The 122,500-nt window shown below is 50.4% G+C and overlaps 3 protein-coding genes and 1 non-coding gene across 10 annotated transcripts in view; 3 read left to right on the top strand and 1 right to left on the bottom strand.

The window, feature by feature from the left end:
* flvcr2a (FLVCR choline and putative heme transporter 2a) overlaps positions 1-20,539 on the top strand; it is a 275,876-nt gene extending 255,337 nt beyond the window's left edge. For 2 of the 3 annotated variants that reach the window (XM_070870918.1, XM_070870917.1), the window contains 3 exons: positions 192-244; positions 6,882-6,971; positions 19,201-20,539. In XM_070870918.1, the coding sequence (XP_070727019.1) occupies positions 192-244; positions 6,882-6,971; positions 19,201-19,266 (209 nt within the window). In that variant the 3' untranslated portion in view covers positions 19,267-20,539. The remainder of the gene's footprint in view (positions 1-191; positions 245-6,881; positions 6,972-19,200) is intronic. The other variant, XM_070870919.1, reaches the window with a different exon arrangement.
* erg28 (ergosterol biosynthesis 28 homolog) overlaps positions 1-37,144 on the bottom strand; it is an 88,541-nt gene extending 51,397 nt beyond the window's left edge. For 2 of the 5 annotated variants that reach the window (XR_011589798.1, XR_011589799.1), the window contains exons 1-5: positions 32,166-34,900; positions 29,337-29,470; positions 28,133-28,223; positions 26,765-26,883; positions 26,490-26,640 (exon numbers count right to left, since the gene is read on the bottom strand). Coding sequence is in view for 3 of the 5 variants with exons in the window: in XM_070870920.1 (XP_070727021.1) it covers positions 26,555-26,640; positions 26,765-26,883; positions 28,133-28,223; positions 29,337-29,470; positions 32,166-32,389 (654 nt within the window). In the remaining 2 variants the exon portion in view is untranslated. Of the gene's footprint in view, positions 1-26,300; positions 26,641-26,764; positions 26,884-28,132; positions 28,224-29,336; positions 29,474-32,165; positions 34,901-37,061 lie in introns of those variants that run through there. The other 3 variants (XM_070870922.1, XM_070870921.1, XM_070870920.1) reach the window with 3 other exon arrangements.
* A 5,406-nt stretch (positions 37,145-42,550) lies between these two features.
* On the top strand, positions 42,551-109,848 carry LOC139243953 (DNA mismatch repair protein Mlh3-like). The gene is made up of 8 exons (XM_070870915.1): positions 42,551-42,794; positions 43,464-46,544; positions 68,736-68,843; positions 79,529-79,608; positions 90,804-90,908; positions 91,046-91,118; positions 99,517-99,588; positions 109,765-109,848. Exons 1-8 carry the CDS (start codon positions 42,551-42,553, stop codon positions 109,809-109,811), a joined length of 3,810 nt encoding a protein of 1,269 aa, XP_070727016.1. The 3' UTR covers positions 109,812-109,848.
* Positions 107,304-107,501, top strand: LOC139243959 (U2 spliceosomal RNA). The gene has a single exon (XR_011589801.1). It is a non-coding gene; the product is annotated as a U2 spliceosomal RNA (small nuclear RNA).
* Positions 109,849-122,500: the final 12,652 nt, after the last annotated feature.

Genomic DNA, 122,500 nt, shown 5'->3' with positions numbered 1-122,500 from the left:
GGATTATTCCAGGATTACCTGATGTTGGTGCCTCTGTGCTCCAGGGTCACAATGTTGGTATCAAAGTTCCTGGGATCACTCGGTGTTGGGGCTGGATTACTTCTGATTATTTTTTTAGTAAGAAGGAGGAGCGGAAAGCAGAGAAAGGGAATGGGAAATGAATTGACAATGTCTCTCTTTGTATTTAACAGCTTTAATTAAAGCGGATCTCAGGAGACAGAGGGCAAACATGCTGCACAACACTGTGAGTAAAATCCTGTTTCGAGCCTTCATATATACTTGGCATGCTTGGCTTTGCTTGGGGAAAAGCCTTTCTGTGGAATTCTCTCAAAGAAACAGTGGATAGATTTTCCGATTGGTTAGGCCCGATTAACAGGCGCAAAATGGTTGCCATAAACATTGCAAAATTGCATGGTGTTATTTAATCGTCCATGCAATTTTGCAACATTTACACCGATGTAGTGCTCAGTCATCTGCCAAATAAAATGGGGTGCTGGGTGTGCTGTTTATGAAAGTGCATTTAAATGCCCTGGAGGTAGATTTGTAGCAGAACTATTTAGATTATTCTAAACCTTCGTTCTTCCTTTTTTGTTCTTTCCAGTTTACATTGAGTTGGTCAGGAGACTGTGGGGCCGAAATTCCGGGTCTCGGTGAGACCAGTCACTGCCCGTTAGCGGCGGGCATGTGTCGGAATCCCACGGCCACCACTTTGTGGTCAACTGGCCGCCCCGACCCAAATTTAGCTGGGGGATTTTTCTCAGCTTGGACCCAATTCCGCCGCAAGTGCGTCATCAAAACGTGCACCACTGCTCTCCCTCACCTGAAAAATACACCGACACAAATTCAGGTAAAAAAAATGGATGCCCCGTCGCACGGTGCCCCCAACAGCTTTTTCTGTCGGTGCACTGTGTCTCCTGTCTCTCGGCCCTGGCAGTACAGCAGAAATTAAAGGGGAGGGCCGAATGCCACGGCCGTCATATAGCTTTTTGAGCCGGCTGACTTCCACGCCGGCCGGACTGTTGTGCCCGTGGGTTTGGTCGGGCCACCAGCGGGCAGCCTGGCATCCCCTCTTGGGTTCCAGGCTGCTGGCCCGACTGAAACCCTCCCTGGTGGCCCAGTGGGCCGAAGTTTAAAAATCCCCGATTCTCTTGCCGTTAATGGAGGGGAGGGAGCACGTGACGCACACGCGCAGTGACGCAGCGGCAGACACTCGATCCTGCCTCAACTTCCGCCCCGGAAAAAAACTTCAATCAGCTGAAAATTGATTGGACGGCCGCCTCCACACTCCCGGCGCTTAAAACAGGTCAGAAATCAGCGGTGCACCAGCTTTCTTGCTGCCTGAATTCCAGCCCCTGAGTGCCCGGAACTGCCAATGAGGTTTTGGGACAGTCGGTTACCCAGAGGCAGTCTCCCCGTACTTGTGTCTTTTTTGTGAGAAAAGAATAAGAGGTGGCAAACAAGTCCTGCTGCACTACAGAGAGACTATGCCCACCTGCCAGCCACATTCACTGCCAGAGGCAGGTCTACCTGTCCGCACCTCTCTGGAACTGACCGGGTCAGTAAACAGGTAGTTTCAGAGCTGTAAGGACACCCTGCAGCTAACTGGCAGTACCAGTAGTTGTGGTCAGCGGTATTCTCAAGTCCTCTTCCTCCTTTCAGGCATGCTTCCTATGGAGAGGGTGCCCTGCTGTGGGAGCTGGGCTACCAACCTCATTCCCACCTTATTCTCTGCACAACCTCCAATTACCAACCGTCCAACAGTTGCTTCAAGTGTAGTGCCACTCTGTCACTTTGCTACAGGTGCCACTTACTGTCTCCACACATATAACAACATCAGAAATAGGAGCAGGAGTCGGCCATTCAGCCCCTCGAGCCTGCTCCGCCATTTAATACCATCATGGCTGATCCGATCATGGACTCAACTCCACTTCCCTGCCCACTCCCCATAACCCCTTATCCCCATATCGGTGAAAGAAACTGTCTATTTCTGTCTTAAATTTATTCAATGTCCCAGCTTCCACAGCTCTCTGAGGCAGCGAATTCCACAGATTTACAACCCTCTGAGAGAAGAAATTTCTCCTCGTCTCAGTTTTAAATGGGTGGCCCCTTATTCTAAGATCATGCCCTCTAGTTCTAGTCTCCCCCATCAGTGGGAACATCCTCTCTGCATCCACCTTGTCGAGCCCCCTCATAATCTTATACGTTTCGATAAGATCACCTCTCATTCTTCTGAATTCCAATGAGTAGAGGCCCAACCTACTCAACCTTTCCTCATAAGTCAACCCCCTCATCCCCGGAATCAACCGACTGAACCTTCTCTGAACTGCCTCCAAAGCAAGTATATCTTTTTGTAAATATGGAAACCAAAACTATACGCAGTATTCCAGGTGTGGCCTCACCAATACCCTGTACCATTGGCCTTCCTGATCACTTGCTGTACCTGCATACTAACTTTTTGTGTTTCAGGTCCCCAGGTCCCGCTGTACTGCGACACTTTGCAATCTTTCTCCATTTAAATAATAACTTGCTCTTTGATTTTTTTCTGCCAAAGTGCATGACCTCACACTTTCCAACATTATACTCCATCTGCCAAATTTTTGCCCACTCACTTAGCCTGTCTATGTCCTTTTGCAGATTTTTTGTGTCCTCCTCACACATTGCTTTTCCTCCCATCTTTATATCGTCAGCAAACTTGGCTACGTTACACTCAGTCCCTTCTTCCAAGTTGTTAATATAGATTGTAAATAGTTGGGGTCCCAGCACTGATCCCTGCACCACCCCACTAGTTACTGGTTGCCAACCTGAGAATGAACCATTTATCCTGACTCTCTGTTCTCTGTTAGTTAGCCAATCCTCTATCCATGTTAATATATTACCCTCAACCCTGTGAACTTTTATCTTGTGCAGTAACCTTTTATGTGGCACCTTGTCAAATGCTTTCTGGAAGTCCAAATACACCACATCCGCTAGTTCCCCATTATCCACCCTGTTCGTTACATCCTCAAAGAATTCCAGCAAATTTGTCAAATATGACTTCCCCTTCATAAATCCATGCTGACTCTGCCTGACCAAATTTTGCTTTTCCAAATGTCCTGCTACTGCTTCTTTAATAATGGACTGCAACATTTTCCCAACCACAGATGTTAGACTAACTGGTCTATAGTTTCCTGCTTTTTGTCTGCATCCTGTTTTAAATAGGGGCGTTACATTTGCAGTTTTCCAATCTGCTGGGACCTCCCCAGAATCCAGGGAATTCTGGTAAATTACAACCAATGCAGCCACTATCCCTGCCGCTACTTCCTTAAGACCCGAGGATGCAAGCCATCAGGTCCAGGGGATTTATCTGCCTTTAGTCCCATTATCTTACTGAGTACCACCTCCTTAGTGATTGTGATTGTGTTAAGTTCCTTCCTCCCTATAGCCCCTTGACTATCCACTGCCGGAATATTGTTATTATCCTCTACCGTAAAGACTGATACAAAATATTTGTTCAGAGTTTCTGCCAACTCCATGTTCCCCATTACTAATTCCCCGGTCTCGTCCTCTAAGGAACCAACATTTACTTTATCCACTCTTTTCCTTTTTATATACCTATAGAAACTCTTAGCCAGTGGGCATTTTTGTTAACCCAAATGACTTTCTAAAGGCTAGAATATACATTTTAAAATATTAGTATCTTTTGTAAAGCCCAGCAAAACTACCTTTTGATCTCTCATCATCCTAAGCAGCCCATTAAGGACTGCTACCTAATCGGAGCCATTGTCTGGGACTTCTCGTGGGGTTTAAACCTGTGAGTGGGAATCAAACACACCAGGCAGCTCGAAGGAAGGGGACAGACACTGACACTGAATCATAGAATCACAGAAAGTTACAGCACGGAGGGAGGCCATTCGGCCCATCGTGTCTGCGCTGGCCGACAAAGAGCTACCCAGCCTAATCCCACTTTCCAGCTCTGGGTCTGTAGCCCTGTAGGTTACGGCACTTCAGGTGCACATCCAAGTACTTTTTAAATGTGGTGAGGGTTTCTGCCTCTACCACCCTTTCAGGCCGTGAGTTCCAGACCCCCACCACCCTCTGGGTGAAGAAATTTCCCCTCAAATCCCCTCTAAACCTTCTACCAATTACTTTAAATTTATGCCCCCTGGTTGTTGACCCCTCTGCTAAGGGAAATAGGCCCTTTCTATCCACTCTATCCAGGCCCCTCATAATTTTATACACCTCAAATCAGGTCTCCCCTCAGCCTCCTCTGTTCCAAGGAAAACAAACCCAGCCTATCCAATCTTTCCTCATAGCTTAGATTGTCCACTCCCAGCAACATCCTCGTAAATCTCCTCTGTACCCTCTCCAGTGCAATCACATCCTTCCTGTAATGTGGTGACCAGAACTGCACGCAGTACTCCAGCTGTGGCCTAACCAGTGTTTTATACAGTTCAAGTATAACCCCCCCTGCTCTTGTATTCTATGCCTCGGCTAATAAAGGCAAGCATTCCGTATGGCTTCTTAACCACCTTATCCACCTGGCCTGCTACTCTCAGGGATTGTAGACATGCACTCCAAGATTCCTTTGTTCCTCCACACTTCTCAGTGCCCTACCATTTAATGGGCTCAATTTTCCCAGGTTATTTGCGCCGTTTTTTTGGCATGTGCCATTTTTTCTGACGTAAGTATTTAATTCAAAGTTTCTCCCTGGAATCTCGCTGTAGCTGCTTGCGTTACGATTTTTCTCCGTTAGCTTTTTTTGATGTCATGTCTGTGCCAGTTTTCAGCATTTTTCGCAGTTTGCCCAAAAATGTTAATCCTGGGTCGGCGTATCTGGCCACTCCCGAAAAACCTTCTGGTGAGTTAACAGAAAGCAGCGCACATTGAGACATCGGCGCTGAAAGATGCCATTGTTTTTCATCAAAGTTTTTGGAGGGAGTCAAGAACACTCTAAAAAAATCAATAATAAAATTCAACTTTTTTTTAATCTTTCAACGGAGTACATGGAAGTTTCTTGGATTTCTGAAGTTTTCATGTTTTTACTCACACGCCACCACCGAACGTTTTCAAGCAAGGCTGGAGTGTCGTAGCGTCGACCATCAGAATTGCCCCGCGCCCGGACACGGGCTCAGGGCTCAGGGCTCGGCTGGAAAACAATGGCGGGCCGGCGGGGGGGCGGTAAGGGAGGTGCCGATCGGAAGGCTGCTGCACCAGGCACAAGTCTGCTATGAGTTTGGGGGGGAGGGAGGGGAGAGAAGGGGAGAAGTCACAAGACCTGGGTGTGGTCCATCCTGTAAGAAATTCTACATCCTTGCACTGCGTTGTATCGCTGCAGCTGCGATTTTTCCAATGCTCTCACACAGCACCCAACGTTGTCACACACACAACTGGCTCTTTAAAAATGGCCAATTGCCAACCTGGAGCTGTACTGCACATGCGTGTCCATTGAAATAACGTCAAAAATGTCCGGGTTTTTTTCTGTGCATGCGCAGAAGGTGCAACATTTTTTCGGTGCAGACAGCAGCTTCACCCATCCCCCGCCCCACCCCTTAGGCAACTGGACACTCTGCACGACGCCAAATTTGAATTATACATCGGGGAAACATTGGCAAAATATTTCTGGCATAGCAAAACGGCATAACTCTGGCAATACGGCAGAAAATGGGCATGGGCAAAATTGAGCCCAATGTGTATTCTATTTCCTTGTTAGCCCTCCCCAAATGCATTACCTCACACTTCTCCGGATTGATTTCCATTTGCCACTGTTCTGCCCACCTGACCGGTACATCGATATCTTCCTGCAGTCTACAGCTTTCTTCTTCATTATCAACCACACGGCCGATTTTAGTATCATCTGCGAACTTCTTAATCATACCCCCTATATTCAAGTCTAGATCATTGATATACACCACGAAAAGCAAGGACCTAGTCCTGAGCCCTGTGGAACCCCACTGGAAACATCCTTCCAGTCACAAAAACACCCATCAACCATTACTCTTTGCTTCCTGCCTCTGAACCAATTTTGGATCCAACTTGCCACTTTGCCCTGGATCCAATGGGCTTTTACTGTTGTGACCAGTCTGCCATGTGGGACCTTATCAAAAGCTTTGCTAAAATCCATATACACTACATCATACACACTGCCCTCATCGATCCTCCTCGAAAAATTCAATCAAGTTAGTCAGACACGACCTTCCCTTAACAAATCCATGCTGATTAATCCCTGCCTTTGTAAGTGAAGATTTATCCTGTCCCTCAGAATTTTTTCCAATAATTTTCCCACCACTGAGGTTAGGCTGACAGGCCTGTAATTACTCAGTCTATCCCTTTCTCTCTTCTTAAACAAGGGTACCACTGAAATAACAGCTCCATCCCTAAACCTCTTCCTGTCCTTCTCTTTCATTTCATGGGATGTAGGAATGCTCTTTGTGTTGACTTGTGGAAATGATACTAACTCTTTCAAGGAAGGTGGTTTGTTCAAGCCTGTTGGGCACTGTTTTTGTGAAGCGCTTTCAACAGAACTTTAAATGTGTTTATCATTTAAATGTTTTTTCCTTGGTCAGCAAACAAGTATCTGTACCGGGTGTTCAGCACTCGGCGGTGTAGAGTCAGGAGAATCAGACCCTTCCTGTAGTCATGGCCTGCCATGTGCACTTGTTGGGCCCTAAATAACCCCAGTTTCTGTAGTTGACATGAATCACATGGTGACAACAATAGCAATCGCTGTGAAAGGATGTTTGGTGCTGGTTGCTTCTGTAGCTAGTCTCGGATTGGGTGTTGGGTGAGGTGGTCCTAGTGCATGGCTTGTGTAGGCCTGTAGCTCCTCGCGCACAGCAGCAGCACTAACTGGCAATTGATGTTTGATCACTAATGTCTAATGACGTGTAGCGTGTGTATTGCAGAGCATAGGAGCAAATCACCTTCTCGATTACGGTTCAACAGCGGCCACGATTTCCTCATACATCTTCCCTCTTCGCTTGTTGTCGTCGGAGGTAGGAACTAGAATCACCTTTTCCTTCATGGTTGACTTTGGATTTGAGTCACCTGCTCTAACTGCCCACAGTAACCAACACTGTGAACCAATACTGAGGCAGTGTCAGGAGCACACATTTCCACTCATACATTGTTGGTGTCCCTCTGAAGAATGAATGATGCACTATAAAGTGGAATGTCCCATATTTGTATGCTAGAACATAACAACATAAGAAATAGGAGCAAGAGTCGGCCATTTGACCCCTTGAGTCTGCTCCGCCATTTAATACAATCATGGCTGATCTGATCATGGACTCAGCTCCACTTCCCCGCCCGCTCCCCATAACCCTTTACTCCCTTATCACTCAAAAATCTGTCTATCTCCACCTTAAATATATTCAATGACCCACCTCCACAGCTCTCTGGGGCAGAGAATTCCACAGATTTACAACCCTCTGAGAGAAGAAATTCCTCCTCATCTCAGTTTTAAATGGGTGGCCCCTTATTCTGAGACTATGTCCCCGAGTTTTAGTTTCCACTATGAGTGGAAATATCCTCTCTGCATCCACCTTGTCGAGCCCCCTCATTATCTTATATGTTTCGATAAGATCACCTCTCATTCTTCTGAACTCCAATGTGTATAGGCCCAACCTACTCAACCTTTCCTCATAAGTCAACCCCCTCATCTCCGGAATCAACCGAGTGAACCTTCTCTGAACAGCCTCCAATGCAAATATATCCTTCCTTAAATACAGAGACCAAAACTGTACGCAGTACTCCAGGTGTGGCCTCACCAATACCCTGTACAGTTGTAGCAGGACTTCTCTGCTTTTATACTCTATCCCCCTTGCAATAAAGGCCAACATTCCATTTGCCTTCCTGATCACTTGCTGTACCTGCATACTCACTTTTTGTGTTTCATGCACAAGGACCTCCAGGTCCCTCTGTACTGCAGCACTTTGCAATTTTTCGCCATTTAAATTATAATTTGTTTTTCTATTTTTTCTGCCCAAGTGGATAACCTTATATTTTCCCACATTATACTCCATCTGCCAAATTTTTGCCCACTCACTTAGCCTGTCTATATCCCTTTGCAGATTTTTTGTGTCCTCCTCACAATTTGCTTTCCCACCCATCTTTGTATCATCAGCAAACTTGGCTACATTACACTCGGTCCCTTCATCCAAGTCATTAATATAGATTGTAAATAGTTACGGACCCAGCACCGATCCCTGTGGCACCGTTTGCCAACCAGAAAATGATCCATTTATCCCGACTCTCTGTTTTCTGTTAGTTAGCCAATCTTCTATCCATGCTAATATATTACCCCCAACCCCTGGTGGCTTTTATCTTGTGCAGTAACCTTTTATGTGGCACCTTATCGAATGCCTTCTGGAAATCCAAGTACACCACATCCACTGGTTCCCCCTTATCCACCCTGTTCGTTACATTCTCAAAGAACTCCAGCAAATTTGTTAAACATGACTTCCCTTTCATAAAACCATGCTGACTCTGCTTGATTGAATTATGCTTTTCCAAATATCCTGCCACTGCTTCCTTAATAATGAACCCCAGCATTTTCCCAACCACAGATATTAGGCTAACTGGTCTATAGTTTCCTGCTTTCTGTCTGCCTCCTTTTTTAAATAGGGGCGTTACATTTGTGGTTTTCCAATCTGCTGGGACCTCCCCAGAATCCAGGGAATTTTGGTAAATTACAACCAATGCATCCACTATCTCTGCAGCCACTTCTCTTAAGACCCTGGGATGTAAGCCTTCAGGTCCAGGGGACTTGTCCACCTTTAGTCCCATTATTTTACTGAGTATGACTTCATTAGTGATAGTGATTGTATTAAGTTCCTCCCCACCTATAGCTGCTTGTTTATCCAATATTGGGATGTTTTTGGTGTCTTCTACTATGAAGTCCGATACAAAATATTTGTTCAAAGTCTCTGCCATTTCCCTGTTCCCCATTATTAATTCCCCAGTCTCATCCTCCAGGGGACCAACATCTACTTGAGCCACTCTTTTCCTTTTTATGTAGAAACTCTTACGATCTGTTTTTATATTTCGTGCTAGTTTACTTTCATAATCTTTCTTTTAGTTGTTCTCTGCTGGCTTTTAAAAGTTTCCCAATCCTCTGGCCTCCCACTAGTCTTGGCCACATTGTATGCCCTTGTTTTCAATTTGATACCATCCCTTATTTCCTTAGTTAGCCACGGATGGTTATCCCTTCTCTTACAGTCTTTCCTTCTCATTGGGAAAATTATTGTTGCGAGTTATGAAATATCTCCTTAAATGTCTGCCACTGCTCATCAACCATCCCATTCCATTCTTTAATCTATTTTCCCAGTTTACTTTGGCCAACTCTGCCTTCGTACCTTTGTAGTCTCCTTTATTTAAGCTAAGGACCCTGGTTTGAGAATCAACTTTCTCACCCTCCAACTGAATTTCAAATTCAACCGTGTTATGATCACTCTTTCCTAGAGGATCCTTTACTAGGAGATCATTTATTAATCCTGTCTCATTACACAGGACCAGATCTAAGATAGCCTGCTCCCTGGTTGGTTCTGCAACGTACTATTCAAAGAAACTATCCCGGATACACTCTATGAACTCTTCCTCAAGGCTACCCTGACCAATTTGCTTTGTCCAATCAATATGAAGATTAAAATCACCCATGATTATTGCCGTTCCTTTATTACAAGCCTCCATTATTTCTTGATGTATACTCTGTCCAACAGTGTAGCAACTGTTGCACCCACCAGTAACATATTCCCTTTATTATTCCTTATCTCCACCCAAACTGATTCAACATCTTGATCCTCTGAGCAAATATCGTTTCTCACTAACGCATTGATCTCATCCTTTATTAATAGTGCTGCAAGTATCTGCCGAAGGCCAAATATCATTACATGTCACAATTCACGCAGAGTATGTCCTTGAATCTGTAATGGAAAATGTGCTTGCTCACTCAATCCATCCTGCCTCAGAGACATGGCCTCTTGTACATCGCTAGCTCTTCTATCAGTGTGTATGTTCCTACGTTAATCCCCGCCCAGTACAGCAGTGAAAGGAACATCATTGCCCATCAGTTTACAGATACCAGGCACTGTTCTGTATTAAAAATGAACCTAAAGTCCAAGTACACATAATATGCGCGTGCACTTAATGTGCTCATTTGGATATTGTGATTTTTACATAAAACGTTCTTTTTCCATTATTCTTCAAAGTATATAGAGGCAGAGCAACATAGAAAACATCGAAAATAGGTGCAGGAGTAGGCCATTTGGCCCTTCGAGCCTGCAGCACCATTCAATAAGATCATGGCTGATCATTCCCTCAGTACCCCTTTCCTGCTTTCTCTCCATACCCCTTGATCCCTTTAGCCATAAGGGCCATATCTAACACCCTCTTGAATATATCCAATGAACTGGCCTCAACAACTCTCTGCGGTAGAGAATTCCACATGTTAACAACTCTCTGAGTGAAGAAGTTTCTCCTCATCTCGGTCCTAAATGGCTTACCCCTTATCCTTAGACTATATCCCCTGGTTCTGGACTTCCCCAACATCGGGAACATTCTTCCTGCATCTAACCTGTCCAGTCCCGTCAGAATTTTATATCTTTCTATGAGATCCCCTCTCATCCTTCTAAACTCCAGTGAATACAGGCCCAGTCAGTCCTGCCACCCCGGGAATCAGTCTGGTGAACCTTCGCTGTCATTATGCTAGTGTGTGCACACACCTTTCACTTGGAAACCGAGCAGACAGCATCCTGCATACATAGAAACATAGAAATTTACAGCGCAGAAGGAGGCCATTCCGATCCATCGTGTCCGCGCCGACCGACAAAGAGCCGTACGGCCCTCGGTCAGCAGCCCTGAAGGTTACAAACAAACCCATGAACAATGGCAGAAAGGCAAAAAGCACCCAGCCCAACCAGTCCGCCCCACTCAACTGCGACACCCCTTATACTGAAACATTCTACACTCCACCCCAACCGGAGACATGTGATCTCCTGGGAGAGGCAAAAACCAGATAAAAACCCAGGCCAATTTAGGGAGAAAAAATCTGGGAAAATTTCTCTCCGACCCATCCAGGCGATCGATACTAGTCCAGGAGATCACCCTGGCCGTATTCTATTCCCTGCAGTACTTACCATTATATCTGCTCTGTCCAACAAAAGGTCATCCAGTCTAATCCCAATTACCAGCTCTAGGTCCGTAACCCTGCAGGTTACTGCACTTTAAGTGCCCATCCAACCATCTCTTAAAAATGGTGAGGGTTTCTGCATCCAGATCCCCACAACCCTCTGTGTAAAGAACCCCCCCCTCAAATCCCCTCTAAATCTGCCACCAACCACCTTAAAACTATGCCGCCTCGTAATAGACCCCTCCACCAATGGAAATAGACCCTTCCTATCCACTATGTCCAGGTCCCTCAATATGTTGTACACCTCAATGAGGTCTCCTCTTGACCTCCTCTGTTCCAATGAGAACAAACCCAGCCTATCCAATCTGTCCTCATAACTAAGATTCTCCATTCCAGGCAGCATCCCAGTAAATCTCCTCTGCACCCTCTCGAGTGCAATCACGAGCTTCCTATAATACGGCGACCAGAACTGTATGCAGTACTCCGGCTGTGGCCTAACCAAAGTATTATACAGTTTAAACATAAACTCCTTGCTCTTATATTCTATGACTCGGCCAATAAAGGCAAGCATTCCGTATGCCTTCTTAACCACCTTATCCACCTGGCCTGCTACTTTCAGGGATCTGTGGACAAGCACTCCAAGGTCCCTTTGTTTTTCTACACTATTAAGTGGCCTACCGTTTAATGTGTATATCCTTTCCTTATTAGCTCTCCCAAAGTACATCACCTCACACTTCTCTGAATTAAATTCCATTTGCCACTGCTCTGCCCACCTGACCAGTAGATTGATATCCTCCTGCAGCCCATGACTTTCCTCTTCATTATCAACCACACAGCCAATTTTAGTGTCGTCTGCAAACTTCTTAATCATACTCCCTGTATTCAAATCTAAATTGTTGATATATACCACAAAAAGCAAGGGACCCAGTACTGAGCCCTGTGGAACCCCACTGGAAACATCCTTCCAGTCACAAAAACACCCATCAATTATTACCCTTTGCTTCCTACCTCCAAGCCAATTTTGGATTTAACGTGACACTTTGCCCTGGATCCCATGGGCTTTAACCTTCGTGACCAGTCTACCATGTGGGACCTTATCAAAAGCTTTGCTAAAATTCATATACACCACATCGTACACACTGCCCTCATCGACCCTCATGGTTACCTCCTCAAAAAATTCAATCAGGTTATTCAGACACGATCTTCCCTTAACAAATCCCTCCTGACTGTCCCGAATTAATCCTTGCCTTGGCACAATAGTGTACATCTAATCAAAAAACACACAGCATTGTACTCTGTGCATTTGTGCCCAGACATCTTGTGTCTCATTCTTGCAATCGTGGCCTGTTATTGTGCTAATGTATGTGAAGTATAAACAAGTGAGGAAATCACTTACCCTCATTGTCTGATTGAAGCTTATTGTCCTTTATACCATGCTGCTGTCTTGCTTTTCTCTCTCTCTTGACATTCCCCTCTCTCCCTCCCTCCCTCTCAGACCCTCCTTAAAACCCACTTCTTCCAAGCTTTCAGTTACCCCTCCTAATATCCCCTTCTTTGGCTCAGTCTCAATTTTTGTTTGATCACGCTCCGGTGTTTTACTACATTAAAGCCACTATATCTTGATAATCCTGTAGGCTGTCTCTGTCACGGGTAACTACTGGTGACTGCAGTGTAGAAATGTTGCAGGAAGGATTAGATTGTTCCTATTAGTGCAGCTTTGTAAAGCATATTAGTGTATTATTGTATTATCATTGTACAGTATTATTGTATTGACCATTTTGATGGGAGAGGGTAGAAACATAAAGGCTGCCTGACTGTAAAGATGACTAAAATAGCCTTTTTCTGAGGTAAGAGGTAGAAGGGTCATCTGTTATGATAGTGTTTGTGTTTCTAAATCATCGTACCTCGCAAGCCTCTTCATCCATCTTGGACATGACAAATTTCTAGCCCAATTATTTGAGTGCCCCGGCTTATACAAATCATTGGCCGGTCCAGCAGGCAGTGTCCCACTGCGCAAGGCATTCTTGGACTGGAAACAGCAACACAACTCGAGAGCAACAAAGCAGCTTGACAGACGGCTGAAGGCCGAGGTCCAACAAAAAACTTGTGACCTAAAGAACAGATGGTGGGTGGGGACAGCTCAGGAGATCCAGCAGCTGGCCGACAACCATGACATGCGAGGATTCTTCAGCGCGGTCAAGACCACCGACGGCCCAAGTACCCAAGGCCCCACCCCACTGCTGGCCAGGAATGGAGAGCTGCTCATCGAGGACAGAGGCAGTCAGTGCCCGCTGGAAGGAGCACTTCGAAGATCTCCTTAACTGAGACTGTTTCGACATGAGTGTCCACGACTCTATCCCATAGCATGCTACCCGTCACCATCTCGGCACAATCCCAGCCCGGCATGAGGTAGAAAAGGCCATCCGACAACTGAAGAACAACAAGGCATCAGGAGCAGATGGAATCCCCACCGAAGCAGTAAAACATGGCGGAGAAGCACTTTTAGCGCGAATACACAATCTCATTTCTCTCATCTGGAAAGAGGAGAGCATGGCAGGGGATCTCAGGGATGCGATAATCTTGACCATCTTCAAGAAAGGCAACAAGTCCGACTGAGGTAACTACAGAGGAATTTCCCTACTGTCTGCCACTGGGAAAGTCATCAAGAATCCTCCTCAATTGCCTTCTCCCTGTGGCTGAAGAGCTCCTCCAGAGTCGCAATGCGGATCCTGCCCACTAAGGGGTACAACGGACATGATCGTCACCACACGGTATATCCAAGAGAAATGCAGGGAACAGCACCAACCCTTGTACATGGCCTTCTTTGACCTCACAAAGACCTTTGACACTCAACCGTGAGGGGTTATGGAGTGTCCTCCTCAGATTCAGCTGCCCCCAAAAGTTTGTCACCATCCTCTGCCTGCTCCACAATGACATGCAGGCCGTGATCCTGACCAGCGGATCCATCACAGACCCAATTCACATTCAGACCGGGGTCCAGCAAGGCTGTGTCATCACACCAACGCTCTTCTCGATCTCCCTTGCTGCAATGCTCCATCTCACCCTCAGCAAGCTCCCCGCTGGAGTGGAGCTAAACTACAGAACAAACGGGAATCTGTTCAACCTCCGCTGCCTCCAGACCAGACCCAAGGTCGTCCCATCCTCTGTCATCGAACTACAGTACGCAGACTGCGTCTGAGCACACTCGGAGGCCGAACTCCAAGCCATCGTCAACACCTTCACCGAGGTGTACGGGAGCATGGGCCTTACACTAAACATCTGTAAGACAAAGGTTCTCTACCAGCCTGCCCCCACCACACAGCACTGCACCCCAGTTATCCAAATCCATGACGTAGCCTTGGACAACGTGGACCATTTTCCTCGGGAGCCGACTGTCAGCAAGTGCAGACATTGATGACGAGGTCCAACACCGCCTCCAGTGCGCCAGCGCAGCCTTTGGTCACCTGAGGAAGAAAGTGTTTGAAGACTAGGCCCTCAAAACCGGCACCAAGCTCATGGTCTACAGCAGTCATGATACCCGCCCTCCTGTATGGCTCAGACATGGACCATATACAGCAGGCACCTCAAAACATTGGAGAAGTACCACCAACGCTGCCTCCGCAAGATCCTGCAAATCCATTGGCAGGATAGGCGCACCAACGCCAGTGTCCTCGCTCAGGCCAACATCCCCAGCATCGAAGCACTGACCACACTCGATCAGCTCTGCTGGATGGGCCACATCGTCCGCATGCCTGACACGAGACTCCCAAAACAAGCGCTCTACTCGGAGCTTCGACAGGGCAAGCGGGCCCCAGATGGGCAGAGGAAACGCTTCAAGGACACCCTCAAAGCCTCCTTGATAAAGTGCAACATCCCCATCGACACCTGGGAGTCCCTGGCCAAAGACCGGCCTAAATGGAGGAAGTGCATCCGGGAGGGCGCTGAGCACCTCGAGTCTCGTCGCCGGGAGCAACCGGAAGCCAAGTGCAAACAGCAGAAGGAGCGCAAGGCAACCCAAACTCCCCACCCACCCGTCTCTCCAGCCACCATCTGCCCCACCTGTGGCTGAGACTGTAGATCCCACGTTGGACTCATCACTCAACTGAGAACTCATTGTTAGTGTGGGAGCAAGTCATCCTCGACTCCGAGGGACTGCCTAAGAAGAAGAACTGCTTATCAATAGCAGAGTGCACGCGCCCCATAGTGCTACAGAGTGGGACTGTCCCGGGGATCGGGGGATGTAGGGAGTATCCCGGGGATCGGGGGATGTACCGAGTGTCCCGGGGATCGGGGGGTGTACGGAGTGTCCCGGGGATCGGGGGATGTACAGAGTGTCCCGGGGATCAGGGGATGTAGGGAGTATCCCGGGGATCGGGGGATGTACCGAGTGTCCCGGGGATCGGGGGATGTAGGGAGTATCCCGGGGATCGGGGGATGTACCGAGTGTCCCGGGGATCAGGGGATGTACCGAGTGTCCCGGGGATCGGGGGATGTAGGGAGTATCCCGGGGATCGGGGGATGTACCGAGTGTCCCAGGGATCGGGGGGTGTACGGAGTGTTCCGGGGATCGGGGGATGTACGGAGTGTCCCGGGGATCGGGGGGTGTACGGAGTGTCCCAGGGATCGGGGGGTGTACGGAGTGTCCCGGGGATCGGGGGATGTACCGAGTGTCCCGGGGATCGGGGGGTGTACGGAGTGTCCCGGGGATCGGGGGATGTACGGAGTGTCCCGGGGATCAGGGGATGTAGGGAGTATCCCGGGGATCGGGGGATGTACCGAGTGTCCCGGGGATCGGGGGATGTACCGAGTGTCCCGGGGATCGGGAGATGGAGGGTGTTTTCCGGGGATCGGGTGATGAAGGGAGTGTCCCGGGGATCGGGGGATGTACGGAGTGTCCCGGGGATCGGGGGGTGTACGGAGTGTCCCGGGGATCGGGGGATGTACCGAGTGTCCCGGGGATCGGGGGATGTACCGAGTGTCCCGGGGATCGGGGGATGGAGGGAGTGTCCCGGGGATCGGGGGATGTACGGAGTGTCCCGGGGATCGGGGGATGTACCGAGTGTCCCGGGGATTGGGGGATGTACGGAGTGTCCCGGGGATCGGGGGATGTACCGAGTGTCCCGGGGATTGGGGGATGTACGGAGTGTCCCGGGGATCGGGGGATGTACCGAGTGTCCCGGGGATTGGGGCAGTGCCCTATCTCCTAATCGTTGGTAATAATAGGAAATGTGAAACCTTGAAGATCTGAGGATATAATATCAATGGTAGTTCCCTGTCCACACTGAGAATTGAAGCTGATTATTGTTTGGGAGGGAGGTGATAAAGGGCTCTTTCTCTGCCTGGCTGGGTGTAAGAAGTGGCGATCCCCAGGGATCTGTTCTCAGCTTTTCACCGTATCTATCAGTGACTTGAATGAAGGAACAGACAGTTGTATATCCAAGTTCACAGGAACGGTTGTATAGATGGAGGCAGGACATTAGAACGGGACATTGTGAGTGGGTAAAACTGTGGAGCTCAACGCAGGAAAGTGTGAGCTCATCCACTTTGGATGTAAAAAAACACAACTCGGAATATTTTCTTCATGAGCAAAGACTAGGGACTGAGCAAAGGGATTTGGGTGTCGCTGTGCACAAATCACGAAAAGCTAGTGGACAGGTACAAAAAAGTAAATTAAAAAGGCTCCAATCCCGGGGGGGGGTCCGATTTCTGACCCTGGGGGGGGGGGTCTGACCCCGGGGCTCCGATTCCTCACCCTGGGGGGGGGGGGGTCTGACCCCTGACCCCGGGGCTCCGATTCCTGACCCTGGGGGGGGGGGGTCTGACCCAGGGGCTCCGATTCCTCACCCTGGGGGGGGGGGGGTCTGACCCCTGACCCCGGAGCTCCGATTCCTGACCCCGGGGGGGGGTCCGATTCCTGACCCTGGGGGGGGGTTCTGACCCCGGGGCTCCGATTCCTGACCCTGGGGGGGGGGTCTGACCCCGGGGCTCCGATTCCTGACCCTGGGGGGGGGGGTCTGACCCAGGGGCTCCAATTCCTGACCCTGGGGGGGGGGGGGGGGGGGTCTGACCCAGGGGCTCCGATTCCTGACCCTGGGGGGGGGGGGGGGGGGGGGGGGTCTGACCTCTGACCCCGGGGCTCCGATTCCTGACCCTGGGGGGGGGGGGTCTGACCCCTGACCCCGGGGCTCCGATTCCTGACCCTGGGGGTGGGTCTGACCCCTGACCCCGGGGCTCCGATTCCTGACCCCGGGGGGGGGGGGGGGTCCGATTCACACTATTGCACAAGGATTGCTCCCCGAGGGTTCCTGCATGTGCCGGGTTTCCCAACCCTGGGAACCGCAGCTGGTCACCGTTAAACCGGCAAAGCAGCTTCAGTCAGAAGCCTCCAGCCTTATCACCCTTGTGAAAGTGCCCCAAGAATTGGGTTGGCAGCTCGCAGCCCCCCCCCCCCCACCCGTCCCGCCTCCATTAACGGACGTTGGCGGATTGGGGTCGGCATTCAGAATTTTAACACTTCAAGCTCCCACCCGACAAAATCCCACCCGCTTTTTGGTTTAAAATCCCCGCCCCCTCCTCGCCGTGCCTCGGTTTATAAATGCATGGATCCCGTTTGCCTTCTCTACTTGTCCTGCCTCCTTCAATCCATGATAAGAACGGATAATCTTACAATGAGAGCCAGGCCCTTCAGGAGTGAAATCAGGAAACACTTCACACACAGGGCAGTCTCCTAAAAGCTGTGGATGCTGGGGCTCAATTGAAATTTTCAAGACTGAGAGATATTTTTGACAGGTAAGATTACCAAGGGATATGGAGGCTGGATAAACATACGAGGGAGAGGGGAATAGAGGGTGATGCTGAGAGAGTTAGATGAGGAAAGATGGGAGGAGTCTCGAGTGGAGCATAAACGCCGGCATGGCCTGTTTCTGTGCCGTATATCCGGTGTAAAGGCGGGTAACGGGAGTTAGGGGATCCATGGCTTTATAAACATCAGCATGGGGGGAAATTTTAAACCATAAAGTGAGCGAGTTTTTGTCGGGTGTTAAAAATCTGAATCAGGCTGCTTTCATCAGATGAACAACACGAGGGGCTAAATGGCTTCCTCCTGTTTTTTTATTTTATTCATGGGATGTGGGTGTCGCTGGCAAGGCCGGCATTTATTGCCCATCCCTAATTGCCCCTTGAGAAGGTGGTGGTGAGCCGCCTTCTTGAACCGCTGCAGTCCGTGTGGTGAAGGTGCTCCCACAGTGCTGTTAGGGAGGGAGTTCCAGGATTGTGACCCAGCGATGATGAAGGAACGGCCGATATATTTCCAAGTCAGGATGGTGTGTGACTGGGAGGGGAACGTGGAGGTGGTGGTGTTCCCATGCGCCTGCTGCCCTTGTCCTTCTAGGTGGGAGAGGTCGCGGGTTTGGGAGGTGCTGTTGAAGAAGCCTTGGCGAGTTGCTGCAGTACATCTTGTAGACGGTGCACACTGCAGCCAGGGGGCGCCGGTGGTGGAGGGAGTGAGTGTTGAAGGTGGGGGATGGGGGGCCAATCAAGCGGCTGCTTTGTCCTGGATGGTGTCGAGCTTCTCGAGTGTTGTTGGAGCTGCACCATCCAGGCAAGTGGAGAGTATTCCATCACACTCCTGACTTGTGCCTTGTAGATGGTGGAAAGGCTTTGGGGAGCCAGGAGGTGAGACACTCACCACAGAATACCCAGCCTCTGACCTGCTCTTGTACCACAGTATTTATGTTCCTATGTAACAGGCACAAGGGTGAACGTGTTCTTCCTGTTCTTTTTCCTACTCACTCTCTAACTGTTCACACTATCCTGACAAAGCTCTAACTGTCAGCTTCTATTTTTTCTTCAGTTGTGTGCACGCATGTAAAAATCTTGCATCATTTGTTGTTTGGTTTCTGGCCGTGGGGTCGTGTGGCCAGCAAGTTGAGTGACGGGCGCCTCTGGACTCGGGCTGTGCCCCAGTTGGACGTGCAGACCGGGTTCTGAATCATGTGTTGGGTTTGGACCCCACCTGGCCTTTAAATAGAGGCTACTGCAGCTGCTGGCTGCAGTCAGTGTGTTCCTAATGCTTTGTTTTATCCCATATCTCACAGCGCTTAGCCAGCAAGGCAGAGGAGGGAATCTGCAGTTCCATAATCTTAAACGAGGCAGCACTGTGAAGAGACGTTGAGTGAAGCACCCGAGACTGTGGACAGAGCCAAGGGCATGCAGCCAGCACGATGGCCCCACCGACAGGGTAGCAGGGACTGCTTTATATCTGCAGAGTCTCTTTGGAACTGATTTGCCAAAGTCTAATGTTTTGAATATGTATCATGATCACTTCTCTTGCAGGAAATGTTGATGCGTTTTCTAACTGTGTTGCTTCTCCTCATAATCACTCCATCTGCGTTAACTATTGCTCCCAGAATCCCGACCCCTCTGGGAAATCGCTCCCAGAATCCCGACCCCTCTGGGAAATCGCTCCCAGAATTGGACTTATTGTGCTGCTTTTTTCTATTTCTGAGCATCAATAAAATCTCTTGTCTCCTGAGGGACATCTGTTGGCACACAGAGCAGGGTGCTGTCCCTATCCCGTGGGTGCCGTCATATCCAGCGAGCGCTTGGACCTCAGTCAGATATTTTTGGAACGCTCCCTTAGCAGGTGTAACTACACAGCTCAGCACTGAACGATTTACAGTGATAAACCACACCGGCACACACCTGGAAAGAATCCAAAATTCTGCTTAACATTTTGTTTGGATTCTGAACTCCACAGCAATAATAAAGTGGTTGGTGCTGCAGCTTGTAGCCCCTGAGTCTGACGTGCAGTAGCTGGTGCCCGGTGCCCGGGCCTGGGGGTACAGGAGCGAGACTGTAAGCCGCTTGTACTGTTGCAGTTTGGGGCAAACCCAGTGATTCAGTATTGCCTCATCATTATACTTTTAAAATAAATATAAAGCCTACTCAGTTAGGCCTCAACGCAAATGTTTTACATGAGGACAAGGAGGGCCTGATAGTCTGATGCAGCACAGGAAGCCAATCATTCTATGAAGTAAGGACAGCAAGGGCACTTGATTTCATCGCTTGCCCCCAACTCTTCACTCTTTCGTAAGGCTGCATCTGTTTTAGCCAATGAAGGAGCAACGTTTGTCAGCTGTGACTCTGAGGCTGAGGCATGATCCCCGGTGAACTGATTCCTGTTTGATTACAGGCCTGTATGTATAGATGATGTGCTCCTTCGGGCAGAGCCAGGGTCCTGGCCATCTCTCGCACCTTCTGTGCCAGTTAGGACCAAGTGTATTCTACTCCCCAGTAAGACCAACAGTGAGATTTTATTCATCTGCATTTGGAAAATAGCAACACAAATCACAGGGTCTGTTGATGGTATTTCAAATTGAAAGAATGGAGTAGAGTTCCGAATTATAAATAAAATTTCAGCACTGACTGCTAAAATGTGATTGATTTGATTCAGTCCTTTGTTACCGGGCCTGCAGCGTTTGAATGGGCGACAGAGACTGCAGCGTTTGAATGGGCGACAGAGACTGCAGCGTTTGAATGGGCGACAGACTGCAGCGTTTGAATGAGCGACAGAGACTGCAGCGTTTGAATGGGCGACAGACTGCAGCGTTTGAATGGGCGACAGAGACTGCAGCGTTTGAATGGGCGACAGAGACTGCAGCGTTTGAATGGGCGACAGACTGCAGCGTTTGAATGGGCGACAGAGACTGCAGCGTTTGAATGGGCGACAGAGACTGCAGCGTTTGAATGGGCGACAGCCTGCAGCGTTTGAATGGGCGACAGACTGCAGCGTTTGAATGGGCGACAGACTGCAGCGTTTGAATGAGCGACAGAGACTGCAGCGTTTGAATGGGTGACAGCCTGCAGCGTTTGAATGGGCGACAGAGACTGCAGCGTTTGAATGAGCGACAGAGACTGCAGCGTTTGAATGGGCGACAGAGCCTGCAGTGTTTGAATGGGCGACAGAGACTGCAGCGTTTGAATGGGCGACAGACTGCAGCGTTTGAATGGGCGACAGAGACTGCAGCGTTTGAATGAGCGACAGAGACTGCAGCGTTTGAATGAGCGACAGACTGCAGCGTTTGAATGGGCGACAGAGACTGCAGCGTTTGAATGGGCGACAGAGACTGCAGCGTTTGAATGAGCGACAGAGACTGCAGCGTTTGAATGAGCGACAGACTGCAGCGTTTGAATGGGCGACAGAGACTGCAGTGTTTGAATGGGCGACAGAGACTGCAGCGTTTGAATGGGCGACAGACTGCAGCGTTTGAATGGGCGACAGAGACTGCAGCGTTTGAATGAGCGACAGAGACTGCAGCGTTTGAATGAGCGACAGACTGCAGCGTTTGAATGGGCGACAGAGACTGCAGCGTTTGAATGGGCGACAGAGACTGCAGCGTTTGAATGAGCGACAGAGACTGCAGCGTTTGAATGGGCGACAGAGACTGCAGCGTTTGAATGGGCGACAGACTGCAGCGTTTGAATGAGCGACAGAGACTGCAGCGTTTGAATGGGCGACAGAGACTGCAGCGTTTGAATGGGCGACAGAGACTGCAGCGTTTGAATGAGCGACAGAGACTGCAGCGTTTGAATGAGCGACAGACTGCAGCGTTTGAATGAGCGACAGAGACTGCAGCGTTTGAATGAGCGACAGAGACTGCAGCGTTTGAATGAGCGACAGACTGCAGCGTTTGAATGAGCGACAGAGACTGCAGCGTTTGAATGGGCGACAGAGACTGCAGCGTTTGAATGGGCGACAGACTGCAGCGTTTGAATGGGCGACAGAGACTGCAGCGTTTGAATGAGCGACAGAGACTGCAGCGTTTGAATGGGCGACAGAGACTGCAGCGTTTGAATGAGCGACAGAGACTGCAGCGTTTGAATGAGCGACAGACTGCAGCGTTTGAATGAGCGACAGAGACTGCAGCGTTTGAATGAGCGACAGACTGCAGCGTTTGAATGAGCGACAGAGACTGCAGCGTTTGAATGGGCGACAGAGACTGCAGCGTTTGAATGGGCGACAGAGACTGCAGCGTTTGAATGAGCGACAGAGACTGCAGCGTTTGAATGGGCGACAGAGACTGCAGCGTTTGAATGAGCGACAGAGACTGCAGCGTTTGAATGGGCGACAGAGACTGCAGCGTTTGAATGGGCGACAGAGACTGCAGCGTTTGAATGGGCGACAGAGACTGCAGCGTTTGAATGAGCGACAGAGACTGCAGCGTTTGAATGGGCGACAGAGACTGCAGCGTTTGAATGGGCGACAGAGACTGCAGCGTTTGAATGGGCGACAGAGACTGCAGCGTTTGAATGGGCGACAGAGACTGCAGCGTTTGAATGGGCGACAGAGACTGCAGACAAAATTTGTACAATGTGCACATCACACAAACTGGAACCTAACTACACAACCAAAGCAGTTTACAGCATGGCAGGAGGCCAGTCAGCACACCATCAGCAATCAAAAAAACCATCTCACAACAACTCCAACATGTGCCAATTGCAACAGAAAAAGGATTTACTGAAAGAAGGATGTGGGCTTGGGGCAGTGCGTTCCTTGGGACCCTCCCTCCGTCCGCGGGACTCTTCTCCGTCCTATGAGGCCCTCTCTCCATCCCGCGGGACCCTCCATCCCGTGAGACCCTCCTTCCGTCCCGTGGGATCCTCTGCCAGAGTAGGTAATTGTACAACACAGTGTGTTACTGATCTGTCGCTTTCCCCCTCCCCCGATGTCAGATAGGTCTCATTGTCCTTGGATTAGGGGGTGGAAAATAAATTCAGCTCTGGTTCCTGCTCCGCTTATTCTCCTGGTCCTTGCTGGAATTATAGAATGATACAGTGCAAAAGGAGGTCGTTCTGCCCCTCCTGCCTGTGTCGGCTATTTGGTAGAGCTATCCTTAGTCCCACTTCCCTGCTCTTTCCCCGCAGCCCGACAAAATGTTCTTCCTCCAAATGGGATTAAAGGGACAGTGGACGCCTGGAGTATTATGCACAGTTTTGGTCCCTTTAAGGCAAGTATATCCTTCCTTTGGTCGAGGGAGTGCAAGGGAGGTTCATTAGACTGATTCCTGGGATGAGAGGGCTGTAGTGTGAGAGATACAACAACTTGCATTTATATAGCTTTAATGTAGTAAAACATCCCAAAGCACTTCACAGGAGTATTATAGACAGAATTTGACACCAAGCTACATAAGGAGATATATGGGCAGGTGACCAAACGCTTGATCAAAGAGGTAAGTTTTGAGGAGTATCTTAAAGGAGGAGAGAGGCGGAGAGGTTTAGGGAGGGAGTTCCAGAGCTTGGGGCCCAGGCAGCTGAAGGCACGGCCACCGATGGTGGAGCGATTATAATCAGGGATGGTCAGGAGGCCAGAATTGGAGGAACACAGACATCTCGGGGGGTTGTGGGGCTGGAGGAGATTACAGGGATAGGGTGGGGCGAGGGCCATGGAGGGATTTGAAAACAAGGATGAGAATTTTTAAATTGAGGCATTGCTAGACCCCAGCTCATCTGCTGCTGAAACCCTCATCCATGCCTTTGTTATCTCTGGACTTGACTATTCTAACGCACTCCTGGCTGGCCTCCCATCTTCTAATCTATGTAAACTTGACGTGATCCAAAACTCGGCTGCCCATGTCCTAACCCCCACCTAGTCCCACTCACCCATCACCCCCTGTGCTCGCTGACCTACATTGGCCTCCCCCAGCCCCAGGGCCTACTCCAGCCCCGGGCCCAGGGCTGAGGCAGGGGCAGAGACGGGTGATGTTACAGAGTTGGAAATAGGCGGTCTTATGTGATCGGGACTCATCTCTGGGTCAAATACAACACAAAGGTTGCAAACCGTCTGGTTCAGCCTCAGACAGGAGTTGGGGAGAGGGATGGAGTCTGTGGCTAGGGAACGCAGTTTGTGGCGGGGACCGAAAACAATGGTTTTGGTCTTCCCAATATTTAGTTGGAAGAAATTTCTGTTGACCTAGTGCTGTGTCCCGCGGGGGTGGGTGAGGGTTAGGATGGGACTGAGAACATGCTGCACCCACCCACGGTCCGCGTTCACCAATGATGAATACCGACACGAGTGAGACAGTGCAAGGCGACATAGCTTGCGGGATTGGACCCCATCGACAGCAGCACCTTCAGGAGAGGGAAGAGTGGGAAAAATATTCATCGTCTGACTTCCAACTGGAACCCTAAACAAAGCATCATGTCCCTTACGGATTTTATCGTAATGCTATGGACCACGGAGGATTTATCTGATACACAGATTAACTTTCAGCATAAAAATATAAAATGTGTTTCAATAACTGAAAAAAATTCAGCTTTTATACAACTCTAAGAAATGGCAACGATTCCTGTGAAAGAGAATGCCAAGGATTGTAATCGGAACTCTGATTCCCCTTGTGAAATGAAAAAAATTTAATAAATTTGAACAAGGCTGTGAAATCCTCTTTAATGTAGTTCCTGACAATCACTCACGCAAACATTTCAGAAATTGTAACTATATCAACACAAGATCACTGCTCAGACAGTTCAGTATTAGCCCGCTGAGAACAATATGCCCAACACAGAGACTGCTGACTCCAACACATCTAACTGACAAGCACTACTGGCTTCCATGTGCCTGGGACCTGCTGGGGTGGGGGGAGGGGGAGATGATTTGAGGGGGGTGGTGATGATGGGGGGGAAGGAGAGATGATGGGCGGGGTAATGTGCAACACTCACTAGATGCTAATTGTCAGAACCCAGGTCAATGTATGACCTGTTTTAGCAGCAAGGATTGAGACGGACTGGACTGACAGAGTACCATTCCCTACAACTGTTTTGCCGATGATACCATCCCTCACACACCATGACCACACCTGGCCATCTGCCCAAGGCGCGCACACTTTCATTTTGGGTTCATTTCAAAGTGAGGGGAGGGAGAGAAAGGTATGTGCATGCATCTTCACACAAGGGATTGACTCACTGGGGGGGGGGGGGGGTTCCCGCTCCTGAACCTAAGAAATAGGAGCAGGAGTCGGCCATTATGCCCTCGAGCCTGCTCCACCATTCAATAAGATCATGGCTGGTCCGATCTCGGCCTCAACTCCACTTCCCTGCCCGCTCCCCATAACCCTCGACTCCCCAGTAGTTCAAATATCTATCTGGGCCTTGAATATACTCAATGACCCAGCCTCCGTAGCTCTCTGGGGCAGAGAATTCAAAAAGTTCACGACCTTCTGAGAAGAAATTCTCAGTTTTAAATTGGCGACCCCTTATTCTGCCCCCGTGTTCCAGATTCCCCACGAGGGAAACATCCTCTGCATCTGTCAAGCCCCCTCAGAATATTATTTGTTTTGATAAGATCACCTCTCATTCTTCTGAACCCCAATGAGTAGAGGCCCAATCTGCTCAACCTTTTCCTCATAAGTCAACCCCCTCATCCCCGGAATCAACCGAGTGAACCTTCTCTGAACTGCCTCCAATGCAAGTATATCCTTTCTTAAATACTGAGGCCAAAACTGTACGCAGTACTCCAGGTGTGGCCTCACCAATACCCTGTACAGTTGTAGCAGGACTTCTCTGCTTTTATACTCTATCCCCCTTGCAATAAAGGCCAACATTCCATTTGCCTTCCTGATCACTTGCTGTACCTGCATACTAACTTTTTGTGTTTCATGTACAAGGCCCCCCAGGTCCCTCTGTACTGCAGCACTTTGTAATCTTCATTTAAATAATAATTTGCTTTTCTATTCTTCCTACCAAAGATAACCTCACATTTTCCCACATTATACTCCATCTGCCAAATGTTTGCCCACTCACTTAGCCTGTCTATATCCCTTTGCAGATTTTTTGTGTCCTCACAATTTACTTTCCCATCCATCTTTGTATCATCAGCAAACTTAGCTACATTACACTCGGTCCCTTCATCCAAGTTGCTCGCTGGGGCGGGGGTTCCCTCCTCCCAAAGGTGCTGACTTGGGTATGGTTCTAAAGGTTCAGGGCACTCTGTACCCAAGGGCCATTCTTCATGCCTGAGCTAAGAGCTGGTTATTCAGTTGTCGGAAGCATCACATTGAAGCCTAACCTTACATAATTACAACCAGAAATTCCAGCGAGCACTGCAAACCCTGACCCCAGCCAGTGGCTTCAACATTTAACAAAAGTAAATCAGTGAATTGTTACAGACTTGGAACTGTCACACACAGTGGACAAGTGATAGTAAATTACAAACCGTTACAAACAATTTATTTTCACAATCATAATTTAGCGATGGCAAGAAAGACTCTCATTTCTACAGTGCCTTTCATGACCTCTGGACTTCCTAAAGTGCTCTCCAGGCCATTGCTTACTAGTGAAGAATAGTCGCTGTTAATTGCTGCCGGTTCAGTGGGCAGAGTGCCCGGATTACCTGGGCAGGAGGATGGCCTGATCTGTACTGTATCATTCCGATCGCTCCGCCCCTCCGAACAGGTTTTACATCCTCTTCGGTCGAATGGAATTCGCCTCCTGGGACTCCTCCATATACTGAAATCCAACCATCATTCCCAGGATGGACAAACCTACAGGGCAGAAGGAGCAAAAGTCAGTGGAAGAAAGTGCAATAGATACAGGACACCAGGTCTACTCTGACATCCTGCTCGCCTCCCCGCAGAAGGAAGGGTTACCAACAGCAGCTTAACTTACTGGCCACTAACAGGGGCGCGATGACTCCGATGGTGATGGGAGCTGTGTGATAAACGAATGATTCCGACAGGAAGTGACCAAGAGCCAGAATAAAGGTCCAGAGTGTGATGTGATACAACCTATGGGAAGAGAAAGAAAGTTAGCACCCCAATGGGTCACTCTGCCCCTCCCCCGGTCAATGGGTCACTCTCCCCTCATTAATGGGTCACTGCCCTTTCCTGGTCAATGGGTCACTCTCCTCCCCCAGTCAATGGGTCACCCTCCCCCTCCCCCAGTCAATGGGTCACTGCCCTTCCTCGGTCAATGGGTCACTGCCCTTCCCCGGTCAATGGGTCACTCTCCCCCAGTTAAGGGGTCACTCTCTCCCTCCCTGCCCCGTGTCAATGGGTCACTCTCCCCTGGTTAATGGGTCACTGCCCTTTCCTGGTCAATGGGTCACTCTCCCCTCCCCCGGTCAATGGGTCACTCTCCCCTGGTCAATGGGTCACTCTCCCCCGGTCAATGGGTCACTCTCCCCTGGTCAATGGGTCACTCTCCCCTGGTTAATGGGTCACTCTCCCCCTCCCCCGGTCAATGGGTCACTCCCCTGGTCAATGGGTCACTCTCCCCCGGTCAATGGGTCACTCTCCCCCGGTCAATGGGTCACCCTCCCCTGGTCAATGGGTCACTCTGCCCCTCCCCCGGTCAATGGGTCACTCTCCCCCACTGAGCAAATCAGAAGCCAAGCACAATATATACCCTCCATACTTGACCTCGTTAAATAGCACAGAGAAACACTTTAACACTTAGATACCAAATAAAGCTCCCTCTACACAGTCCCATCAAACACTCCCAGGGCAGGTACAGCACGGGTTAGATACAGAGTAAAGCTCCCTCTACACTGTCCCATCAAACACTCCCAGGGCAGGTACAGCACGGGGTTAGATACAGAGTAAAGCTCCCTCTACACTGTCCCATCAAACACTCCCAGGGCAGGTACAGGGGGTTAGATACAGAGTAAAGCTCTCTCTACACTGTCCCATCAAACACTCCCAGGGCAGGTATAGCACAGGTTAGATACAGAGTAAAGCTCCCTCTACACTGTCCCATCAAACACTCCCAGGGCAGGTACAGCACGGGGTTAGATACAGAGTAAAGCTCCCTCTACACTGTCCCATCAAACACTCACAGGGCAGGTACAGGGGGTTAGATACAGAGTAAAGCTCCCTCTACAGTGTCCCATCAAACACTCCCAGGGCAGGTACAGGGGGTTAGATACAGAGTAAAGCTCCCTCTACACTGTCCCATCAAACACTCCCAGGGCAGGTACAGGGGGTTAGATACAGAGTAAAGCTCTCTCGAGGCTCCTCCAAAGTCGCAGATACCTACATTCTGTTGTGAATATCCATCGCACATGTGCACCGAATGATGGAGGACAGCAGAGTCCAGATTCCAAACGTCCTCGCCTGGAGACCGTTCACTGCACGGAGACAAAAGCAAAATAAAACCAACAGCATGTTGACAAAAACCAGATGGGAGAGAGATTGGGTGGTCTCTGATGGGAACCCCCAGCTCACACTCACCGACCTCCAGCTCACACTCACCGACACCCAGCTCACACTCACCGACACCCAGCTCACACTCGCCGACACCCAGCTCACACTCACCGACCCCCAGCTCATACTCGCTGACCCCCAGCTCACACTCACCGACACCCAGCTCATACTCGCTGACCCCCAGCTCACACTCACCGACACCCAGCTCATACTCGCTGACCCCCAGCTCACACTCACCGACCCCCGGCTCACACTCACCGACCCCCAGCTCACACTCACTGACCCCCAGCTCACACTCACCGACCCCCAGCTCACACTCACCGACCCCCAGCTCATACTCGCTGACCCCCAGCTCACACTCACCATGACCCCCAGCTCACGCTCATTGACCCACAGCTCACACTCACTGACCCCAGCTCACACTCACTGACCCCAGCTCACACTCACCATGACCCCCAGCTCACTCAATGACCCCCAGCTCATACTCACCGTGACCCCAGCTCACACTCACCGTGACCACTAGCTCACACTCACTGACCTCCAGCTCACACTCACCGACCCCCAGTGCACACTCACCGACCCCCAGCTCACACTCACCGTGACCCCCAGCTCACACTCACTGACCCTCAGCTCACACTCACTGACCCCTAGCTCACACACACCGTGACCCACAGCTCACACTCACCGTGACCCCCCCCAGCTCACACTCACCGTGACCCCCCCAGCCCCAGCTCACTCACTGACCCTCAGCTCACACTCACTGTGACCCCAGCTCACACTCATCGTGACCCACAGCTCATACTCACCATGACCCACAGCTCACACTCACCGACCCCAGCTCACACTCACTGACCCACAGCTCACACTCACCGTGACCCCAGCTCACACTCACCGACCCCCGGCTTACACTCACCATGGCCCCCAACTTACACTCACTGATCCCCAGCTCACACTCACCATGGCCCCCAGCTCACACTCACTGACCTTATTCTGTGTCCGCTGGCCCCCCACCTCACCCCGGGCCCCCCTTTCCTTACCGAGTGTTGGGGTCCCCGTGTACAGTTTCTCCGATAAGAAGCTGTGGTCTCGGAAGCTCTGGATCGTGTTGCCTGCGGCTATGACAGCGACCATCAGCAGCCAACTGCGGAGCACATTGAGAAACCGACTCATCCTGCTGGGGGAGGGACCAGGGGAGAGGGGAGAGAGAGAGGGAGGGGGGAGAGAGAGGGGGAGGGGGAGGGGGGGAGAGAGAGGGGGAGGGGGAGGGGGGGAGAGGGGGGGAGAGAGAGGGGGAGGGGGAGGGGGGGAGAGAGGGGGAGGAGTGGAGAGAGAGGGGGAGCAGGGGAGGGGGAGGGGGGAGGGAGAGGAGGGGGTTGGGGGGACGAGGGAGAGAGTGTGAGGGGGGCGGGGGGAGAGAAACAACAACAACTCGTGTTTATATAGCCCCGTTAATGCAGTAAAGTGTCCCAACGCGCTTCAGAGCTGGAACAAGAAAAAAATTTGGCACGAAGCCTGTAAAGTCCTTACTCTACAGCATGAAACCACACGAGGCACATTCTGGGGACAAGGTCACTCTGTGACCTTAACTCTTTATTCACAGGACTCCAAAGACGATGACCCTGTGTGGGATCTCCCTTTTTATACCTGTGTGACCAGGTAAGGAGTGTCTCCCACAAGTTCACCCCTTGTGGTCAAGATGTGCATCTAGGTTGAGTGTATACAGTAATACAGTGGTGTCACATTGTGGTTACATACATGACATCACCTCCCCCCCAAAGTCTTATTGGGATCATAGTTTTAGTCTTTCAGGTGGTCTACGCTCCCTCGTGGAGCGCCGCAGTTGGGGCTCTGGTTGTTGGACACTGACGGGAGTGTCTGTCACCTGTGGTGATTCCGGCCTGTCCGGGCTGGCCGCAGGGACTGTGCATGCTGCTGAATGTTCTTGTTGCTCATTCACTGGCGGTGGTGTGGGCAACATCTCCTGATCTTCCTCAGGTTCCTCAGTGTCTATGCTGAACCTTTTTTTTTACTTGGTCCAGATGCCTACGGCATATCTGCCCATTGTTAAGTTTAACCACTATGACCCTGTTCCCCTCTTTGTCTATTACAGTGCCCTCAAGCCATTTGGGCCCCATGGCATGATTGAGGACAAACACGGGGTCATTTATTTCTATACATCGCCCCCTTGAGTTACAGTCATGGTACTCGTTTTGGGTCTGGCGCTTGCCCTCAACTATGTCGGTCAGGACTGGGTGACTGAGGGACAACCAAGTTTTGAGTGTCCATTTCATTAGTAACTCTGCGGGCGGGACCCCCATGAGCGAGTGTGGTCGGGATCTATAGGCCAGCAGGAGACGTGACAGGCGGCATTGTAGGGAGGGTCCTTGAATCCTGAGCATGCCTTGTTTAATGATTTGGACCGCACATTCCGCCTGGCCATTGGAGGCCGGCTTGAACGGCGCAGTCCTGACATGGTTGATGCCATTGCCCGACATAAACTCTCGGAATTTGTAGCTTGTGAAACACGGGCCATTGTCACTAACCAAGATGTCCGGCAAGCCGTGGGTTGCAAAGATCGCACGTAGGCTTTCCACGGTGGTGGATGACGTGCATGAATTCAGGATGATGCACTCGATCCATTTCGAGTACGCATCTACCACGATGAGGAACATCTTACCCATGAACAGGCCCGCGTAGTCAACATGAATGCGTGACCATGGCCTGGTGGGCCAGGGCCACGGGCTGAGTGGGGCCTCCCTGGGGGCATTACCCAGCTGGGCACACGTCGTGCACCTGCGAACACAGTGTTCCAGGTCTGAGTCAATTTCAGGCCACCATACATGTGACCGGGCAATGGCCTTCATCAGCACAATGCCTGGGTGCTCGCTGTGGAGTTCCCTGATGAATGCCTCCCTGCCCCTCTGGGGCATAACTACCCGGCTGCCCCATAGTAGGCAGTCGGCTTGGATGGAGAGCTCATCCAACCATCTGTGAAACAGTCTGACCTCCTCAGGGCATGCTCCATGTGCGGGCGCCCAATCCCCAGTCAGGACACATTTCTTAATCAGAGATAGGAGGGGATCTCTGTTTGTCCAGATTTTGATCTGGCGGGCTGTGATAGGGGAGCCTGCGCTGTCAAAGGCATCGACAGCCATGACCATCTCAGCGCTTTGCTCCGCTGCCCCCTCGGTGGTGGCCAGTGGAAGCCTGCTGAGTGCGTCAGCGCAATTTTCAGTGCCGGGTGGAGCAGTCATACGCAGCCAGCGTGAGAGCCCATCGCTGTATGCGAGCTGATGCATTGGCATTGACAACAGGGATGTTAATGGCTTGTAGTCCGTCTCTAATTCAAACTTCCTACCAAAGAGGTACTGATGCATTTTTTTTTACACCATCCCATATCCCCGTTCTGCTTGAGAAAGCGACCTGGAGGCATAAGCCACAGGTTGGAGTTGGCCCTCAGCATTGCCCTGCTGCAACACGCACCCAACCCCATAGGACGATGCATCACATGTCAGAACCAATTTTTTACAGGGGTCGTACAGGGTCAACAACTTGTTTGAACAAAGTAGGTTCCGTGCCCGATCAAAAGCCCGTTCCTGACAGTCCCCCCAAAACCAATCACAACCCTTACGCAGCAGCACATGAAGCGGCTCCAACAATGTGCTCAAGTTCGGCAGAAAGTTCCCGAAATAGTTCAAGAGTCCCAGAAATGAACGCAGCTCCGATGTGTTGCCGGGCCTGGGTGCTCGTCGAATCGCCTCTGTTTTGGATTCGGTGGGCCAAATCCCATCTGCAGCAACCCTCCTCAGGAACTCAACCTCAGGAGCTAAGAACAAACATTTAGACTTCTTGAGTCGCAGACCTACCCGGTCCAGTCGGCGTAGCACCTCCTCCAGGTTGTGGAGATGTTCCTCGGTGTCTCGACCTGTGATGAGGATGTCGTCCTGGAATACAATTGTTCCCGGAATGGTTTTGAGCAGCTTTCCATGTTACGTTGAAAAATCACGACCACTGATCGAATGCCAAACAGTCCCTTGTGCGTGGTGATGGTGGTCAGTAGTTTGGATTCGTCGGCCAGTTCTTGGGTCATGTAGGCTGAAGTGAGGTCCAACTTGGTGAACAGCTTGCTGCCTGCCAGCGTGGCGAAGAGGTCCTCCGCTCCCAGGAGCGGGTATTGGTCTTGTAGGGACACCTGATTGATGTAAAGATCCTGACAGAACCATCCGCTTTTAGGACGGGAACGATGGGGCTCGCCCAGTCGCTGAATTCAACAGGCGAGATGATGCCCTCTCTCAGCAAACAGTCCAATTCATTCTCGATCTTTACCCGGATCACATACGGCACCGCTCTGGCTTTGTGGTGCACTGGCCTGGTGTCCGGGGTGATGTGTATCACTACTTTGGTGCCTTTGAAAGTCCCGACGCCTGGTTGGAATAGTGAATCGAATTGTTGTAGGACTTGTGAGCACGAACTTCGCTCCACAGATGACATTGCGTGAACGTCCTCCCATTTCCAGTTCATCTCGGCTGGCCAGTTCCTCCCCAACAGTGCGGGACCATTGCCCGGGACAATCCAGAGCGGCAGCCAATTCACTAACCCATTGTGTGTGATGGCCAACATTGCACTGCCTAGCACCGGAATGATTTCTTTAGTGTAAATCCGTAATTGTTTCTCAACACGTGCTAATTTGGGTCTACTGGCTTTAAGTGGCCATAGCTTCTCAAATTGCTGAACACCCATGAGTGACTGGCTGGCCCCAGTGTCCAGCTCCATGCGTACAGGGCTTAATAAAACCCTCATCATCATTGGTGGCGTTTTGGTGTATGAACTGTGAATATTCACCACATGGACCCGCTGAACCTCGGCGTCCATCGATTTGCCCCAAAGGTCATCCTGCCTCAAAGAACCCTCTTCTGGTCCATCCGCCTCATATATTAGTCTGGTTACAGGCTTCCTGCACATTCGAGCTAAGTGGCCACTGAGATTGCAGTTTCTGCAGACAAACTGTTAGAATATGCAAGATCTAGCTGAGTGTTTCCCCCCACACCTCCAGAATGAGTTAAAGTTTCCATTGTTGGGGACAAAGGGACTATGGCCAGGCATTCCGTGCTGACTGTCCCTTTGACTGCTCTTAAATACCCTATTCGTGGGTGTCAATGGCCCCATCCCGGGCCGCATTGTCCACTGTGATGGCGTGAATGTCCGTTCAGCCTGCCATTGTCTCTGTTGAAGTCCTACTCTGGGGTCTATTGCTGCCTGGGGAATGTCGGACTGCCCCTGCCTGCCTGCGGGGCTCTGAGTCGCAATGATGATGTTGACTCCCTGATCCATCGCCGCGTTAGAGGCAGAATTGCACGCATAAATCATTTACGTCTCTTCCTCCCCCGCCATGAAAGTTTGAGCTAACAACGCCGCCGCTTCCAAGGTCAAGTCCTTGGTCTCAATTAACTTGCGGAAAATTCCCGCATGACCGATGCCCTCGATAAAAAAGTCCCTTAACATCTCCCCCGCTGCAGGCGTCTGTGAACTTACAGAGGCTGGCCAAACGCCGGAGGTCCGCTACGAAGTCCGGTATGCTCTGCCCTTCCCGACGTCGGTGGGTGTAGATTCTGTGTCGGGCCATGTGTATGCTGCTTGCCGGTTTGAGGTGCTCCCCGATTAATTTGCTAAGTTCTTCAAAGGTTTTGTCCGCCGGCTTTTCGGGTGCCAGTAAATCCTTCATGAGTGCGTAAGTCTTTGGTCCGCAGCTGGTCAGGAGATGAGCCCGTCACTTGTCGCCCGCTGCATCCCCCAGCCAGTCTTTAGTTCCGAAGCTTTGCTGAAGCCTCTCGACAAAATCGTCCCAGTCTTCCCCAACACAGGACCGATCCTCTGTGCTACCGGTGGCCATTCTCGTGGGTCGTGAATTCCCGTTTCTCGTCGCCAATGTAAAGTCCTTACTCAACAGCATGAAACCACACGAGGCACATTCCAGGGACAAGGTCACTCTGTGACCTTAACTCTTTATTTACAGGACTCTAAAGACGATGACCCTGTGTGGGACCTCCCTTTTTATACCTGTGTGATCAGGTAAGGAGTGTCTCCCACAAGTTCACCCCTTGTGGTCAAGGTGTGCATCTAGGTTGAGTGTATATAGTAATACAGTGGTGTTACATTGTGGTTACATACATGACATCGCCACGTAAGGAAAAATGAGTGCAGGTGATCAAAGAGATAGGTTTAAGGAGCATCTTAAAAGAGGAAAAAGAGGTAGCAAGGTTTAGGGAGGGGTGAAGTCGGGAGGGATTTGAAAACTAGGATGGGAATTTTAAATCAAGATGTTAGAAACATAGAAATATAGAAAATAGGTGCAGGAGTAGGCCATTTGGCCCTTCGAGCCTGCACCACCATTCAATGAGTTCATGGCTGAACATGCAACTTCAGTACCCCATTCCTGCTTTCTCTCCATACCCCTTGTTGCTTAACTGGGAGCCAATGTAGGTCAGTGAGCACAGCGGGTGATGGGTGACCGGGACTGGGTGTGAGTTAGGACACGGGGTAGTGAGCACAGGGGGTGATGGGTGAGTGGGACTTGGTGCGAGTTAGGACACGGGGCACAGGGGGTGATGGGTGAGTGGGACTGGGTGTGAGTTAGGACACGGGGCACAGGGGGTGATGGGTGAGTGGGACTGGGTGTGAGTTAGGACACGGGGCAGTGAGCACAGGGGGTGATGGGTGAGTGGGACTGGGTGTGAGTTAGGACACGGGGCAGTGAGCACAGGGGGTGATGGGTGAGTGGGACTGGGTGTGAGTTAGGACACGGGGCAGTGAGCACAGGGGGTGATGGGTGAGTGGGACTGGGTGTGAGTTAGGACACGGGGCAGTGAGCACAGGGGGTGATGGGTGAGTGGGACTGGGTGTGAGTTAGGACACGGGTCAGCGAGCACAGAGGGTGATGGGTGAGTGGGACTGGGTGTGAGTTAGGACACGGGGTCAGTGAGCACAGGGGGTGATGGGTGAGTGGGACTGGGTGTGAGTTAGGACACGGGGCAGTGAGCACAGGGGGTGATGGGTGAGTGGGACTGGGTGTGAGTTAGGACACGGGGCAGTGAGCACAGGGGGTGATGGGTGAGTGGGACTGGGTGCGAGTTAGGACACGGGGCAGTGAGCACAGGGGGTGATGGGTGAGTGGGACTGGGTGCGAGTTAGGACACGGGGCAGTGAGCACAGGGGGTGATGGGTGAGCGGGACTGGGTGTGAGTTAGGACACGGGTCAGTGAGCACAGGGGGTGATGGGTGAGCGGGACTGGGTGTGAGTTAGGACACGGGTCAGTGAGCACAGGGGGTGATGGGTGAGTGGGACTGGGTGTGAGTTAGGACACTGGGCAGTGAGCACAGGGGGTGATGGGTGAGTGGGACTGGGTGTGAGTTAGGACACGGGGCAGTGAGCACAGGGGGTGATGGGTGAGCGGGACTGGGTGTGAGTTAGGACACGGGGTCAGTGAGCACAGGGGGTGATGGGTGAGCGGGACTGGGTGTGAGTTAGGACACGGGGTCAGTGAGCACAGGGGGTGATGAGTGAGTGGGACTCGGTGCGAGTTAGGACACGGGGCAGTGAGCACAGGGGGTGATGGGTGAGCGGGACTGGGTGTGAGTTAGGACACGGGGTCAGTGAGCACAGGGGGTGATGGGTGAGCGGGACTCGGTGCGAGTTAGGACACGGGGCAGTGAGCACAGGTGGTGATGGGTGAGTGGGACTCAGTGCGAGTTAGGACACGGGGCACAGGGGGTGATGGGTGAGTGGGACGGGTTTTGGATCACCTCAAGTTTACGTCGCGTAGAATGTGGGAGGCCGGCCAGGAGTGCGTTGGAATAGTCAAGTCTGGAGGTAACAAAGGCATGGATGAGGGTTTATGCAGCGGATGAGCTGAGGCAGGGGGTGGAGACGGACAGTGTTACGGAGGGGGAAATGGGCAGTCTTTAGTTATACTGCGGCTATATGGTCATTAAAGGGTCAAATATCACAGCAAGGTTACAAAGAGTCTGGTTCAGCCTCAGACAAAAGTTGGGGAGAGGAGAGGGGAGTGAGGGAGAGTGAGAGGGGGAGAGGGAGGGGGTGGAGGAGGGGGGGAGGGAGAGGGTGGAGGAGGGGGGGAGGGGAGTGAGGGGGAGAGGAGAGAGAGGGGGAGGAGGAGGGGAGTGAGAGGGGGGGAGGGGGAGGAGAGGAGGAGAGGGGGGGAGGAGGGGGGGAGGGGGAGGAGAGGGGGGAGGAGGGGGGGAGGGGGAGGGGGAGGGGGGGGAGGGGAGGGAGAGGGTGGAGGGGGGGGGAGGGGAGTGAGAGGGTGGAGGTGAGGGGGGAGGGGAGTGAGGGGGAGAGGAGAGAGAGGGGGGGAGGGGGAGGAGAGGGTGGAGGAGGGGGGGGAGGGGAGTGAGAGGGTGGAGGTGAGGGGGGAGGGGAGTGAGGGGGAGAGGAGAGAGAGGGGGAGGAGGAGGGGAGTGAGAGGGGGGGAGGGGGGAGGAGAGGGGGGGAGGAGGGGGGGAGGGGGAGGGGGAGGGGGGGAGGGGAGGGAGAGGGTGGAGGGGGGGGGGAGGGGAGTGAGGGGGAGAGGAGAGAGAGGGGGGGAGGGGGAGGGGGAGGGGGAGGGGTTTGGGGGCGGGGCGGGTTGTGCTGTGATGCACCTCATGACAGATTGGCCCGCAGACCCCGCGCGCCCCCGCTGACCTCCCGCGCGACCCCGCTGACCTCCCGCGCCCCCGCTGACCTCCCGCGCGCCCCCGCTGACCTCAATCGCTCCTTTCCTCCGCGCGCTCCCGCTGCCGACAGACGCCGACCCCGAAACTCCCGCCTCCGGCCCCGATTGGTGGATAGGAAACCCCGCGAACTGACTGACGGGGCTCCTGTCCAATCGGAGAAGGCTTTTCTCGGCTCAGCAGCTGCCGATGCTCTTCGCGACCTGATTGGATAAAGTGCATCTGCAGCTGCAGCCGGATTGGTGGTGCCAGCCCAGGCCACGCCCCCAGCCTGTTGTCAGGCCACCGCACCAGGTCCAGCAACCCCCTCAGGTCCTCCCTCACCCTCAAAAACACCCTCAAATCCTCCCCTCACCCTCAGATACTCCCTCACCCTCAGATACTCCCTCACCCTCAGGTCCTCCCTCACCCTCAAAAACACCCTCAAATCCTCCCCTCACCCTCAGATACTCCCTCACCCTCAGGTCCTCCCTCACCCTCAGGTCCTCCCTCACCCTCAAAAACACCCTCAGATACTCCCCTCACCCTCAGATACTCCCCTCACCCTCAGATACTCCCTCACCCTCAGGTCCTCCCCTCACCCTCAGGTACTCCCTCAGGTCCTCCCTCACCCTCAAAAACACCCTCAGATACTCCCCTCACCCTCAGATACTCCCCTCACCCTCAGATACTCCCTCACCCTCAGGTCCTCCCCTCACCCTCAGATACTCCCTCACCCTCAGGTCCTCCCCTCACCCTCAGATACTCCCCTCACCCTCATGTATTCCCCTCAGCAACACACTGCAGATGCTGCAGTCTGAAATACAAACACAAAATGCTGCAAATACTCAGTGGCTCAGGCAGTATCTGTGCAGGGAGGGAGTTAACGTTTCGGGTCAATGACCCTCCACACCCTGTTTTATCCTCGTAAATCTCCTCTGCACCCTCTCCAGTGCAATCACATCTTTCCTGTAATGTGGTGACCAGAACTGCACGCAGTACTCCAGCTGTGGCCTAACCAGTGTTTTATACAGTTCAAGCATAACCCCCCTGTTCTTGTATTCTAAGCCTCGGCTAATAAAGGCAAGTATTCCGTATGCCTTTTTAACCAACTTATCCACCTGGCCTGCTACCTTCAGGGATCTGTGGACCTGCACTCCAAGGTCCCTTTGTTCCTCTACACTTCTCAGTGTCCTACCATTTAATGTGTAGTCCCTTCCCAAATGCATGATGGTCAGAGCCTCTGCTTTCTTGTCCCTTCTCAGAATTGTAATTGTATCTTTATATAAGAACATAAGAAATAGGAACAGGAGTAGGCCATACGGCCCCTCGAGCCTGCTCCGCCATTCAATAAGATCCTGGCTGATCTGATCATGGACTCAGCTCCATTTCCCCGCCCGCTCCCCATAACCCCTAATCCCCTTATCGTTTAAGAAACTGTCTATTTCTGTCTTAAATTTATTCAATGTCCCAACCTCCACAGCTCTCTGAGGCAGTGAATTCCACAGATTTACAACCCTCTGAGAGAAGGGATTTCTCCTCATCTCAGTTTTAAATGGGCGGCCCCTTATTCTAAGATCATGCCCTCTAGTTCTAGTCTCCCCCATCAGTGGAAACATCCTCTCTGCATCCACCTTGTCAAGCCCCCTCATAATCTTATACATTTCGATAAGATCACCTCTCATTCTTCTGAATTCCAATGAGTAGAGGCCCAACCTCCTCAACCTTTCCTCATAAGTCAACCCCCTCATCCCCGGAATCAACCGAGTGAACCTTCTCTGAACTGCCTCCAAAGCAAGTATATCCTTTCGTAAATATGGAAATCAAAACTGCACGCAGTACTCCAGGTGTGGCCTCACCAATACCTTATATAGCTATAGTAAGACTTCCCTGCTTTTATACTCCATTCCCTTTGCAATAGGAAAGTGGCCCGAGAAATAGTGGATGCATTGGTGATCATTTTCCAACAGTCTATCGACTCTGGATCTGTCCCTATGGACTGGAGGGTAGCTAATGTAACACCACTTTTTAAAAAGGGAGGGAGAGAGAAAACGGGTAATTATCGACCGGTTAGTCTGACATCAGTAATGGGGAAAATGTTGGAATCAATTATTAAAGATGAAATAGCAGCGCATTTGGAAAGCAGTGACAGGATCGGTCCAAGTCAGCATGGATTTATGAAAGGGAAATCATGCTTGACAAATCTTCTGGAATTTTTTGAGGTTGTAATTAGTAGAGTGGACAAGGGAGAACCAGTGGATGTGGTGTATTTGGACTTGACAAGAGATTGGTGTGCAAAATTAAAGCCCGTGGCATTGGGGGTAATATACTGACGTGGATAGAGAACTGGTTGGCAGATAAGAAGCAGAGAATCGGGATAAATGGGTCCTTTTCAGAATGGCAGGCAGTGACTAGTGGAGTGCCGCAGGGCTCAGTGCTGGGACCCCAGCTCTTTACAATATATATTAATGATTTAGATGAAGGAATTGAGTGTAATATCTCCAAGTTTGCAGATGACACTAAACTGTGTGGCGGTGTGAGCTGTGAGGGGGATGCTAAGAGGCTGCAGGGTGACTTGAACAGGTTAGGTGAGTGGGCAAATACATGGCAGATGCAGTATAATGTGGATAAATGTGAGGTTATCCACTTTGCGGGCAAAAATGCGAAGACAGAATATTATCTGAATGGCGGCAGATTAGGAAAAGGGGAGATGCAACGAGACCTGGGTGTCATGGTTCATCAGTCATTGCAAGTTGGCATACAGGTACATCAGGCGGTGAAGAAGGCAAATGGTATGTTGGCCTTCATAGCAAGGGGATTTGAGTATAGGAGCAGGGACGTCTTACTGCAGTTGTACAGGGCCTTGGTGAGGCCTCACCTGGAATATTGTGTTCAGTTTTGGTCTCCTAATCTGAGGAAGGATGTTCTTGCTATTGAGGGAGTGCAGCGAAGGCTCACCAGACTGATTCCCGGAATGGCTGGACTGACATATGAGGACAATGTTTCTATGTTTCTATGAGGAGAAACTTCTTCACTCAGAGAGTTGTTAACCTGTGGAATTCCCTACCGCAGAGAGTTGTTGAGGCCAGTTCATTGGATATATTGAAGAGGGAGTTAGATATGGCCCTTACAGCTAAAAGGATCAAGGGGTATGGAGAGAAAGCAGGAAAGGGGTACTGAGGGAATGATCAGCCATGATCTTATTGAATGGTGGTGCAGGCTCAAAGGGCCGAATGGCCTGCTCCTGCACCTATTTTCTATGTTTCTATAAAGGCCAAGATTCAATTGGCCTTCCGGATCACTTGCTGTACCTGCATACTATCCTTTTGTGTTTCATGCACAAGTACCCCCAGGTCAAATATTGCCATTCCTTCTCCTTTGTTAACTCCCTCTCGTCTGAAAATCCTGTAACCTGGAACGTTGAGCTGCCTATCCTGCCCCTCTTTCAGCCATGTTTCAGTAATCGCTAAGATAACATACTTCCACGTGTCTATCAGTGCTATTCGGCTCATCTGCCTTATTTAGCCTTATACCATTAAGCACAGCCAAACTACTTTTTTGTCTATTTTCCAACCTTTGTTTGCTCTGCCTACCAAACTCTCTTACTATTGCAAAATGCTGCAGTACAATGGGGCTTGGGGTCCTGGTGCATGAAACACAAAAAGGGGCCATATGGCCTGCTCTTATTTCTTATGTTCTTATGTTCTACTACTCTTCGACCTTCCATCTCTAACTCTGCTTTTCTCCCTTCTGAATCTATGCTAAGCTTTCCATTCCCTTGCGAAGTTAGATTAAACGGTCCCCATCAGCCCGAGCAAACCCCCCCCCCCACCCCCGCGAGGATATTTATCCCAGCTCTGTTGAGGTATGACCTGTCCGGCTTGTACAGGTCCCACCTCCCCCAGAAACGGTCCCAATGTCCCAGGAATCTAAAGCCCCCCCCCCCCTGCATTCATCTGCTCTATCTTCCTATCTCTGTACTCACTCGCTCGAGGCACCGGGAATAATCCAGAGATTACTACCTTTGAGGTCCTGCTTTTTAATCTCTCTCCTAGCTCCTTAAACTCTGTCGGCAGGACCTCACCCCTCTTCCTACCGATGTCATTGGTCCCGATATGGACCACAACCTCTGGCTGTTCGCCCTCTCCCCCAGAATGTCCTGCAGCCGCTCAGTGACATCCTTGACCCTGGCACCAGAGAGACAACATACCATAGAAACATAGAAACATAGAAACATAGAAACATAGAAAATAGGTGCAGGAGCAGGCCATTCAGCCCTTCTAGCCTGCACCGCCATTCAATGAGTTCATGGCTGAACATTCAACTTCAGTACCCCATTCCTGCTTTCTCGCCATACCCCTTGATCCCCCGAGTAGTAAGGACTTCATCTAACTCCTTTTTGAATATATTTAGTGAATTGGCCTCAACAACTTTCTGTGGTAGAGAATTCCACAGGTTCACCACTCTCTGGGTGAAGAAGTTCCTCCGCATCTCGGTCCTAAATGGCTTACCCCTTATCCTTAGACTGTGTCCCCTGGTTCTGGACTTCCTCAACATTGGGAACATTCTTCCTGCATCTAACCTGTCCAAACCCGTCAGAATTTTAAACGTTTCTATGAGGTCCCCTCTCATTCTTCTGAACTCCAGTGAATACAAGCCCAGTTGATCCAGTCTTTCTTGATATGTCAGTCCCGCCATCCCGGGAATCAGTCTGGTGAACCTTCGCTGCACTCCCTCAATAGCAAGAATGTCCTTCCTCAGGTTAGGAGACCAAAACTGTACACAATACTCCAGGTGTGGCCTCACCAAGGCCCTGTACAACTGTAGCAACACCTCCCTGCCCCTGTACTCAAATCCCCTCGCTATGAAGGCCAACATGCCATTTGCTTTCTTAACCGCCTGCTGTACCTGCATGCCAACCTTCAATGACTGATGTACCATGACACCCAGGTCTCGTTGCACCTCCCCTTTTCCTAATCTGTCACCATTCAGATAATAGTCTGTCTCTCTGTTTTTACCACCAAAGTGGATAACCTCACATTTATCCACATTATACTTCATCTGCCATTCATTTGCCCACTCACCTAACCTATCCAAGTCACTCTGCAGCCTCATAGCATCCTCCTCGCAGCTCACACTGCCACCCAACTTAGTGTCATCCGCAAATTTGGAGATACTACATTTAATCCCCTCGTCTAAATCATTAATGTACAGTGTAAACAGCTGGGGCCCCAGCACAGAACCTTGCGGTACCCCACTAGTCACTGCCTGCCATTCTAGAGTCACGTCTGTGGCCGCAGAAACGTCTGTCTGCTCCCCTGACGATCGAATCCCCTATAACTATCGCTCTCGTCCCCCACTGTTCGGCCTTGGATCTGGCTGCATTCTCCTGGTTAGAGAGTCATTCTCTGGGGCCCCTGGACCGCGCATGCGCAGCACACCCGGAAGTTGGTGAGGCTGGAACTACATTTCCCACAATGCTGCGGGCGGGTGTTCTCCATAGTAACAGGGCCTAGCGGGCGGGCGGCGGGACTGGCGCAGCATGGGGGAGGCCGGGGCCGCCGGGCTGCGGGCCGTGCCGGGGGCGGTGCAGGCCGCGCTGCGCTCCGGGGTGGCGGTGCCGTCGCTGGCCCGCTGTCTGGAGGAGCTGCTGCTCAACAGCCTGGCGGCCGGCTGCGGCTGCGCGGCGGCTCGGGTGGACGCGCAGGCCGGGCGCGTGCAGGTGGCGGACAACGGCGCGGGGCTGGGGCGCGCGGCCCTGGAGCTGGCGGGCACGCGCTACCACAGCGGCCGCGGGGAGGGGCCTGGGCCCGGGGCTGGGGGAGGGCCCGGGGCTGGAGTAGGCCCTGGGCCCGGGGCTGGGGGAGGGCCTGGGTCTCGGCCCGGCCCTGAGGCTGGAGTAGGCCCTGAGGCTGGGGGAGGGGCCGGGGGAGGGCCCGGGGCCGGGGGAGGGGCTGGGGGTGGGCCCGGGGTTGGAGTAGGCCCTGGGCCCGGGGCTGGGGGAGGGCCTGGGTCTCGGCCCGGCCCTGAGGCTGGAGTAGGCCCTGGGGCTGGGGGAGGCCCTGGGCCCGGGGGAGGCCCTGGGTCTCGGCCCGGCCCTGAGGCTGGAGTAGGCCCTGGGGCTGGGGGAGGGCCCGGGGTTGGAGTAGGCCCTGGGCCCGGGGCTGGGGGAGGGCCCGGGGTTGGAGTAGGCCCTGGGCCCGGGGCTGGGGGAGGGCCTGGGTCTCGGCCCGGCCCTGAGGCTGGAGTAGGCCCTGGGGCTGGGGGAGGGCCTGGGTCTCGGCCCGGCCCTGAGGCTGGAGTAGGCCCTGGGGCTGGGGGAGGCCCTGGGCCCGGGGCTGGAGTAGGCCCTGGGGCTGGGGGAGGCCCTGGGTCTCGGCCCGGCCCTGCAGCTGGAGTAGGCCCTGGGCCCGGGGCTGGAGTAGGCCCTGGGCCCGGGGCTGGGACAGGGTCAGCAGAGGGCCCGAGCACCGTCGAAGGGCTGGAGGATGGGCCTGTACCTGGGCCTGGGGGTCGCGGCGAGGCGCTGGCCAGTATCGCGCACCTCTCGGGCCTGCTGGAGATAGTGAGCAGGCCGCAGCGCGGCTCCGGCCAGACCTGGGTCAAGTTGTTCCGCAATGGGCAGGCCCGGCCGGTGTACGAGGCCAGGACAGCGAGGCCCAGCCCCGGCACCACCGTCACCGTCTGCAACCTCTTCTACCGGCTGCCTGTGAGGAGGCGCCGCCTGGGCCGGCCCCTGGAGTGGGAGCAGATCCGGCACCGGGTCCAGGCCCTAAGCCTCCTGCACCCGAGCGTCTCCTTCACCGTGCGGGACGAGGCCTCCGCCACAGCTGGAGGCTCGCTGGTGGTGAGGTTGCCCAAAGCCGACGGCCTGCAGGCACGCTTCGCCCAGATCTGCGGCCCGCAGAAGGCGGCGACACTGGGCCGGGTCCAGCACTCGAGCGGCGGCTTCCAGCTGAGCGGCTTCATCAGCCGCCAGGGCCACCACAGCAAGGCCCAGCGGCTGGTGTTCGTCAGTGGGCGGCTGGTGCTGAAAACCCGCGTCCACAAACAGCTGGACTCGCTGCTCAGGCACAGCCTGATCTGTAGGCCCGGCACCGGGCCACGGGGAGGCCCTGACCTTCACCCCCTCTATATCATCAACATCGGCTGTGCCCATGACCAGTACGATGCCTGCTGGGAGACGGGCCGCACACTGCTGGAGTTCACCGCCTGGGACCAGCTGCTGAGTTGCCTGGAGGAGGGAGTCCGGGCCTTCTTGCTGCAGGAGCAGCTGCTGCTGCTGGTGGAGCCCAGAGAGGAGCAGGGACCCACCCCGCTGGCTGCTACCAGCACAGGCCTCGGTCTGTCGCACGAAAGGGCAGTGGTGCAGTCCAAGTCTGTGCACCGGCAGATTGTAGGCCCAGAGGTCTCTGGGCAGGAGGCAGACACCAAGCCCAGTGATGCTCTCTCTCGGGGGGAGGCTGCAATTGGGAAGGTCTGCGTGTCCTGTGGCGAGGATGACGATCCTGAAGAGCCGGTCTTGCGCCCTGGAGAGTGTGATCTCCTCTCCACAGAAGCCCCAAGGCACAGCCTGCGTTCTGCTGGTCAGGAGGCAGCTGCTTGTGGCGCGTCCCCGTGGGACGAGGAGGGAAGCACCTCCCTCAGGGACCCGAGTACGTCTGCCAGCCCTGAGACACAACCAGTAGAGCTGGCACAGCCCAGCACTGTCAGTGCAGGCGCGGGAGGAGACGCCATTTGCCAGCTCATAGCTGCCTATGAGAGCGAGACCATGTCAAGCACCGAGAGTTCATCACAAGAGGGGGACCAGGTGGGGGTGAGCAATGGCAATGTTCAAGGCGTGGGGGAGGGGGAGCCACAGGAGGTGGGGGTTCAGGCGGAGGAGGGGGCAGAGGAGAAGGCTGGGGAAGGGGAGTCGCAGGGGGCGGAGGAGTCGCAGAGGGAGGGGGAGTGGGCGGAGGAAAGGGAGTTGCAGGGGGCGGAGATGGGGGAGTCGCAGGGGACGTGGGCAGAGGAGCAGGCGGGTGAGGGGGTGCAGGTGATGGGGGTGGAACTGGGTATCACGGGTCTCATAACCCACGTTGTCCCCAGGAAAATGAAAGACTCAGATGTTGAAAGTGGAAACCCTTCAGACTGGGTCAACGTCTGTCATCCCGGCCCAGTGAGTGCCTGGGATATTCTTAAGAAAACAAGGGAAAGAAATGGACAGCCCGTGTCTGGTGACAGAGCGCTCTCAAGCGTAGCCAGGGAATGCCTGAGTGTTCTTCCCCGAGGGTCTGTGACTGGCTGTCAGGGAATTCAGGCTACCTGTCAGTACCGTTACTCTGGGAGCTCTGCTGAATCAGTGGCAACATCTGGCAACTTTAATTTACTAAAAGGTCTCGCTGATTCAGAGTACAGGAATCCTGCCAATTATGAACCTGTCTGTTGTCAGGCTCGATTCCACAGGAAGCTGAGCATGTCTCTAATAACTGGTTCGCTGGATGTATTTCGGAGAAACTATGGGAAAATCAGTGTTGAGCAGGACAGAGGAGGCTGCTCTCAAGGCAGTGAGACCATTCAGCACAGTACTGGTGATCCAGTCATCAGACCATCAGTAGTTAGTGTGGGAGCAGAGAGTCCGTATCCGAGCCCAGGTACAGAATACGTTGTTTCTGCAACAAGTTATCAAAGGGAGAGTTTACGACCTGACCAGTGTGATTCTGGTGGGTTTTTAAGGAGTTTGTGTTCTGATGGAACTTGCTCGGCAGATGGCTGTGTGGCCAAAGCACGTCTGACTGCATGGCCTGGTTATTCACAAGCCAAGAAAACCTTTCCATTTGCCAAGGAGCCTCCAAGAACCCTGGCTGCAAAGTTGTCCAGATTAAAGGACCTCAAAAAAGGACCGCCTACTGAAGAGAAGAGTGGGGGGTCCAAAGCGGGGAGTTCCGCAGACCCATGCCAACTTTGCCAGAGTCACGAGGGCCTCGTGCAGCCCGAAGAGGAGTCTGTACAATGTGCGTCTGCGGAGCCCGTGCGCTCGACAGCTCGCGTGATCTCTGGGCGCTGTGCCCTGGGAGAGGAATGGCAGGCAAGCAGCAGAGGTGCAGCAATAGAAGGCATCCATGGCACGGGCAACGGGGGGACTTGTTCAGGTAACTTGTGTTGTACTGCCACCGATGAAAGGACAGGAAATGAAACTATTCCTCAGTCTGAGCTCGATGTTGGGGCCCAATCCCAAAGTGACCGAGCAAGTGATGGGAACTTGAATCCATCAGTGGAAGATTCTGTGACCACGCGGAAGGAGTCCGACCTTGTTTGTGTTCACACTAAATCAATACTTGATGGACAGTTATCAGAAGGTTGTATAGAGACCTGTAAAGGTCAGAGTGATGCATCAGGCTGGCTGCAGTACTTTGATGGACGCCTGGGAAGGATGGTGTATGTAAACAGCGTGACTGGACTGAGTAGCTATGAAGTTCCACCAGAGGCCCAGGCACAGGCCGCCTGCATAAAGGACTTCACAACAATGGCAGTTAATGTCCTCACTAAGACTGGTGAGTGTTTTAAAGAAATGTAGAGACATCACTTCCCGCCCCTGGAAAAACTACGCCCCCCCCCGCCCGACTCAATTTCCCTCAAATTATAACACTTTCCTCCTCTGTCTTGCCACCCACACTGACTCTACCAATTTCTCCCATAACTGTCTTGCCTTCCCCTTCATCGTACTTGTCCTCATACCCCGAGGAACTCCCACCCACACTGCGGATACTTTTTTGCAGGCTTGTGTCTGCGGACCGTACTGTTGAAAGCTCTTGGCAGTCAACTGGCCTGGGCGTCACCAGCAGATTGTGATGTGCCACCATCCTGTCCATACAGCTGCCTATACCCCAAGGTCATCCTGGAGAGCAGAGCCAAAGGCCTGTTCACGATAAACCCACTCTTCCCTACTCCACACCTTGCACCCAACATTCCTGAGCTCATGGTCTTTTATAAATCCAGAATTGAGGCTAAGTGCATAATTTTCACTTAATTGCTCCTACCTCCACTCCCAGCTCATCCTTCTGCCTGCCGCCCAACCAGGCCCTCGCCAATGTTCTCTCTTGTTTTTTATTGGAGGCACGGCCCCTTTACAGAATCGCGACATTGAAGAAGCCGGTCGCGGGCTGCGTGGCCCTCACACATGCTGTTATCTCCTTACCCCCACTACCCATTTAGCACAAAGTCTCCCGGACCGGATGGGATGTATCCTAGGTTGCTGACGGAAGTAAGGGTGGAAATTGCGGAGTCTCCGACCACAATCTTCCAATCCTCTTCAGATATGGGGATGGTGCCAGAGGTCTGGAGGATTGCAAACGTTATACCCTGTTCAAAAAAAGGGGAGAGGGATAACCACAGACCAGTCAGCCTAGTGTCGGTGCTGGGAAAACTTTTTTGGGACAATAATCCGAGACAAAATGTATTGGCATTTGGAAAAGTATGTGTTAATAAATTAAAGCCAGCATGGAGTTGTGAAAGGCACATCATAAGAACATAAGAATGAGGAACAGGAGTAGGCCATCTAGCCCCTCGAGCCTGCTCCGCCACTCAACAAGATCATGGCTGATCTGGCCGTGGACTCAGCTCCACTTACCCGCCCGCTCCCCGTAACCCTTAATTCCCTTATTGGTTAAAAATCTATCTATCTGTGACTTGAATACATTCAATGAGCTAGCCTCAACTGCTTCCTTGGGCAGAGAATTCCACAGATTCACAACCCTCTGGGAGAAGAAATTCCTTCTCAACTCGGTTTTAAATTGGCTCCCCCGTATTTTGAGGCTGTGCCCCCGAGTTCTAGTCTCCCCGACTAGTGGAAACAACCTCTCTGCCTCTATCTTGTCTATCCCTTTCATTAGTTTAAATGTTTCTATAAGATCACCCCTCATCCTTCTGAACTCCAACGAGTAAAGACCCAGTCTACTCAATCTATCATCATAAGGTAACCCCCTCATCTCTGGAATCAGCCTCGTGAATCTTCTCTGTACCCCCTCCAAAGCTAGTATATCCTTCCTTAAGTAAGGTGACCAAAACTGCACGCAGTACTCCAGGTGCGGCCTCACCAATACCCTGTACAGTTGCAGCAGGACCTTCCTGCTTTTGTACTCCATCCCTCTCGCAATGAAGGCCAACATTGCATTTGCCTTCCTGATTACCTGCTGCACCTGCAAACTAACTTTTTGGGATTCATGCACAAGGACCCCCAGGTCCCTCTGCACCGCAGCATGTTGTAATTTCTCCCCATTCAAATAATATTCCCTTTCACTGTTTTTTTTTCCCCAAGGTGGATGACCTCACACTTTCCGACATTGTATTCCATCTGCCAAATCTTCGCCCATTCGCTTAACCTATGTAAATCTCTTTGCAGCCTCTCCGTGTCCTCTACACAACCCACTTTCCCACTAATCTTAGTGTCATCTGCAAATTTTGTTACACTACATTCTGTCCCCTCTTCCAGGTCATCTATGTATATTGTAAACAGTTGTGGTCCCAGCACCGATCCCTGTGGCACACCACTAACCACCGATTTCCAACCCGAAAAGGACCCATTTATCCCGACTCTCTGCTTTCTGTTCGCCAGCCAATTCTCTATCCATGCTAATACATTTCCTCTGACTCCGCGTACCTTTATCTTCTGCAGTAACCTTTTGTGTGGCACCTTATCGAATGCCTTTTGGAAATCTAAATACACCACATCCATCGGTACACCTCTATCCACCATGCTCATTATATCCTCAAAGAATTCCAGTAAATTAGTTGAACATGATTTCCCCTTCATGAATCCATGTTGCGTCTGCTTGATTGCACTATTCTTATCTAGATGTTCCACTATTTCTTCCTTAATGATAGCTTCAAGCATTTTCCCCACTACAGATGTTAAACTAACCGGCCTATAGTTACCTGCCTTTTGTCTGCCCCCTTTTTTAAACAGAGGCGTTACATTAGCTGCTTTCCAATCCGCTGGTATCTCCCCAGAGTCCAGAGAATTTTGGTAGATTATAACGAATGCATCTGCTATAACTTCCGCCATCTCTTTTAATAACCTGGGATGCATTTCATCAGGACCAGGGGACTTGTCTACCTTGAGTCCCATTAGCCTGTCCAGCACTACCCCCCTAGTGATAGTGATTTTCTCAAGGTCCTCCCTTCCCACATTCCCATGATTGCAATTTTTGGCATGGTTTCTGTGTCTTCCACTGTGAAGACCGAAGCAAAATAATTGTTTAAGGTCTCAGCCATTTCCACATTTCCCATTATTAAATCCCCCTTCTCATCTTCTAAGGGACCAACATTTACTTTAGTCACTCTTTTCCGTTTTATATATCTGTAAAAGCTTTTACTATCTGTTTTTATGTTTTGCGCAAGTTTACTTTTGTAATCTATCTTTCCTTTCTTTATTGCTTTCTTAGTCATTCTTTGCTGTCGTTTAAAATTTTCCCAATCTTCTATTTTCCCAGTAACCTTGGCCACCTTACACGCATTGGTTTTTAATTTGATACTCTCCTTTATTTCCTTGGTTATCCACGGCTTCCTCACCCTCAATCTGTATTACAAATTCAACCATACTGTGATCACTCATTCCGAGAGGATCTTTTACTAGTTTGACAAACTTAACAAAAAAACTCGATCAATCTCCGATTTCAAATTAATAATTGATCTTGCATCAATTGTTATTTGCGAAAGAGAGTTCCAAACTTCTACCACCCTTTGGGCTGGATTTTCAGTCTCCTGTCGCCCCTGTTAGCGCCCCAGAGGGGTGGCAATGGCGGGGGTAAGCGCTTCCGGGCAGGCGTCTAGCTTTCAGCGCCCTGCCGGGACATTCGGTGCCTGTTTCGGCGGGGCACGGAACACTACCGCCTGGAAGTGGTGAGTCGATGGGCAATGCCCCCAGTTGCGACACCGGCTCAATTTTTGGCTGCAGCCTGAACCATAGCACTCCGTATTGCGCCGTGCTGGGACCGCCCATGAAAGCTGGCGGTCCGAGTTGCAGCGGCTGCAGTGAGGGAAGTAATGTCCATCTCCAGTAAATGTGATTGGTTTTTATTTTATTTTTTTGCCATTTATGTTGTGGAGGCATGAGGATTTATTGGGGATGTTTTTGGTGGGTTTTTTCCCCAGGCCCCTCTCGCAGCGCTCCGAGGCCGGCTGTTTAGCTCGGGATTTTCAGCTGCTCAACCAGACTAGCGCCCCAAGAGAGATGTGTAACGCCTCCCTTAGTGCTCCTCCCACTTGGGGCCCAGCTGATGAATTTTGCTGACTGAGGCGCAAACTGTTCCTGGGCGCAAACTTTACCGCCATTATCGCCCCGAAATGAGCACAACCGAAAACCCAGCCCTTTGTGTCTCGAAGTGTTTCCTAATTTCACTCCTGAAAGGTCTGTCTCTAATGTTTAGACTATGCCCCCTAGTCCCACACTCCCCAACCAGCGGGAATAGTTTCTCTCTGTCTACCCTATCTCTTCCCCTTAATATCTTTCTTCAATTCCATGAGATTCCACTTTAGCTAACAGTCTCTGATGAGGAACTTGAATAAGTTCTTTGATGAAGTAACGGAGTGGGTTGATGAGGGCAGTGCGGTTGATGTTGTGTATATGAACTTTGAAAAGGTGTTTGATAAAGTACCATGTAATGGTGTATTACCAAAATTCAAGCCCCTGGGACTGAAGGGACAGTGGCTGCACAAATATGAAATTCGCTAAGGGACAGGAAACAGAGAGTAGTGGTGAACAGTTTCTCAGACTGGAGGAAGGTATACAGTGGTGTTCCCCAGGGGGTCGGTACTGGGACCACGGCTTTTCTTGATATATATTAATGGCCTGAACTTTGGTATATAGGGCATCATTTCAAAGTTTGTAGATGACACAAAATCCAGAGGAGGATAGTAAGAGACTTCAGGAGGACAGACAGACTGGTGAAATGGGCAGGCACATGGCAGATGAAATTTAACGCAGTGAAGTGTGAAGTGAGACATTTTAATAGGAAGAATGAAGAGAGGTGATATGAACTAAATGGTGCAATTTTAAAGGGGGTGCAGAACAGAGAGACCTGGGGTATGTACACAAATCTTTGAAGGTGGCAGGGCAAGTTGGGAAGGCTGTTAAAAAGGCGTACGGGATAAATAGAGGCATAGATTGCAAATGCAAGGAAGTTATGCTAAACCTTTATAAAACACTGGTGTGTCCAATTTTGGGAATTTGACCTCTGACCTGTCCATGACTAGGGATTGGCCAGTTGAGTTGCTAGGTTGGAGCCCCAGGTTCCCTGCTACTCACCTAAAGACGGGTGACATCGATGGATTCAAGGCCAAAGACACACTGGTGCCGGCAGAAGCCAAAAAGGATGGGCAGAGGAAACTTGGATTAATCTTCAGCATAAGGTACATGCACAAGTAACAACAAGTCATAAACTAGGAATACAAGACCGTCACTGATAAACCCAACGGGGAATTCAGGGGAAACTACTTTACCCAGAGAGCGGTGAGAATGTGGAACTCGCTGCCACAGGGAGGGGTTGAGGCGAATAGTATCGATGTATTTAAGGGGAAGCTGAATAAACACATGAGGAAGAAAGGAATAGAGGATATGTTAATAGGATGAGCTGAAGTAAGATGGGAGGAGGGTCGTGTGGAGCATAAATACCAGCTTGGACCTGTTGGGCTGAATGGCTTGTTTCTGTGCTGTAAATTCGATGTGAATAGTTGGAGATTAAACATGAAAGCCACCATGTATATTTCTGCTAATCTCACCGAGTGCTAGCTCTAACCTTCTGCCTCACTTCCAATCATAAAGTTAATATCTATTCTTTTAATGTGGGTGATCACTGAGTTTTGTAACGGGTGGTTTTGAGTAAGTGAGCTGAGATATACAAGTAGCCATTGGCCTTGAGTCCATCAACATCACCAGATGCACCTACTGAGTGAGGAACCTTGATAAAATGTTCAACCCAAGGTCGGATTTTCCCCAAATCCTCTGCAAGCATGCTTTACCCTCCCTGCTCCACTGCTGTCCCAACCCCAGTCCACACCCTCCTCACTGAGACTTGTTCTCTCGCACTCTCCTACCTGTCCTCCCCCACCTCAGCCCATCACAAATGCCAACTGCAGCCTGTGCCCTCACCGATGTAAAGATCCGCACACTCACTGAGCGGCACTAGCTCTCTGTGCCCCAGTGAGGTGCCTTCAGAATTCTTCGACTTGTATTCGAAGCCTTCCATGGCCTCAGCCAGCCCTCTGAGTAATCGCATGTCTTGCATTCTCTACTCTTCCGACACTCTGCTTCTGACCCCGCACACCCTCTGACCTGCATCATTCCCTCCATCGACTCATTACTCTCTCTGCTTTCAAGAACTTCCACAAACCATTTTCTTCGACTGCCTTTGGCCCTCCCCCACTCCCGCCATCTCCATTTTCCCTTTGCCTCTCTTTGTACAAGTTGTTTTGTGGATCATAGAATCCTAGACATTTACAGCACGGAAGGGGGCCATTTCGGCCCATCATGTCCGCGCCGACCGACAAAGAGCTATCCAGCCCAATCCCACTTTCCAGCTCTCGGTCCGTAGCCCTGTAGATTACGGCACTTCAGGTGCACATCCAGGTATTTTGTAAATGTGGTGAGGGTTTCTGCCTCTACCACCCTTTCAGGCAGTGAGTTCCAGACCCACACCACCCTCTGGGTGAAAAGAATTACCCCTCAAATCCCCTCTAAACCTCCTACCAATTACTTTAAATCCATGCTCTCTGGTTGTTGATCCCTCTGCTAAGGGAAATAGGTCCTTCCTATCCACTTGATCTCGGTCCCTCATAATTTTATACACCTCAATGAGGTCTGCCCTCAGCCTCCTCTGTTCCAAAGAATACAACCCCAACCTCATAGCTAAAATTCTCCAGTCCAGGCAACATTCTCATAAATGGGAAGCCACCTGTTACAGGTAGTCATGCAGTAATGGGCAAGAATATAACTGAGTAGTGATAATGGGGGACTTCAACTATCCTAATATAGACTGGAATATTGTAAAGGGCAGAGAGGAGGAGGAATTTCTGAAATGTGTTCAGGAGAACTTTCTTGATCAGTACGTTTCCGGCCCAACGAGGAAGGAGGCATTTCTGGATCTGGTCTGGGGAATGAGGTGGTTCGGGTAGAGCAAGTGACTGTAGGTGAACATTTAGGGAACAGTGATCATAGTATCATAAGGTTTCTATTAGTTATGGAAAAGGACAGGGAGCAATCTAGAGTAAAAATACTTAATTGGAGGAAGACACATTTCAGTGGGATGAGAACGGATCTGGCCCAGGTAAATTGGAATTAAAGATTGGCAGGTAAAACTGTAGTGGAACAATGGGCTGCCTTTAGAGAGGAAATAGTTTGGTTACAGTTGAGGTACATTCCCACTAGAGGGAAAGGTAGGGCAACTAAAGTCAGGGCTTCCTGGATGACGAAAGAGATAGAGAATAAGATGAAGCAGAAAAAGAGCGTGTATGACAGATGTCAGAATGAGAATACATCTGAGAATCAGGCTAACTATAGAGGAAGTGAAAAGGAAAACAAGAGGGGCAAAGAGAGGATATGAGAATAGATTGGCAGCTAACATAAAAGGGAATCCAAAAGTCTTCTGTAGGCATATAAATAGTCAGGAGTGGGTGGGGCCGATTAGAGACCAATAAGGAGACCTACACATGGAGGCAGAGGCTATGGCTGAGGTACTCAATGGGTACTTTACCTCTGTCTTCACCAAGGAAGAGGATGCTGCCATAGACAGAGTGAAGGAGGAGGTAGAGGAGATACTGGATGGGATAAGAATTGATAAAGAGGGGATACTAGAAAGGTTGGCTGTACTTAAAGTCGATAAGTCACCAGGAGCGGACGGGATGCATCCTCAGATGCTGAGGGAAGTGAAGGAAGAAATTGCGGAGGTACTGACCATAATCTTCCAATCCTCCTTAGATACGGGGGTGGTGCCAGAGGACTGGAGAGTTGTAAATGTTACACCCTTGTTCAAAAAATACACCCAGTAACTGCAGGCCGCTCAGTTTAACCTCAGTAGTGGGGAAGCTTTTAGAAACAATAATCAGGGACAACATTAACAGTCACTTGGACAAATGTGGATGAATTAAGGAAAGCCAACACGGATTTGTTAAAAGCAAATCGTGTTTAACCAATTGATGAGAGTTTTTTGATGAGGTAACAGGGAGGGTTGATGAGGGTAATGTGGTTGACGTGGTGTACATGGATTTCCAAAAGGTGTTTGATAAAGTGCCACATAATCAGCTTGCAGCAAAGTTGAAGCCCGTGGAATAAAAGGGACAGTGGCAGCATGGATACGGGATTGTCTCAGTGACAGGAAACAGAGAGTAGTGGGGAACGGTTGTTTCTGGGACTGGAGGAAGGTATACAGTGGTGTTCCCCAGGGTCGGTACTGGGACCACTGCTTTTCTTGATATATATTAATGACTTGGATGTGGGTGTACAGGGCACAATTTCAAAATTTGCAGATAACAAAACTTGGAAGTATAGTGAACAGTGAGGAGGGTAGTGATAGACTTCAGGAAGACACAGACAGGCTGGTGGGATGGGTGGGCACAGGACAGATGGAATTTTGGTAGAAAGAATGAGGAGAGGCAATATAAACTAAAGGGTGCAATCCTAAAGGGGGTGCATGATCAGAGAGACCGAGGGGTATATGTACACAAATCACTGAAGGTGGCAGGGCAGGTTGAGAAAGTGGCTAAGGCTTACGGGATCCTGGGCTTCATAAATAGAGGCATAGAGTACAAAAGCAAGGGAGTTATGATGGACCTGTATAAAACACTGGTTCGGCCTCAACTGGAGTATTGTGTCCAATTCTGGCCCCCGCACTGTAGGAAGGATGTGAAGGCCTTAGAGAGGGTGCAGAAAAGATTTACGAGAATGGTTCCAGGGATGAGGGACTTCAGTGACGGGGATAGACTGGAGAAGCTGGGGTTGTTCTCCTTGGAGCAGAGAAGGTTGAGAGGGCGATTTGATCGAGGTGTTCAAAATCATGGGGGGTCTGGACAGAGTAGATAGAGAGAGAAACTGTTCCCATTGGTGGAAGGGTCGAGAACCAGAGGACACAGAATTCAGACGATTGGCAGAAGAACCAAAGGCGACATGAGGAAAAACATTTTTACGCAGCGAGTGGTTAGGATCTGGAATGCGCTGCCTGAGAAGGTGGTGGAGGCAGACTCAATCGCGGCTCCAAAAGGGAATTGGAAAAGTTCCTGAAGGAACAAATGTTGCAGGGCTACGGGGAAAGGGTGGGGAGTGGGTCTGGCTGAAGTGCTCTTGCAGAGAGCCAGCACGGGCTCAAATAGCCTCTTGTGCTGTAACTATTCTATGATTCTAATTGTTACAGGCGGTCAATGTTGGGCAAGTATATAACTGTTACAGGTTATGGGCAATAATATAACTTTATTCCCCAGTTGAAATGTGCTGCAGTTTATGATAGCTGTCCCCACCGGGAGGTTACATCAGTTATTAGCTGCGGGTGGGGGAAAGTGGCGTAAATTGGGTCCTTCTAGGGTCCAGCCAAGCTGTCTGGGCTTGGCCTGTAGCATGCATCCCTATGGCGAGAGTGCACACTATGTTAGACAAACAGAACCTTTGAGGTGTGCGTGGACACTCTTCAACAAGTTGATGGTTTTCTATGTGTGTCAGACAGACAACCGATCCAAAAGAAAACCTTCCCATTTAAAACGGAGATGTGGAGGAATTTCTTCTCTGAGGGTCGTGAATCTTTGGAATCCTCTACCCCAGAGAGCTGTGCAGGCTGAATCAATGAATATATTTAAGGCGGAGATAGACAGATTTTTGAACTACAGGGGAGTCGAGGGTTATGGGAAGTGGAGTTGAGGCCAAGATCAGATCAGCCGTGATCTTATTGAATGGAGTCGGCTCGAGAAGCCAAATGGCTGACTCCTGCTCCTGTTTCTTCTGTTCGTGTCTCTGAGGTGGGAGTTTGGGTGTAAGAATTGCCTGGAATTTGCTCAGGAAAACTCCCGATGTAACTTTCAGACAGCTGTTTACACTCTTCCTCCGGGAGTCCCCCAAAGTTTGGGTGGGAGATCAGAAGACCCCATTGTCTCTCTCCATTGTGTGCGTGTTGTGAGTTATTCCAAACAGAACTGATACAGACAATGCTCAGCAGGTCAGGCAGCATCTGTGGAGAGAGAAACTGAGTTAACGTTTTAGGTTGATGACCCTTCGTCAGAACTGGAAAAAGTTAAAGATGTCTGGATATAGCGGATAGCAAGGGTCTATTTCCCTTGGTGGAGGGGTCAGTTACGAGGGGGCATAGTTTTAAAGTGGTTGGTGGAAGGTTCAGAGGGGATTTGAGAGGAAGCTTCTTCATGCAGAGGGTTGTGGGGTCTGGAACTCACTGCCTGGAAGGGTGGTAGAGGCAGAAACCCTCACCACATTTAAAAGGTGCTTGGATGGGCACTTGAAGTGCCGTAACCTACAGGGTTACGGACCTAGAGCTGGTAAGAGAAGGGATAACCAGCCGTGGATAACCAAGGAAATAAAGGAGAGTATCAAATTAAAAACCAATGCGTATAAGGTTGCCAAGGTTAGTGGGAAACTAGAAGATTGGGAAAATTTTAAACAACAGCAAAGAATGACTAAGAAAGCAATAAAGAAAGGAAAGATAGATTACGAAAGTAAACTTGCGCAAAACATAAAAACAGATGATAAAAGCTTTTACCGATATATAAAACGGAAAAGAGTGACTAAAGTAAATGTTGGTCCCTTAGAAGATGAGAAGGGGGATTTAATAATGGGAAATGTGGAAATGGCTGAGACCTTAAACAATTATTTTGCTTCGGTCTTCACAGTGGAAGACACAAAAACCATGCCAAAAATTGCTGGTCACGGGAATGTGGGAAGGGAGGACCTTGAGATAATCACTATCACTAGGGGTGTAGTGCTGGACAGGCTAATGGGACTCAAGGTAGACAAGTCCCCTGGTCCTGATGAAATGCATCCCAGGTTATTAAAAGAGATGGCGGAAGTTATAGCAGATGCATTCGATATAATCTACCAAAATTCTCTGGACTCTGAGGGGAGGTACCAGCGGATTGGAAAGCAGCTCATGCAACGCCTCTGTTTAAAAAAGGGGGCAGACAAAAGGCAGGTAACTATAGGCCGGTTAGTTTAACATCTGTAGTGGGGAAAATGCTTGAAGCTATCATTAAGGAAGAAATAGCGGGACATCTAGATAGGAATAGTGCAATCAAGCAGACGCAACATGGATTCATGAAGGGGAAATCATGTTCAACTAATTTACTGGAATTCTTTGAGGATATAACGAGCATGGTGGATAGAGGTGTACCGATGGATGTGGTGTATTTAGATTTCCAAAAGACATTCGATAAGGTGCCACACAAAAGGTTACTGCAGAAGATAAAGATACGCGGAGTCAGAGGAAATGTATTAGCATGGATCGAGAATTGGCTGGCGAACAGAAAGCAGAGAGTCGGGATAAATGGGTCCTTTTCGGGTTGGAAATCGGTGGTTAGTGGTGTGCCACAGGGATCGGTGCTGGGACCACAACTGTTTACAATATACAAAGATGACCTGGAAGAGGGGACAGAGTGTAGTGTAACAAAATTTGCAGATGACACAAAGATTGGTGGGAAAGCGGACTGTGTAGAGGACACAGGGAGGCTGCAAAAAGATTTACATAGGTTAAGCAAATAGGCTAAGGTTTGGCAGATGGAATACAATGTCGGAAAATGTGAGGTCATCCACCTTGGGGGGAAAAAAAACAGTAAAAGGGAATATTATTTGAATGGGGAGAAATTACAACATGCTGCGGTGCAGAGGGACCTGGGGGTCCTTGTGCATGAATCCCAAAAAGTTAGTTTGCAGGTGCAGCAGGTAATCAGGAAGGCAAATGGAATGTTGGCCTTCATTGTGAGAGGGATGGAGTACAAAAGCAGGGAGGTCCTTCTGCAACTGTATAGGGTATTGGTGAGGCCGCACCTGGAGTACTGCGTGCAGTTTTGGTCACCTTACTTAAGGAAGGATGTACTAGCTTTGGAGGGGGTACAGAGACGATTCACTAGGCTGATTCCGGAGATGAGGGGGTTACCTTATGATGATAGATTGAGTAGACTGGGTCTTTACTCGTTGGAGTTCAGAAGGATGAGGGGTGATCTTATAGAAACATTTAAAATAATGAAAGGGATAGACAAGATAGAGGCAGAGAGGTTGTTTCCACTGGTCGGGGAGACTAGAACTAGGGGGCACAGCCTCAAAATACGATGGGAGCCAATTTAAAAACGAGTTGAGAAGGAATTTCGTCTCCCAGAGGGTTGTGAATCTGTGGAATTCTCTGCCCAAGGAAGCAGTTGAGGCTAGCTCATTGAATGTATTCAAATCACAGATGGATAGATTTTTAACCAATAAGGGAATGGGTTACGGGGAGCGGGCGGGAAACTGGAGCGGAGTCCACGGCCAGATCAGCCATGATCTTGTTGAATGGCGGAGCAGGCTCGAGGGGCTAGTTGGCCTACTCCTGTTCCTAATTCTTATGTTCTAAGTGGAATTAGACTGGATGACCTCTTGTTGGCTGGCGCAGATATGATGGTAAGTACTGCAGGGAATCGAATATGGCCAGGGTGATCTCCTGGACTAGTTTTGATCGCCTGGATGGGTCGGAGAGGAATTGTTCAGGATTCTTTTTTCCCCCCAATTGGCCACCTGGGTTTTATCTGGTTTTTGCGCCTCCTGGGAGATCACATGACTCCGGTTGGGGTGGAGTGTAGAATGTTTCAGTACAAGGGGTGTCACAGTTGTGTAGGGTGGACTGGTTGGGCCGGGTGCTCTTTACCTTTCCGCCATTGTTCATTGTTCGTGGGTTTATCTATAACCTTCAGGGCTGCTGACCGAGGGCCGTGCGGCTCTTTGTCAACCGGCACGGACACGATGTGCCGAAATGATGACCACCTGCGCTGTAAATTTCTATGTTTCTATGTAACAGGGCTTTAAGCAAATGTCGGGGCAAGGAAAGGGGGAGCGGAGGAAAGAACAAAAGGGAAGGTGTATGATCTGGTGGAAGGCAGGAGAGATTAAGAGACAAAAGGGATGATGATGTGAGGTGAAAGGAGATGGTAATGGGACAAGTGAAGGAACAAAAGATGAGTCTAGATAGGGTGTGAATGGAAATGGCAGAATCCTCAACATCTGCCATGGGAATGAGAAAAAAATATTGGGACAGGGGTTATGGTCTGAAATTGTTGAACTCGATGTTGAGTCCTGAGGTGTAAAGTGACTAAACGAATGATCGGGTGCTGTTCCTTGAGCTTCATTGGAAGTGTAAGTGGCCGAGAACGGAGAGATCAGAGTGGGAGTGGAGCTGAGCATTAAAGTGACAGAATATGACAGAATTTAATGGTAGCATTGCAGCAGAGAATAAGGTCAAAGTAGGGAATAATGGTACAAAAATTAAATTGAAGGCTCTTATGTGGCCCTTATGGCTAAAGGGATCAAGGGTTATGGAGAGAAAGCAGGAAAGTAGTACTGAGGTGAATGATCAACCATGATCTTATTGAATGGTGGTGCAGGCTCGAAGGGCCGAATGGCCTATTCCTGCACCTATTTTCTATGTTTCTATGTTTATCTGAATGCACGGGGCATTCGTAACAAGATAGACAAACTAGTGGCACAAATAGAGATAATTGAGTTTGATCTAATTGCCATTACAGAGATGTGGTTGCAAGGTGCCCAAGGTTGGGAACTAAATGTTTCAGGGTACTTGACCTTTCAAAAAGACAGGCAGAATGGTAAAGGAGGGGTGGTAGCCCTGATAATAAAGGATGACATAAGGACAGAAGAGAGAAAGGAACTTGGTTTGGAAGATCAGGAAGTAGAATCCGTGTGGGTGGAGATGAGGAATAACAAGGGGCAGAAAACACTGGTGGGAGCAGTGTATAGGCCCCCTAACAGTAACTAACCGTTGGACAGAATATTAAATCAAGAAATAGTAGGAGCTTGTAACAAAGGTAATGTCTCTACCACCCTTTCAGGCAGTGAGTAAAGGTGGGGGACTTTAATCTTCATATAGACTGGACAAATCAAATTGGCAAAGGTGGTCTGGAGCATGAGTTCATTGAATGCATTCGGGACAGTATCCTAGAATAATACGTCATGGAACCAACCAGGGAACAGGCTATTTTAGATCTTGTATTGTGTAATGTGACAGGGTTAATTAGCAACCTCATAGCAAAGGATCCTCTGGGGCAGAGTGATCATAATATGATAGAATTTCACATTACGTTTGAGAATGACTTGCCTAGGTCTAAAACTAGAGTCTTAAACTTAAAGTCAATTACATTGGTATGAAGGGCAAGTTGGCTAAGGTAGATTGGAAAAATAGATTAAAAGATATGGCAGCAGATAAGCAATGGATGGCATTTAAAGAAATATTTCATAATTCTCAACAAAAACACATTCCATTGAGAGACAAACTCCACAGGAAAAGTGATCCATGCGTGGCTAACTAAAGAAGTTAAGGATAGCATTAGATTGAAAAAAGATTAAGAAAAGGGAGGTTCAACGAGACCTGGGTGTCATGGTACATCAGTCATTGAAAGTTGGCATGCAGGTACAACAGGTGGTGAAGAAGGCAAATGGTATGTTGGCCTTCATAGCGAGGGGATTTGAGTATCAGAGCAGAGAGGTCTTACTGCAGTTGTACAGGGCCTTGGTGAGGCCTCACCTGGAATATTGTGTTCAGTATTGGTCTCCTAATCTGAGGAAGGATGTTCTTGCTATTGAGGGAGTGCAGAGAAGGTTCACCAGACTGATTCCCGGGATGGCAGGACTGACATATGAGGAGAAACTGGATCGACTGAGCCTGTATTCACTGGAGTTTAGAAGGATGAGAGGGGATCTCATAGAAACATATAAAATTCTGACGGGACTGGACAGGTTAGATGCAGGAAGAATGTTCCTGATATTGGGGAAGTCCAGAACCAGGGGACACAGTCTAAGGATAAGGGGTAAGCCATTTAGGACCGAGACGAGGAGAAACTTCTTCACTCGGAGAGTTGTTAACCTGTGGAATTCTCTACTGCAGAGAGTTGTTGATGCCAGTTCATTGGATATATTCAAGATGAAGTTAGATATGGCCCTTACGGCTAAAGGGATCAAGGGGTATGGAGAGAAAGCAGGAAAGGGGTACCGAGGGAATGATCAGCCATGACCTTATTGAATGGTGGTGCAGGCTCGAAGGGCCGAATGGCCTACTCCTGCACCTATTTTCTATGTAAGAAGCTTATAATGTTGCGAAGAATATTGGTAAGCCTGAGGATTGGGAGAGTTTCAGAAACCAGCAATGGGTGACCAAAAAAATGATAAAAAGGGAAAAAATAGACTGAGAGAAAACTGGCAGGAAATATAAAAATATTATAAGAGCTTCTACAAGTATGTAAACAGGAAGAGTGGAGCAAAGTAAACATTGGTCCCTTAGAGACTGAGGCAGGAGAAATTATAACAGGGAATGAGGAAATGGCAAAAACGTTAAACAAAAATAGTGGGAAAGCAAGGGTGTAATGATGGTGAGGAACTTAATGTAATTCATATAAGTAGAGAAAAAGTACTAGAGAAACTAATGGGACTAAAAACCTGACGGTCTACATCCTAGGGTTCTAAAAGAGGTGGTTGCAGAGATAGCAGATGCATTAGTTTTGATCTTTCAACATTCCCTACATCCTAGAATGGTCCCAGCGGATTGGAAGGTAGCAAATGTAACATCGCTATTCAAGAAAGGAGGGAGAGAAAACAGGGAACTACAGGCCAGTTAGCCTGACAGTTGTAGAGAAAATGCTGGAATCCATTGTTAAGGAAATGATATCAGGGCACTTAGATAATCAGAACATGATTAGGCAGAGTCAACATGGTTTCATGAAAGGGAAATCGTGTTTGACAAATGTATTAGTTTTTTGAGATGTAAATAGCAGGGTAGATAAAGGGGAACTAATGGATGTAGTATATTTGGATTTCCAAAAGGCATTCGATAAGGTGCCACATAAAAGGTTTACACAAGATAAACAAGTCTTTGTCAGGTTGGCAGGCTGTAACTCGTGGGGTGCCGCAAGGATCAATGCTTTGGTCTCAGCTATTTGCAATCTATATTAATGACCTTGATGAAGGGACCGAGTGTAATGTATCCAAGATTGCTGACGATATAAAGCTCGGTGGGACAGTAAGCATCTGCAAAGGGATATAGATAGACTAAGTGGGCAGTGAGATGACAGACGGAGTATAATGTGGGGAAAAGTGAGGTTATTCACTGGTAGGAAGAATGGAAAAACAATATTTTTTAAATGGTGAGGAACTTTTAAATGTTGGTGTTCGGAGAGATTTCGGTGTCCCTTGTGCAAGTAACACAGAAAGTGAGCATGCAGGTACAGCAAGCAATAAGGAAGGCAAATGACATGTTGTCCTTTATTGCAAGGGGGTTGGAGTATGAATAAGGAAGTCTTGTTACAATTGTACAGGGCCTTGGTGAGACCACACCTGGAGTACTGTGCACAGTTTGGGTCTCCTTATCTCAGGAAGAATATACTTGCCTTGGAGACAGTACAACGGAGGTTCACTAGATTGATTCCTGGGATGAGAGGGCTGGCTTATGATGAAAGATTGTGTAGAATGGGCCGATACTCTCAGGAGTTTAAAAGAATGAGGTGTGATCTCATTGAAATATCCAAGATTCTGAAGGGGATTGATGGGGTAGATGCTGAGAGGTTGTTTCCCCTAGCTGGAGTGTCTCGAACTAGAGGACACAGTCTCAAGATAAGGGGTAAACTATTTAAGACAGAGATGAGGAAGAATTTCTTCACTCAGAGGGTTGTGAATCTTTGGAATTTTCTGCCCCAGAGGGTTATAGATGCTGAGTCTTTGAATATATTCAAGGCTGAGATAGATCGATTTTGGAGCAATGCTGTGGAGGAGGATTTCCTGGAGTGTATAAGGGATGGTTTTCTAGACCAATATGTCGAGGAACAACTAGAGAGCAGGCCATTCTAGACTGGGTCTTGTGTAACGAGAGAGGATTAATTAGCAATCTGGTCCCTTTGGGGAAGAGTGACCATAATATGGTAGAATTCCTCATTAAGATGGAGAGTGACACAGTTAATTCAGAGACTAGGATCCTGAACTTAAAGAAAGGAAACTTTGACGGTATGAGATGTGAATTGGCTAGGATAGACTGGAGAATGATACTTAAAGGGTTGATGGTGGATAGGCAGTGGTAGACATTTAAATATCACATGGATGAACTACAACAATTGTACATCCCTGTGGTGTAAGAATAAAAAAGGGAAGGGGGCTCAACCATGGCTAACAAGGGAAATTAGGGAAAGTGTTAAATCCAAGGAAGAGACATATAAATTGGCCAGTAAAAGTAGCAAACCTGAGGACTGGGAGAAATTTAGAATTCAGCAGAGGAGGACTATGGGTTTAATTAGGAGGGGAATAATAGAGTATGAAAGTAAACTTGCAGGGAACATAAAAACTGACTGCAAAAGCTTCTATTGATATGTGAAGAGAAAACGATTAGTGAAGACTAATATAGGTCCCTTGCAGTCAGAATCAGGTGAATTCATAATGGGGAACAAGGAAATAGCAGACCAATTGAACAAATACTTTGGTTCTGTCTTCACTAAGGAAGACACGAATAACCTCCCGAAAACCTAGGGGACCGAGGGTCTAGCGAGAAGGGGGAACTGAGCCAAATCATTATTCGTCAGGAAATGGTGTTGGGGAAATTGAAGGGACTGAAGGCTGATAAATCCCCAGAGCCTGATAGTCTGCATCCCAGAGTACCTAAGGAAATGGCCCTAGAAATAGTAGATGCATTGGTGGTCATTTTCCAACATTCCATGGACTCAGGTTCAGTTCCTATGGACTGGAGGGTAGGTAATGTAACCCCACTTTTTTTTTTAAAAAAAGGAGGGAGAGAGAAAACAAGGAATTATAGACCGGTCAGCCTGACATCGATGGTGGGGAAAATGCTGGAATCAATTATTAAGGATGTAATAGCAGCGCATTTGAAAAACAGTGACTGGATCCGTCCAAGTCAGCATGAATTTATGAAGGAGAAATCATGTTTGACAAATCTTCTGGAATTTTTTCAGGATGTAACGACTAGAGTGTACAAGGGAGAACCAGTGGATGTGGTGTATTTGGATTTTCAAAAGGCTTTTGAAAAGGTCCCACACAAGAAATTAGTGTGCAAAATTAAGGCACATGGTATTGGGGTAATGTATTGAAGTGGATAGAGAACTGGCAGACATGAAGCAAAGAGTGGGAATAAACGGATTATTTTCAGAATGGCAGGCAGTGATTAGTGGGGTGCCGCAGGGTTCATTGCTGGAACCCCAGCTATTTACAATATACATTAATGATTTAGACGAAGGAATTGAATGCAATATCGCCAAGTTTGCAGATGACACTAAGCTGGGTGGCGGTGTGAGCTGTGGGGAAGATGCTAGGAGGCTGCAGGGGAACTTGGATAGGTTAGGTGAGCAAGCAAATGCATGGCAGATGCAGTATAATATGGATAAGTGTGAGGTTTTCCACTTTGGTGGCAAAAACAGGAAGGCAGATTATTATCTGGTGACAGATTATTAAAAGGGGAGGTGCAACGAGACCTGGGTGTCATGGTACATCAGTCATTGAAGATAGGCATGCAGGTACAGCAGGCAGTAAAGAAAGCAAATAGCATGCTGGCCTTCATAGCGAGGGGATTTGAGTATAGGAGCATGGAGATCTTACTGCAGTTTTACAGGGCCTTGGTGAGACCATACTTTGAGTATTGTGTGCAGTTTTGGTCTCCTAATCTGAGGAAGGACATTCTTGCTATTGAGGGAGTGCAGCGAAGGTTCACCAGACTGATTCTCGGGATGGCAGGATTGACATATGAAGAAAGACTGGATCGACTGGGCCTGTATTCACCTGAATTTAGAAGAATGAGAGGGGATCTCATCGAAACATATAAAATTCTGCCGGGACTGGACAGGTTAGATGCTGGAAGAATGTTCCCGATGTTGGGGAAGTCCAGAACCAGGGAACACAGTCTAAGGATAAGGGGTAAGCCATTTAGGACCGAGCTGAGGAGAAACTTCTTCACTCAGAGAGTTGTTAAACTGGAATTCTCTACCACAGAAAGTTGTTGAGGCCAGTCGTTCGATATATTCAAAAGGGAGTTAGATGTGGCCCTTACGGCTAAAGGGATCAAGGGGTATGGAGAGAAAGCAGGAATGGGGTACTGAGGTGAATGATCAGCCATGATCTTATTGAATGGTGGTGCAGGCTCGAAGGGCCGAATGGCCCACTCCTGCTCCTATTTCTTATGTTCTTATGTTCTAATGGACTGAGTGGATGTGGTCTGTAAAGCAGTCACCCAATCTGCAGTTGGTCTCCCCAATGTAGAGGAGACTGCATTGTGAGCAGCGAATACAGTATACTACATTGCAAGAAGTAGAAGTAAATCGCTGTTTCACCTGGAAGGAGTGTTTGGGGCCCTGGACAGTGGGAAGGGAGGGGGTAAAAGGGCAGGTTTTGCATCTCCTGCACTTGAATGGGAAGGGGAGGGGGTGCTGGAGGTGATTGAGGAGTGGACCAGGGGGTCGCGGAGGGAGCGGTCCCTTCGGAATGCTGAGAGGGGATGGGAGGGGAAGATGGAAGCAAAGTGAATGAAATTTTCTAGTTCAGGACGAGAGCAGGAAACGGCACCAATAGTCATCCGTAGTGTTTTGTTTTTGTATTACTGATACAGACAGACTAGATTAATCCCCGAGCAGCAATCCTCAGTATCCAATGCAAAGCCAGGTATGCACTTGGCATATATATGTAAATATATCTATGATGTATTAAAAGATTTGCATGGTGTTCACTTCCTGTGTCACACTTGCTTTCTGTAACACCTCTGTTATAAAACCATGCATCTCCTGACTTACCAGGAACATTGACACTTACAATTTGCTGGCAGTTGTAACATTAAATGTCTTACTCCCTCTGTCACATTTGCTTCCTGTATCACACTTTTGCCCTAACACTGATGATTGGTTCAGGGTAAAATCAGCAAGTCGGAATGAAGAGGTAGGGAAGGTACGAACAGACAGCAAGGAAACTACTAGTGAGAAACTGTAAAGGTCTTTTGCAAACGACCAATCGTGAATGAGACAGGAGAATCTACTAATAACAAAACAAAAGTGAAGTGAACAAATTCAATCAATAAATGCTTTTTAATAAAAATTTTCATCTGCCATTTTTTTCTCAACTGAAATTTCTAATGCCCAAAATAAGGTTTCAACCAAAAATAACAAAACGTTACTTATTTTATCATAACGCTTATACTTGCCCATTGAATTGCCATTAAAGTTTTTACTCAAAGCCGGGGCTTGGACTGGACCTTTGTGCCCTGGCCTTTGGCTCTCTGAGCTGAAGATAGATCCTGCAGCCTGAGCTTGTGCACTGTGCACTGTTTCCTTTGGTGTATCAGGAGATTCAGTTTGAATTTTTGCCCTTCCAGTGCAGGCCTTGTCCTCTGGTTTCTACCTGTGGCCCTGAACCCGCCTTCACGTCTTTGTCTCTGTTGGTTAGCTGTACTCTCACCTCTGTCTTCCATAGCCTTGCTTCCATCAGGCCAATCACTATCCCCCACTTGTGTCACTCTGACACAGCCCCCAACTCCACTCCCCCCCCCCCCCCCCCCCCCCAAGACTGAAGGATGCAAATCTGAAGGTTTGTGGCACACAACTGTCCTGATTATCAGTGACCAGGTCTGGCATACACCAGACAAGCAAGGCCCTGTCTCATTCTCCTCAGCCAATACCACCTACTATTTCAGGATAATCATGGAACATAAAGAGAGTCCTGAAAGATAGGACAATCCAAGGCTCCTCTTCTCAATGACCAGTTGCTTCCTTCGTTCCCTTGTCCGTCCCTTCTGCCCACACTTCTGACAGCAAGTTCAAGGAGCTTGTGGATTTCTTCATATTGAAGATAATCACCATCTGTACAGCTGTCCCCATCACTTCCTCGTCCTCTGTCCCTGGCTCCTTCCTACTCTAATTCTGCACCTTCAGCTTTTTATACTTTATCTCCTATCTACCTGCTCCAAACTTATCCACGAGATACCATTATCGTTCCCCTCCGAATTACTCCCATTACTGTCATAGAAACATAGAAAATAGGTGCAGGAGTAGGCCATTCGGCCCTTTGAGCCTGCACCACCATTCAATGAGTTCATGGCTGAACATGCAACTTCAGTACCCCATTCCTGCTTTCTCGCCATACCCCTCAAGTTATACCCATCAGGAAAGGATGAACAGGCTGGGTCTATTTTCTCAAAAGAGACAGCTGAGGGGTGACCTAATAGAGGTCTTTAAAATTATAAAAGGGCTTGATAGAGTAGACACACACACACACAGTGTTTCCACTTGTGGGGAAGAGCATAACTAGAGGCCATCAATATAAGATAGTCACCAAGAAATCCAATGAGTAATTCAGGAGAAACATCTTTACCCAGAGAGTGGTGAGAGTGTGGAACTCACTGCCACATGGAGGGGTTGAGGCGAATAGTATCGATGCATTTAAGGGGAGGCTGGACAAGCACATGGGGGAGAAGGGAATAGAGGGTTATGGTGATAGAGTTAGATGAGGAAAGACAGAAGGCATTGGAGTGGAGCATAAACGCCGGCATGGACTGGTTAGGCCGAATGGCCTGTTTCTGTTCCGAATATCCGATGTATTCTCACTATTACCTCATTTGCAAGCTCCCTTTTCTTTCTGAGGTCCTTGATCATGTTATTGTCTCCCAATTTTTTGTTAGTCTCTCCCTAGTCAAACCAGTCCACTCTGGCTCCGCCCCTCTAACAGCATTGAAACTGCCCATGCCAAAGTCTTGAATGACAAATTCTGTAACATATAGAAACATAGAAAATAGGTGCAGGAGTAGGCCATTCGGCCCTTCTAGCCTGCACCGCCATTCAATGAGTTCATGGCTGAACATGCAACTTCAGTACCCCATTCCTGCTTTCTCACCAAACCCCTTGATTCCCCTAGTAGTAAGGACTTCATCTAACTCCTTTTTGAATATATTTAGTGAAATAGAAACAGTGGCCGTGTTTATTACCCAGCCCCCTCCCGCCCCCGAGTCTTTTGTGTCTTGTCTGCCATTTGATATGATCTGCCATCCTCTGCCAACACAGACTCTTGTCCAACACAGATCCTCCATTGTCCAGCTCTGTGGGGCAGCCTGTGCACAATTCCATTTTTACCTATCCAAACACAGCCAGTACATCATTAATAATGGCTTTCCTTCACCACTTCTCCCCCCCGCCAACACACACACACACACTGCTGCCTCTGGAATCTCCCAAGGATCCATCCTGAGGCCATTGTAGCACCACTATCCCAACTGAGATCAGTCAACTCAGCGGGCGGTAAGCTGGGTGGCTTGCTGGTCTGTGTGTCTCCGGCCCAGTGGTGCTTTAATTGGGGTAGCTCTGGTGGTTGACTTGAGTACACCCAGTCATCAGAGCTCGAGAATCAAGACAACTAACTCATTTATCATCCTGTCAATTCCCACACACAAATATGTGGTACCTCCTGTTTAAAGAACGGTTCTGCCTGATCAGTTTCTGGCTATTCACATGGAGTGTAAACTAACTCTTTGCTTTCTCTGCAGGCTTCCAGTACCGGTGCTACCCGTTCCGGAGCCATAGCCTGATTCCTTTCCTACCACGGCCACGTGAAGAGAGGCAGAAAGGCAGAGCCGGTGAGGGGGTCAGCGGTGGTGAGTGTGGTTTGGCAAGGCAACATGTGGGTCAGAGATCGATAGATTTTTGGACATTAAAGGAATCAAGGGATATGGGAATAGTGCAGGAAAGTGGAGCTGAGGTCGAAGGTCAGCCGTGATCTGATTGAATGGCGGAGCAGGCTCGAGGGGTCGTGTGGCCGACTCCTGCTCCTATTTCTTTGGTTCTCGACCCTTACATAAGATCATGAGGGCACAGATTTAAGATGATTGGCAGAAGAACCAAAGGCGACGTAAGAAAAAACTTTTTTACGCAGCGAGTGGTTGGGTTCTGGAATGCACTGCCTGAGAGGGTGGTGGAGGCAGACTCAATTTTATCTTTCAAAAGGGAGTTGGATAAGTATCTGAAGGAAAACCTTTTGCAGGGCCACAGGAAAAGTGCAGGGGAATGGGCACGGGCTGAGAGTCGCACGGGCTTGATGGGCCGAATGGACTTCCACGTTGTAACTATTGTCTGATTCTATGAAGGGCCGAATAGCCTAATCCTGCACCTATTTCTTATGTTCTCCATTCCTCCTACAAGCTCCAGGTGTTTGAAAGGGGGGAGGGATCTACAAGAAACGTAAGCAGCCTAAATATAAACAAAACAGGAAAAGAGAGCATAGGAAAGAATAAAGTAAGGGAGGACATTGACAGCAAGGGGGCAAATAGAGTTATAGAACAGGAGTTTAAAAAGATGGTTAAACATAAAGTGAGAGGAAATCCTATTCAAAATGAGTTTCACTGCCTGTACGGCAATGCACACAGTGTCCGTAATAAAACAGGGGAGCTGGAGGCAATCATGCATTGGGAGGAGCCAGGCGTAGTCGGGATTACTGAGACATGGCTACAGAAAAATCAGGACTGGGAATTAAACATTGCAGGGTATAACATATTTAGAAAAGATAGAGAGGGGAAAAGGTGAGGTGGAGTAGCTGTACTTTATTACGGATAACGTGGGACTGGATTTTCGTTACTGTCCATTTCGCGGCGTTATTCATGGCGGGGCGGTAATTATAGCACCCGAGAAAAGTCTGTGCCTCAGTCAGCAAAATTCATCAACTGGGCCCTGAGTGTGGGGCGGAGCACCATGGGCAGCGTTACATACCTCTTTTAGGGTGCAAGGCCAGCTCAGCAACTGAAAATCCATTGCGAAAGAGCTGGTCTCTGAGCGTCCTAAGAGGCTTTTGTGGCAAAGAAAAATTGCAATACCTTAAACACCACAATAAACTAAATCGCAAAAATAAAACTAAACAAAACAATCAAACTTACCTCCTCAACCAATTCTGTCACTCACCGCCGCCGGGCCAGGCAGTCTCACCATGGGGCACTATAGGGTGAGCACACAACAAATTTCAACATGCAGTCGCAACCGACAGTATTGCACGCCCGTTCGACGCTCCCGGGCGGTTCTGCTCTGGCCCCCGAAAACCAGCAACTAACTTGCTGGCGGGGCACCGGAGGCTGGGCGTCTGCCCGCCCACCCGCCCGGAAAACCTTTCCTCCGCCATTACCGCCCCTCTGGGCTGCAAACTGAGACGGCAACATAACAAAAACTCAGTCCATAATGTCTGTAGAGAAAAGGGACGCAGCTATCAGCAAGACAAAAATAAAATCCCAATGGATAATAACTTTTATTTATATAGTGCCTTTAATGTAGTAAAACATCTCGAAGGGCTTTACAGCCGTGTTACAAGGGGCTTCACAGCCGTGTTACAAGACAAAACAGATAAATTTGACACCAAGCCACAAAAGATAAAGGCAGATGATCAAAAGCTTGTTTAAAGAGCTGGGTTTTAAGGAGCGTCTTAAAGGAGGTAGAGAGGCGGAGAGATTTAGGGAGGGAGTTCCAGAGCTTAGGGCCCAAACAGCCGAAGGCACATCGATAGTTGAGTAGTTATAATGAGGGATGTTCAAGAGACCAGAATTTGAGGAGCGCAGACATCTTGTGGTGAGTGTGGTTTGGCAAGGCAACATGTGGGTCAGAGATCGATAGATTTTTGGACATTAAAGGAATCAAGGGATATGGGAATAGTGCAGGAAAGTGGAGCTGAGGTCGAAGGTCAGCCGTGATCTGATTGAATGGCGGAGCAGGCTCGAGGGGTCGTGTGGCCGACTCCTGCTCCTATTTCTTTGGTTCTCGACCCTTACATAAGATCATGAGGGCACAGATTTAAGATGATTGGCAGAAGAACCAAAGGCGACGTAAGAAAAAACTTTTTTACGCAGCGAGTGGTTGGGTTCTGGAATGCACTGCCTGAGAGGGTGGTGGAGGCAGACTCAATTTTATCTTTCAAAAGGGAGTTGGATAAGTATCTGAAGGAAAACCTTTTGCAGGGCCACAGGAAAAGTGCAGGGGAATGGGCACGGGCTGAGAGTCGCACGGGCTTGATGGGCCGAATGGACTTCCACGTTGTAACTATTGTCTGATTCTATGAAGGGCCGAATAGCCTAATCCTGCACCTATTTCTTATGTTCTCCATTCCTCCTACAAGCTCCAGGTGTTTGAAAGGGGGGAGGGATCTACAAGAAACGTAAGCAGCCTAAATATAAACAAAACAGGAAAAGAGAGCATAGGAAAGAATAAAGTAAGGGAGGACATTGACAGCAAGGGGGCAAATAGAGTTATAGAACAGGAGTTTAAAAAGATGGTTAAACATAAAGTGAGAGGAAATCCTATTCAAAATGAGTTTCACTGCCTGTACGGCAATGCACACAGTGTCCGTAATAAAACAGGGGAGCTGGAGGCAATCATGCATTGGGAGGAGCCAGGCGTAGTCGGGATTACTGAGACATGGCTACAGAAAAATCAGGACTGGGAATTAAACATTGCAGGGTATAACATATTTAGAAAAGATAGAGAGGGGAAAAGGTGAGGTGGAGTAGCTGTACTTTATTACGGATAACGTGGGACTGGATTTTCGTTACTGTCCATTTCGCGGCGTTATTCATGGCGGGGCGGTAATTATAGCACCCGAGAAAAGTCTGTGCCTCAGTCAGCAAAATTCATCAACTGGGCCCTGAGTGTGGGGCGGAGCACCATGGGCAGCGTTACATACCTCTTTTAGGGTGCAAGGCCAGCTCAGCAACTGAAAATCCATTGCGAAAGAGCTGGTCTCTGAGCGTCCTAAGAGGCTTTTGTGGCAAAGAAAAATTGCAATACCTTAAACACCACAATAAACTAAATCGCAAAAATAAAACTAAACAAAACAATCAAACTTACCTCCTCAACCAATTCTGTCACTCACCGCCGCCGGGCCAGGCAGTCTCACCATGGGGCACTATAGGGTGAGCACACAACAAATTTCAACATGCAGTCGCAACCGACAGTATTGCACGCCCGTTCGACGCTCCCGGGCGGTTCTGCTCTGGCCCCCGAAAACCAGCAACTAACTTGCTGGCGGGGCACCGGAGGCTGGGCGTCTGCCCGCCCACCCGCCCGGAAAACCTTTCCTCCGCCATTACCGCCCCTCTGGGCTGCAAACTGAGACGGCAACATAACAAAAACTCAGTCCATAATGTCTGTAGAGAAAAGGGACGCAGCTATCAGCAAGACAAAAATAAAATCCCAATGGATAATAACTTTTATTTATATAGTGCCTTTAATGTAGTAAAACATCTCGAAGGGCTTTACAGCCGTGTTACAAGGGGCTTCACAGCCGTGTTACAAGACAAAACAGATAAATTTGACACCAAGCCACAAAAGATAAAGGCAGATGATCAAAAGCTTGTTTAAAGAGCTGGGTTTTAAGGAGCGTCTTAAAGGAGGTAGAGAGGCGGAGAGATTTAGGGAGGGAGTTCCAGAGCTTAGGGCCCAAACAGCCGAAGGCACATCGATAGTTGAGTAGTTATAATGAGGGATGTTCAAGAGACCAGAATTTGAGGAGCGCAGACATCTTGTGGTGTTGTGAGGCTGAAAAAGATTACAGAGATAGGAAGGAGCAAGGCCATGGAGTGATTTGTAAACAGACAATAAAGGATCAATCACACTAATCGTGGATGGAAGGTGGGGGAAGAAATATCCAGACAAATTAGGGAAATGAATAAAAAACATGGAATAATAATCACGGGGGATTTCAACTACCGCAATATTAATTGGACAGAAGAGGTCGGTAAAGGGGATAAGTGAATGCAGTTCCTACAGTGTGTACAGGACCACTTTCTAACCCAATATGTAAAAAGCCCAACAAGGGAGGATTCGCTATTGGAGTAATGGGGAATGAACCAGAGAAGAGAAGAGAAGTACAAGCAGGGGAACATCTAGGCAATAGTGATCATAATAAAATACGCTTTAAGATGATAATAGAGAAAGACATAAGTATGATGAAAACCAGATTAATAGATTGGAGAACAGCTGATTTTGAGGGGCTGAGAATAGAACTTGGGAAAATTAAATAGGTAACAATATTGGCAAACAACGATGTAAAACAGCAATGGGAAACATTTAAAATGGTGTTTAACAGAGTGAAGGAACAATATATTCTGCTAAAAGGAAAGAACAAACTAAACACTAATGAGACTCCATGGATGAATAAAGACATATGAAACAATTGAGGGCAAGGAAAGGCATTCATTAACTACATCATCATAAGCAGTCCCTCGGAATCGAGGAAGACTTGCTTCCACTCTTAACATGAGTTCTTAGTTGGCTGTACAGTCCAATACGAGAACCAAATCTCTGTCACAGGTGGACAAATAGTTGTTGAGGGTAAGGGAGGGTGGGACTGGTTTGCCGCACGCTCCTTCCGCTGCCTGCGCTTGTTTTCTGCATGCTCTCGGCGACGAGACTCGAGGTGCTCAGCACTTCCTCCACTTAGGGCGGTCTTTGGCCAGGGACTCCCAGGTGTCAGTGGGGATGTCGCACTTTATCAGGGAGGCTTTGAGGGTGTTCTTGTAATGTTTCCTCTACCCCCTTTGGCTCGTTTGCCGTGAAGGAGTTCCAAGTAGAGCGCTTACTTTGCGAGTCTCGTGTCTGGCATGCTAACGATGTGGCCCGCCCAACGGAGCTGGTCAGTGCTTCGATGCTGGGGATGTTGGCCTGGTCGAGGACGCTAACGTTGGTACGTCTGTCCTCCCGGGATTTGTAGGATCTTGTGGAGACGACATTAACTACCTGGGCGGCAGGGAGTGCACGGTAAGAGAGAATACAAAGAGATTCGGAGAGAAGTCAAAAAAACAATTAGGAAGGCAAAGAGGAACTATGAAATTAAATAATCAAGGAACATAAAACAAAATAGTAAAATATTTTACAGGCGCATCAACAAAAAAAGGAAGGTTGGGATGGGAGTAATGTAATTAAGGGATAGACAGGATAATACGCCAGATAACGATCGGGAGATGGCAGAAATATTAAAAATGTCCGAAGTGCTTCAGTATTTACCAGGGAGAAAGAACAGGTGGACATGACCGATAAGTGCATTTAAAATAAAAAAAGGGGATATTTTAAATAAACTAATTAAACTCAAAGGGGATAAAACTCCTGGTCCGGATGGATTACATCCACGCATTTTAAAGGAATCTAGTGAAGAGGTAGCAGAGGCATTACTACACATATTTAATAATTTGTTAGAACAAGGTGCAGTGCCAGAGGACTGGTGGATAGCTAACGTAATACCTATATTTAAGAAGTGGGATAGAACATGTCCAGGGAACTATAGACCAGTCAGTTTAACATCAGCGGCAGGAAAAATAATGGAATCCCTACTAAAGGAGAAAATAGAAGAACATCTAGAAACCAAAAATATAATAACGAATAGTCAGCATGGATTTCAAAAGGGAAAGTCTGGCTTGACCAACCTCACTGAATGTTTTGAAGAGGTAACAGAGAGAATAGACAAGGGTAATGCAGTAGATGTAATTTATCTAGATTTTCGAAAGGCCTTCGATAAGGTACCCCACAATAGACTGATGGACAAGGTCAGAGAATGCAGGGTCAGGGGACAAGTAGCAGAATGGATCGCGAGCTGGCTTCAAGACAGAAAGCAGAGAGTCGGGGTAAAGGGCAGCTATTCACAGGGGCAGAAGGTGGGCAGTGGTGTTCCACAAGGATCAGTGCAGGGACCAATGCTGTTCACAATTTATATTAACCATTCAGACTGGAATCAAAAACACAATTTCTAAATTTGCGGATGACACCAAATTGGGGGATAGACAATACTGAGGGGGACTGCAACAAATTACAGGGGGACATTAATAAACTTGCAGAATGGGCATATAATGGGCAAATGTTCAGCACAGATAAATGTGAGGTATTACATTTTGGGAGGAAGAATAGGGAGGTCACTTATTACTGGGAGGGTGTGAGTCTGGGTGGGGTAGAGGAACACAGGGATCTCGGATACAAATACACAAATCACTAAACGTTGTGACACAGGTTAACAAGGCCGTAAAAAGCAAACCAAGCTCTCGGGTTTATTTCTAGAGGGATAGAATTGAAAAGTAGGGAAGTTATGCTAAACCTGTATCGAACCTTGGTTAGACCACCCTTAGAGTACTGCGTACAGTTCTGGTCGCCATATTATAAAAAGGATATAGAGGCACTGGAGAGGGTGCAGGGAAGATTTACAAGGATGATACCAGAAATGCAAGGGTATACATATCAGGAAAGGATGGACAGGCAGGTAACTATAGGCCGGTTAGTTTAACATCTGTAGTGGGGAAAATGCTTGAAACTATCATTAAGGAAGAAATAGCGGGACATCTAGATAGGAATAGTGCAATCAAGCAGACGCAGCATGGATTCATGAAGGGGAAATCATGTTTAACTAATTTACTGGAATTCTTTGAGGATATAACGAGCATGATGGATAGAGGTGTACCGATAGATGTGGTGTATTTAGATTTCCAAAAGGCATTCGATAAGGTGCCACACAAAAGGTTACTGCAGAAGATAGAGGTACGTGGGGTCAGAGGAAATGTATTAGCATGGATAGAGAATTGGCTGGCGAACAGAAAGATAAATGGGTCCTTTTTCGGGTTGGAAATCGGTGGTTAGTGGTGTGCTACAGGGATCGGTGCTGGGACCACAACTGTTTACAATATACATAGATGACCTGGAAGAGGGGACAGAGTGCAGTGTAACAAAATTTGCAGATGACACAAAGATTAGTGGGAAAGTGGGTTGTGTAGAGGACACACAGAGGCTGCAAAGAGATTTAGATAGGTTAAGTGAATGGGCAAAGGTTTGGCAGATGGAATACAATGTCGGAAAGTGTGAGGTCATCCACCTTGGGGAAAAAAAACAGTAAAAGGGAATATTATTTGAATGGGGAGAAATTACAACATGCTGAGGTGCAGAGGGACCTGGGGGTCCTTGTGCATGAATCTCAAAAAGTTAGTTTGCAGGTGCAGCAGGTAATCAGGAAGGCGAATGCAATGTTGGCCTTCATTGCGAGAGGGATGGAGTCCAAAAGCAGGGAGGTCCTGCTGCAACTGTGTTGGTAAGGCCGCACCTGAAGTACTGCGTGCAGTTTTGGTCACCTTACTTAAGGAAGGATATACTGGCTTTGGAGGGGGTACAGAGATGATTCACTCAGCTGATTCCGGAGATGAGGGGGTTACCTTATGATGATAGATTGAGTAGACTGGGTCTTTACTCGTTGGAGTTCAGAAGGATGAGGGGTGATCTTATAGAAACATTTAAAATAATGAAAGGGATAGACAAGATAGAGGCAGAGAGGTTGTTTCCACTGGTCGGGGAGACTAGAACTAGGGGGCACAGCCTCAAAATACGGGGGAGCCAATTTAAACTGAGTTGAGAAGGAATGTCTTCTCCCAGAGGGTTGTGAATCTGTGGAATTCTCTGCCCAAGGAAGCAGTTGAGGCTAGCTCATTGAATGTATTCAAATCACAGATAGATAGATTTTTAACCAATAAGGGAATTAAGGGTTACGGGGAGTGGGCGGGTAAGTGGAGCTGAGTCCACGGCCAGATCAGCCATGCTCTTATTGAATGGCGGAGCAGGCTCGAGGGGCTAGATGGCCTACTCCTGTTCCTCATTCTTATGTTCTTATGTCTCTTTTCTCTTGAAAAAAGAAGGCTATGTGGTGACCTAATAGAGGTCTTTAAAGTTATGAAATGTTTTGATAGAGTGGATACAGTGAGAGTGTTTCCATTTGTGGGGAAGAGCATAACTAGAGGCCATCAATATAAGATCGTCACCAAGAAATCCAATAGGGAATTCAGGAGAAACTTCTTTACCCAGAGAGTGGTGAGAATGTGGAACTCGCTGCCACAGGGAGGGGTTGAGGTGAATAGTATCGATGCATTTAAGGGGAGGCTGGACAAACATATGGGGGAGAAGGGAATAGAGGGTTATGGTGATAGATTTAGATGGGGAAAGACGGGAGGAGGCTCGAGTGGAGCACAAACGCTGTGTCGGATTGGTTGGGCCGAATGGCCTGTTTCCGTGCCGTATACCCTATGTAAAAACTAAGCCTAGTGTTACATAATCACTGCAGAGTGAGGTGGAGCCCTGCACTGTATGCCATGGTGTCTCAGTACACGTGTAAGTGTGCATTGCAGTGCTGTGTGTGGCAGTGCTTGAGAAGGCCAGCTGGGGTTGAAACTATACACCCAGCATCAGCCCGTCAACAGTCATGGAGAGAGTTGGAATTGGAGATGAGGGAGTGGAGCTTTGAGCACGAACTGCAAAAGGTCTATCTATTCCCCTGACTATAGAAGCTCCCGCTACTCCAACTCTATTCTTGTTTCTTATCGCTTGTCTTATCCCTCGCTCCATTATCCCACACTTCCTCTGAATCACTGTGCATCCCATACTCGTCAAACAGGAACTCGGGGCTTCCCTCCAACTTCCCCCGCACTGAGGGCGGGATATCTCCACACTGGGAGCATATAACCGCACCCCCCCCCCCGCCACACTGAGAGAATAACTCCCCCACACTGTGAGCAGATACCGCCCCCCCCCCCCCCCCCACACCACACTGGGAGCATATAACCCCCCCCACCCACACACACACAGAGAATAACCCCCACACACTGAGGGCAGATACCCCTCCCCCACACATTGCGAGCATAACCCCCCCTCCCCCCACTGAGGGCAGATACCACCCCTCCCCGCATTGAGGAAAGATAACCACACCCCCCCCCCCCAAAGTGTGAGCATATACCCCCCCCCTTGCACTCCCACATTGAGAGCATATGTGTGAGGAGGACACAAAAAATCTGCAAAGGGATATAGACAGGCTAAGTGAGTGGGCAAACATTTGGCAGATGGAGTATAATGTTGGAATGTGTGAGGTTATGCACTTTGGCAGAAAAAAAATCAAAGAGCAAGTTATTATTTAAATGGAGAAAGATTGCAAAGTGCTGCAGTACAGCGGGACCTGGGGGTACTTGTGCATGAAACACAAAGGGATAGTATGCAGGTACAGCAAGTGATCAGGAAGGCCAATGGTATCTTGGCTTTTATTGCAAAGGGGATGACTATAAAAGCAGGGAAGTCTTGCTACAGTTATACAGGGTATTGGTGAGGCCACATCTGGAATACTGCGTGCAGTTTTGGTTTCCATATTTACGAAAAGATATACTTGCTGTGGAGGCAGTTCAGAGAAGGTTCACTCGGTTGATTCCGGAGATGAGGGGGTTGACTTATGAGGAAAGGTTGAGGAGGTTGGGCCTCTACTCATTGGAATTCAGAAGAATGAGAGGTGATCTTATCGAAAGGAATAAGATTATGAGGGGGCTTGTCAAGGTGGATGCAGAGAGGATGTTTCCACTGATGGGGGAGACTAGAACTAGAGGGCATGATCTTAGAATAAGGGGCCGCCCATTTAAAACTGAGATGAGGAGGAATTTCTTCTCTCAGAGGGTTGTAAATCTGTGGAATTCGCTGCCTCAGAGAGCTGTGGAAGCTGGGACATTGAATAAATTTAAGACATTGATAGACAGTTTCTTAACCGATAAGGGGATAAGGGGTTATGGGGAGCGGGCGGGGAAGTGGAGCTGAGTTTCCCCCCCCCCCCACTGAGGGCAGATATCCCCTCACCCCCCCCCCTCTCCCCAACTGAGGGCAGATCCCCCCCACCCCCACTGAGAGAAGACCCCCCCCCCCACTGAGGGCAGATACTCCCCCTCCCCCCCCCCACACACACACCGAGGGCAGATACCCCCCCCCCCCGAGGGCAGATACACCCCCCCCGAGGGCAGATACTCCCCCATCCCCACCCCCCCGAGGGCAGATACCCACCCCTCTGAGAGCAGATACTCCCCCCCCCCCACCCCCCCCGAGGGCAGATACCCACCCCCACCCCCCCGAGGGCAGATACCCCCCCCCTCTGAGGGCAGATACTCCCCCCCCACCCCCCCCGAGGGCAGATACTCCCCCATCCCCACCCCCCCGAGGGCAGATACCCACCCCTCTGAGAGCAGATACTCCCCCCACCACCCCCCCGAGGGCAGATACTTCCCCCACCACCCCCCCGAGGGCAGATACACCCCCCACCACCCCCCCGAGGGCAGATACACCCCCCACCACCCCCCCGAGGGCAGATACACCCCCCCCCCGAGGGCAGATACTCCCCCCTCCCCACCCCCCGAGGGCAGATACCCACCCCCACCCCCCCGAGGGCAGATACTCCCCCCACCACCCCCCCGAGGGCAGATACACCCCCCCCACACTACGAATGCACTGATGATGATTGTGTGGCTTTGTTCTGTCTGGATAGGTGTCCCGTTGGGAGCAGGTGATTCGCTGGATTCTGTGTTTCTGGAGTGGGTGAACCCGGTGTTTCTCCGCCCACCAGAGGTAGGATCTGTCACCTGTCTGCTTTTTGCTGCATTATTAACCAATTGTTAGCTGCCCGTATCCTAACCTGCACCAAGTCCCGTTCACCCATCATCCTTGTTTTCGAATCCCTCCATGGCCTCGCCTCTCCCAACTCTAATCTCCTCCAGCAACCTACAACCCTCCAAGATATCTGCGCTCCTCCAATTCTGACCTCTTGTCCATCCCTGATTTTTATCACTCCACCATTGGCGGCCTTGCCAAGGCCCTAAGCTCTGGAATTCCCTTCCTAAAGCTCAATGCCTTGCTATGTCTCGTTCCTCCTTTAAGGCGCTCCTTAAAAACTACCTCTTCGACCAAGGATTCCTGTCCTTATGTGGCTTGGTGTCAAATATTGTCTGATAAAGCTCCTGTGAAGCGCCTTCATAGAATCACAGAATGGTGACAGCACGGAAGGTCATTCGGCCTGTTGAGCCTGTGCCGGCTCTCTGCAAGAGTGCTTCAGCTAGTGCCACCCACCCAGCCTTTCCTCACAACCCTCCATAGATGGGTTTACGGGGGGATCCAGGGGGAAGCACTCTACTCCTGGCCCACTGCTTGCTGATTCACCCTTCTCGCCTCCCTTCAGCTGCCTGGTTCCCTGAGGCAGTGAAAATAAAAGTTACGTTAAAATGGAGGCACGCAGCCTCCTTGAAATATTTGAAGGACTGATCCGCCTCCTGGAGTGGCTTGGTCGCCTGTTTCCTGACCGCAAGTGGGTGGATTGGGATTGGGTTGCCCATTTTTAACCATTGTTCCCCCTCTACCGGCCTGGGGGTTAAAATACCCCCATTGTGTCCAATTCTGGGCACCACGATTTAGGAAGGATGTCAAGGTCGTGGAGAGGGTGCAGAGGAGATTTATTACATTGGTACCAGGGATGAGGGACTTCAGTGACGGGGAGAGACTGGAGGAGCTGGGGTTGTTCTCCTTGGAGCAGAGAAGGTTGAGAGGAGATTTGATCGAGGTGTTCAAAATCATGAGGGGTCTGGACAGAGTAGATAGAGAGAGAAACTGTTCCCATTGGTGGAAGGGTCAGGAACCAGAGGACACAGATTTAAGGTGATTGGCAAAAAATCCAGGGTGGAAAGTCTGAGAATTTTTTTTATGCTGGGAGTTGCTATGATTTGGAATGCACTGCCTGAAAGGGTTGAAGCAGATTCTTCAGTAGTAGTAACTACCATTAGTTATCAGTAGTAACTTTCAAAAGGGAATTAGATAAATTGTTGACAAGATAAAATGTGCAGGGCTACGGGGAAAGAGCAGGGGAGTAGGACTAATCGGCTAACTCTTTCAAAGAGACGACACAGTCCCGACAGGCCAAATGAACTCCTTCTATGTATCTGCTGTGACTCAGTAGGTAGCACTCTCACCTCTGAGTCAGAAGGTTGTGGGTACAAGTTCAAGTCGAACTCTAGAGATCTGAGCATAAAATCTAGGCTGACACTCCAGTGCAGAACTGAGGGAGTGCCGCACTGTCGGAGGGGCAGTACTGAGGGAGTCCTGCACTGTCGGAGGGGCAGTACTGAGGGAGTCCTGCACTGTCGGAGGGGCAGTACTGAGGGAGTCCTGCACTGTCGGAGGGGCAGTACTGAGGGAGTCCTGCACTGTCGGAGGGGCAGTACTGAGGGAGTCCTGCACTGTCGGAGGGGCAGTACTGAGGGAGAGCTGCACTGTCAGAGGTGCCGTCTTTCAGATGAGGTGTTAAAACGAGGCCCTGTCTGCCCCCTCAGGTGGATGTAAAAGATCCCACAGTACTATTTCAAAGAAGAGCAGGAGAGCTCACCCCGGTGTCCTGGGCCAATATTTATCACTCAACCAACATCACTAAAAACAGATTATCTGGTCATTATCACATTGCTGTTTGTGAGAGCTTGCTGTGCGCACGTTTTCCACATTACAACAGTGACTACATTGAAAGTACTTCATTGGCTGTAAATGCGTTGGGACAGCCTGAGGTTGTGAAAGGCGCTACAGAAATGGAAGTGTTTTTTCTTTCTAACTGTGACATTTCCCTTCAGTGACCTATTAACCTGTCCCCGTGGACCCAATCTAATCCTTTCACCATTCTAAACCTCTCGAAGTCCACACTTGTCTGGAGTAAAAAGCTCCAGCTCGCTCGACCTACTTTAGTAAGTATCAATCTAGGGCCCTCCCTCTGAACCTTTTCCAGGGCCTCGACATGACCAGCGATGTGAGAAACACAAAACAAGCCAGTTCAGTACTAGCGGGTAAACTGTTTGTGAATGAGTGACTACCAGCTGTGAGTTCAACCATACCGTGGATCATGAGTTTACAGCACAAGGAGGCCATTCGATCAATCATGTCTGTGCTAACCCCACTGCCCCGCTCTCTCCCCATAACCCTGTATCAATCCCAAACTAACCCCACTGCCCCGCTCTCTCCCCATTGCCCTCTATCAATCCCAAACTAACCCCACTGCCCCGCTCACCCCATTGCCCTGTATCGATCCCAAACTAGCCCCGCTCACCCCATTGCCCTGTATCGATCCCAAACTAATCACACTGCCACACTCTCCCCATAGCCCTGTATCAATCCCAACCTAATCCCACTGCCCCGCGCTCTCCCCATAGCCCTGTATCAATCCCAACCTAATCCCACTGCCCCGCGCTCTCCCCATAGCCCTGTATCAATCCCAAACTAATCCCACTGCCCCGCTCTCTCCCCATAGCCCTGTATCAATCCCAAACTAATCCCACTGTCCTGCTCTCTCCCCATAGCCCTGTATCTTCCTCTGCTTCAAACATTTATCTACTTTTACCTCAAAAGATGCAATTGTCTCCCCTGAACCACTCCTTGTAGTAAAGCATTCCATTCTCCTGAAATCCTCTGTGTAAAGAAATTTCTCCAAACCTCTCTCAATAACAATTTGAAATTGGTGACCCCTCGGCACTGACTCCCCAATCAGAGAAATCAGTCTTTCTCAGTTCACACTATCAAAACCCTTCATACTTTAAAACCTTGGATTGTCTCCGCTCAGCCTTCTCTGCTGCAGTGGGAATGGTCCCAGTATCTCAAGTCTCTCCTCATAACTAGTTTCCCAACCCTTGATCCCCTGGTGAATCCACACTGTCCTCTCTCTGTGACTTTAGGGTCCTTACTATAATGGGGCACCTAAAACTAGACACAGTCTCTAACTGTGGTCTAACCAGTGTAATATACTTTATTCGTTGTTTACTTTTTGTAGTCAGTGCCCCAATTTATAAAGCCAGGATGTTGGTTGCCATCTTTCTGGGTTTACCAAATGCACTCTTTCTCTCAGGGAACTGTGTATTTGAACCCTCTGTTCATTCACACCCTTCAGTTTTTGAAGTATTTCTGAAGTGTGTTCAGGAGAACATTCTTGATCAGTATGTTTCCAGCCCCACGAGGAAGGAGGCATTGCTGGATCTGGTCTGGGGAATGAGTTGGGTCAAGTGGAGCAAGTGTCAGTCGGGGAACATTTAGGGAACAGTGATCATAGTATCATAAGGTTTAGGTTAGCTATAGAAAAGGATAAAGACCAATCTAGAGTCAAAAAAACGTAATTGGAGGAGGACCAATTTCAGTGGGTTGAGAACAGACCTGGCCCGGGTAAATTAAAATCAAAGATTGGCAGGCAAAACTGTAATGGAACAATAGGCTGCCTTTAAAGAGAAGCTGGTTCGGGTACAGCCGGGGTACATTCCCACAAGGGGGAAAGGTAGGGCAACTAAAGTCAGAGCTCCCTGGATGACAGTTATACAGGGTATTGGTGAGGCCACACCTGGAGTACTGCGTATAGTTTTGGTTTCCATATTTACGAAAGGATATTCTTGCTTTGGAGGCAGTTCAGAGAAGGTTCACTCGGTTGATTCCTGAGATGAGGGGGTTGACTTATAAGGAAAGGTTGAGTAGGTTGGGCCTCTACTCATTGGAATTCAGAAGAATGAGAGGTGATCTTATCGAAAGGTATAAGATTATGAGGGGGCTTGACAAGATGGATGCAGAGAGAGTGTTTCGACTGATGGGGGAGACGAGAACTGGGGGCATGGTCTTAGAATAAGGGGCCGCCCATTTAAAACTGAGATGAGGAGGAATTTTTTCTCTTGAGGGTTGTAAATCTGTGGAATTCTCTGCCCCAGAGAGCTGTGGAAGCTGGGACATTGAATAAATCTAAGACAGAGATAGACAGTTCCTTAACCGATAAGGGAGTAAAGGGTTATGGGGAGCGGGCGGGGAAGTGGAGCTGAGTCCATGATCAGATCAGCCATGATATTAAATGGCGGAGCAGTCTCGAGGGGCCGTATGGTCTACTCCTGCTATTTCTTATGTTCTTATGAAAGAGATAGAGAGTAAGATGAAGCAGAAAAAGGGGGCTTACGACAGATGTCAGGTTGAGAATATAAGTGAGAACCGAGTGTCCTGTTTCTGTGTTGTATATCCTATGTAATCCTATGTGTACAGTGGTGTTCCCCAGGGGTCAGTACTATGACCACTGCTTTTCTTGCTACATATTAATGATTTGGAGTTAGGTGTACAGGGCACTATTTCAAAATTTGTGGATGATACAAAACTAGGAAGTATAGTGAACAGTGAGGAGGATAGGGATATAGAGGACACAGACAGACTGGTGGAATGTGGTGGATGAAATTTAACACAGAAAAGTGAGGAGTGATACATTTATGTAGGAAGAATGAGGAGAGGTAATATAAACTAAAAGATACAACCCTAAAGGGGGCGCATGACCAGAGAGACCTGGGGCCTTTATAAATAGAGGCATAGAGTCCAAAAGCAAGGAGGTTATGATGAACCTTTATGAAACATAGAAACATAGAAAATAGGTGCAGGAGCAGGCTATTCAGCCCTTCTAGCCTGCACCGCCATTCAATGAGTTCATGGCTGAACATGCAACTTCAGTACCCCATTCCTGCTTTCTCACCATACCCCTTGATCCCCCGAGTAGTAAGGACTTCATCTAACTCCTTTTTGAATATATTTAGTGAATTGGCCTCAACTACTTTCTGTGGTAGAGAATTCCACAGGTTCACCACTCTCTGGGTGAAGAAGTTTCTCCTCATCTCGGTCCCAAATGGCTTACCCCTTATCCTTAGACTGTGACCCCTGGTTCTGGACTTCCCCAACATTGGGAACATTCTTCCTGCATCCAACCTGTCCAAACCCGTCAGAATTTTAAACGTTTCTATGAGGTCCCCTCTCATTCTTCTGAACTCCAGTGAATACAAGCCCAGTTGATCCAGTCTTTCTTGATAGGTCAGTCCCACCACCCCGGGAATCAGTCTGGTGAATCTTCGCTGCACTCCCTCAATAGCAAGAATGTCCTTCCTCAAGTTAGGAGACCAAAACGGTACACAATACTCCAGGTGTGGCCTCACCAAGGCCCTGTACAACTGTAGCAACACCTCCCTGCCCCTGTACTCAAATCCCCTCGCTATGAAGGCCAACATGCCATTTGCTTTCTTAACCGCCTGCTGTACCTGCATGCCAACCTTCAATGACTGATGCACCATGACACCCAGGTCTCGTTGCACCTTCCCTTTTCCTAATCTGTCACCATTCAGATAATAGTCTGTCTCTCTGTTTTTACCACCAAAGTGGATAACCTCACATTTATCCACATTATACTTCATCTGCCATTCATTTGCCCACTCACCTAACCTATCCAAGTCACTCTGCAGCCTCATAGCATCCTCCTCGCAGCTCACACTGCCACCCAACTTAGTGTCATCCGCAAATTTGGAGATACTACATTTAATCCCCTCGTCTAAATCATTAATGTACAATGTAAACAGCTGGGGCCCCAGCACAGAACCTTGCGGTACCCCACTAGTCACTGCCTGCCATTCTGAAAAGTACCCATTTACTCCTACTCTTTGCTTCCTGTCTGACAACCAGTTCTCAATCCACGTCAGCACACTACCCCCAATCCCATGTGCTTTAACTTTGCACATTAATCTCTTGTGTGGGACCTTGTCGAAAGCCTTCTGAAAGTCCAAATATACCACATCAACTGGTTCTCCTTTGTCCACTTTACTGGAAACATCCTCAAAAAATTCCAGAAGATTTGTCAAGCATGATTTCCCTTTCACAAATCCATGCTGACTTGGACCTATCATGTCACCATTTTCCAAATGCGCTGCTATGACATCCTTAATAATTGATTCCATCATTTTACCCACTACTGAGGTCAGGCTGACCGGTCTATAATTCCCTGTTTTCTCTCCCCCTCCTTTTTTAAAAAGTGGGGTTACATTGGCTACCCTCCACTCGATAGGAACTGATCCAGAGTCAATGGAATGTTGGAAAATGACTGTCAATGCATCCTCTATGTCCAAGGCCACCTTCTTAAGTACTCTGGGATGCAGTCCATCAGGCCCTGGGGATTTATCGGCCTTCAATCCCATCAATTTCCCCAACACAATTTCCTGACTAATAAAGATTTCCCTCAGTTCCTCCTCCTCACTAGACCCTCTGACCCCTTTTGTATCCGGAAGGTTGTTTGTGTCCTCCTCAGTGAATACCGAACCAAAGTACTTGTTCAATTGGTCTGCCATTTCTTTGTTCCCCGTTATGACTTCCCCTGATTCTGACTGCAGGGGACCTACGTTTGTCTTTACTAACCTTTTTCTCTTTACATATCTATAGAAACTTTTGCAATCCGCCTTAATGTTCCCTGCAAGCTTCTTCTCGTACTCCATTTTCCCTGCCCTAATCAAACCCTCCTCTGCTGAGTTCTAAATTTCTCCCAGTCTCCGGGTTCACTGCTATTTCTGGCCAATTTGTATGCCACTTCCTTGGCTTTAATACTATCCCTGATTTCCCTAGATAGCCACGGTTGAGCCACCTTCCCTTTTTTATTTTTACACCAGACAGGAATGTACAATTGTTGTAGTTCATCCATGCGGTCTCTAAATGTCTGCCATTGCCCATCCACAGTCAACCCCTTAAGTATCATTCGCCAATCTATCCTAGCCAATTCACGCCTCATACCTTCAAAGTTACCCTTCTTTAAGTTCTGGACCATGGTCTCTGAATTAACTGTTTCATTTTCCATCCTAATGCAGAATTCCACCATATTATGGTCACTCTTCCCCATGGGGCCTCGCTCAATGACATTGCTAATTAATCCTCTCTCATTACACAACACCCAGTCTAAGATGGCCTCCCCCCTAGTTGGTTCCTCGACATACTGGTCTAGAAAACCATCCCTTATGCACTCCAGGAGATCCTCCTCCACCGTATTGCTTCCAGTTTGGCTAGCCCAATCTAAGTGCATATCAAAGTCACCCATTATAACTGCTGCACCTTTATTGCATGCACCCCTAATTTCCTGTTTGATGCCCTCCCCAACATCACTACTACTGTTTGGAGGTCTGTACACAACTCCCACTAACGTTTTTTGCCCTTTGGTATTCTGCAGCTCTACCCTTATAGATTCCACATCATCCAAGCTAATGTCTTTCCTAACTATTGCATTAATCTCCTCTTTAATCAGCAATGCTACCCCACCTCCTTTTCCTTTTATTCTATCCTTCCTGAATGTTGAATACCCCTGGATGTTGAGTTCCCAGCCCTGATCATCCTGGAGCCACGTCTCTGTAATCCCAATCACATCATATTTGTTAACATCTATTTGCACAGTTAATTCATCCATCTTATTGCGGATACTCCTTGCATTAAGTCACAAAGCCTTCAGGCTTGTTTTTTTAACACCCTTTGTCCTTTTAGAATTTTGCTGTACAATGGCCCTTTTTGTTCTTTGCCTTGGGTTTCTCTGCCCTCCACTTTTCCTCATCTCCTTTCTGTCTTTTGCTTTTGCCTCCTTTTTGTCTCCCTCTGTCTCCCTGCATTGGTTCCCATCCCCCTGCCACATTAGTTTAACTCCTCCCCAACAGCACTAGCAAACACTCCCCCTCGGACATTGGTTCCGGTCCTGCCCAGGTGCAGACCATCCGCTTTGTAATGGTCCCACCTCCCCCAGAACCGGTTCCAATGCCCCAGGAATTTGAATCCCTCCCTGCTGCACCACTGCTCAAGCCACGTATTCATCTATGCTATCCTGCGATTCCTACTCTGACTAGCACGTGGCACTGGTAGCAATCCCGAGATTACTACTTTTGAGGTCCTACTTTTTAATTTAGCTCCTAGCTCCTTGAATTCATTTCGTAGGACCTCATCCCTTTTTTTTTACCTATGTCGCTGGTTCGGCCTCAACTGGAGTCTTTTGTCCACTTCAGGGCACTGCACTTCAGAAAAGATTTACGAGAATGGTTCCAGGGATGAGGGACTTCGGTTACGTGGATAGACTGGAGAAGCTGGGGTTGTTCTCCTTGGAGCAGAGAAGGTTGAGAGGAGATTTGATCGAGGTGTTCAAAATCATGGGGGGTGTGGACAGAGTAGATAGAGAGAGAAACTGTTCCCATTGGTGGAAGGGTCGGGAACCAGAGGACACAGATTTAAGGTGATTGGCAGAAGAACCAAATACGATGTAAGAAAAAAAGTTTTTACGCAGCGAGTGGTTAGGATCTGGAATGCATGGACTGAGAGGGTGGTGGAGGCAGACTCAATCGTGGCTTTCAAAAGGGAATTAGATAAGTACCTGAGGGGGCTCGACGGGCCGAATGCTGTAACCATTCTATGATTCTTCCCATTGAGTGTAAACTCCTATTCGAAAATGTGTTACCTCACACATACCCACATTAAATTGCATCTGCCCATTCTGGTACCTTCTGCGTGACTTCTCACTTTTCGCCATATCTCCTACTTTGTGCCATCATCAGATTTTGAGATTGTGTTCCCTAGACCCAATTCCAACTTGTTCATATGCGCCAAGTTCCCAGCCCTGACCCCTGGGGTTCGCCTCATCCAATCTCAGCCCTGACCCCTGGGGTTCATTCACCTCATCCAATCTCAGCCCTGACTGGGGTTCATTCACCTCATCCAATCCCAGCCCTGACCTCTGGGGTTTACCTCATCCAATCCCAACCCTGACCCCTGGGGTTCATTCACCTCATCCAATCTCAGCCCTGACCCCTGGGGTTCATTCACCTCATCCAATCCCAGCCCTGACCCCTGGGGTTCATTCACCTCATCCAATCTCAGCCCTGACCCCTGGGGTTCATTCACCTCATCCAATCTCAGCCCTGACCCCTGGGGTTCATTCACCTCATCCAATCCCAGCCCTGACCCCTGGGGTTTACCTCATCCAATCCCAGCCCTGACCCCTGGGGTTTACCTCATCCAATCCCAGCCCTGACCCCTGGGGTTCATTCACCTCATCCAATCTCAGCCCTGACCCCTGGGGTTCATTCACCTCATCCAATCCCAGCCCTGACCCCTGGGGTTCGCCTCATCCAATCTCAGCCCTGACCCCTGGGGTTCATTCACCTCATCCAATCTCAGCCCTGACCCCTGGGGTTCATTCACCTCATCCAATTCCAGCCCTGACCCCTGGGGTTCATTCACCTCATCCAATCTCAGCCCTGACCCCTGGGGTTCATTCACCTCATCCAATCCCAGCCCTGACCCCTGGGGTTTACCTCATCCAATCCCAGCCCTGACCCCTGGGGTTTACCTCATCCAATCCCAGCCCTGACCCCTGGGGTTCATTCACCTCATCCAATCTCAGCCCTGACCCCTGGGGTTCATTCACCTCATCCAATCCCAGCCCTGACCCCTGGGGTTCGCCTCATCCAATCTCAGCCCTGACCCCTGGGGTTCATTCACCTCATCCAATCTCAGCCCTGACCCCTGGGGTTCATTCACCTCATCCAATTCCAGCCCTGACCCCTGGGGTTCATTCACCTCATCCAATCCCAGCCCTGACCTCTGGGGTTTACCTCATCCAATCCCAGCCCTGACCCGTGGGGTTCATTCACCTCATCCAATCCCAGCCCTGACCCCTGGGGTTTACCTCATCCAATCCCAGCCCTGACCCGTGGGGTTCATTCACCTCATCCAATCCCAGCCCTGACCCCTGGGTTTACCTCATCCAATCCCAGCCCTGACCCCTGGGGTTCGTTCACCTCATCCAATCCCAGCCCTGACCCCTGGGGTTCACCTCATCCAATCTCAGCCCTGACCCCTGGAACTTACCTCATCCAATCCCAGCCCAGGGTGGGGCCGGGGAGTGAGCGGTGGTGTCGGGCAGTGAGGAGGTGTTGGGGTATGAGGGGTGGTGCCGAGGGGTGTGAGCAGTGCAGCCGGGAGTGAGCGGTGGGGCCGAGTGGTGGGGCTGGAGGGTGAGGGAGGTTGTTGGGGCTGAGGGGTGGGGCCGAGGGGTGAGGGGGGTAGTTGGGGAGTGAGGCCGTGTGAGGGGTGGAGCCGAGGGCTGAGGGGGGTTGGTGGAGTTGAGGGGTGGGGCAGAGGGGTTGTTGGGGAGTGAGGGGGTGTGAGGGCTGAGGGGTGTTGGGGGGTTGTTGGGGAGTGAGGGTGTGTGAGGGGTAGGGGTGAGAGGATTGTTGTGGCGTGAGGGGTGGGGTTGTTGGGGAGTGAGGGGGTGTGAGGGGTGGGGCCGAGGGGTGTTGGGGGGTTGTTGGGGAATGAGGGAGTGTGAGGGGTGGGGGTGAGAGGGTTGTTGGGGAGTGAGGGGGTGTGAGGGGTGGGGGTGAGAGGGTTGTTGGGGAGTGAGGGGGTGTGAGGGGTAGTGGTGAGAGGGTTGTTGGGGAGTGAGGGGTGGGGCCGAGGGGTGAGAAGGGTTGTTGTGGAGTGAGGGGGTGTGAGGGGTGGGGGTGAGAGGGTTGTTGGGGTGTGAGGGGTGGGGCTGAGGTTTGTTGGGGAGTGAGGGGGTGTGAGGGGTAGGGGTGAGGGGTGTTGGGGAGTGAGGGGGTGTGAGGGGTGTTGGGGAGTGAGGGGGTGTGAGGGGTGGGGCTGAGGGGTGTTGGGGAGTGAGGGGGTGTGAGGGGTGGGGGTGAGAGGGTTGTTGGGGTGTGAGGGGTGGGGCTGAGGTTTGTTGGGGTGAGGGGTGTTGGGGTGTGAGGGGTGGGGCTGAGGGGTGTTGGGGAGTGAGGGGGTGTGAGGGGTAGGGGTGAGAGGGTTGTTGGGGAGTGAGGGGTAGGGGTGAGGGGTGTTGGGAGTGAGGGTGGGGCCAGGTACTGGGTAGTGAGTGGTTGGTGTGTGGTGGTACTGGGTATGTTGAACCCATTAACTGAGTCCCTTGTCTGGTGCTGGTGCTCTAGGTTGCTGTTGATGTCAGCAATGAGCAGGCTGGCAGTTTGGCAGTGAAGATCCACAACATCCTCTACCCTTACCGCTTCACCAAGGACATGATCAGCTCAATGCAGGTGAGAAGCTCACACACAGCCACCGGGTGAGTGACACACCTTTAATAAACCATCATGTTTAGGTGCTCAGCCCTGAAGACAGCCCCTCAACCTACAATCCTGCCTCATTATCAGCTTTGTAATAATGTGTCTTTCAGGTTCTTAACCAGGTGGACAATAAGTTCATTGCATGTTTGATAAATACCAGGCCCGACAAAGAGGCAAAAACAGGTGAGTCTGGCTTCATGTGGGATGGGAAAGGGACAGCCCTTTGTGAAATGTCTGGTTTGTGTTATCGGACTTTGGTGTGAGGGGCGTGCGAATGTTTGGTGTGAGGGGCGTGCGAGTGTTGGGTGTGAGGGGTGTGCGAGTGTTGGGTGTGAGGGGTGTGCGAGTGTTGGGTGTGAGGGGCGTGCGAGTGTTTGGAGTGAGGGGCGTGCGAGTGTTTGGTGTGAGGGGCGTGCGAGTGTTTGGCGTGAGGGGCGTGCGAGTGTTGGGTGTGAGGGGCGTGCGAGTGTTTGGAGTGAGGGGCGTGCGAGTGTTTGGCGTGAGGGGCGTGCGAGTGTTTGGCGTGAGGGGCGTGCGAGTGTTTGGCGTGAGGGGCGTGCGAGTGTTTGGCGTGAGGGGCGTGCGAGTGTTTGGTGTGAGGGGCGTGCGAGTGTTTGGTGTGAGGGGCGTGCGAGTGTTTGGCGTGAGGGGCGTGCGAGTGTTTGGTGTGAGGGGCGTGCGAGTGTTTGGTGTGAGGGGCGTGCGAGTGTTTGGTGTGAGTGGCGTGCGAGTGTTTGGTGTGAGGGGCGTGCGAGTGTTTGGTGTGAGGGGCGTGCGAGTGTTTGGTGTGAGGGGCGTGCGAGTGTTTGGTGTGAGGGGCGTGCGAGTGTTTGGTGTGAGGGGCGTGCGAGTGTTTGGTGTGAGGGGCGTGCGAGTGTTTGGTGTGAGGGGCGTGCGAGTGTTTGGTGTGAGGGGCGTGCGAGTGTTTGGTGTGAGGGGCGTGCGAGTGTTTGGTGTGAGGGGCGTGCGAGTGTTTGGTGTGAGGGGCGTGCGAGTGTTTGGGGTGAGGGGCGTGCGAGTGTTTGGGGTGAGGGGCGTGCGAGTGTTTGGGGTGAGGGGCGTGCGAGTGTTTGGGGTGAGGGGCGTGCGAGTGTTTGGGGTGAGGGGCGTGCGAGTGTTGGGGGTGAGGGGCGTGCGAGTGTTGGGTGTGAGGGGCGTGCGAGTGTTTGGTGTGAGGGGCGTGCGAGTGTTTGGTGTGAGGGGCGTGCGAGTGTTTGGTGTGAGGGGCGTGCGAGTGTTGGGGGTGAGGGGCGTGCGAGTGTTTGGGGTGAGGGGCGTGCGAGTGTTTGGTGTGAGGGGCGTGCGAGTGTTTGGTGTGAGGGGCGTGCGAGTGTTGGGGGTGAGGGGCGTGCGAGTGTTTGGTGTGAGGGGCGTGCGAGTGTTTGGGGTGAGGGGCGTGCGAGTGTTGGGGGTGAGGGGCGTGCGAGTGTTTGGTGTGAGGGGCGTGCGAGTGTTGGGGGTGAGGGGCGTGCGAGTGTTGGGTGTGAGGGGCGTGCGAGTGTTGGGTGTGAGGGGCGTGCGAGTGTTTGGCCTGAGGGGCGTGCGAGTGTTGGGTGTGAGGGGCGTGCGAGTGTTTGGTGTGAGGGGCGTGCGAGTGTTGGGCGTGAGGGGCGTGCGAGTGTTTGGCGTGAGGGGCGTGCGAGTGTTTGGCGTGAGGGGCGTGCGAGTGTTTGGTGTGAGGGGCGTGCGAGTGTTTGGCGTGAGGGGCGTGCGAGTGTTTGGCGTGAGGGGCGTGCGAGTGTTTGGCGTGAGGGGCGTGCGAGTGTTTGGCCTGAGGGGCGTGCGAGTGTTTGGCCTGAGGGGCGTGCGAGTGTTGGGCGTGAGGGGCGTGCGAGTGTTGGGCGTGAGGGGCGTGCGAGTGTTTGGAGTGAGGGGCGTGCGAGTGTTTGGCGTGAGGGGCGTGCGAGTGTTTGGCGTGAGGGGCGTGCGAGTGTTTGGCGTGAGGGGCGTGCGAGTGTTTGGCGTGAGGGGCGTGCGAGTGTTTGGCGTGAGGGGCGTGCGAGTGTTTGGTGTGAGGGGCGTGCGAGTGTTTGGCGTGAGGGGCGTGCGAGTGTTTGGCGTGAGGGGCGTGCGAGTGTTTGGTGTGAGGGGCGTGCGAGTGTTGGGTGTGAGCGTCGTGCGAGTGTTTGGTGCGAGGGGCGTGCGAGTGTTTGGTGCGAGGGGCGTGCGAGTGTTGGGGGCGAGGGGCGTGCGAGTGTTTGGTGTGAGGGGCGTGCGAGTGTTGGGCGTGAGGGGCGTGCGAGTGTTGGGTGTGAGGGGCGTGCGAGTGTTTGGTGTGAGGGGCGTGCGAGTGTTTGGTGTGAGGGGCGTGCGAGTGTTTGGTGTGAGGGGCGTGCGAGTGTTTGGTGTGAGGGGCGTGCGAGTGTTTGGTGTGAGGGGCGTGCGAGTGTTTGGTGTGAGGGGCGTGCGAGTGTTTGGTGTGAGTGGCGTGCGAGTGTTTGGTGTGAGTGGCGTGCGAGTGTTTGGTGTGAGGGGCGTGCGAGTGTTTGGTGTGAGGGGCGTGCGAGTGTTTGGTGTGAGGGGCGTGCGAGTGTTTGGTGTGAGGGGCGTGCGAGTGTTTGGTGTGAGGGGCGTGCGAGTGTTTGGTGTGAGGGGCGTGCGAGTGTTGGGTGTGAGGGGCGTGCGAGTGTTGGGTGTGAGGGGCGTGCGAGTGTTGGGTGTGAGGGGCGTGCGAGTGTTGGGTGTGAGGGGCGTGCGAGTGTTGGGTGTGAGGGGCGTGCGAGTGTTTGGTGTGAGGGGCGTGCGAGTGTTGGGTGTGAGGGGCGTGCGAGTGTTGGGTGTGAGGGGCGTGCGAGTGTTGGGTGTGAGGGGCGTGCGAGTGTTGGGTGTGAGGGGCGTGCGAGTGTTGGGTGTGAGGGGCGTGCGAGTGTTGGGTGTGAGGGGCGTGCGAGTGTTGGGTGTGAGGGGCGTGCGAGTGTTGGGTGTGAGGGGCGTGCGAGTGTTGGGTGTGAGGGGCGTGCGAGTGTTGGGTGTGAGGGGCGTGCGAGTGTTGGGTGTGAGGGGCGTGCGAGTGTTGGGTGTGAGGGGCGTGCGAGTGTTGGGTGTGAGGGGCGTGCGAGTGTTGGGTGTGAGGGGCGTGCGAGTGTTGGGTGTGAGGGGCGTGCGAGTGTTGGGTGTGAGGGGCGTGCGAGTGTTGGGTGTGAGGGGCGTGCGAGTGTTGGGTGTGAGGGGCGTGCGAGTGTTGGGTGTGAGGGGCGTGCGAGTGTTGGGTGTGAGGGGCGTGCGAGTGTTGGGTGTGAGGGGCGTGCGAGTGTTGGGTGTGAGGGGCGTGCGAGTGTTGGGTGTGAGGGGCGTGCGAGTGTTGGGTGTGAGGGGCGTGCGAGTGTTGGGTGTGAGGGGCGTGCGAGTGTTGGGTGTGAGCGGCGTGCGAGTGTTGGGTGTGAGGGGCGTGCGAGTGTTTGGTGTGAGGGGCGTGCGAGTGTTGGGTGTGAGGGGCGTGCGAGTGTTGGGTGTGAGGGGCGTGCGAGTGTTTGGTGTGAGGGGCGTGCGAGTGTTTGGTGTGAGGGGCGTGCGAGTGTTGGGTGTGAGGGGCGTGCGAGTGTTTGGTGTGAGGGGCGTGCGAGTGTTTGGTGTGAGGGGCGTGCGAGTGTTTGGTGTGAGGGGCGTGCGAGTGTTTGGTGTGAGGGGCGTGCGAGTGTTTGGTGTGAGGGGCGTGCGAGTGTTTGGGGTGAGGGGCGTGCGAGTGTTTGGGGTGAGGGGCGTGCGAGTGTTGGGGGTGAGGGGCGTGCGAGTGTTGGGTGTGAGGGGCGTGCGAGTGTTTGGTGTGAGGGGCGTGCGAGTGTTTGGTGTGAGTGGCGTGCGAGTGTTTGGGGTGAGGGGCGTGCGAGTGTTGGGGGTGAGGGGCGTGCGAGTGTTGGGTGTGAGGGGCGTGCGAGTGTTTGGTGTGAGGGGCGTGCGAGTGTTGGGCCTGAGGGGCGTGCGAGTGTTTGGTGTGAGGGGCGTGCGAGTGTTTGGTGTGAGGGGTGTGCGAGTGTTTGGGGTGAGGGGCGTGCGAGTGTTTGGGGTGAGGGGCGTGCGAGTGTTTGGTGTGAGGGGCGTGCGAGTGTTTGGTGTGAGGGGCGTGCGAGTGTTGGGGGTGAGGGGCGTGCGAGTGTTTGGTGTGAGGGGCGTGCGAGTGTTTGGGGTGAGGGGCGTGCGAGTGTTGGGGGTGAGGGGCGTGCGAGTGTTTGGCGTGAGGGGCGTGCGAGTGTTGGGGGTGAGGGGCGTGCGAGTGTTGGGGGTGAGGGGCGTGCGAGTGTTGGGCGTGAGGGGCGTGCGAGTGTTTGGTGTGAGGGGCGTGCGAGTGTTGGGGGTGAGGGGCGTGCGAGTGTTTGGCGTGAGGGGCGTGCGAGTGTTGGGGGTGAGGGGCGTGCGAGTGTTTGGTGTGAGGGGCGTGCGAGTGTTGGGTGTGAGGGGCGTGCGAGTGTTGGGCGTGAGGGGCGTGCGAGTGTTTGGTGTGAGGGGCGTGCGAGTGTTGGGGGTGAGGGGCGTGCGAGTGTTGGGGGTGAGGGGCGTGCGAGTGTTTGGCGTGAGGGGCGTGCGAGTGTTTGGCGTGAGGGGCGTGCGAGTGTTTGGCGTGAGGGGCGTGCGAGTGTTTGGTGTGAGGGGCGTGCGAGTGTTTGGTGTGAGGGGCGTGCGATTGTTTGGTGTGAGGCGTGCGAGTGTTTGGCGTGAGGGGCGTGCGAGTGTTTGGCGTGAGGGGCGTGCGAGTGTTTGGCGTGAGGGGCGTGCGAGTGTTTGGCGTGAGGGGCGTGCGAGTGTTTGGCGTGAGGGGCGTGCGAGTGTTTGGCGTGAGGGGCGTGCGAGTGTTTGGCGTGAGGGGCGTGCGAGTGTTTGGCCTGAGGGGCGTGCGAGTGTTTGGTGTGAGGGGCGTGCGAGTGTTTGGTGTGAGGGGCGTGCGAGTGTTTGGTGTGAGGGGCGTGCGAGTGTTGGGTGTGAGGGGCGTGCGAGTGTTTGGTGTGAGGGGCGTGCGAGTGTTGGGTGTGAGCGTCGTGCGAGTGTTTGGTGTGAGGGGCGTGCGAGTGTTGGGTGTGAGCGTCGTGCGAGTGTTTGGTGTGAGGGGCGTGCGAGTGTTTGGTGTGAGGGGCGTGCGAGTGTTTGGTGTGAGGGGCGTGCGAGTGTTTGGTGTGAGGGGCGTGCGAGTGTTTGGTGTGAGGGGCGTGCGAGTGTTTGGTGTGAGGGGCGTGCGAGTGTTTGGTGTGAGGGGCGTGCGAGTGTTGGGTGTGAGGGGCGTGCGAGTGTTGGGTGTGAGGGGCGTGCGAGTGTTTGGTGTGAGGGGCGTGCGAGTGTTTGGTGTGAGGGGCGTGCGAGTGTTTGGTGTGAGGGGCGTGCGAGTGTTGGGTGTGAGGGGCGTGCGAGTGTTTGGTGTGAGGGGCGTGCGAGTGTTTGGTGTGAGGGGCGTGCGAGTGTTTGGTGTGAGGGGCGTGCGAGTGTTTGGTGTGAGGGGCGTGCGAGTGTTTGGTGTGAGGGGCGTGCGAGTGTTTGGTGTGAGGGGCGTGCGAGTGTTTGGTGTGAGGGGCGTGCGAGTGTTGGGTGTGAGGGGCGTGCGAGTGTTGGGTGTGAGGGGCGTGCGAGTGTTGGGTGTGAGGGGCGTGCGAGTGTTGGGTGTGAGGGGCGTGCGAGTGTTTGGTGTGAGGGGCGTGCGAGTGTTGGGTGTGAGGGGCGTGCGAGTGTTGGGTGTGAGGGGCGTGCGAGTGTTGGGTGTGAGGGGCGTGCGAGTGTTGGGTGTGAGGGGCGTGCGAGTGTTTGGTGTGAGGGGCGTGCGAGTGTTTGGTGTGAGGGGCGTGCGAGTGTTTGGTGTGAGGGGCGTGCGAGTGTTTGGTGTGAGGGGCGTGCGAGTGTTTGGTGTGAGGGGCGTGCGAGTGTTTGGTGTGAGGGGCGTGCGAGTGTTTGGTGTGAGGGGCGTGCGAGTGTTTGGCGTGAGTGGCGTGCGAGTGTTGGGTGTGAGGGGCGTGCGAGTGTTTGGTGTGAGGGGCGTGCGAGTGTTTGGTGTGAGGGGCGTGCGAGTGTTTGGTGTGAGGGGCGTGCGAGTGTTTGGTGTGAGGGGCGTGCGAGTGTTTGGTGTGAGGGGCGTGCGAGTGTTGGGTGTGAGGGGCGTGCGAGTGTTTGGTGTGAGGGGCGTGCGAGTGTTTGGTGTGAGGGGCGTGCGAGTGTTGGGTGTGAGGGGCGTGCGAGTGTTGGGTGTGAGGGGCGTGCGAGTGTTGGGTGTGAGGGGCGTGCGAGTGGTTGGTGTGAGGGGCGTGCGAGTGTTTGGTGTGAGGGGCGTGCGAGTGTTTGGTGTGAGGGGCGTGCGAGTGTTTGGTGTGAGGGGCGTGCGAGTGTTTGGTGTGAGGGGCGTGCGAGTGTTTGGTGTGAGGGGCGTGCGAGTGTTTGGTGTGAGGGGCGTGCGAGTGTTTGGTGTGAGGGGCGTGCGAGTGTTGGGTGTGAGGGGCGTGCGAGTGTTTGGTGTGAGGGGCGTGCGAGTGTTGGGTGTGAGGGGCGTGCGAGTGTTTGGCGTGAGGGGCGTGCGAGTGTTTGGCGTGAGGGGCGTGCGAGTGTTTGGCGTGAGGGGCGTGCGAGTGTTTGGCGTGAGGGGCGTGCGAGTGTTGGGCCTGAGGGGCGTGCGAGTGTTGGGCCTGAGGGGCGTGCGAGTGTTTGGTGTGAGGGGCGTGCGAGTGTTTGGCGTGAGGGGCGTGCGAGTGTTTGGCGTGAGGGGCGTGCGAGTGTTTGGTGTGAGGGGCGTGCGAGTGTTGGGCCTGAGGGGCGTGCGAGTGTTTGGTGTGAGGGGCGTGCGAGTGTTTGGTGTGAGGGGCGTGCGAGTGTTGGGCCTGAGGGGCGTGCGAGTGTTTGGCGTGAGGGGCGTGCGAGTGTTTGGCGTGAGGGGCGTGCGAGTGTTTGGCGTGAGGGGCGTGCGAGTGTTTGGTGTGAGGGGCGTGCGAGTGTTGGGGGTGAGGGGCGTGCGAGTGTTGGGCCTGAGGGGCGTGCGAGTGTTGGGTGTGAGGGGCGTGCGAGTGTTTGGTGTGAGGGGCGTGCGAGTGTTGGGTCTGAGGGGCGTGCGAGTGTTTGGTGTGAGGGGGGTGCGAGTGTTTGGTGTGAGGGGCGTGCGAGTGTTTGGTGTGAGGGGCGTGCGAGTGTTGGGTCTGAGGGGCGTGCGAGTGTTTGGTGTGAGGGGGGTGCGAGTGTTTGGTGTGAGGGGCGTGCGAGTGTTGGGTGTGAGGGGCGTGCGAGTGTTGGGTCTGAGGGGCGTGCGAGTGTTTGGTGTGAGGGGGGTGCGAGTGTTTGGTGTGAGGGGGGTGCGAGTGTTTGGTGTGAGGGGCGTGCGAGTGTTTGGCGTGAGGGGCGTGCGAATGTTGGGCCTGAGGGGCGTGCGAGTGTTTGGTGTGAGGGGCGTGCGAGTGTTTGGTGTGAGGGGCGTGCGAGTGTTGGGTCTGAGGGGCGTGCGAGTGTTTGGTGTGAGGGGCGTGCGAGTGTTGGGTGTGAGGGGCGTGCGAGTGTTGGGTGTGAGGGGCGTGCGAATGTTGGGCCTGAGGGGCGTGCGAGTGTTTGGTGTGAGGGGCGTGCGAGTGTTTGGTGTGAGGGGCGTGCGAGTGTTTGGTGTGAGGGGCGTGCGAGTGTTTGGTGTGAGGGGCGTGCGAGTGTTTGGTGTGAGGGGCGTGCGAGTGTTTGGTGTGAGGGGCGTGCGAGTGTTTGGTGTGAGGGGCGTGCGAGTGTTTGGTGTGAGGGGCGTGCGAGTGTTGGGTGTGAGGGGCGTGCGAGTGTTTCGTGCGAGTGTTTGGTGTGAGGGGCGTGCGAGTGTTTGGTGTGAGGGGCGTGCGAGTGTTGGGCGTGAGGGGCGTGCGAGTGTTTGGTGTGAGGGGCGTGCGAGTGTTGGGCGTGAGGGGCGTGCGAGTGTTGGGTGTGAGGGGCGTGCGAGTGTTGGGTGTGAGGGGCGTGCGAGTGTTTGGTGTGAGGGGGGTGCGAGTGTTTGGTGTGAGGGGGGTGCGAGTGTTTGGTGTGAGGGGCGTGCGAGTGTTTGGTGTGAGGGGCGTGCGAGTGTTTGGTGTGAGGGGCGTGCGAGTGTTTGGTGTGAGGGGCGTGCGAGTGTTTGGTGTGAGGGGCGTGCGAGTGTTTGGTGTGAGGGGCGTGCGAGTGTTTGGTGTGAGGGGCGTGCGAGTGTTGGGTGTGAGGGGCGTGCGAGTGTTGGGTGTGAGGGGCGTGCGAGTGTTTGGTGTGAGGGGCGTGCGAGTGTTTGGTGTGAGGGGCGTGCGAGTGTTTGGTGTGGGGGCGTGCGAGTGTTGGGGGTGAGGGGCGTGCGAGTGTTTGGTGTGAGGGGCGTGCGAGTGTTGGGTGTGAGGGGCGTGCGAGTGTTGGGTGTGAGGGGCGTGCGAGTGTTTGGTGTGAGGGGCGTGCGAGTGTTGGGTGTGAGGGGCGTGCGAGTGTTGGGTGTGAGGGGCGTGCGAGTGTTTGGTGTGAGGGGCGTGCGAGTGTTGGGTGTGAGGGGCGTGCGAGTGTTTGGTGTGAGGGGCGTGCGAGTGTTTGGTGTGAGGGGCGTGCGAGTGTTGGGCCTGAGGGGCGTGCGAGTGTTGGGTGTGAGGGGCGTGCGAGTGTTGGGCGTATTGGTCTAACTGCAGCTTTTGTGGTGCAGGGGGTAATTTGCTGGTGTTGGTCGATCAGCATGCCGCCCATGAGCGAGTGCGACTGGAACAGCTGATTTCAGGTGAGGGAGCTGAATGTATGGCATGGCATTGTGCCGAGGTTATACTTTTAACTGTGTTTGTGATGTGGGAAACTCAACAGTTAAAGTGTCAGCCATGGTGCGGCAGATAGCGCACTTGCTTCGAAGTCAGAAGGTCATTCATTCGAGTTGAGCAGACTTGAGCACAAATCTCAGCCGACACTCCTGTGTCATGACTGAGGGAGCGCCGCACTGTCGGAGGGGCGGTACTGAGGGAGCGTCGCACTGTCGGAGGGGCAGTATTGTCAGAGGGGCAGTACTGAAGGAGAGCTGCACAGTTGGAGGAGCAGTACTGAGGGAGCGCCGCACTGTCGGAGGGGCAGTGCTGAGGGAGCCCCGCACTGTCGGAGGGGCAGTGCTGAGGGAGCCCCGCACTGTCGGAGGGGCAGTGCTGAGGGAGCGCCGCACTGTCGGAGGGGCAGTGCTGAGGGAGCCCCGCACTGTCGGAGGGGCAGTGCTGAGGGAGCCCCGCACTGTCGGAGGGGCAGTGCTGATGGAGCCCCGCACTGTCGGAGGGGCAGTGCTGATGGAGCCCCGCACTGTCGGAGGGGCAGTGCTGAGGGGGCCCCGCACTGTCGGAGGGGCAGTGCTGAGGGGGCCCCGCACTGTCGGAGGGGCAGTGCTGAGGGAGCCCCGCACTGCCGGAGGGACAGTGCTGAGGGAGCGCCGCACTGTCGGAGGGGCAGTATTGTCAGAATGGGCAGTACTGAGGGAGTGCCGCACCGTTGGAGGGGCAGTACTGAGGGAGCGGCGCACCGTCGGAGAGGCGGTACTGAGGGAGCGTTGCACTGTCGGAGTGGCGGTACTGAGGGAGCGCCGCACTGTCGGAGGGGCGGTACTGAGGGAGCCCCGCACTGTCGGAGGGGCAGTACTGAGGGAGCCCCGCACTGTCGGAGGGGCAGTGCTGAGGGAGCCCCGCACTGTCGGAGGGGCAGTACTGAGGGAGCGCCGCACTGTCGGAGGGGCAGTACTGAGGGAGCCCCGCACTGTCGGAGGGGCAGTACTGGGGGAGCCCCGCACTGTCGGAGGGGCAGTACTGAGGGAGCCCCGCACTGTCGGAGGGGCAGTACTGAGGGAGCGCTGTTAGAGTTTCTGTCTTTCGGATGAGACTTTAACTAAGGCCCTTCACCTCCGACACTGCCACATTCTCTCAGTATTGACCCTCCAATTGTGCAGGTCGCTGCAATATCAGGAACGGTAGCATAGTGATTAAATTACAGCACTAGTAGTCCAGTGGCCTCAACTAATAATCCAGAGATGCGAGTTCAAATCCCACCATGGCAAGCTGGTTATTGTATAACTGCTTATTATATAACTCTGCTTATTAAATACATCTGTTTATTAATTTAATTCAGTTTATTAAATAAATCTGCAGTAAAATGCTAGCATCAGAAATGGTGACTGAAAATACCGGATTATTGTAAAAACCCATCTGGTTCACTTTAGGGAAGGAAATCTGCCACCCTTACCTAGTCTGGACTATGTGTGACTCGAGCAATGTGGTTAACTCTTAACTGCCCTCTATATTCAATGATCCAGCCTCCGCAACTCTCTGGGGTAGAGAATTCCACAGATTCCCGACCCTCAAAGAAGAAATTCTTCCTCTACTCCGTTTTAAATGGGGCCCCGTATTTCTGAAACTATGCCCCCCTAGTTCTAAAGAACATAAGAACATAAGAATTAGGAACAGGAGTAGGCCATCTAGCCCCTCAAGCCTGCTCCGCCATTCAACAAGATCATGGCTGATCTGGCCGTGGACTCAGCTCCACGTACCCGCCCGCTCCCCGTAACCCTTAATTCCCTTATTGGTTAAAAATTTATCTATATGTGATTTGAATACATTCAATGAGCTAGCCTCAACTGCTTCCCTAGGCAGAGAATTCCACAGATTCACAACCCTCTGGGAGAAGAAATTCCTTCTCAGCTCAGTTTTAAATTGGCTCCCCCGTATTTTGAGGCTGTGCCCCCTAGTTCTAGTCTCCCCGACCAGTGGAAACAACCTCTCTGCCTCTATCTTGTCTATCCCTTTCATTATTTTAAATGTTTCGATAAGATCACCCCTCATCCTTCTGAACTCCAACGAGTAAAGACCCAGTCTACTCAATCAATCATCATAAGGTAACCCCCTCATCTCCGGAATCAGCCTAGTGAATCGTCTCTGTACCCCCTCCAAAGCCAGTATATGCTTCCTTAAGTAAGGTGACCAAAACTGCACGCAGTACTCCAGGTGCGGCCTCACCAATACCCTATACGGTTGCAGAAGGACCTCCCTGCTTTTGTACTCCATCCCTCTCGCAATGAAGGCCAACATTCCATTCGCCTTCCTGATTACCTGCTGCACCTGCAAACTAACTTTTTGGAATTCATGCACAAGGACCCCCAGGTCCCTCTGCACTGTAGCATGTTGTAATTTCTCCCCATTCAAATAATATTCCCTTTTACTGTTTTTTTTTCCCAAGGTGGACGACCTCACATTTTCCTACATTGTATTCCATCTGCCAAACCTTAGCCCATTCGCTTAACCTGTCTAAATCTCTTTGCAGCCTCTTTGTGTCCTCTACACAACCCGCTTTCCCACTAATCTTTGTGTCATCTGCAAATTTTGTTACACTACACTCTGTCCCCTCTTCCAGGTCATCTATGTATATTGTAAACAGTTGTGGTCCCAGCACCGATCCCTGTGACACACCACTAACCACGGATTTCCAACCCGAAAAGGACCCATTTATCCCGACTCTCTGCTTTCTGTTAGCCAGTCAATTCTCTATCCATGCTAATACATTTCCTCTGACCCCGCGTACCTTTATCTTCTGCAGTAACCTTTTGTGTGGCACCTTATCGAAAACCTTTTGGAAATCTAAATACACCACATCCATCGGTACATCTCGAACCAGCCTATTGTCTGCCCCCACGAGGGGAAACATCCTCTCTGCATCTATCCTGTCAAGCCCCCTCATAATCTTATATGTTTCAATAAAACCACCTCTCATTCTTCTAAATTCCAGTGAATATAGGTCCAACCTGGTCAACATTTCTTCATAGAAACATAGAAATTTACAGCGCAGAAGGAGGCCATTTTGGCCCATCGTGTCCGTACCGGCCACAAAGAGCCGCATGGCCCTCGGTCAGCAGCCCTGAAGGTTACATATAAACCTATGAACATAGAAACATAGAAAATAGGTGCAGGAGTAGGCCATTCGGTCCTTCGAGCCTGCACCACCATTCAATGAGTTCATGGCTGATCATTCCCTCAGTACCCCTTTCCTGCTTTCTCTCCATACCCCTTGATCCCTTTAGCCGTAAGGTCCATATCTAACTCCCTCTTGAATATATCCAACGCACTGACATCTACAACTCTCTGCGGCAGAGAATTCCACCGGTAGAATATCGAAGTAAGGGCCCAGGGAAAATGGTTGCAAAGATTAGGAGAGAAGCATCAATGTTCAAGAAGTAGGCCCACCTTCTCAGGACAATGAGAGATGGACAATAAAGCCACAATGGCTTCACCATGCAGGCCTTGGTTAAAATTGTAGTCTGATGGCAACATTGGAACCCAATCTGCATACTTAAGGGAGGAGCCCGGACCGGTTAAACTCAGCTGGTTTTGGTGCCCCCACCCCCCTCAGACTCAGGAGGGAGCCGCGAGCATCAGTGCTGATTGGGGTGCAACTACATCAAAAGTGTTGATGCCATTTGAACCGGGGCTTGAGCAGGGAGGCTGGTGGGAAGGACAAAGAAACCCTCCGAGATCAGTGTGAAACTTTCTATGAGGCGGCCAGGAGGAACAAAAGTACATCTCCAGCGCCCACAAGAAAAGACTGCGGCCTCCCCTGTCCCGGACTCCTCCCTGCCACTCCCCTTCCCTTCCATGAGACCCTTTCAAAACCCGCTCCACACCAGCCAGCCAGCAGACAGCCAAGATACCCCTAATCTTTCCCTGATAGCGGCCACTCTGTACAGGACCGACTGCATTTAAATGAAGCCCTGGAGCTAAAATACCCCATCTGTGAGTTAAACTCGCCCCCCCAAGTTTTCTAACTTTTGATAACAAGCAATGCCACGGGAGGTCAGCTATTCTTTAAATGTTTCTGTTGTGTAACATGTCCTGTGTTATGTTCGCTGTGGCTCAGTGGGTAGCACTCTTGCCTCTGAGTCAGAAGCTTGTGGGTTCAAGTCTCACTCCAGAGACTTGAGCACATAAATCTAGGCTGACACTCCAATGCAGTGCTGAGGGAGTGCTGCACTGTTGGAAGTGTTGTCTTTTGATTGAGACGTTAAACTGAGGCCCTGTCTGCTCACTCAGGAGGATGTAAAATATCCCACAGCACAATTTTGGAGAAGAGCAGGGAAATTTTCCCTGGTGCCCTGGCCAATATTTATCCCTCACTCAACATGACCAAAATGTAGTCAGCATGGATTTTAGCAAGGCTTTTGACAAGGTCCCACATAGCAGAGTGATCTGAAAAGTAAAAGCCATGGGAAAGTGGCAAGTTGGATCCAAACTTAGCTCAGAGGCAGGAAGCAAAGGGTAATGGTCGATGGATGTTTTTTGTGACTGGAAAGATGTTTCCAGTGGGGTTCCATAGGGCTCTATACTAGGTCCCTTGCTTTTTATGGTATACATCAATAATTTAGACTTAAATGTAAAAGGCATGATTTAAGAAGTTTATAGATGATACAAAAATTGGCCATTTGGTTGATATTGAGGAAGAAATTGTAGAAGATATTGGGGAGGGCTAACAAGGCAAGGGAATACACAATAAATGGTAGGATACTGAGAAATGTAGAGGAACAGAGGGATCTTGGAGTATATGTTGACACATTCCTGAATTTAGCAGGATAGATAGATAAGGTGGTTAAGAAGGCATACGGGATACTTCCTCTTATTAGCTGAGGGAAAGAATATAAGAGCAGGGAGATTATGCTTGAACTGTATAAAACACGAGTTAGGCTACAACTAGAGTACTGCATACAGTTCTGATCACCACATTACAGGAAAGATGTAATTGCACTACAGAGGGTAAAGAGGAGATTTGCGAGTTTGTTGCCAGGACTGGAGAATTTTAGCTATGAAGAAACAGAAAATGCTGGAAATCTCAGCGGGTCAGGCAGCATCTGTGGAGAGGAAGCAGAGTTAACGTTTCGAGTCGGTGACCCTTCCTCAGAACATTTAGACAGTGGCATTTATATAGCGCCTTTCACCACCTCAGGACATCCCAAGTGCTTCACAGCCAATGAAGTACTTTTGAAGTGTAATCGCTATTGTAATGTAGGAAACGCGACAGCCAATTTGTGCACAGAAAGCTCCCACAAACAGCAAAGTGGTAATGATCATAGAATCACAGAAGTTCACGGCACAGAAGAAGACCATTAATGATTAAGATGAGGGGATTAAATGTAGTATGTCCAAATTTGCGGATGACACTAAGTTGGGTGGCAGTGTGAGCTGCGAGGAGGATGCTATGAGGCTGCAGAGCAACTTGGATAGGTTAGGTGAGTGGGCAAATGCATGGCAGATGAAGTATAATTGGATAAATGTGAGGTTATCCACTTTGGTGGTAAAAACAGAGAGACAGACTATTATCTGAATGGTGACAGATTAGGAAAAGGGGAGGTGCAAAGAGACCTGGGTGTCATGGTACATCAGTCATTGAAGGTTGGCATGCAGGTAAGAAAGCAAATGGCATGTTGGCCTTCATAGCGAGGAGATTTGAGTACAGGGGCAGGGAGGTGTTACTATAGTTGTACAGGGCCTTGGTGAGGCCACACCTGGAGTATTGTGTACAGTTTTGGTCTCCTAACTTGAGGAAGGACATTTTTGCTATTGAGGGAGTGCAGCGAAGGTTCACCAGACTGATTCCCGGGATGGCGGGACTGACATATCAAGAAAGACTGGATCAACTGGGCTTGTATTCACTGGAATTCAGAAGAATGAGGGGATCTCATAGAAACGTTTAAAATTCTGATGGGTTTAGACAGGTTAGATGCAGGAAGAATGTTCCCAATGTTGGGGAAGTCCAGAACCAGGGGTCACAGTCTAAGGATAAGGGGTAAGCCATTTAGGACCGAGAGGGAAATGTTTCTATTACTAGGGGGATCAAGGGGTATGGTGAGAAAGCAGGAATGGGGTACTGAAGTTGCATGTTCAGCCATGAACTCATTGAATGGCGGTGCAGGCTAGAAGGGCCGAATGGCCTACTCCTGCACCTATTTTCTATGTTTCTATGTCTATGTTTCTAAGGGTTACGGGGAGCGGGCGGGTAAGTGGAGCTGAGTCCACGGCCAGATCAGCCATGATCTTGTTGAATGGCGGAGCAGGCTTGAGGGGCTAGATGGCCTACTCCTGTTCCTAATTCTTATGTTCTTATGTTATGAGGAGAAACTTCTTCACCCAGAGAGTGGTGAACCTGTGGAATTCTCTACCACAGAAAGTTGTTGAGGCCAATTCACTAAATATATTCAAAAAGGAGTTAGATGTAGCCCTTACTACTAGGGGGATCAAGGGGTATGTCGAGAAAGCAAGAATGGGGTACTGAAGTTGCATGTTCAGCCATGAACTCATTGAATGGTGGTGCAGGCTAGAAGGGCCGAATGGCCTACTTCTGCACCTATTTTCTATGTTTCTATGACTCATCGTGTCTGTGCCCACTGAAAAAGGGCTATCCAGTCTAATCCCACTTTCCTGTTCTTCCATAGCCTTGTAGGTTACGGCACTTCAAGTGCACATCCAAATACTTTTTAAATGTGATGAGGGTTTCTGCCTCTACCACGCTTTGAGGCAGTGAGTTCTAGACCCCCACCACCCTCTGGGTGAAAAAAGTTCTCCTCAACTCCCCACTAATCATTTTACCAATTATTATAAATTGACCTCACTGCTAAGGGAAATAGATCATTCCTATCTACTCTATCTAGGCCCCTCATAATGTTATACACCTCAATTATGTCTCCAATGAACCATGGCGGCAAGGGGAAGAGCACCCAGCCCAACCAGTCCGCCTCACACAACCGTGACACCCCTTATACTGAAACATTCTACACTCCACCCCAACTGGAGCCATGTGATCTCCTGGGAGAGGCAAAAACCAGATCAAAACCCAGGCCAATTTAGGGAGAAAAAATCTGGGAAAATTCCTCTCCAACTCATTCAGGCGATCGAAACTAGTCCAGATCACCCTGGTCGTATTCGATTCCCCTGTAGTACTTACCAAGTGCAGGGGTGAAATTAAAAAGGAAATTAGCAAAGCAAAGAGAGAGCATGAACATTTTTTGGCAGTGGGGTTTCCGCAGGGCTCAGTGCTGGGTCCCTTGCTTTTTGTGGTATATATCAATGATTTAGATTTGAATATATGGGGTATGATTAAGAAGTTTGCAGATGACACTAAAATCGGCCGTGTGGTTGATGATGAAGAAGAAAGCTGTAGACTACAGGAAGATATCGATGAACTGGTCAGGTGGGCAGAACAGTGGCAAACGGAATTCAATCTGGATAAGTATGAGGTAATGCATTTGGGGAGGGCTAACAAGGGAAGGGAATACACATTAAATGGTAGGACACTGAGAAGTGTAGAGGAACAAAGGGACCTTGGAGTGCAGGTCCACAGATCCCTGAAGGTAGCAGGCCAGGTAGATAAGGTGGTTAAGAAGACAATCGGAATACTTGCCTTTATTAGCCGAGGCATAGAATACATGAGCAAGGAGGCGCTTCTCGGCCTTTTGGCTAAGATCATGCGTAACTGACCTGACAGGGGAGTAACCACCATAACCCCAAGGTGGTTCTCCCTGGATCAGGAAGGTATATGCTTGCTTTTTTGGAAATAGGAGGTGGGTGGGGTGGCTTGACCCATCCACCTCCACGGAGGTGTGTGGGGGACCTGACCCATCCACCTCCACGGAGGTGTGTGGGGGACCTGACCCATCCACCTCCACGGAGGTGTGTGGGGGGCCTGACCCATCCACCTCCCTGGCACGAACCTGGTATTGCAGTACTTCCAGGAACGGTGCAGTGGCTCTAGGCCTTTTGGCTAAGAGCATTGGCGCAGAGTGATCCTTGAATGGGCCCAAGGTGACCTCTGGTGTTTGTGATTTGACAAAGAATTGGAACGATTGGCTACGAATTTCAAAAAAAAAAAAAGGAGGTTATGCTTGAACTGTATAACACTGGTTAGGCCACAGCTAGAGTACTGCGTGCAGTTCTGGTCACCACATTACAGGAAAGATGTGATTGCACTGGAGAGGGTGCAGGGAGGATGTACAAGAATGTTGCCTGAACTGGAGAATTAGCTGTGAGGAAAGATTGAATAGGCTGGGTTTGTTTTCTTTGGAACAAAGGAGGCTGAGGGAAGACTTTATTGAGGTGTCTAAAATTATGAGGGGCTGAGATCGAGTGGATAGGAAGGACCTGTTTCCCTTAGCAGAGGGGTCAACAACCAGGAGGCATAGATTTAAAGTAATTGGTCGGAGGGTTTGAGGGGACATTTTTTCACCCAGAGGGTGGTGGGAGTCTGGAACTCACTGCCTGAAAGGGTGGTAGAGGCAGAAACCCTCATCATATTTAAAAAGTACCTGGATGTGTACTTGAAGTGCTGTAACCGACAGGGTTATGGACCAGGAGCAGGAAAGTGAATTAGGCTGGGTAGCTCTTTGTTGGCCAGCATGGACACGATGGGCCGAATGGCCTCCTTCCTGGGTCATTGAATATATTTAAGGTGGAGATAGACAGATTTTTAAATGATAAGGGAGTGAAGGGTTATGGGGAGCGGGCAGGGAAGTGGAGCTGAGTCCATGATCAGATCAGCCATGATCTTATTGAATGGCGGAGCAGGCTCGAGGGGCCGTATGGCTTACTCCTGCTCCTAATTCTTATGTTCTTCTGTGCAGTAAATTTCTATGATTCTTCTATGATTCTGCTGCATAGAAGGGTGGGAAAAAGAGTGGGAGAGCTATTGTGATAGGGGATTCTATTATAAGGGGAATAGATAGGAGTTTCTGCGGCTGCAACCGAGACTCCAGGATGGTATGTTGCCTCCCTGGTGCAAGGGTCAAGGATGTCTCGGAGCGGCTGCAGAGCATTCTGGAGAGGGAGGGTGAACAGCCAGTTGTCGTGATACATGTAGGTACCAACGACATAGGTAAGAAGCGGGAAGAGGTCCTACAAGCTGAATTTAGGGAGCTAGGAGTTAAATTAAAAAGTCAAACCTCAAAGGTAGTAATCTCTGGATTGCTACCAGTGCCAAGTGCTAATCAGAGTAGAGGGAGCAGGATAGTTAGAATAAATACCTGGCTTGAGCAGTGGTGCAAGAGGGAGGGATTCAAATTCCTGGGACATTGGAACCAGTTCTGGGGGAAGTGGGACCTGTACAAAAGGGACGGTCTGCACTTGGGCAGGACTGGAACTGATGTCCCAGGGGTAACATTTGCTAATGCAGTTTGGGAGTGTTTAAACTAATATGGCAGGGGGATGGTTTTCAAGACCAATATGTCGAGGAACCAACTAGGGGAGAGGCCATCTTAGACTGGGTGTTGTGTAATGAGAGAGGATTATTTAGCAATCTCGTTGTGCGAGGCCCCTTGGGAAAGAGTGACCATAATATGGTGGAATTCTACATTAGGATGGAGACAAACAGTTAATTCAGAGACCATGGTCCAGAACTTAAAGCAGGGTAACTTTGAAGGTATGAGACGTGAATTGGCTAGGATAGATTGGCGAATGATACTTAAGGAGTTGACTGTGGATGAGCAATGGCAGACATTTAGAGACCGCATGGATGAACTACAACAATTGTACATCCCTGTCTGGCGTAAAAATAAAGAAGGGAAGGTGGCTCAACCGTGGCTATCAAGGGAAATCAAGGATAGTATTAAAGCCAAGGAAGTGGCATACAAATTGGCCAGAAATAGCAGCGAACCCGGGGACTGGGAGAAATTTAGAACTCAGCAGAGAGGACAAAGGGTTTGATTAGGGCAGGGAAAATGGAGTACGAGAGGAAGCTTGCAGGGAACATTAAGACGGACTGCAAATGTTTCTATAGATATGTAAAGAGAAAAAGGTTAGTAAAGACAAACGTAGGTCCTCTGCAGTCAGAATCAGGGGAAGTCATAACGGGGAACAAAGAAATGGCAGACCAATTGAACAAGTACTTTGGTTCGGTATTCACTAAGGAGGACACAAACAACCTTCCGGATACAAAAGGGGTCAGAGGGTCTAGCAGTCAGTCGAGGAGGCGGGAGCTCGGAGCAGCGCGAGTCCGGGGTCGGCGAGAGGCCTATAAAGGCCAGCGGGAGTCGAGCAGTTCGAGCAGTCAGTCGAGGAGGCGGGAGCTCGGAGCAGCGCGAGTCCGGGTTCGGCGAGAGGCCTATAAAGGCCAGCGGGAGTCGAGCAGTTCGAGCAGGTCGAGGAGGCGGGAGCTCGGAGCAGCGCGAGTCCGGGGCCGGCAAGAGGCGTGCCGGTACAGCTACAGGGAGAAGGCAAAGAAAGAAACAAAGGTGACGTCACAGCCTAGGGGGTAAGTGATTGGCTGGTGATTGGTGAGTAGTTTTTCTTTTTCTTCTTATATCAGTGAGTAACTTTTAACATTGTTGTTGCCAATTTAAGTGTATCTAAGGGTTCAGTCATGGCAGGAGAGCTCGGTCGGGTGTTATGCTCCTCCTGTACCATGTGGGAACTCAGGGACACTTCCGGTGTCCCTGACGACTATATTTGCAGGAAGTGTATCCACCTCCAGCTCCTGACTGTCCGCGTTGCGGAGTTGGAGCTGAGGGTGGATTCGCTCTGGAGCATCCACGATGCTGAGAATGACGTGAGTATCACGTGTAGTGAGTTGGTCTTACCGCAGGTGACGGGTCCACAGCCAAATAGGGAATGGAAGACCAGCAGGAAGAGTAGTGCAAGGAAGGTAGTGCAGGGGTCCCCTGTGGTCATCCCCCTGCAAAACAGATACACTGCTTTGAGTACTGTTGAGGGGGATGACTCATCAGGGGAGGGCAGCAGCAGCCAAGTTCATGGCACCGTGGCTGGCTCTGCTGCACAGGAGGGCAAGAAAAAGAGTGGGAGAGCGATAGTGATAGGGGATTCAATGGTGAGGGGAATAGATAGACGTTTCTGCGGCCGCGACCGAGACTCCAGGATGGTATGTTGCCTCCCTGGTGCAAGGGTCAAGGATGTCTCGGAGCGGGTGCAGGACATTCTAAAAAGGGAGGGAGAACAGCCAGTTGTCGTGGTGCACATTGGTACCAACGACATAGGTAAAAAAAGGGATGAGGTCCTACGAAACGAATTTAAGGAGTTAGGAGCTAAATTAAAAAGTAGGACCTCAAAAGTAGTAATCTCGGGATTGCTACCAGTGCCACGTGATAGTCAGAGTAGGAATCGCAGGATAGCGCAGATGAATACGTGGCTTGAGCAGTGGTGCAGCAGGGAGGGATTCAAATTCCTGGGGCATTGGGACCGGTTCAAATCGGATGGTCTGCACCTGGGCAGGACCGGAACCAATGTCCTAGGGGGAGTGTTTGCTAGTGCTGTTGGGGAGGATTTAAACTAATATGGCAGGGGGATGGGAACCAATGCAGGGAGACAGAGGGAAACAAAAAGGAGGCAAAAGCAAAAGACAGAAAGGAGATGAGGAAAAGTGGAGGGCGGAGAAACCCAAGGCAAAGAACAAAAAGGGCCACGGTACAGCAAAATTCTAAAAGGACAAAGGGTGTTAAAAAAAACAAGCCTAAAGGCTTTGTGTCTTAATGCAAGGAGTATCCGCAATAAGGTGGATGAATTAATTGTGCAAATAGATGTTAATAAATATGATGTGATTGGGATTACGGAGACGTGGCTCCAGGATGATCAGGGCTGGGAACTCAACATTCAGGGCTATTCAACATTCAGGAAGGATAGAATAAAAGGAAAAGGAGGTGGGGTAGCATTGTTGGTTAAAGAGGAGATTAATGCAATAGTTAGGAAAGACATTAGCTTGGATGATGTGGAATCTATATGGGTAGAGCTGCAGAACACCAAAGGGCAAAAAACGTTAGTAGGAGTTGTGTACAGACCTCCAAACAGTAGTAGGGATGTTGGGGAGGGCATCAAACAGGAAATTAGGGGTGCATGCAATAAAGGTGTAGCAGTTATAATGGGTGACTTTAATATGCACATAGATTGGGCTAGCCAAACTGGAAGCAATACGGTGGAGGAGGATTTCCTGGAGTGCATAAGGGATGGTTTTCTAGACCAATATGTTGAGGAACCAACTAGGGGGGAGGCCATCTTAGACTGGGTGTTGTGTAATGAGAGAGGATTAATTAGCAATCTCATTGTGCGAGGCCCCTTGGGGAAGAGTGACCATAATATGGTGGAATTCTGCATTAGGATGGAGAATGAAACAGTAAATTCAGAGACCATGGTCCAGAACTTAAAGAAGGGTAACTTTGAAGGTATGAGGCGTGAATTGGCTAGGATAGATTGGCGAATGATACTTAGGGGGTTGACTGTGGATGGGCAATGGCAGACATTTAGAGACCGCATGGATGAATTACAACAATTGTACATTCCTGTCTGGCGTAAAAATAAAAAAGGGAAGGTGGCTCAACCGTGGCTATCTAGGGAAATCAGGGATAGTATTAAAGCCAAGGAAGTGGCATACAAATTGGCCAGAAATAGCAGCGAACCTGGGGACTGGGAGAAATTTAGAACTCAGCAGAGGAGGACAAAGGGTTTGATTAGGGCAGGGAAAATGGAGTACGAGAAGAAGCTTGCAGGGAACATTAAGGTGGATTGCAAAAGTTTCTATAGGTATGTAAAGAGAAAAAGGTTAGTAAAGACAAACGTAGGTCCCCTGCAGTCAGAATCAGGGGAAGTCATAACGGGGAACAAAGAAATGGCTGACCAATTGAACAAGTACTTTGGTTCGGTATTCACTAAGGAGGATACAAACAACCTTCCGGATATAAAAGGGGTCAGAGGGTCTAGTAAGGAGGGGGAACTGAAGGAAATCTTTATTAGTCGGGAAATTGTGTTGGGGAAATTGATGGGATTGAAGGCCGATAAATCCCCAGGGCCTGATGGACTGCATCCCAGAGTACTTAAGGAGGTGGCCTTGGAAATAGCGGATGCATTGACAGTCATTTTCCAACATTCCATTGACTCTGGATCAGTTCCTATGGAGTGGAGGGTAGCCAATGTAACCCCACTTTTTAAAAAAGGAGGGAGAGAGAAAACAGGAAATTATAGACCGGTCAGCCTGACCTCAGTAGTGGGTAAAATGATGGAATCAATTATTAAGGATGTCATAGCAGTGCATCTGGAAAATGGTGACATGATAGGTCCAAGTCAGCATGGATTTGTGAAAGGGAAATCATGCTTGACAAACCTTCTGGAATTTTTTGAGGCTGTTTCCAGTAGAGTGAACAAGGGAGAACAGTTGATGTGGTGTATTTGGACTTTCAGAAGGCTTTCAACAAGGTCCCACACAAGAGATTAATGTGCAAAGTTAAAGCACATGGGATTGAGGGTAGTGTGCTGACGTGGATTGAGAACTGGTTGTCAGACAGGAAGCAAAGAGTAGGAGTAAATGGGTACTTTTCAGAATGGCAGGCAGTGACTAGTGGGGTACCGCAAGGTTCTGTGCTGGGGCCCCAGCTGTTTACATTGTATATTAATGATTTAGACGAGGGGATTAAATCTAAGATCTCCAAATTTGCAGATCACACTAAGCTGGGTGGCAATGTGAGCTGTGAGGAGGATGCTAAGAGGCTGCAGGGTGACTTTGGACAGGTTAGGTGAGTGGGCAAATGCATGGCAGATGCAGTATAATGTATAATGTAGATAAATGTGAGGTTATCCACTTTGGTGGCAAAAACAGGGAGGCAGAATATTATCTGAATGGTGATAGATTAGGAAAAGGGGAGGTGCAACGAGACCTGGGTGTCATGGTACATCAGTCATTGAAAATTGACATGCAGGTACAGCAGGCGGTGAAGAAGGCAAATGGCATGTTGGCCTTCATAGCAAGAGGATTTGAGTATAGGAGCAGGGAGGTCTTACTGCAGTTGTACAGGGCCTTGGTGAGGCCACACCTTGAATATTGTGTTCAGTTTTGGTCCGCTATTCTGAGGAAAGACATTCTTGTTATTGAGGGAGTGCAGCGAAGGTTCACCAGACTGATTCCCGGGATGGCAGGACTGACATATGAAGAAAGATTGGATCGACTAGGCTTATATTCACTGGAATTTAGAAGATTAAGAAGGGATCTCATAGAAACATACAAAATTCTGACGGGACTGGACTGGTTAGATGCAGGAAGAATGTTCCCATTGTTGGGGAAGTCCAGAATCAGGGGTCACAGTCTAAGGATAAGGGGTAAGCCATTTAGGACCGAGATGAGGAGAAACGTCTTCACTCAGACAATTGTGAACCTGTGGAATTCTCTACCACAGAAAGTTGTTGAGGCCTGTTCGTTAGATATATTCAAAAGGGAGTTAGATGTGGCCCTTACAGCTGAAGGGATCACAGGGTATGGAGAGAAAGTGTACTGAAGTTGCATGATCAGCCATGATCATATTGAATGGTGATGCAGGCTCGAAAGGCCGAATGGCCTACTCCTGCACCTATTTTCTATGTTTCTATGAGCTGCTGCGGTAACAATTTTGTAGTGGCATATGCTCCCCGTGCCCTCTGTTGTGGTGTTGGGGGGGTGGGTTGCTGCCATGGGTTCATCTGGAAGCTCCTCCTCATCCTCCTCCCCTTCATTTTCCTCTTCTTCCTTCTCCGTCTCCTGCAATCTCTCCCCAGGTGATCCCACAGTCCCCTGTGGCAATTCCAAATCCCAGATGATTGCTAAATTATGCAACATGTAGCACACCACTGTGAACTGAGCAACCTGGTATTGCAGCCTGCCTCCCGAGTGGTCCAAGCATCGAAAGCACTGCTTCAGCACTCTAATTGTCTTTTCGATATTACATGTGGCTCTTACTATATCGTTGTTCGGCTTCTGTCTGAGGGTTTCGCAGGGGGGGTCAAGAGCCAGATGGTGAGGCCGTACCTTTTGTCCCCCAGCATCCAGCATTTACCTTGTGGCTCAGACTTGATGCTCCCTGGAAAGTTGGCATTCACTGCCATTATGCGCTGTGTATGGTCATATACGAGCTGCATGTTGAGGGAGTGAAATCCTTACGGTTTCGCTACACCTCCGCCTCCTGTAATGGTGCTCACAGGGCAATGTGGGTACAGTCAACAGCACCTTGCACCTTGGGGAAGCCGGCAATGCGTGCAAATCCCAAAGCCCTGTCACTCTGTGCCTCCCTGGTCATTGGGAAGTTTATAAATTCCATCCAACATGCATACAGTGCTTCGGTTATCTGTCGAATACACCTATGAGTAGCATACTGAGAAATAGAGCATGTGTCCCCAGCGGATGCCTGAAAAGAGTCACATGCGTAAAAGGAAAGTACTGCAGTTACCTTCATCTCGACAGAGAGTGCAGTAATGTTGGTGGTACTGGGCTGCAGGTCTGCCTTAGTGAGCTGGCAAATCTCATTGATCACCTCTTTTTGGAAGCGCAGCCTTCGAACGCACTGTCGATCGGTCAGGTCCAAGTATGAACGCTTCACCCTGAAAATCCTTTGCGGGTAAGGCCTCCTCCTCCTCCTCATCAGTCTGCGACCTCCTCTATTACCCTGATAACTCTGCTCAATAAACCTTCTCACATCTGGATCTTCCATTCGAACGGTAGTCAGCAAAACAGGCTGAGATAGTACAGGCCCCATTCTTTTTAAATCTCCAGAATATTTTTCAATGAAAAAAAATATCTGAAATGCCTTTGATCTTAATAAGTTACTCAGTAGCAATAAAAATACCTTTTCCACTATAAATCGCACTGTAAAGTCATTGTTCACCTCAGAAATACAGAGGTGCTGCTTTAGCTGACTGTTCCCGATTAAAAATGGCGGCTCCGAGCACTCCGCGCAATTACCATCGCGTAAAACCACCTTTTCTAGGACGGTATGCAGCTCCGGTGGCATGTCAGCGGTATGCGCTGAAAATCGGACTTTTTGGGCGGTATGCAGGCGGTCCTGCATGGCGGACGGTGTGCCGTGATGAATATTCCGCCGAGCGGTATGTCGCCGGTATGTGGGTGTTTTTTCACCAAAATCGCATTTTTGGGCGGTAAGCGGGCGGTATGCGGGCGGTAGGGGGCGGTATGTCCATGAATTTCAGGCCCAATACCTTTACAGCAAGAGGCTCATCACCTCAACGTACCAAAAGCCAGCGCCATGATTCGAAGGAAGGCAAATAACCAACTCCACCAAGAAGCCCATTAGCACAAGGTCATATAAGTTGTGGAAGTATTGCTAACAGTCAGCACATAGATTATAATCTATCCAATAGACTGTCTGATGATATTAACTTGTCATCTATCGAAGGAGTTAATCCTAATTTACTTTTACCAATTTACTGTAGTCTCAAGCACTGATCGCAACTACAGTTTGAGAATCAGTGATCCAGTTAATGCTGAATTACGGTGATCTACCTTTACAGCGTCTATTATACATTTTGTTAGGTAACGCTATTTATTATTTGTTATTGAAATTGCCAGATGACTCTGTCTATAACTATTTATATTTACTAATTATGTATATACTAATATTTAAATTTGAGTAGTAATTATGATTTTGATTTTGAAGTTTGTGCATGACTATGGGTTAGACTTCCACTTTTGTGCAGATCGGCCAAAAATGGGCATTATTTCCAGCATGGGCGGCAAAAATGGGTTTTGAGATCACCGGAATATCGCTCATTTTCAAAACCCTAAGGGCTAGACTTTCCACTAGGTTTTGGACGATATATGGGCCATAGATGGGCGATGTGAAGTGGAAAGTCTAGCCCCAATTTTCCATTTTTGAAAATGGGTGTTACCGCGAGCGATGTGAAATGGACGTCAGCGTTAAATTTTTTTGACCTTCTGCCGTAAAGTGTCACCAACCATAGCAACGGCATAGCAACGCTCGTTTCCCGCATTTCAGGAGGTCAGGGGTCATCATTACATGCGCATAAGAGGAGACAGAGAGAGGGGGAGCAGAGAGGGACTGAACATGCGTGTGGGTGTGGTGTGTGCTTCTTTGGCTGTTGTGGGAGGCACAAGGGAGATTCGCCAGCAGCAAAAAGCCTACTAAGCACAAAGATGGCAGTTGGCACTGAGTTTTTGTGGAAAAAATAATATTTAACATGAAAGGAATGGAGGAGATGACCCAGCATGCTGTGGAGACTGAGGACGCTGGTGAAAGCAATGAGCTGGGAGAGGAACAATTGGGAGAACGCAAAAGAGCAAGGCGGTTCTCGGATGAAGCAAATACCACCCTCATGCAGGAGATCGAGTCACGCTGGGATCAATTGACCCAGGGAAGGTGTGGGACGCCCACCCCAAAGGCCTACCAGAAAATATGGGCCGTGATAGTCGAGGTGGTCTCATTGACGACCAATGAGGTGCGCGAGGGCAACCAATGCCGCCAGAGTAAGTATTACATTTCTTTACATGTACTTATATATTTATATAATTGGAATTGTAAGTGTAATAAGTGATTAAAATCAGATGTGATGTCTGGGAAGGTTGTACTTAAAGCCCGCGGTCACGGTGTATGTCTTTAGATGAAGAATGATCATTTTCATTATAATCATGATTACGTCTGTCGGTTATGTGTTGTATCAGTCTCTGTGACAGTACCTAGCAATGATATCACGCAATGATCTCATGCCATGTCGTGCTATTGTTACTTTTTACAGAGAAGCTTTCGAGGAATAGGGCTGAGCAGAGGCGAACGGGTGAGGGGTCACCAGTCATCATCGACCTCACCGACATCGAGGAGTGGGTGCTGGCACTACTGGGGACCCACCCCCGGTCGGCCACGCAAGCAACAGCAGAGCCTGATGTGCTGTCACGAGAGTAAAATATACACCATTGCCTGATGTAAAGGCAATAGATGCTAAACCCACTCATATCCGACCAATATTATATGATAGATGAATCATAAAATTCTTCTCTTAAATAATGATGTCCTCATGAGAATCATTACAATGCAGAATTTGGTGATGGTCATGAAATGTGATGCCTGTGATGACCTTGATAGCGGTGTTGTAATGTTTTGTCGTGCATATGCTGTGTGTAGAGTGGGACTCACCTTGTAACCCAAGCACCCCCTTCTCCTCTAATAACCTCATTTATGTTTTGCAGCTCAGCCAGCAGCGCGGCCCCGTACAAGAACACAGAGCCCAGAAGCTGGGGGCACGGGTATGGACTTGGCGAACTTTCCTCCATCTGGTGCTGAGAAGCACCGAATCTCGCCCGTGCTGGGTCCCTTCTCAACGGATGACAGTGCCGACTTCGAGGAGCCTGCATCCTCAACCTTCATAATCCAGTTGACACCGATGACATCTAATGCTCCTGTGGCCATTCCCACATCCACCGTGGAGGTACCGGGCCAAGGCACCTTGCCACAGGGGACCCCAGGTGTCTCCAGGACGGCGCCGACTAAGCGTAGGTTGGTTCGATGCAGCAGGTTTGCTCCACGAGCGGCAGATCTGAGCGGGGACATCGTGCACTTGTCCAGGAGGAGTGTTGACATAGGTCAGCAGATCCAACAGACATGGGGGGGGGGGACATATCCCTCCAGTTGGCCAGCATGTCCGCCACCATGACGGAGTACGTGCCGCAGATGGCGGAGGCCCTGAAGCTGATAGCCAGTAACACTGGTGGCAGAGGTCTCCCAGTGATCCCGGAGCGCGGCACTGCACCACAAGGTGCCCGCCTTGGGACCATCCTTTCCTGTATCCGTCCAAGCAGCGTTCTGCCGTCATCCCCCCACCCCCAATGAAGCAGCGCCTGAGGAGCTCCTCGGCCAGGCGGCTTAGAGTCAGGAGGGGAAAGGGAAGCGGTAGAGCTGGGGCGGAGAAGCGGTGGGGCGGGGAAGGAAAGTGAGGTGCATGGCCGCAAGTGTTGTCTTGGGCATATTTTTATGTTGTTGGTGCTATTTTGATGGGAGGGTCGGGGGAAGAGGCAAGGGAGCTACCTTGCTGGTTTGCATTTGTGTTCTGTGTTGCTGGAAATGGTGACCAATCGAATGATGTAAGTGTGATAAATTTGTTGTGGGGTGGGGTGGGGTGTTTTTTAGTTATAATTATGATTTCACACAAATGGTTGGATTAAGCATTCTTACCTCGACTTGCCCGACACCACCTGCCTTCGGAGACTGCGCTTCCACAAAGAGGTTATCACTGATGTATGTCAGCTGATAAGGGCAGATCTGCAGCCTGCCAGCACCATCATTACTGCACTGTCCGTCGAGGTCAAAGTCACCGCGGCACTGTCATTCTACGCCTCGGGTTCTTTTCAGGCCACAGCTGGCGACATTTGCGGACTTGCTCAGCATGCACACATCGCTGCATTAGACAGGTAACTGAAGCCCTGTATGCATGCAGGAGGGACTTGATCAGCTTCCCTATGACCAGGGAGGTACAGAGTGAGAGGGCTCTAGGATTCTCCAGAATTGCAAACTTCCCCAAGGTGCAGGGAGCAATAGACTGTACGCACATAACAATGCGGGCACCTTTTCAGGATGCTGAGGTTTTCAGGAACCGCAAGGGATTCCACTCCCTGAATGTCCAGCTGGCTGTCAACCACCAACAAATTATACTGGCATTGAATGCTCAATTTCTGGGCAGCATCCATGATGCGCATATCCTGCATGAGAGCACTGCATCTGACTTGTTTAACAATGAGCCACAAGGTCAATGCTGGATGCTTGGTGACAAAGGATATGGCCTCGCCACCTGGCTGATGACCCCTCTGCGTGACACCCACACCGAGGACGAGAGGCGATACAACGAGAGCCACAGAGCAACTCGCAATATCGTGCAGAAAACCATTGGCGTGCTGAAGCAGCACTTCAGATGCCTGGACCACTCAGGAGGCGAGCTCCAATATCACCCTGAGCAGGTAGCTCAATTCATGGTGGTCTGCTCCATGCTACACAACTTGGCTATCAGGAGGGGACATGAATTGCCTGATGAGTTTGACAGTCCACCTCACCAGAGAAAGAAAGAGGAGGACAAGGAGGCGGACGCTGACATCGGGCCAGACAATCAGGCTGACGCTGAAGTCATGCCCCTGCTCCCCTGTAGACCGCATGAATGGGCCCATGGTGGCATGATAGCTGCAAGAGCCTTACATCAGGAGCTCATCAATGATCGCTTTGCCTGAGTTATTTACAAGGCTGACACACTGCTGGGTCTGCAGGTCATACATCAATGGTGGACATCACCTTGGTAACAGTTAAATTTTAAGTTGATTGAAGTTAAATGTGATTATACCCTTTGATGTTAAGGAATCACCAGCGTGTAAAGGTGCAGCTATCTTAGCCAATGTGCTGCAAGATTTGGTTAAATAAAAAACATTTAAACCGAACATTAGTCTGAAATCATTAGTATTTCTGTACAAACCAATCCTCTCCCCCCCCCCCCCCCCCACAGCTTCTCCTCCCCACCTCTACCCCTTCTCCTTCTGACTCCAAGTCGCCTGGCCGAGGAGATCCTCAGGCGATGCTTCATTGGGAGGGGGGCGGCAGGGTGGATTGCCAAAGCGCTGCTTGGATGGATATGGGAGAGGATGGTCCCGAGGTGGGAGTGTGCTCCGAGCCATAAGGAAGATGTTGCTGCTGGCTCTCACATGTGGTTGGCAATGGGGGTGCGTCACCTTTGGGTGCAGTGCGGCGCTCCGAACCAATGGGAACCCTCTGCCAACAGTGTTCCTGGCTAACAGCTCCAGGGCCTCCTCCATCCCTTCTGTTGAAGAGCGTTTCTATAGAGCAAAGGCACCTGTGGTATAATGTTAGAATTAAATATATGTGTGTGTAAAATGGTGGCAGGATATATATAAAGATGGCTGCCAGTGATTCAGCAAAGCACTAAGGGAGTGTAGCTAGCAGAATTGACCACATTCCTAGTTACTGATAACTGTCATTCCTCACACAGGAATACACACAAAAGACAAACTCAGCAGATGTCTTTAATCAACAGACCTCCAGGCTCCAGATAAGATGTCCCGGTAGAATGATAGAACAATAGTACTCCTGTAACAGGATTAAAATAATAAAACTACACAGACAGCACTCAAGGACAGTAAGATAAGGGGGGCCTGGACAATGTCACAAGACCATGAGTAACCCTTAGTAACACACGAAGCGATCACGCGGCCACCTGATGTTTAGAGACCAATTCTATTGGCCTAATTGAATCTATATGTAATCTATAATCAATGTGATTGGATATGTCCAGCCGAAATGGGCTGAAGTAGCTGTAGTAAACTGTTGTAAAACATATAAATATCCATGAAATCTCCTGTTCGGTGGAGAGAAGTGCTTGGATGAACCAGTGGCTTCATCTCCCCGCCGGCGTAATAAACCATTTTGATGTATGGAACCGATCCAGAGTGACGAGTGATTCTTCCAGAAAACATTCGCGCTAACAAATGGCGTAGTCGGCGGGATATTGCAGAGGCCGTTGGGGACACCCCTGGAGAGACCGGGTGAATATAAGTCTGTGTAAAAATAGCAGGGTGCTGGAGGTGAACGCACAGGTTGATCGACACAGGTGGATGGTCCAGTATCTCACACACCTAGCCTGAGCCTGAATTAAGAGGACTTAGTCCCACGTGACGGCCAGGATCAAGTAGGCGTAGAGAACGCCCCTGAGACCATAGGATCGTGAGACCAAGCAACACCTCCTGGAAGGGAATTGGCAGTTGATCCCAGGGGGAAGGGACCAGGTGGTGTCTGGAGGCCGATGCAATATCCAACCTGCGAGAAGGGTCGGACCATCAGGCAAAACGGTGGTAGGTAGTCGTTAAGGAGGCGTAGGGCACTGCGGAAATTGCTTAAAGGTGCTTTAAGAATTGACTAAGTTTGTGTAATAACAGACTTGTGACCTGACAGTAGCTAGAGACAGTCTACTACAAGTTGCGCTGGGCAAAAGCGGACCTCTGAGAGTAAGATTCCTAACGAGCTAATCATACCAAATATGGGCAATGTAACAACAAAACTCAAGTGGGGGCCAGAAGGGTCCCTTACCCACCACTTGGCGGAGAAACAGAAAAAGATGATCGCCCGAATGATTACATCAGGCTGGAGACCCCACGACTCGCTGGAAGAACAGTGAGTGGTGGAAACAGGAGAAGAAAGATAAAGACGAAAAAGCCTTGATCCTGATCCTCCGGGCCCATATAATACTGACAGGAAAAGTAAACCAATATATAAAAAATAAAAGGGAGCAGGTAAATGTCATGTCTGGACGGACTGTCTTGCCTACCCTAACAAAGGGGGTGGAGCACCACCTAGTGAGGAAGACATTGACTGGGGACTCCCAGACGAAGGGATGGATGGGTATGATCGGGACGAAGGTGGTGCCCTGCCCCCTCCATATGCCCCGACGTACCCAGCCAAAGCAGCCCCAAAAAAACTAGAGTACATACCAGGGACCCCAGCGCGACGCCCTGGACAAGGAAGACTGGGACGAGCCGCTCGATCCCCGCAAGTAAAAATGACATACATATCCCTATCTCCCGAGGATACAAAGCAGCTGCTGGACAAATTACCCGTCCTGGTACCCCGGAGTAGCAATGCAGTTTTCTGGCAAAAAATCAAAGAAATGCGCATTTGCCACCAACTCCACAGCCGGGACATAGTGGGATTAGTTAGGACCAAGATGCCTGAAAACTACTGGGCGGGTTACCCGCAGCTTATAGGGACGGGGTTTGGTGTGAGGACCTGTCCACTGACCAGCAACAGCAGGAAATAGCAGCATTTAAAGTAGAAGTTACAACAGCCTTAGGGCAGGTCCCCATGAATTGGAATTCGATAGTAG

Source organism: Pristiophorus japonicus, unplaced genomic scaffold (genome assembly GCF_044704955.1).
Source record: "Pristiophorus japonicus isolate sPriJap1 unplaced genomic scaffold, sPriJap1.hap1 HAP1_SCAFFOLD_193, whole genome shotgun sequence".
NCBI classification, from domain to species: domain Eukaryota; kingdom Metazoa; phylum Chordata; class Chondrichthyes; family Pristiophoridae; genus Pristiophorus; species Pristiophorus japonicus.
Note: the sequence above shows the minus strand (reverse complement) of the source record. Positions and strands in the feature narration are given on the sequence as shown.

Coding starts and splice junctions, on each gene's coding strand:
- LOC139243953 (XM_070870915.1), top strand. CDS start 42,551: ATGGGGGAGGCCGGGGCCGCCGGGCTGCGGGCCGTGCCGGGGGCGGTG. Junction 42,795..43,463: donor GGCGGGCACGCGCTACCACA/GCGGCCGCGGGG, acceptor GGACAGGGTCAG/CAGAGGGCCCGAGCACCGTC. Junction 79,609..90,803: donor TGTTTCTCCGCCCACCAGAG/GTAGGATCTGTC, acceptor CTGGTGCTCTAG/GTTGCTGTTGATGTCAGCAA.